We start from the raw sequence: 144,179 nt of genomic DNA, 5'->3' as shown, positions 1-144,179 counted from the left end.
CATGATAGAACCCCCAGGAGCCTGGTGTTATTGAACACGCTTGTTCCACGATTTAGATAAACATTACTCAGAAAAGTAAAATGAGTCAACGCCAGTCTCATATTTCCCACGTCCACACGGAGATAATTAAGCGGAAATTCAACAACCCCTTCCAAGCTTGCTTCCTGATTGATATCAATTGAGGAGCAATGCACATGAGCACGAACTGGGAACAACCTGTTGGTGCATTAAGCTTGCTTCCTGGTTCAACTTTCGCTTAGACTGTGATGTGATTTTGTTTACCGTAAAAACTAATTAATCAAAGAAAAGAAAAACTATTATGGCACTGGAGTAAATACATCCGCGTTACAAGGACAAGAAATTTAAAAATCGGGATTAACATGTTGCTACAATTAAAAATCAACTGAGATGCAAAAATAAGGCGCAAAGTATGTATTTCTGTCAAATTTCCAAACTTGATGTGACGTGTAGTATAATGGAAATGTTTGTAAGGTTAAAGCAAATTATGGTACATAGTAATGTTTTAAGTTTTATAATAGAAGTGCTCCACAACCAGTTTGCTGTGAAACGATGCTTGGTGTGGCGCAGTGCAAATGGAAACTAAAAAGTCTTTACAATATCGAGATAATTTATTCACAACCAATATAACAATACAACAAATTGACAATTACTGCGGCAGTGCTCATTAAAACAAACAGAAATATTTCATTAAAAAAACACAAATACCAAAGTGTTTTTTTTGTTTCCTACTCATTTTCCTTTTAGTTCATGTGTGTCGTGGATTCTTAAATTGTTGTAAATGTGACTTCAGTGCAATAAAATGAACACTGCACAATGATTCAGATCAGTGCTCTCTAAATTTTTTAATGACACGGACCCCTAAGGCATTTTGTCAACCCCCCAAAAAATGTTAGGCCCATTTTATTTTTACTGAAAATTCATTGAAGTGCATTTGCTATGTTGCTTGGATTGGTTGTTTCTGCTTTTTTTCTCGCAATTCGATTGCGTACATGGAGCGTTGCTGTTCGTAACAATATGTTATGAACCATTCCTGTTTCAATTGTTGCAACAAACCTCGTAGAAGCACTGCGCGACCCTAAGAATTCCCGGGACCCTGTATCCGTTACATGATAGAACCCCCAGGAGCCTGGTGTTATTGAACACGCTTGTTCCTCGATTTAGATAAACAATACTCAGAAAAGTTTAGTGAGTCAACGCCAGTCTCATATTTCCCACGTCCACGCGGAGATAAATAAGCTGTAATCCGATAACCCCTTCCAACCTTGCTTTCTGATTGATATTAATTGAGGAGCAATGCACAGGAAGCACGAAATGGGAACTACCCCGTTGGTGCATTAAGTTTGCTTCCTTGTTCAACTTTCGCTAAGACTGTGATGCGATTTTGATTACCGCAAAAATTAATCAAAGAAAATAGAACTGTCATGGCACCGAAGTAAATGCATCCGCGTGATGGACTGTGTTGTTAATTGTTTAGTGCAGACAAAATTCCCAAATTAAAATATCTATACATCGTAATTAACCGCGACAAAAAGCTTGCTTCCTGATTGATATTAATTGAGGAGCAATGCACGGTAGCACGAACTGGGAACTACCCTGTTGGTGCATTAAGTTTTCTTCCTGGTTCAACTTTCGCTTTTAGACTGTGATGTCAATTATTTGCTGCAGACAAAAATTAACAAAATAAAATATCAATACATCGTAATAAACTGCGACAGAAAATACACCTTTTGGCAATCCAATTGAATTAAACCGTTAAACTATTTGACTTCCTTGCGAGATTTAAGCTAGCCCGTCGAAACAAGCCAATTTCGTAAACAACAGTTTACAGCAACATTTCCACAAATTATCGTTGCAATTGCTGCATGGTAATATTAACTTGAGTTCACTTGTATTGTTGAATGGAAACTACGGCCAGCTAATGGTGCAGTGAGAACTTATCAGTTTGCAAATTATGTGGGAGTTGAAACTTGGCTAATTAAACCAATCGGTGCCCTTGGAATGAAACTATATTACAAAAATTGCGTGTTGAGCGATAAACATTGTAACGACGAAAATGACACACGGTTGGCTGAATAGAATCGGAAACTACTCTCACTTTTTCGGGTTTTCACTCCGCCTCAGTCTAAAGGCGTCAACACATTAATGTTTCTAACAAAGAAACGGTCGTGATACATCTTATCCCTGTATTGAACCGAGCAGTTTGAAGTGTTGGTAAACTTTGGATTTTTTAATCCTTTCACGTAAATGTGGCAATCAATGTAAGCAAAACATTACACAAAGTGTTAAAAGATACATGCACGTTTTGTTTTACGTTTTGTTACGTTCCCTTCCTTAGGTGTAAGAACTCCGTGGTTGGGTAAGCATCGGTTAATACACAACAAGCAACATGTTGGGTAGATAATTATGAGAGCAAGGACCTTTATTTAAGCATCATCCATCCGCAGGCAAAATAACACCTTTAAGCAAGCGTTAAAAATACAATTTGTCAAGAGCGCAAGGCATTCTTCCGCACAACAAGCACGCATGCTGAACCGGTACGTCATACGCCGAAAAGCTTATAATATTTCAGCATGCGTGACAAGGCTTCCCATATGAGCTTAATGACGGGTTATTTCTTGCGCTTGCAAAACGACACCAGTAACACATTAAATGCAAGCAAGGCGAAACTTCCACCCTAAGAATTACGGCGCTTAAAGTCCTTTACTGTGCACAGGTCACAAAAACATTGCAAGCTGAACATTTAATGAAACTTCACATTTCATATTCAGTCATACACTGTTCGTGTGTTAAATAATGTCAAACGATCAAATGTGTCGATCTTATTGGTCGTGCTGTGGTATGTAACAAATCGCCCACTTGGCGCGCCCGCAAAATTGTTATGAACTTATCAAAGCGCGTTTGGTTTTTCGCACTGTCCACTGAGTTAATACTGCATTGTAAATTATAATGCACGCAAGTTGTGAAATTTCCGGTCGAAATTGCCGTTTTGGCGAAGTTTCGGTTTCGGCCCGAACCTTTTAAAATTCGAAACCAAACGCGTTAAATAAATGAAATCATAAGTTTAATGGTGAAAATAACGGCACAAATAGACGTAACAAGCGACATGCTTTATTGTTCAAACGTTTCGGCAAATGCTCATGCCATCATCAGTGATATGAAGGCCACATCAATTGCACCCATTTATATACACGTTAGTCGCATAAAAGAATGATAAAAAGGTGCGAAACAAGCGTCGCATAAAAACGATAGATAAAAAAGGTGCGCAGAAGCGAGTGTGCGTCTGACCAAACAGGTGCAGAGCAACTACGACATACAATATATTTACAAACAAAGAAACAATAGTAGAACAGCACGTCACATCAAAAATACGCAATAAGTTAATCAGGTATTAAACAAATACAGAGGAACCGACTTAGAATCAACGTTTAATTCCGGTTTATAGCGTTGAAGGAAAATTGATTCCAGTAACATTAGTCGATAGCGGTCCCTGGCTGTCCCAAGCACTTCCGGGTGTTTAAAGTCCACTACATGGTCTTTGTTGGCCTGAAGGTGTTGACACACCTCGGACGTTTCGATTTGTTGGTGTTCATGAACTCGCGTTCCAAGGTTTCGCCTGGTTTCTCAAATGTAGGTTTTTCCACAAAAACATTTCAGTCTGTAAACAACCGAAGATCGGTTGAGTAATCCTTGCATGTCCTTATGCACAAATGCTTTCACAAGCTTCTGTGTTTGGTGGAAAATACGTACACGGACCTTTCCGTCTGTTGCTTTAAGGATAAAACTGAAGAGTTCTTTCTGTATGCGGTGGTTGATGTCACCAAGGTAGTTTGATGCAACTAAATTTGGTGTTGGAATCCAAATCTGTGGACTTAGCTACATGGAGGTAGCGTCTGTTTAACACCAACCTAATACACCTGGATACGAACTTGGCCGGATATCCATTTTGAAGTAGAAAGCCTTTGATGCGCATAAATTCCCTATGCATGTTATTATAGTTACCCTCAATCCTGTATGCCCTATTTAGCAGCGAACAGGCAAGGTTGACTTTGTGTTGAAATGGTACAAAACTGGCCCATTTTGCATTAAAGCCTATGCACGTCGGCTTTCGGTATGTGGTGGTGGAGAAATGGCCGCCTGAGCTATCTACCAACACATCTAGAAAGGGAACCCTTTGTTCTTGTTCAACTTCCTTTTTGAATTTGATGTTTCTGTGGATCTTGTTCATGTTGTTAAAAAATATATCGATTTTTTACGTTATGATAAACAGTGCTCTGAAATCATTATCAAGACAGTTAAAAACCCAGTGGTTTAACCGCATTAGTGATGCATTGCCCATATAAGGGCGGACTACATCATGATAAACGAAATAGGGCGGAAAATTGGATTTATGGTGAAATTACGTTAAGCCCAAATCAAGCCTGTTTCATTCAAACTTGAGCATGAAAAGCAAGTTGACAGCTTTGCAGGACTTGGAACTCGCTGGGTGAATTACATGGTATGGAGGCTTAGTTTTAATATTGGCAACCATAAACAACAATTCACCGAGTCGGATATAGTAACACTATTCTTTTTTTTCATTATGTTTATTCGGTTGTAAACTTGTCGTGGATTTATGGTTTGTTGGTGTATAGTCTGAATAAGCATTAAGGCAGGTTTACACTATTCGTAGCGCGCTTAAACATGCGTTTGTTTGTTTACTTTATTCTGTGTGGTTTCGCGCTTGACTGATTTCGGGCGCTGATGTTCCGCAGAAATGAACGAGCGATCGCCTACCGAGCGTTTTTCTGCGTTACAAGCAGCTTGAACCTGCGCAAACGGTTTGTGTTATCACTGTGTGCGGGATTTTGAATAGAAAAAGTTGGTTTAATTGCCAAACATAAATAATCGTACGTTATTTGCTTCAAATTTAAACAATCTTGTATGATTTCTAAGATGCAAAATGATGTTAACTAATAAAAAATCATGTAATTTAAATTTATTTAAATCTTTTTCGAATCCAAAATTAGGTAACAATACATTTATGGTTATCGACAGTTGCTCAGAGCTAAAAATGACTCAATCACTGAACCGTGAAGATTGTTTTAAAAATTTGACGCAGTGTATGAAATATTTTGCAAAAAAGCGGCAATAGAAAGCTCTTTGCAGTAAAACAGCCCCACTCTGGAAGTTTTATAAGTTAGTCAATTAGAATGTAGTTAAACATAAGAGATGTTTTTGTTTTAAATTCCACAAGGAAATGTGATCAATGTTAATATATGTTTGGATTTACTGTTGATTATAAAGTTGTAACCGTTTATAATTAAAAAAAAATAAACCTGGCTGATCAATTTGTGTTTAGAAAACCACTTAAAAATAAATATTAGAGAACAGATTAATATTTTGTATGCAATTAAACGGAATGCGTGGCAAACCCGACTGTTTTAAGTATAGAAACATTTAACTAGAAAGGAGCAAATGTTCAGTTTATTGTCATTTTCTTATATGAGTTTGCATTGTGGTTCAGGACTGGTATTCTGTGATTGCTTGTGGGATTTAGAAGCATCAATCGGTAAGAAAAGGCTTCAGAAATGCTGTAATGTGCAGAGTTTGACCATAAATTATATGGGAACTGCAAGAAATGACTAATGCTATGTGTTTGTGTATAAATTGTGTCTTTAATTTGCTTGTTTTTCAATAACATGCAAAAATTAGATAGCTGGGATAGTAAACATTTTTTGCCCAAGAATTATAAACTGGAATTATTAAACATAAAATTCCATGTGTACAAGTTTAGTGACTTTATTGCTTCACTGTTTGATCTTGCTATATTGAACTATGCTAAAGAGAATACTCATGAATGCAGTGCATGCAATTTGAAACAGTTTTTCAGGTTGTAAAGGTTGCATTATTTCAGAAATTTTGAAATGACCAATGTTTTGTTTATCAGAGAAAAATTCTAATCACTCTGTTTCCCTCCTCTGGAAAACCATTGAAACCCACTCAGGGATGATAATTTCACCACCAATCATTTCTTTGCTCTGATAAGTTGACCTTCTAATGCTAAAGAAATCAATAGACATGTTAATTAAAATCACCAGAAAGGCTGTGAACACAAAATCATTGGATCTACAATTTTTAGCAAAAATACTAGCCAGAAAATCTGAGTTCTTTGCACTGTAACTTCTAGTGGGAAGTTGCCCTAAACACAAGCGTATTTTCTTTCAAAGCCAACACAACTGTTTTAAAGCAGCCATTCAATGGAACTTAAACTCACAATCTTTAAGACCCCCCAGAAACAGTCACAAAAACGAAAGTTTGGCGCTTTAATGGGTTTAATTGAAAAATCGTTCTGTACCTTTGTTTGACTGCCACATCGGGTGGAATATAACAGCATGCAGGTACCAACGCAGGTTCGTATAACAATACGCGATGTGTGCGCGGAAATTGTTGCGCGCTCGGCAGCAATTAGATGCCAGTCACCCGAGCTTGCAGCTTGCCGGTGTATTACGCAACGGTTACGTTCTGTGTTTCTGGCTGTTGCGAAATAATACCTATGGTCATGTCCTATCGACTAATCATGTAAGAATTGAAACATTTCATATGAAACCTTTGTTCTGCCTTTGCAAACACTTTTATAGTTTTATGCAAGTTTGCATAGGAACTTGTAATCCAATTGGAACAACATTTTAGATTAGTTAAAAGGGCGTATACGGTCTTTGAAGCGCATATACTCACATCTTGGACTTTCTACAGGTTGATCTGGGATTTGAACTAGTGATGCACGTAAGTTTCGGTTGACCGAAATGTATTGGCGGAATATACTGTTTTAATGTTGTTTTCGGTTTCTATATTAATGATTATTATTCAGTATGCAATTAAGTGCAATGTTTGACAAACCCAATCTCAATTAACCGGAATAATTGGAAAGTTATTTACGTTTCAAGTATTTCTAAACATTTTTACTGTCTTTGTTCCAGTATGAATTTGTATTCTGGTTCAGGCCTGATATTCTTTGCTTTATTGTGGGATGTAAAAACATAAACTTATAACAAGATGTTTTTAATATGTGGAAATGTGTTGTGCAGAGTATAACACAAAACCATTTCACAAAAGTACAAAATTGCAAGAAATGACCAATGCCGGACAACTGCTTTTTAAATTGCGTGAAATAATTCCTTATATTTACATGTAACATATTGAATAATGATCTTGCCAGTTTTCTGTGTTTTGTATAGTTTAGTTTAATGTGCAAATGATGAATGCAGGTGCGAAATAAGGTGTTTTGCCATGAACTTGTATCTGACTTTGGACATTTGGACTTTTCAAACATTTTATTCGTATGCATTCATTTCAATTGTATCGGTCAAATTACGTCGCCTTTTTTCTACACAAAAGCTTGACCGGCTATTAAACCTGTTTTCTAATCACTGCATCGGTCATAAACTTGCTCAAGCCTATATTTGTATGTCTAATTTACGTGTTAACGGGAACCACGTCTTAAACGGCTTCCAGCTATGTTACATTTGACATTTCTATAATCAATTTAATGAATAATTACGAATTAGAACTTAGTTAATCTTCTCGGACGTACGTTTTTACAACTATGCTCGCATAACAAAATGTGACCTGAACGCTATATAAATCAGCATGTTGTAGGCTTAAAATCAGTTACCATAACAAGTGTACATGGGCATAACAGAGCAGTGGATAGCTCACGCGTTGGCGTTATGACATTTGTGTTGCGTGTTTAACCCCAAATGGCGCTGTTGTTTCATTCTTTGTCAAATATAGATTTGGGAATGTTACTTTAGTTTGGCGTCTTTTACGTTTACTTAGGCAGCGTCAGTTTGTTTATTAGAGTCAGATAAACGGAATGTTGTTAGTTGTCTACCTTAAGGGTCAGTACGAACTCATACTGCTGACAAATGATGTTTGTTATTGTGATACATAGAACTGTTGAACAAAGAATACCAACAAAAACAGTTCATGTTATATACAACATAGAGTTTTTCAGTTTGCAAATGTAATCATGGGTGTTTTTTTTTCAGAATGAAATAACCAATCTCTGCATCAGCTTTGGAACCCACTATTAAATCCGATGAGCGATTTGCAAATACCCGTCGGGAGGATAATTTCTCCACCAGTCATTTCTTTCGGTAAGTTGATCTTCTAATTACATTGTAAAAAGAGCTATCTCCTAGAATCAATAGACCAGCCCTAAACACAAAGACGATTTGGTTTACGTTTTTTAAACAAAATACTAGCCAGAAAATTTGAGTTTTTTGCACTATAATTCCCAGCAGATAAATTCCCATGGATAAATATGAAAAACATAGCTGTTTAAGGAGCAGCAATGGAGTGGTTTGATCCACAATGTTTGAAATCTCCAGAAAAAGTAACAAAAATGTAAGTTTGGCGATTTTAAGTGTTTAATTGGAAAATCATTTAGTACCGTCATGTGTTGCGTATTATAATGCATTGGGTGGTATATTAACAGCATGCAGCTACTAACACAGATTCGTATAACAATACGCGATGTGTGCGAGGAAATTGTTGCGCGCTCGGCAGCAATTAGATGCCAGTCACCCAAGCTTGCAGCTTACCGGTGTATTACGCAACCGTTACATTCTGTTTTAAGCTGTTGCGAAATAATCCCAACAATTATGCGCTATCGACCAATGGTGTTGTAATATCGATATTCCCAAACAAACCTTTATTTTGTCTCAAAAATTTTTTGAATTTGGGGACTTTCGTACTTGCAACGTGCGTGAAATATATATTTAACTTTTAAATAGCTTTTACGGTTCTGCGTCGTTCTAGGCCCTAGAATCTAGGGCTTCTTAAAGGTTGAGCTGAAACTCAAACCACCGACCTCGCGATTGCAAGGCGGTTGCACTAACCACTGGGTCATCTTAGAGGACGAGCTGGGATTAGAACCACCAACCTTACGATTGCAAAGCGGTCGTACTAAGCACTGGGTCATCTTAGAGGCAGAGCTGGGATTAGAACCACCAACGTTACGATTGCAAGGCGGTTGCACTATTAACCACTTGGTCATCTTAGAGGCCGAGCTGGGATTAGAACCACCGACCTTGTGATTGCAAGGCGGCTGCATTAACCACTGGCCAAAAAATTTTGCAAGACTGTTTTTCTTATCAATGGACTACCTTAGAGAATGAAATGGGAATACGATCATTAATCTCATGATTGTAATGGGGCTGTATGAACGTGGGTCATCTTGGGGGCTAATTGATTACACTTATGTTGCACAACCATCATGCACTTTGTACGCAGAGAATTGTTTTCAACACGCGACCACACGTTAAAGCATGTTTATGGGGATTGTGACTCAACAATTGTTTTACGATCACAATACGGTTTCCTGATTTTGCATCCGTTGTTGAACGATGCATTGGATTAAAGCCAGGTGCCAATTTGTATCTCCAACGTAAGGTGGGCGGTTTAATATAGTGGTGATGCTGGTATCGTTAACCATAGATGTTCAGCAGATAACTAGAATACTTCAAAGTACGTGTAGTTGTCTGAGACCAGCAGTAATGTTATTCTTCTTGATACCTACATAAGTACAGCCGATTGTTATGTTTGTTTATGAAAACTTATTTTGTCTTCGTAGATTTTTGGTAATTTCACATTTTATTTGTTTGGTAAAATTAATATTTTTTTATTCGTTGTGTTTCAACAAGGAGTTCATAGGTTTTATTGTACAAACTAAAACTATGTCAATTTTTAACTGGAAGTTAGTGGCTATTTTTGCCACCTTCTTTATAAAATTCGGTAAGAGAAAAATAAAGTACCAGTCATATTGCAAGTTGAATTTTAGTTTTTTTTTTTGGCAGAAACACTTTAATTGTGATCACTTACGTAACATAATAACCCACATTCTAATTCTGTAAACTTGCCTTGCCTTAAAAAAGTTTACTTTCATCGCCCTAATTAGTTTTTTAAATGTCATTTGTTACTGATTCGCGAATTGAACCCACAGCCTTGAGAGCATGAAAACATCCATTACACAACGACTAGAATGCAAACAAAATTAATAAATTGGACGGCCTAATACAACCTGAACCAACCGAAAATAGTTTTCGAAGCTTTATAACCTTCGTTAGTCTCAAAATTTCCTCGCAAACTTGTTTCGAACCTATGCTTTTTTGATAAGCACAAGAGTTGAGATTTGAACCGATGACCTTGCGATTACAAGACGTCGAAATTATCGAGCTTTGTGGGTTGTTTTAATTGTGCAACGCTAAAGTATCATAGTAACAAAACCAAAACTGTTGTAAAGGTCGATTTCTCGGTAGTATACAAAACTTAACTGTTATGTCTTTGATTGACAGGCTCTGCACAACCTTGTCCAAATCATAAGATTGAATGTCAAGGCAATTGTACCGCATACAAGTCCCAATGCGATGGCTGTTCAGCATGCAACGGTGCGTAAAATGCTTTTCTATAATTTTGACTAATTTAAGTTTTTGCTGACATGGCAATTTTTTTTCATGGGGTTCGAACCCAGGAAACTCCCGGGGACGAATCCCGATCAGTTTTTTTTATGTCTGTATATGGGTCGGGCGCGCCAGGCCATTCGGCCAAGTTCCTGCCTGACTTAACAATTTTTTTAAATTTTTTTTACGCCTATGCTTCGTTGCGCCACCTACTGTCTCGGAGAAATAAGCAAGCGATCGCCTATCAAACTATTTTCTGCGTATCGAGCAGCTTGAACCGGTGAAACGGTTTGTGTTATCGCTGTGCACCAATCTAAAGAACAACATCCCAAACAATCCTCTCTGATTATCAAGATACAAAATCACAAAATATTTATTACTTTAGATCCATACGAAACGTTTTCGAATCTAAAATATGGAACAAATAATTTATGTGGTGATTTATGGTCACCCGCAGTTATTGTGAGATAAAAATGGCGTCGAGTATGTTATTCAGTAAACTTAGGTACGCACAAACAATCGCAATGCAAACGGAAGGAGTCGCAAGGTAGGGTTAGGCCTCAGTAAGCATAGTGGAAACAAGCCTTTAGTTTAACCCAGGGGCCACCAAATCACGGCTCACTGGCCAGATCCGGCTCTCGGCGTTATTGTATTCGATCTCCGAAGGTATTTTTGGTACAACAAAGATAAGATAGGCGCAAACCTAGTAATGTCTTACAGGATTACAACGGATGAGTATGATCCAAAAGCGGTTTGTGGCGTCACAGACAAGAAGCAAAATATAATAATTGTGTGCGAACAATTGCCTTCTTTAATGACTTGTGAAATATGAGTTGGCAGATGAGACACTTAGCGTTCTTTATCATTTTACAAATTTAACAGGGGTAAGACATAAGCACTTGACCGTTTCCGTCAAATCTGCTTCGCGAGCAAAATATAATAATTTGTTTTGTAAAGTCTGTGTCAGGACTTGCGGCCCTCGAGCTTGAATAAAAAAATTACCCGGCCCGCTGTAAAAAAAGTTCGGTGACACCTGGTCTAACCCATCAGAATCTGTGTGGGTGTGTATTTGTACTAAGAGGGACTACATCATGCTAAAATGGCCCGGAACCAAGGGCGTCCGCACATAGGGGCAAATGGGGTCAGCTGACATTATTACCCCAAATGTATATATTACACCTTACGCAAGGTTTACTTGAGCACGATAATAGTATGTAATAAAACGATTATATAACTCTGATAATTTGTGCTCTGGCCAATTTTGATACAAATTCGTAGAAATGTAAACAAAAAAATTTGCATCCAGCCGAAAGGGCAGAGTGAACCCACCTTGACCACCCCTAACCGAAAACCTGTGGACGCCCTTGCTTGTACTGTGTTGCGTGTTTAACCGTGTTGTTTGAATTGAGTTGCTGCTGAGTTTGAGTTTATTTTATTTGATTTACATATGTTTCTTATAACAGCCCGACCCAACTTGAACAATTTTCTTATAACAGCCCGACCCAACTTGAACTTTTACATACTAAAACAAAACTTTTCGTTTTGTTCTCTGCCATAGATTTTAGATAGTACATAAATACAACACAATTCCTACATTATAACTCGTTCAAACGTCTTCACTCCTGTATTTCTTTGTGTATAAAGTCGCTTATGTACAAACCAAAAAAAAAAAAACGTCTCAAAAACATGGTAAATGTCACTGGACACTATAAAAACCGACATTGTGCGGTGCGGAAATGGTTTTGCCAATCATGTCTGCTTATTAATGATGATACTGAAGGGTTGTATACTTGAGCCAACGTATATCTTAAAGCATCGGTTTCGTGTTACAATAAGTTTCACGTGTACCACAAACTTTGATGCAGTACTGGTATTACAATAAGGCAATGGTTTTAAAGTCCAACTTTCTGTTTGTCGTTAGACACTTATCTTGACATCATTTTTTTGTATGCGTAAGATAAACAGAAACCATTACTTCGGGCCTATTAAAGGCGAGATGTACCGAATATTCGGTTTGCTGAATTTATTCGGCAGAATCGGCCATTTTTACAAAGATTCGGTTTCGGCCGAATAATTTGTTGCGATTCGGCCGAAACCGAATCTTTTACGAACACACATTTCAAGCGTAAAACGCGTCTTTTCTGCCTTATAAGGTAATGAACAATCTTTCAAACTACGCCATAACTAAAATCGAATAAAGTATTATATATCTTTAAAGTATTATTATTTTTCGCACTCCAGACAACAAATTAGATATCTTTGGCAGCCTGGCAACCATGTCTCAGGCAATTTTAAACCCCACAGAACATAAATGATAACGAAACACAAGTATTCTGAGCTGTTTGCAGGGTAGCAAAACTTATGTTTTCATATCAAACGCGTAGAATACGACTCCGCGTGACGTCATAACTGATTCGGTTGATTCGGCCGAATTTATTCGGCAAAACTGCCGAATATTTGGTTTCGGCCGAACCGAAAATTAGTCGAGTCGGTACATCACTAATTATAATAAGCCTCATAAAACACAAAAAGTTATTGTCCATTTGCATAAATGCTTTACAGCTGATCAAGGTATAGATTATTTGTTCATCTTAGCTACTTGTTCTATGTTATCACTGTAACAAACCAATGGTGGTGCCCACTTTAAATGTTTCCTTGGCCATAGAAGACAATATCGTCCATTAGAATCCCTAAACTTAAAACATTGGCGGCATATACATTAGTCACTGGAGGGTACGGTGGGTATTGGACTATTGTAATTATTGTTGTACTGTACATGGGATTTATAAATGTGCCTTTACATAATATTGTTTTACGTAAATTACCCCGCTTTTAAAATAGTTTAACAACAATTGCTACGAAATGGTTGCAAAGCATTGTATTATTAAACAGATTCCATCAAGTTTCAATTAACACACAAAATTGTAAGAAAATGTTATCACAAAATTATTATCCGTCCAAAAAATCCGAATACATGTCGCATGTCATTTCATGTATATCTTTTTAGGGTATTTATTGCACTTCGCGCATTCTTTCGAGAGCATCAAACAGGTTTGTCATTATCATATCTTCAGTGTAGTCTTGAAGCATTTCGAAAACATTTTTTTCGAAGTCGGGTTCCTTCTTAGCTTTAGTTCCGTCCAACAAAGCTGAAGTAGGCCTACGAGGCCTGCGAAACGAACACGGTTTAAACGACCAAAATAAAATGAAAAAAATAATATTTGTTGTTTATTTTGCAAATATTTGTAAGCCAGTAAATTGATTTATAGCACAGCAAACACAAAGTTATTACGTAAATTCGTCTTATTTATTCGCTTGCGAAAAAACTACATTGATTTCGTACAAAAAACACTTCCGTTTTTGCCTAATTTTTCAAAAAAAATTATCAAATCATCTTACCTTGCTTCGATAAGCTCCATCATAATGAGGCTGACCAAAAGAAACAGAACGAATCCCTTCATGTTCAAGTTTTTAGCACAAGTCTAAAAAAATGAGTTGAGGCATATAAACTCTTGCACAAACATTTTACAAAAAGAACAACATTTGTTTTCAGCAAATGTTGCCTATAGCGATATATGCAAGGTTTTCAAATACATCTAAGCTACAACATACATCTACTTGCAAAAGTTTGTCTGCTTCTAAGCTACATATAAAATCGGGTATGCAGTACGTTCTTAATCAATACCTACAGTCACACTCCTATTTATAATTTATAGCTGGTTATCTAACGTTTTGTTACTTTGTTCACAAAAGCTTTAAAAATTTAACCTTTTTTCAATATTTTAGTTATTGGTCTTAGTTTAATACAAAAACAGTGAGTAACAATATTATCCAAAAGTAGAAGACAATTACAGCAGGTTCTCTATAACGTTCTTGCCATAATGTCAACAAACACGAAAATGCTCCAAAATAAATACAAACAACTCCATTTGTTAACTTTGTGCAGCAAGCATATGAGGAAATTACAACTTCTGCCAAAGTCGACGGGAAGCGCCATACCAAAAGGGGAAGTTTTCCTGACACAACATGGTTTGGGCGTGGTTGCAACATACGGTGTGCAATGGACGTGGCTTGTGTGTTCTTACATGCTCCAAAAAAAGAAGATTATATGCCAGTCATTTTTTAAAATAAATCACCAAAGATAGCGTAGCACGGCCGAATATGCTCAAAAATTGGTTGCAATTCGGGCCAGACTTCACGTTCTGTGTTAAAAAAATTAAGAAATTACCGGACTAGTTGCTGGACTTAACCTAATGTCCAACAGCCCTAAAACGTCTTGTTTTTTAATTGTATATTATTGTCTATTGTGTATGTCTAATTATTATGTAGTTTATCAAATTATCAATAATAATCATCGCAAAAACTATTCGGGTACGGGTATAACTGGAAAAGCGGCCATAACCAAGACAAACCTTATATTTATTTGTTTTTGTAGCACGAATAAAAATACCCTTGCACTGAGAAGTGGACAAGTTCCATCTAGTATTCCATCATATAGACGTTTCATCAATTTATTTCGTTTCAAAGTAATCCAAATACCACATGTACTCAAACTACAAAAAGCGGTAAAATTACATGTAGGAACACAGTAAATCAGTTAAAATGAACATAAACTCATATCAGCCTTTATGCAAACCAGCAATAACGACACATTTAACTATAAATCACAGAACGCCAGCCCACTGAAGGCGTTATAACGATTCAGCCGGTCACCGAGTATTTCTCTATCGTTATAGCACGGCATAGATTAGAAAAATCTATCATATAAAAGTATCACATGTTTACTTCACCATCGAAGACATAGGCCCTAATTTATACATCGGCGCCAAATACAATCGTAGTTGAAGAGTATCGTGGCTAGTGGACTATTAAGATTGAAATTATTATTATACCGTACGTTTGTATTTGTAAATGTGCCTTTAAATAATTTTGTGCCTTTGTTCAGCTCATAGTTGAGTTGAAGACCCCTGTTTTGAAATGTATTCATTCTGAAAAGTTAAGAAATGTAGTCCTTCTGAAAGAGTTTATGCAATTTTTCCCCGCTTTTAAAAAAGTTTAGCGACAGTTAAAACGAAATGGTTGCAAAGCATTGCATTATTAAACATAATCCACAAAGTTTAAACTAACACAAAAACTTGCAAAAAGATGTTGAAACAAAACAAACAAAGTCCGAACACATGTTATTTAGTGTAAAACTATTTTAGGGTATTCATTTCGCTTGACGCATTCTTTCGAGAGCATCAAACAGGTTTGCCATCATCATATCTTCAGAGTAGTCTTGAAAAAAACTCCCCGAAAACATCTTGGAAGTCGGGTTCCTTCTTAGCTTTAGTTCCGTCCAAGAAGGTAGAAGTATGTCTACGAGGCCTGCGAACCGAACACGTTTTAAACGACCAAAATAAAATGGAAAAATCTTGTTTGTTACAAAAATTTGTACGCTAGTAAATTCGTTTATAACAAACCAAACAGTATTGTTATTGAATTAACTTAAAAAGGCACAAAATGTCTTGTAAGGCCATTAAGGTGAATTAGTAATTATTCTAGTTTTTCGTAAAGTAGTATTAATTAATCGCCTGCGAAACAAAATACATCGATTTTATACAGGCTTCGGTTTTTACCTAATTTGCAAAAAAACTTTCTTAAATCATCTTACTTTGCTTTGATAAGCTCCATCATAACGAGGCTGACCAAAATAAACAGAATTAATCCCTTCATGTTCAAGTTTTTAGCACAAGTCTAAAAATCCAAAAATGTAAATAAGGTTTGTAAATTCTTGGCACAAACATTGTACCAAAAACGAACATTTGTATGTAGCAAATTGGCCTATACCTATATGTACAAGGTTTTAACATACATCTAAGTCTGCCTGCATCTAAGCTACATACAAAACTGTGTTTGCAGCAGACGTTCTTAATCAATAATTACAAAGACCCTCCTATTTATAATTTATAGCTTTTCTTGTTTTATTCATAGCATTTCGAAAATTCAGCCTTTATTCCATTGTTTAGTTATTAGTTTATAATATAAACTAAATTCTAATATAATTAAAATATCCAAGCAGAGTAAGTACGATAGCAACCAGAACCAGCAGTCCAAAAATATTAACATGTTCCTAAAGCCGTGTTGCCAAAATGTCAACAAACACAAGAAACAAAAGGATTATATTGAAACATAAATATAAACAAACAACTCCATGTGTTATCTTAATGCACGGTAGGAAATTACAACTTTTGTCAAAGTCGACGGGATGCGGCATCCCAGAGAGGAAGTTTTCCTGATACACCAACATGCGGTTCGGAGATGGGTGTGGCGTACGTACAAGTGATGAGAAGAAAATTTACTAGCCAATTCCAGTCTAAATATTGATAAATCATCAAAGTACCTGCAGGCGTAGCACGGCGCAATATGCTCATTTTCTACGAGACCATTTCCCAGTACCACTGAGTTTTGGGCAGTTTTAAATCAACGCATAAGGTTTGCCATCAACTGTGTTGTTACAATGCAAAAACAATGCATTGTATTCGGGTTTCTCCGTCGTTACTAGCCTGTAAAAGAATTACGGATCTTTCGTTTGTCTGTGGTGGACAAGACGACAATTTATTCAAAATTGTAGCCTTAGTGATAAGTTATTTTTTGCGCAAAATTAAAAATTCTGTTGTTCTTTATTATTTACAAACTAGCCAAAACCAAATTGATTTTCTTTGGATGGTACAAATTCAACACCCGAACACTCAAATACATTATCTTAGACTACCTGCTGCGTTGGAATGTTGTCGTTTATTTTGCTGTCCTGCTGTTCAACCGTTGCGTCCTTTCACAAACTTAAATGTACGCCAGCACATTGAAGGCGTTATAACGAAGAAGCCGGTCACCAAGTATTCCTCCATGCCTATAGCAAGGCATAAACTAGAAATATCTAGGAGTAAATCTCGTACGCTTCTAAAGGGTTGAGTTTGGTTTATGTCATGAAACAAATCGTGGCAAACCAACTAGGACAGGGTTGGCCAACCAGTCAAAGCCTACAAGCCACATTCTTTACTGTGTTTCCAAAAAGAGCCACATTATACACAGAGACCTGTGCTTAGCCAGATTTATTCTAAATGTCGCACACCAACATATTAACGACACAATTTGACTTGTACAAACCATGTGCCAGTAATCTTTAAAAATAAATGGTTTGCACTGCCTTTCAGACAAAACTCTCATTTCGACGAATCCCACAAGCAAAAACATATGAATTAAAATATGCTCTTTTTTCTCATTGTATCAATAACGTTCGGTGAGATTCATATCTGCTGAAATACTAAGACCTTATTTCTCTGTCATTTTAAAGGCTAACTTGAGAAAAATTGTTTACTCAAAAGATCTTCCCTCCTGAGAAACTTTTTTAGGCGCCGAGTTTACAATTATGCCAAGTGGCGAAACTAAATTCATTGCGACGTCACTAATGCATTCACCACCAAAAATCGCTCAATTCAAACCCAAGAGAAAGTGCCCATAAAATATAACGTTCGTAATAACCTGAAAAACCACGGATTAAAGCAGGGCTTCCCAAACTTTTTTGATCGCGATTTTTTGATTGTTTTGAGTAACTCTCTAGAGACATCTCGTGAGAAGCATTTAAAAAGAACTTTGTCATTTTGAAAGACATTGCCACTCATTAATAATTACACGATTGTTGCTTCCACATAGTGGCGTTGTATTCTGAACGCAAGCTGTGTTTGGAAGAAAAACTCAACGGTTATAAGAGCTACATGGAACTGATTCCAAATAGTCAGGGCTGACCGCACCGATCTTGTTTGAAAACGTGCTTTTGACCAGAGGTTTCACAAACTTTTTTGATCGCGACCCCTTTTAATCTCTATAGATTTTCCGTGACCCTTCACGAATAATAAGATAAACAATGCAAAAAATACGTTTATTGTATTTATTGAAAGGCTAATTCGAGCGAAAACTAAAAACAACCTACCGGTACTCGCATTTTACTACTTTACACATCCAAACACCGATACCTTTTACGTGCTTTAGCCTTTAGTTTCTGTCACATAGGCACTTATCACCTTGGACCAAGTTTTGGCCGTTGCACTGCTTTGCAAACGGACATTAAACATTGCTTGAAAATCGTAAGTGTATTGCCTATTTTTATTGGAGAAAGTTATTGAGCCACACAATACTTAATTAAACGTTAAAATTTAATTAAACCCAAACAATGTGTTGGGTAATTTAATAAGGTTGAACTGTATTTAATCCAACCAGGTTTGGGTTAAAACTACCCAAATTCTCTTTTGGGTGTCCCCCCCCCCCAAGAGACCAAACTTTTTTGGGTTTTTCTTACCCAAATTGGTTTACAGTGTGCGGTTTACGGCTATATGCGGCCTTGTATTTAAAAATACATTTTTAGAATGTTGATATTAACGACAACACTAGGCGCCGAAAAATGGACAGAAACGTATTTGTTGACCTTTATTCCACATTACCATTGAATTAGTTTTTGGTTAGCGGTTTTCTAATAAGAGCCAATGTTCCCATAGTGGCGATTTCCGTAAGACTACCAAGAGACCAAAGTTCTACAAAGACCTTTGTAAACAAACAAGTTTCAAGGACAGGTTTCAGGTTATATAAATCCTGAAGTATGTATTGAAGGTGGAAATGTACTGAGGGATTTTTATTTAGATTGGACCTTAAGTCCTACAACTTTACAAGAGCATAGTAAAACAACCATTCTGTAAGTTATGCAACCATTCTGTAAAAAAAAGTTGGAACACCATTGTTCTTGGCCTGGGAAATGGTGACCTAAACGAGTGTCGATGAACCGTTTGGTGGATTTTAACATCAATAAGATTCCCCACCACTGCACTAGAGCGTTTGTACAGCAAAGTAAATGATTAAAAGCAAATACTTGGTCTTGACATGTGCTGCGTTTGCTTCAAATCGAGCGACAACTACAACACAATACTAGCGAAAGAAAGTTTTTGCATGTAGCAGCGACCTCATTACGTGAAAATTAGGCAGAAATAACTACGAATCGCACAGTAAATGTATGCTGTTGTTTGGTGGAAGCCAACTGAACAGGTTTATCTGGTGCAAAATTTTCCTTTTTGTTGTTGATGTACCAAGTCAAGTCTTTTCACAGCTGACACTCTGGTCAAGTCTTTGAAAATGGAGACTTAAGTCGGACTCGAGACCCCATTGCTGCTAATTGGTTAAAAACAAGGTATACCTTGACGGTAAGTTTCTCCTAGGTACGTACAGACCAATCAAAAAGGCAGACAGCAAAGTAAACGTCTTCGCACACACAATTGCCGCTTTATGAACTTCAACAAATATGGTCCAATAAAGTAGGTCGCTTATTCACAAAACTCGCTAACACTTACTTCCTGGTAAGCCCTCGTCACATAACGCTTTATAACACGGCGTAGCTGCAGCACGTTTCACTCTTTTGCACCGTTGGTACCCTTTTAAATTTTGCAGTTCATGTCGTTTCAATATAGTCCAATAAAGTAGCTCGTTTATTCACAAAGCTGTGACTAAATTAAATAAGTGTAACATAGCTATTATAACGCACGCACCAGCACTATTTTTTTTAAAAAAACATACACATTTGCCTCTGTAGTTTGTAATTAACCCAACAATTATGGGCCCCGGTTCGGCTCACCGGGTGCTCCACCCCTCTTGTGGGGCCCCATCAGTTACCCAACTAGTCGAAACGTATCTTTTATTCAGACGTTTCGACGACCTGCATAGGGCTAAAAAATAAAGATACGATTGCCAGAAGAGCTTTTTAAACTTGATTAAATATTCAGCTTTCAATGTTTTTGTGACCTGTGTGCAACAAATGACTTTAAGCGCCGTAATTCTTAAGGGAGCAGTTTTTTCTGCTTGCATCCTAATGTGTTACTGGTGTCGTTTTGTAAGCGCAGGAAATAATTCGTTGTTGAGCTCATATGGGAAGCCTTGTCACACATGATCGAATATAAAGACGCGTTCACGATAGTGATGTCACAAATGCCTTTTTCACATTGCTTTTGGTGTACACCTCGCAGTAAATTGACCGTGAAAATGAAATATGTAACGTTTATGGTACAATATGCTGTTTTCTTAGAAAAGGACGGATGGCAATAAATTTCATCTCATTTCCAGCCGGTTTATACGCCAACTAACGGAAACACGACATGTTATTTGTACAATACCATAAGTCGTTGGCTCACACTTTTCCTGAAACAAAGACAAACTAAGTACTTTATTGTAGTTTGGCTAATAAAATAAGGACAACAAAACTAGTGATGCAGTGAGCCCTCGTCACATAACGCTTTATAATACGGCGTAGCTGCAGCACGTTTCACTCTTTTGCACCGATGGTGCCCTTCTAAATTTTGCAGTTCATGTCGTTTCAACCTGGTGCAGTTCTTTCGGATTTGGTGAAAAGCTGTGAAAGCTGTAATGTCACAATTTTCCATAAAAAAGTGACGTGTAAGGTAAGCAACTACCTCATTTTGACCCCAAGGAGTCAGTACATAATATGTTGCGTTGAATATTATTGCTGTGCCTTAAATGTCACCCTTTCATGTGAGTTTTTTTATGTTTTTTTTGTCAAGCAAAAAAAACTACATGCAACAGTTAAGCAAAAAACTATATGTCTTAATCCCTAAGCTTGCAGTTATACGATGCTTGTATATTACTGGTGTAATTGATTGCTCGAAAGGCCCAAATTACCAATACCTAGGTATGGTACGAACAAAGTCTACATAAAACACAAGTTGTCCAACCCATTGTTACGCGATAAAGCATATGGAGCTATTTTGTGTCCAAAATAAATGCAGCGTTAGAATCCAAAAATTTTATTGCAGTTGGCCAATCACATTCGCGTTAAAGCCACCCAGTTTGTAAAAATCAGCTAATTTGTAAGATTATTTTGGACATCTTAGTCGCGTAACAATGGAGTGGACAACTTGAAATGGGTGTTTTATGTAGACTTTCAGTTTGACAGTTTTTACCGATATAACACTTTTATGATATTGCCAAGAAATTATCCACGGGTAGGAACAACCCGTAATTCCATCCAATAAGTTTGGTTTCAAACCAAAACCAAAATAACCCCAGGGTCTCAGTTTGCCAAACTTACTTGCTTGTGAACTCTCGTCACATAACGCTTTATTGCATGGTGTAGCTGCTGGTCGTTGGTTTCAACGTTGTAGATATTTCCGGAAAAGATGTGACTGATGTCACGGAATACTTAACGAAAGTCACGCATAACTTACAGACCTTTATGCGTGATTCCAACGAGACATCACATGACATGTTGATGTTACTTAAATTTAAAAACAAAGGGTTTGAAGAGGGTCTCTCATTCTGTTGAATGTTCCATTGCTGTGCTTTAACCGTTAAAGATTTTTTTTTATGTTCTTTATTGAATGCATTAAAACAAAAGATACGCAGTAATGTGCTGTTGTGTTAAAGTTTAATCTTGCTGAGCTACTAATGCAGTCGTTACCAAGTCATATATAGCATGAGCTGCAATAGTTTGATGTGACTGAGATAATAGCATAGTGTTGCTGATCATATGCTTTTGTTGTTTTATTCATTTTTGTGGTGGTGGGGGGAAGGGATAGTAAAGTCACCGGTTAACTAACTACGTTTTACTGTGCACAGTTATCACATAAAAGTCATGCTGTGGTTACTATTTCTATTGCGTTTCGTCGGATGCGCGGAAGGTGAATGTCCAGGTGAAGATTTCAGTCTCGCTTCTCGACCTTATACAAGTAAGTTTCTGTCTGCTTTTAATTTAATAGTGAACACAAAACGTTCAAGTAAATTAAACTTTTGATTGATTTGAAATTTATATTAGTGCAACAATCAACAATATTCAATTGTAACGCAATGGTGGCAAGCAACAGCGCATGTGGTTTGGCCGCTTTAGTGCGTGTTTAAGTGTATATCGCGTAATTTAACTTTTGGCAAATAACTTATAACTCTACAAAACGAGTTTCATTTATTTTGCCCCACAGAACCTGGAAATCCCTCGGTGTGCGAGAAACTGTACCTGCCCTTCTTCAATGTTCGAATGTGCTTGTCACAAGTTGGGTCGGTGCGGGGACAAACAAGGATGTATTGAGATGTCGGATGTAAATGACGTGAATAACGACTGTGGTGATTGGAGTGACGAGTTTGGTGAGGTTTGTCCCAAAGGCAGGTTTCAGTGTGAATGAAAGTCCTATCTATAATTGTAGCTCAACTGACCCTATAACCAGTCGGGCATAGAGCAGTTTGCAAATAAGCTATTTATCCGCAATCTAAGTTCGAGTTTACCCACTTGCCCAGTCGAACTTTATACTAGGGCTATCTCCGCATCATACATGGAATACAAGAAATATCGTATGTTTGCCTATTTAGCAATTGTGATTCCTTGCTTTACTGGCAGTAATCGTATGTCAACAGAAATGCAATTTGAACGTGACCGGACGTAGCGTGATTGTACGTAAAGCTAAAACGAATAGTAGAATGAATTGTTACTTTGTCACGACCTTTTCTTTTTGCACCACGCAATAATAAGCAATTATGTGACTTTACCCACTTGTCGTGCACGTTATAAACACATGGTTGTTAAAGTTACGCTATGGAAAAGTTACAAGTCATGGCATCTCTGCCCATGGCGTCAATGCGATTATGTAACACATGATTTTGAACGAAATAAATTACCTTTTCTTAGAATTTCTCCAAAATTTCAATTAATATTTACGATCGAAAAAGTGTTTTTTTCATATATTACTTTATGCGACGCGAAATGTTGGTCATGATATTTGACGTAATGCTAGGGACCGTTTACTGACGTTTTCGCACTCGCCGTAATCTGAACTGAGTACGTATTATTTAAACCTCCACTACTTAAACTGTTCTTTCAAATTTTGTCGGTAACAAAAAACAGGATCTCGTTGCAAAAACCGACGTTATTCTGTCGGATTGGCAACAACTCTTTGTACCTAAGATTATGACCAGGAATTTTTACGCGATACACATGTACTGATACAAGTATGATTCGGAGATAATGTTCGGCCTGGGTGCGCACACAAACTTTTTAGTTACTTTGTGTCTAAAACGTTAAATACGTTCAACAGCAAAAATATCAGGTAAGCTCGTTTTTTGATGGTTTCGTATGCCTGTGTCATTTTGACGGGTCGATGTATTTGCCTAACACACACTAAATTCCGCTCTGTCCCAAAAAACAAATGAAAACTGGATGAACCTCTAAAACGTTTTACTCTGACATTAGGCTAGTGCTGATAAACTGCGAGGCGTATTTCAACGTTTATATAAAGACGCAAAAGAAAACAGTTAAAAGATTCGCTTCTAAACATCTGCAAAGCCAAACTCTGGACTGAAGCTATAAGCTGACCGACATCAACTGACTATGCAACATCTTCCTTTTCCTGTGTGCCCGATTACAAGCGTCATTTGTATTGGACAGAAACTGGGCCAAACCACTGGGTTGAAATATTCCATTGACGCTAGCAAAGTGGCCAAATCGTTTTTCCAGTTTAGTTGACCGCAGGTATACATTAAACCTGTGTGTTTATAACATGGCAGAAAAACGAACTTATCCCAAGAAAACCACAGTTTGTGCACATCAGTTTCATCTCGTTCGAGCAAAACACTAACATGTCCAGTTGCTGCACGTAAAGTAATCAGTTGTGTAGCTCTGCGACCTTTGTACGATTCCGTAATACAGGAAGCAATTTACTCGTTTCAGAGCAAGCGATCAGCCACGGGTACTATACTGCATGTAGTGTTTCTGGAGAAACGACCATCTACAGTTCTATAAACGCTTTTTCTGCTAAAACTTTTGCCGGCGTTTGCTTAGAAATCCAGATGTGAAATAAGGATTTTTTTTTTGCATTATTCCCTTGATGCCTTTCCATGAGATATTGGTCATGGTACGAGCAAACACTTTCAAAAGAAACATACCTCTCTGATGTGGGATTTCTGGTAAAACGATCGGTAGCCAAATGTAGCCGCGAAACAATGCTTTCAGACTTGTTTCATCGCCGATACGTAAGGATAAAACAGGGCACTGGTTGTGTGTTGACTTTTACATCGTGTGCGTAATTCTACCTCATATGTTCTATGTCTACTACTTGACAGTCATTTATCCATGTAAGTAAAGATTTGTCACAATCTGCATGTGCCAATTAAAGCAGGTCAAACCCATCGAAGGCGTTGTACCGATTCAGCTGTTTGCCGAGCATTGTCATACATAGGACAGGTTTTTCTGTGGTGGGATTCGAACCCACGACAGGATCATACCGTGGGCTTGTACATTACAACTATGCCACTTAGGCACGGTGCTGAGTCTTTAGAAATTGTTATCACTAGAGGTTTATGAGGGAATATAAATTTGAATTAATGACTGTGACGAATCTCGAAGCGTGTCACAACCAGTAAACCCAAGGTTGGACAATGCTCTATGACGTAATAAGTGTCTGTCGTAACAATGCGTTTGTGTGGTATTGCAACATGTTTTGGGTGTGGTGGCCATTCTATGAATCCAGTTGAACAGAAAGGTACTGTTTTTTGGTTATCTCTAAACGCTGACTTGGGAAAAGTTACGCACGTCGCACTTGTGTGAATATTTGCATACTAGTACGCGACAAAGCGCCTGTGTATAATTTTAGTTTTTTTATGTGAAGCTTTATTTCATGTAAACATTACAGGCTAACATACGAACTGTACATTGTTGCCAAAGAATCAACGATTGTGAAACAATAGTGTCTAAGATCACAGCATGCAGCTTATAAGCAAAGCTTACATAATTATTTTTCAACTTTACATGCGTCTTTACAATCAAATAAAAATAGCAACTATATTACAAGAAACCTGGGCTGATCAGCAGTTCTAAATTGACTCTGCGGTCCATAGGTTCAGCAAAAGGGTAAAATCTAGTCTTATATTTTATCACAGCAGACAAATTCGTGCTTGTTGTTGTATATATGCTTTGACAAGGAGTAAATTAGGCTTGAAAAATATATTTTACGCCATTAGAGAAGTGTTTCTTTAAATTAAAAACACTTATTTGATTTTGAACAATTTCTTTGAAAGCAATATTATATGACGAACATCACACCATAAGGCATCACATCGTGTGTGTTAATATGTGCGTTTTCAAATAATCACCCCGGGCAAATCTTTTTTCACAAATATGACATTAATGGGGTTTTTCATTTGTGTGAATTAACATGTGTCTTTTCAAATGTGCACTTAGAGAAAACCGTTTTTCACAAACATCACATCGGTATGGTTTCTCGTTGGTGTGAATTACCATATGTGCTTTCAAATGTCCACTTTGACTAAATCTTTTGTCACAAACATCACACTGATGAGGTTTCTCACCAGTGTGTGTCAGCATGTGTGTTTTCAAAGCTCCACCACGTGCGAATCTTTTTTCACAAATACCACATCGATGTGCTTTTTCCTTGGTATGTGTTTGCATATGCGTTGCTAATGTTTGACGGAGGCTAAATGTTTTTTCACAAACATCACATCGATGTGCTTTTTCATTGGTGTGTGTCATCAAATGCTCTTTCAAACTTCCAACGTGGCAATAGCTTCTTTCACAAATATCACAATGATGCTGTTTCTCTTCATTGTGAATCAACATGTGACTTTTCAAACGACCACTGGTATGGAACATTTTCTTACAAACGTCACATCTATGAGGTTTTTCTGTGTTGTGAATCAACATATGAGCTTTTAAATGTCCACGTTGACGAAACCGTTTCTCACAAACTTCACATCCATGTGCTTTCTCATCGGTGTGTGTCAACATGTGCTTTTTCAAATCTCCAGCTCGTTTGAAGGTATTTCTACACACATCAAATCGATGAGGTCTTTCATTTGCGTGTATCAACATGTGTTGTTTTAAACTTCCACGCTGGCTAAATATTTTCTCACAAACATCACATCGATGGGGTTTTTCATTGGTTTGTCTCATTATTTATTTTTTAAAATTTCCACCTTATTTTTTCGCAAATATCACCTAGTTGTAATTTGGTTTTGGTGTGAATCAACATATGCCTCCTGAAACATCATTCTCGCATTAAATGCTCTACAGCCAAGAATGCTACTTTGAAAAAAAGAGCCAATAAGTCCAGATGAAGTGAAAACTTATGAACATTTGAAACAATTAAGTCTGACCAGGGTAAAGCCGTCAGTTTTGCAAAACTTTTTGTGCGTTACAACGCTTACCTAAAACTGCATTAAAACGGACAAACACAGTGCATGCGTTTAACTATTTTATTTCTAATTCTCGGCTGAGGTTACATGCTAATTAACTGCATTAACTGGCTTCGCAATGTGGCAGTCAGCTGTGCAACAATTTCCTTTTCCAGCGTGATTTATATTGGTCACAAACTGGGACAAACAACCGATGGGATATATTTCACTGGCAAAATAACTAAACGTTTTTGCAGCATTAAATCCATTTAACACATAAAGGTAATGGAGCAGATATAAATTAATCTTCAGGTAAATATGTTAGCGGAGAGCGGTCAAAGCTAAGCTATAAAACATTTTATTCTATTGAAGAAATAATATTGTTATGCACTTTATGTGGTTATTGGGTCTTACAGTTTGCTGATTAAGAGATTACAGCAGATATAGAATTAGTTCAACCTTACGTATGTGCCAACTTTTACGCCCCCGAAAAATCTATCCTTGTGCAATGTTAATTTTCGCTAAATTTTCACAACTACAGTCACGTTTTTTGGCTTAAAACTGTTTTTATTTTCTCAAATCTAATGCAGCATAAAAAACGATAAGGTAATATCTTAGTAATGGAATATATTAAACGAAATCGTACTAACATACTACACACTAGCTTGACCCTGCAAACTCCCAACTGGGCTAAAATGACCAGCTGTTGCGCGTGCGCGATGTAATTTAGACAGGAATCGGTTATGCAGCTGCGACATGCGAGTTTTGCACGTTTTCGTGTTACAGGAAGCAATTTACCAGTTTGACATTAGAGCACATAGCAAGAGATGCTGCGTAGCGTTTCTGGACAATTTGAAAATTATATGGATCATTTTACAAAGTATGCAAACGCTCTTTGAGTAAGTCGTCTGACGTAACGCAAAACATTTTTTCAACAAGCAAAAAATTAGTTCTCATACAAAACTCCAATTACCAGTTTTGTAAGTATTAAGGTATTCGACTTGAGTGTTCACGCCTTGGACCGCCTTGGACCGCCTTGACCCTGCAGAACTTGGTTGGTTTTGTTTATTTGATACTAAAGCTTCGACGTGGCAAAAAAGCAAGTAACTAAAGGGCTATTGAGCAATTCAGTGTAGTAGGACAAACAACGTTGAGAAGTGACTATTGTATCCAGCATTCGTTAAATGTTTGGCAGTGGAAAATTTTATAAAAACAACGCACAAAACAATATTTAATTAACATCGCTATATTACATAATAATCGTCATGGCATGGCTATTTCTTAAGACTTATGCAGCAGGGGCGAAAATCCAGTACAATTATTGGGGGGACCTATGACTGCTGTGAGTAGATGACGTCATCTCGATTGGGGAAGTCATGACGTCACAAAACAGATTTTATTTGACAACACATAATACATTGCCTCGAAACCTTTGCAGCAAACTCAAAGAGTAAAAAAGAAAACTGTTTTTTAAGTTTTAGCATTTTTTGTGTATTGTTAACAAACAACAAAATGACAAACGAAAAAAATCTATGACACATAATCAGTTTTGTTGTCAAATATGTCCAAACATATTTCGACGAATTTCCGAAACAGCAACAAACTCTAGTGATTTCTTCAACCGGTACTTGATCAAGTAAATCTGAATGCACGTGACAAACAGCTAGATGATTTAAGCGAACCTGGGTAGTCGTGCTTCTCAGCCATGTTTTTAAACGCCGAAGTGTTGAAAAATTTCGCTCGCATTCACAAGAGATGACAGGGCACACCCAAAGCAGTTTGAGCAAAATAAACACCTGCGTGAATAACTGGCGTAGTTCGGAATTCATAGCGCGATAAGCTAACTTCGCTTCGTTTACAGAACTTGCCTCCGTGTGCTGCTCAAACATCGGTAACTCTGTCGTGCACAGTGGAACAAAGCGACCATTGTACGTTGATGGTGCTATAATGCATGTTGACGCCGTAAGTTATATGAATGCTACTTTTCATTTGTGTTATTGTGTGTATTTTGTTTCATTTGTGTGTATTTTTTTAACGGGTCTGTTTATTTTTTACTTTAAATTGGCAGCTTTACTTATGACTGGTGGTCAGCTTTCGTGTTAGAAACAGTAAAACCACACAACAGGTGGAATATCTATTTTTTCACACCATAACAATCCAACATAACACAGTGATGAAAAAGAAACATGAACCCGTAAAACAACGTTTGTTTACACTGCACGCCAAATGACGATTTAGATTGTATTCTTCTGCTTCGTGATGTGCATTAACGAATATCTTGTGGCAACAAACTGAACTTATTTCATTGCAAGTAACAAATCAAAGTCTTGTCAGCGCACAGTTATGGTCTTTGTGTAGCACGGGACGTGATAAACTGCAAGGTAATTTAGCAAAGTCACATAAAATTGAACATACATGTCGCTTTGGCACCCTCTCGAAAGAAGCAATTTAGAAATTCACTACTATATGTCAAGCAAAATGAAATGCAATTCCCATTTTCGTTTTAGCGATGTGTTGCGTTGTATTATTACTACTAAAATCAATTTATCGGTTGAATTATAACAAGGTTTAACATTTGCTATTCTTTTGGGGCATTTAAAAAAATCTAAATCTACTTGGAAGATAAAATTCAAAATGCCGTAACAATTGAAAAAAAAGTTTGAATGTGAAACCGCATTTAAGTATTTGTTTGTGTACTTATTGTTTTACTGTATTTTATATGTGTGTAGTATTGATGTGGTATATGTACTTATACCACGTATAAAATCAACTCTAGACATACATAATAGTGTCCCGCCTCATATTACCATTGAACAACCCTAAAACTATATTTCGAATATGACAATGTCCGTGTGTGGCAACCAATACGTGTTGTGCAAACAAAGCCTGATAGAAGCCAGGCAGGCATTTTTTCATCAATTGATTAACATTCAATCGTGATATCTTGTTTAGTACCGCAAAGGTTAAAAAAGAGAGCAGGGTGTGGCTTGCTTGTCACGTGATTAATTTGCATGTCGTTTCTGTAGGTTAAAGCGTGCGAAGTTAGCTAGTATTTCTGTGTTTACATGTTATGCTTGTAGGCATTGTATTGCTTTTAGCAGAAAGAAGACAGCAATTTCAGACAGGAAAATTGTTAGCTTGTGTTATTATGAATTCAAGTGCAATGTCAAGGCTTCAAATCTTGTTGGGAAACGTTCTTAGTGTTGTAGAAAGGTTTGAGCAAAGAAATATCTGCCGTTTAGCTTATCACTGGTTGTTAGAAGTTAAATGAAAAATATATCGATCAGACGTAAACGATTGGTCCTTTTACTTTTTCCTATTGCTGTACACTGGCATACACTATATCACCTCATCCACTAAGTTAACAATGTCATTCACCTGAAAGTTACTGAAAAAACTTTAAAAGATACTGCAAATAGCCATTGTATAAAATTTTGCTGTCTGTTGGCTGCCATGTCATATGTATGCATAACAGCCAAATCTAACTATATAAACAGTATATTTTGCAGGAAATACATAACTAAGACTTAAAAATGGTGAAAATTAATCCAATTATTGGTGGCCTAATGGCTCTTTTGGGTATCACCCTACTTCTCACAATTATTGGTGTAGCATCACCTGTATGGACCTTGGCTGGCCATTCCTCCTGGGGATTATTCCGTTTCTGCCACAGAGGAGAATGTCGCAACATGAATACGCGTGAGTTTAACGGTTTTGTATTCATATCGCTGTTTAATGTCTAAAGTTGTAGTTGGTAAACATAAATGTCAGCTCAAAAGTGGCAACTATAGCCACTCCTTAGGACAGCAAAACAAATTAAATAACTATTTTCATCTCTACTTGGGAACGCGGTATTGCAACAAAGCTACTAAACTTAAGCCTGTTAAGTTGTAATGTTTTTGCACACACCAAATACTACATATTTATTTGTCAACATTTGCACGGCAACATAATATCTGGCTGATCCGTAGTTGAAAAAATGCCTTTCCCATGTTACAATGATTACAAATGCCTTTTTTCATTTTTTTGCATGCAATTTGTACAGTGGAACATTTTTTCCACAATACCATTTTCAATTTTACGATTAAACATTTTTAAATCTTTTTTGAACATATACTGTTAGAAAATACAGCATAAACAGACAGAAAACGCTTCCAGAAAAATCCTTTTTCAAACAAAAACAATTTAGTTGTTAACATCTTGTGTTTGACTCAAATCAATACCAATCTAATAAAGGTACATAAAACGGCACATTATAACTGAAAAACAAATACCCAAGCAAATTTACAAGGCCGGAAATGCAAGAACAAAAACAAATATTTCTAACCTTTGTGTTTCGGTTGCAGAGGCCATGCCAGATTTTTACCAAGCTAGTGCCGCTTTTGGAGTCATGGCCATTTTGTGCCAAATCGGGGCTCTTGGCTGCTTTGGTTTCACCTTCTACAAAAACAAAATGCCGTTGAAGGTTGCCGGAACCGTGCTGACTGGAGTTGCAAGTGAGTGTAAACTTACTACATATTCATAAACAAAAATATATATGCTGCAGACAGTGCACACTGTTTCGACCTATAAGGTCTGAGACCTCATAGGTCGAAACAGTGTGCACTGTCTGCAGCTTATCATTTATTGACTCATATGCTTTTACAAAAATATATATGTAATGCCAAATTGGAATGCACAACATACAGCGTGAAAGGGTGGCGGTTTTCCAGCCCAATTTGGTTTGTTTACAACAGGGGTGGGCAACGTTTGTCACTGTGGGGCCAAAAACAATTGCGACGATAAGATCCCGGCCGCACCTTTATATAACACAAGGTGATTTTACTTCGTTACCAAAAATGACTTACTACAAGCAAAATTCGCTTTTGATTCTACCAGCATATTGTCAGATCGCAGAAAACTAGCACCGGGTGCACTAAATTGCTCAAAAAATGAAATAATTGGACTCGTTTGTAAGCACATTTGAAATCCAAGTGACTCTGCGGGCCGCACAACTTTAATCAAAGGGCCGCATGTGGCCCGCGGGCCGCTGGATGCCCACCCCTGGTTTATAATATCGAGAGGAGTGTTTTTGTCACTGGTTGCGGGTTGCGTTGTTTGGGCGGACTTTGGGGTATTTTACATGTATATTGTCTTTGCAAGTAGACATTGTTTGGTATGCAGAGGTGCGTTGAAATAGTATAAAGCAACGAAGTATCTAGCAAGTCATTTTGAATTCTCGACAGTGTGTAACTAAACAAATTTTTTGAAAAGGTTTTTTGCAGATAATAATGACATCAGTTATTTGGTCTTGTACAAGGGGTACGTGACCTTTTCGTTCGTTCAACTGCTCAAAAATGGTTGATTCTCAATGTGTAATTACTGCCGTATAACTAAAAATAACAAAACGGACCCGGTTAAAGTATTTTCGGCATAACAAAGTCAATGTCTTTATCTTTGCATGTACTAGTTACAAATATTACCACTTTGCGCATTGACTTTTGTTTATAAATTAAAGTTATACACCTACAAAAAAATCAAAAACACTTGGAAATCTAGTTACAAAACCGTAGTAACAATACAGTGAGCTAATAGCACGGTCTTTTTAACATTGATATTTTATTTTATTTTTTCAGTGATTTTCATCATGATATGCTGTGCGGTGTTCACTGGAAAATATTCGGGTTTTGCAACATTTGGCTACAGCTTCTATCTTAGCTGGGTGGCTTTTATTTTCAACGTATTTGCAACTGCCCTGGCTGTTGTAGGGGCGGCATGTAAGTATGTATTCGCTTTATCACGTGTGACCTATACACGATAGACATTAATGTCAGAACATTTCATTCAAGATTAGAATATAAACCTATGCTAAGTATATACAGATGAACATAAGTTTGTAACTGGGATCAGTCCTAAAGCACAAGCGATCACAGTACACTCATATTTAAATCATAAGTATCTATTTAAGGCGTTATACCGAATTAGCCGGTCACCAAACATTCCAATGTGGCAAACACGGGTTAGAAACGGTCGGATTCGAACCCACGACAAGAGTCTTTCCCAAATTTGCGCTGTATCAATTGAGCTATAGGCGTTTTTTTTCTGCAACATCAACAAAGTCTCTTACTTGAACTCATCATAAAAATAATACAAAAACCTTACTTTTTTCACCTATGAAATTGAAATTCTTCTAAGTATTTCTAAGTTATTTTTTTATTGAACAGAAAGTGTCTTAGGAACTAAACCATGTTGTAAATAAAATCTTGATGTTCCAGTGACTTGATAAGTGTCCTAATTCAAACCAAAACTGACCTAGAGCTAATGTTTATTTTTTTAATGCATAGATAAAACTATTATCATGGATTTACTGTAAAAAATTTCTGGCAGTTTCGTTTTAATAAAGCCTTTGAAACAGAAAACCTCAAACCAATTGGGTGAAACACTCTCTGCATCGAGCAAAACTTCGTTAGACAAGTTTGCTTAAAGTACAGCAAATTTATCTAACGTAAAACAGCACAATCCTTGGTGCATAGGCTGTGCATTCATAAGCTGCTAATCATATAATGACCGCTAGTTTGCGGAAAACTGAGGCGCCATATATTTAATGCTTTAGTGGTTTATGTAATGCAATCCTTGAGTACTGCCGCGTTGACCAGTTCAAGTGTAATAAATTGTCATAGCGGAACATTTGTTGTCTTTTAAAGCCCGGTCGGCGATAAAATTTAAGTTTTCAAGTAGTCCGCAGTGCAAAAATGTTGCCGACCCATTCGTTAAACTTGATCTCTCTTGAAAAAATATAATAAAATATGATTTAACGACATTGCAATAAAAAGAGGCGCTTGACGGTGGACTCATTGCAAGCATTACGCATTTAGGCGCTTCCCGCCCACCAAGGATAAAAGTGTACCAAACAAATCACGATTGAAATATAATCAAAGACGCTCGTTATATGAAGTAGTTTAGCGAAATAAGAGCCGTTTGCAATTTGGTATTGAATACACATATCATAAGTTGTTGATTTACAAAGCCTACATGCTAACCTTTAACTGTTGCATACTAATTGGCTTTACGAGTAACCCAACATGATTCAATAACAGAGAATAACACGACATATAATTTCCCATCAGCGTTAAATGTAAAGTGGATCTTTTATTAATAACCACAGTCACGATGCTGCAATGGTAAACCATAGCTTGTTAGTAGTGTTTAACCATGATGTAATTGCCTGTTTCATTAACTTAGGCGTGGTAAAACTTTTTACGAAACAATGCCCTTCAATGTTAATAGCTCACATTGCGTATCAAACTCAAAATTCAAGTAACTTATTTTTAATCAGGGAGTTGAGGCGCTTGTCATATGGTTAAGGTTCTGTTCGGGTTCATTGTTTATTGTTTTATGGATAAAGTTCGTTTAGATTTCCAAAATATCCGGTGCAGGCAAATTACCTGGTGCGCATAAGTTTCAGTTTTATTTTGATCAGTTTAATGCCTATTATCTTTCATTTAAATTCTACCGATTATCTCCACGGCCTTGTTTAATTCTTAAAGGACTTGGATCGTACACTTCGTAAGACCTTATTCTTTGTCAATTTTGACACACCCGATGACTTTCTCAAAAGTTTAATAACTTACTACGTTTTACTAAAAATTCATTTTACGGTTAGATTTCGGTTAAGGTTTGTTAAATTAAACGACTCAAACTGGTTCGCAGGTTCAAGTTTAGTTCTAGTACAACTCTCAGTTTTTCACAGATTCGTATCCATTAAACTACATTCCTTTGCAAGCAAGACTTAAATTGAAATAATTCCGTTTTTCGATGTCATTTCTAATTTTCTGTACTACCTCACTATGCTTTTGCTTATAGTGTGGCTTACCGTCCTCATTAAAAACAAACGGTAGCGGCAAGACTTAAACCACCAGCTTTGCGTGTAACAGTAACCATTTACTTTTCGACCAATTTAATGGTTGCATTTTATTAATTTTAATACTGCATATAAAATGATGGCACAGAATAGTACAAAAAATCATGATAATGGGACTAGCTTAAACAAATTCCAGCATAGAGTTATGCCTACAACATGTTATCGTATTGTTTGAATATAAATGTTTATCGTTTTATTCTGATAATACTTAAGTTTTCCTGTTTTTATTTCCAGACAAGATTAAAGAATAGGATAGAAAATTGGAATCAACTCCACACATCTGTATTTAACATCGTATCACTGAACACAGGCGAATCCGGTTAATCGCATAACCAACATATAAAGCTTTGTTATGCAATTTAACTTATTACCTGGGATAACCAATGCCTTTAAAATTATTCGAATTATGTAATTAACCGAGTTTGTCTGTTCTTTAAATGTACCGCAGTGTCTGGTATTCGTGCGAAATTTGAAAATTATATATTTTCTTTATTATTACTATTTGACATGATTGCATTTGCACAATTTATCTTGTAATCATATTCGTCACATTTATTTCATACAAAAAAATATACCAACATTTATTTGCATATGTTATAGAGTTTAACCTTCACTAAAAGTTCAAATTAAAAACACTGATTTGACAAGCATTTAAATCAATAAAGCCAGTGTTATTGAATAAGCTTATTTAAACTCAATAAATGAAACAAAAAAGTACAATTTAATCGTGTATTACAGCAGTTTGTTTCCTATCAAAAAGTGTTTATTGTTTTGCGATGCTGTTCCAAACAAATAATACAGTTTTTATTAGTAAAGCGAGTAAATATTATTTTTGTGCTTTCTTTTATTCATATTGTACAATCATGTCTATATGTATTACTATTTTTTTTAGTGTGAAAACATTATTATCATTTAGCCCAATAATACATCTTAACTAAATTTTTCAAGCAGAATAATATATATTCACTCAGTTAGTTTGAATTGAGACAAAATAACGACGAAAGAAAAAATGACATTTTTTTAAAAATATGAGCAACTATATTTTTCCTGACTGTACGCGAATTTGGATACTAGCGTACCCAACATATGCAGAATGCTCTTGCAAAATAAATAGATTTCTAAAAACCAAAAACTAAAAGCATCGATCCAGTAAATGATAAGCTGTGGACCAGTGGTTCTCAACCTTTTTGTCCTTGCGGACCCTTTTCGACACTGAAATCTAATTGCGGACCCTTTGAAGGTGAAGGTGGCTTTTTGTACTTTTTTAATATCAAGCAACCTATACATGGTGCATTAAATGCCGACCACGTTCGGTCCAGGACCAAAATTTCAATCACTTTGGTTTGGGTTGGGACATCGTGCATTAACATGAAAGACCCATTACATTGTGATGTAACGTTGTTTGCCACTGACAATTTACGGCTGTTGCGCCACAATGGGGTTATAAATGTTACAATGTATTTTGTTTTCGCCTGTGAAGAATGTTTTCAAACAAATTTCATGCTATTTTAACACGTTGATGCGTTTTTCTAAATCGCGATTTATCAATCTCGTTTTTTCCCGAAGTTGTCGCGGACCCCTGGTTGAGAACCACTGCTGTAGACAGTGCACACTGTATAGACCTATAACTGATGAGACCGTATTGATCGAAGCAGTGTACATTCCCTGCAGCTTACCACTTACTGGCACGGTGCTTTTCCACTGAGCCGGCTTCACTTTGGTTACTAAGCAGTTGCCTGGCAATTATGAGCCAGTTCCCCATGTCGTGTATGTCCAGTTGTGGCATCGCACAGACTAGATGATGCATGGGTTTGTCTACCCTGTTACTCCCAAAAACTGGAGTGCCGTTGAATGGCTATCCAATATACGGCCGACCTCTCGTCACCAGCTGCACTGATGAGACCTTAACGTTCGAGTGCAACTTATTTTATGTTCATAAGATTTGTAGTGACGGAATTCCATATTGTCTGGTAAAAGCGGTCTACCCCATCGTTAATGGATTGAAAACGCAAAAAAATTGCAAACCAGCATTGCGTGAAAGAAAATTGGTTGAGCTTCAACCCAAAAGTCTTCCAACCAGCTTTTTTTTTTAAATAAAATATTAATATTTTTTAATATACAATCAATCACACAAAACCTTTCTTGGGTTTGAGAAATACAATATTTGCGAATCAAATACCCTAAAAACGAACAGGACTGTACATTGCCTAATTAAGCTAAATAAAGATAAAATAACATGCACTGAAATCCAACTCTTATTCAACTAACACGGTTTAGTACAAAATAATGGTTTTCAATCCGATAGGAATTCAAATTAAGTTGAAGAAATTTATTGTGTGCAGATTAAGAAACAGGGCCTTAAAATAATCTTATTTTAAATATCTTCTAATAATTTTATTTCGTATATCTTCTGTGAGTTATACGAGTTACTACTAAAATTTTATCCAGCTGCTAATAAAATCAATTGTTTGGCAAATAAAGAAAAGCAAGCTGCATCGTTTCACAAAAACGTTAGTCGGAAATAGTTGCGTCGAAGCAATTTGGTGCACAAAAAGGTAGAGGTACTAATGTAAGAACACAGAATAGAAAAGTTTACTAATTTCCGATAGATGGCGTAAAGGGAAGCTATTTCAACAACTTTAAGACTGGAATAGGGTTAGGTTCTGAATGAATGGTTAGGAACTAAGTGTGTAAGTTGGGTTGATTGCTATTTTTGATTTAAACCACGCTCCAATTCTAATAGCCCTATGGGTCAGAATTTTCTCATAATTAGTTTCAAATATTTGCAAATGTTTTTTACGTTTTTGCGTATCGGTATTTAGCGAACTTTGTCTCATGTGAGTTCTAAAGTTAATAGAAATTTCCTAATACGAATATCACAATTAGTGGATAAAGTCTAATCGAACTACATTGTCATTACATGGCGTTATATGATTATGGTCTCACAAAATATTGTGTTGCGCAGTGTAGCAATCTATACAAGACTGCAGATTCAAATTTGACCTTACGCAATTCGTCAAGGGCATTGGGAACTTTATCTAAGTTCATACCGTTTCACTTCGTCTGGCGTAAGCACGCTGAAATCTATAGTAAATCATGTCTTGCAAAACTCGCTTTGCCTTTAAGATTGACCTTACAAAGGCAAATTATAAATCCAAAGGAAAGCCTTGGCGCCTGGTAGATTGGTTTATTCTAACGTTTGGCTTGATCAGACAGGAGTGCTCTTAGTTCCAAGTCCAAATACTTTAGTATGTTACACTTTACAAACAGATGTTAGTTTTTTCTGTAAATTAGTTTTATTTTGGTGTATGGTAAACCATATAATTCTGCTCTTTGGTCGTCTTTACTGACATTGTTCATAAAATTTTCGTGAAATATCTTTTTATTGTGGGTAAGCGCGATCTTCTGGGTGTGCATGAAGACTCAAGGGCTGATCCCAGTAATGATTTAAAGTTTAAAGTAGTTTTGGTTTGGAATAACACATACAAGTACATTTAAAACCTCAAGAACATATGCAAGTGTTTTATGTAAAAGCATATTTGAAAACAAACAACTTTCTGCCAAGTTGAGAGTTCTTGAATTTTTTTTACTGTGTGCAACGCGGTTTTATGTATTGACTCCCCAATTTTATTTTAAATTGCTTTATTTTTACAACATAAGTTACGGCTCTAAACTGCTTTTTAATACTAATTGTTCTGCACATGTTTATGGAACACATGAGTACAACATCACTATTTTTATTACCCAGTTTCATTTTCATTTTACAGCACAAACTATTGATCTTAATCAAATACAACTGAGCAACAGCGAACAATGGCAAAGATTAACCCAATCATCTTGGTGGTTCTAATTTTGCTGGTGATAACTTTTGCTATTACAATTACTTCATATGCAACCCCAGTGTGGACTGTGAACGAAAACTCGACCCATGGACTTTTCACTTATTGCCGTGACGGCGTCTGTCAAGCTATGCGTAAGAGCTGTGATTTTTTATTGTAATTTTTCTATAAGTTGTGATTTTTTTGGAAATTAACGTCTAAAAGAGGGGCACAAACGTTTCGTAATCGACGGCCGCATTGCAAGTGAATATCATTCCAAATTTGTTAAGAAATTTTTAACATAATATAACGACTACTCGTGCCCTACTAACTACAAATCGATACCTATCTTTACAAAAGCCTTTAGCCAATCAATACTAATTAAACTGCAAAGCACACTGTTTCGGCCTACACGGTCTCATCAGATGGCTGTCCTAGCCAATGTGGCCTATGACTTGTCGAGACTTTTTTTTCAAAGTTAAACCCGTATTTTCTGCGTAGTCTGTAATATTACTTCAAGACCTCAAACATCTAGCTTTGAAAGTCAAATATCTGGGAAACAGGTTTAATTCTGGCGCCGCCGCGGCAACTATATTTTAACAAACGTTTATACGACTCCATACGCAGGTTTAGCACTCCTTTATTCTTTACCTTGGGAAATTAAATGTTTTATACATGATTTTGGGCAAATCAGTTTTCATCAGAAAAGACAACAACCGGGGGAAAATTATCTCAAAAGATAAACTTGACATGCTATAGGAATAAAAAAGAAGATCACAATTTTGTGGGTATAGATGTGAAAGTTTTGTTATTTAAAGGTAATATTTTTATCATCGAAATCTGCAAATGGATTAACGAGAGCAAAAATGTTGTCCGTATTTAACACCCCCTCAATTGGAGAGTTGTGGTTTATTTCGTGTATCTTTATAGATATATATTAAGATACACGAAATGTATAATATTTAAGTTATAAAAAGGTACTAAGTCGTTTTCAGCTCCCTTTACTACAAAACAGTTAATTTTTACCTGCAACAAGATTTATATTTCGTCAAATGTGTGATTAAATGCAAAATGACCCAAGAAAGGTTGAAATCCGATTGTTTTAATTTTATTAGCATTTTTGCCGAGTTCATAGACAAGGCATACTCAAATGAAAATGACATATATTATGCTTGTCCTAAAATCATGAAGACATGTCTTCGTAGATGTGACTGTAATACCAATGATCGTAAACGTTTATTAACAACTTTATTCATGTAGCATTGGTAAGCTATTAATGTCAACTGCTTTAACTGCTGAGACATTCATTCATGCACATTAGTCGTGTTCGACGTGATATCATATAAAGAGGGTGTGTACGGGCTTCAAAGTCTACAAACTATCACAGTTTTATGTAATGACGTTACTAGTGACGTCACTGAATCATAGCGTGGGTATTTAACAGGATTCATCAGCAGAAACATATACGCAAATATTTATGTATAAATCATTACGAGCTTTCAAAAATTAGTACTGACATTGTAACGTAAAATAAAACCAGCAGAAGGAATGTAACTGGGTACTGCACAAAGAACGTCGACTCAAAGTTACAGATGTATCTAAGGCAAACGTGGTTTGAGATGTTTACGTTTTTTACTAAACATAATGAAAAAATATGCAGACAGTGAACACCGTTTCGACTTACAAGGTCTCATCACTTTGGCTCCCAAGCAGTTACTTGGCCATTATGAGCCAGTTTTCTCTGTGATGTATGCCCAGTTGTGGTATCGAACAGAATAAGCAAGGCATGGCTTTATAGTCTGTTACTCCCAACAAACTGGAGTGCCGTTGGATGGCTACACTAGCCAATACGGTCTTTCTCTCGTCACCAGCTGCCCTGGTGAGACCTTCTGGGCCGAAACAGTGTACTTAACATTTACTGACTTAATGCTTTTACGTTTGCAACGACATAGCCTTTTCTAAGTCGCCAGTAACCACATAGCCCACTTTACAGTGACAAAATTCATGGCACAAAGTACTTAAAAAACTGTTTACAATCATATATGAAACACTTTTTCCTGGTCCACAAACGAGTGGTCTACTGCATTTTTTTCTCTTTTGTATTGTTGGACGAAACCACCACACATGTTAAGGTCATACGTTCGATCCCACCTAAAACTATTAAAATCCACAGCAATCAATTTGTCAATGTGTTACTAACAAAAAGCCTTTATATCTAGTCTTTTAAACATATGCAAAAATTCTTTCATTTGATCAGTGCCGGAATAAGGGTCTGCAGGCCTGTAGGCACATTTTATAAGTGGCCCGAAAATCATGGTTGGCAACTAAAAAATTAGAATTATCAGTGTTGCCAAATCATTTAAAGTGGCCTGGATTTTTTACTGGCCTGTTGGCACGTGCCTATTTTGCCTAATGGTTAATCCAGCACTGCATTTGATGGGATTCAAACTCACTTTTTAAAATCCATATTTAAAATCTAATTCACCAAGCAAACGTTTCGATATGTCCACGTCTTGCTACAAAATACGCCATATGCAAGCTTTGATTTTGAAACAACACTATGATCATTAGCGTTTGTTTCACGGTGGGGTATAGTTTGAATCGTTAACACTCTTGGAATAGAATGTTCGAATTCTTAAACATGTAAACATACTTAAAAAGAAATATGGGACTACTTTTGGGGCTTGACAAGATGGTACATTTGTTTATGGATAAGAATACCTTTTAAACAAAAAGCATTACTGTGTCTCACTGTACATAATAGGTCTAATTGTGTTTTTATCTACACAGCCCATGTGCCCCCATACAAGAAGGCAACCAGCGCATTTGGCATCATGGGAATCATCAGTCAGGGTGTTGCCATCATCTGCTTTGTTGTGTGCTTCTTCAAGAACAATAAGATGCTGAGAGTTGGAGCTTGTTCATGCACCGTCGTTGCAAGTAAGTTAACGAAGCAAATTAAAATGTAACCGAATTGTGTTGGGCAACCTTCTCACTTAATATCTGTTTTATTTTTATCGCCTACACTTTTCCTTAAAAAGCCAGCTGCACATTGGCTGACTTTCGTAGTTATGAAACACACCATCGGCTAGCTTTTCTTGCTTATTCGTTTCCGCGTAAGAAAGCTATAAAGACAGGATTAGTTTTCTGCTACGTCTTGCACACTATCATTAATCTTCCATATGGGTTGCGGACTCTAATTTCGTATCAAATTGGTGTGCTTTAGGAGACAAAACGTACGCAGAAAAAATACAAGAGCAAAAATAGATAGTATTTTTCAACCCTTTCAAGTGCATCACAATGACAGGCTACATCGTTTTTTAGTGCGTTTTGTTGTCTAAAGGCAATTTCAAACTTTGAATTCATGGTTTATTAGACTTCTGTTGACTTAAATTTTTTAAATACTTAAAACAACTTTTGTAAATTCATCACTAGCACAATCTTTGATGTAACGATTAAGTAACTTTACCATAACTCGTCGTTAATACTGCTTTCTCCGTATAGTGCAAAAGTGGGAATAATTAAATTTAAGACGATTTAAACCAGTCTCCCAAAATGACTTACTACTGAATTAAAGCCTAGCGTCAACCAAACACGTCGTTTATTTTACTATTTTATTTGCAGTGGTGTTTACCATGATAGCCTCTGCTGTTTTCACTGGAATGCATATCCTCCTTGGCAGCACCAACTGGTTCGGCTACAGTTTCTGGTTGGCCTGGGTCGGGTTCATCCTCAACTCTTTTGCAGCAATCGTGGCTATAGTGGGAGCAGTCCGTAAGTTTTAAACATTACCTTGCTTGATTTGGTTATCAGCCCTGAAGCGTCCATGCAGACCAGCGATCACGGCACACTTATTTAACAATTACAGTACGCCAGGCCCATTAAAGGCGTTAAACCGAATCAGCCGGCCACCAACCACTCCAATATTGCAAGGCGTAGGCTAAAAAATCCAACCTGAGGTGGGATTCGAACCCACGAGTGCCAGAAAGACTCCCCGCAGGCTAGATTTTTTTTAGCCTACGCCTTGCAATATTGGAATGCTTAAACGGATAATTCTTTGAAACGCCTTTAATGGGCCTGGCGTAGTATGATTTAATTGATTGAATAGTTGTTTAGAATATCGTTTCAGTGCTTTTTTGAGTATTATAGCCGCCATACATTGAAAGTGTTGGCCTAAAACAATTTTTAAAAAGTTTTCAACTATCGTTTATTGTAAACCGCGCATTACAAAACGTGTTTAGATAGTCTCTACATTTTTAGGTATTTTGGTTAAAACATTTGCATTATTTTGCAGATAAAATCGAGGACTGAAGCAGTACAACGATATAAGCGTATTTATGTCATCCTGTATTCTTGAATATAAACACATGTTTTAAAATTAAACTACCGTTATAACTGCGCATATTAACGTATTTATTGTCTACTATGTTCCTGCTTTGTAAATTAAACGAACGTAAGTTAGAAAATTGCAACACAACAAAATTCGTGGCATTAGTTTGGATCGAAATTCATCTTAGACATTTTGCATTATGAAAACAACTTTTTTACAAATTTGTGTTTGTTTGTGCTACGAAATATTTTTTTTCCGTTTGACGTTTCAAATTGAATTTGATTTTATGACTCGCAACTTACTACAAATGTATTGCTTGGTGGAATATGCACTGCCTGGAATAAAATTTCATGCCACCGCATTGAAAAGCAGTGTGATTTGGTCAGTTTGGCATAGTGTTATAGTCGACACAGCACCATTATCCACAAAAACGTTGGCACACAAGATTTGGCTCACAAAAACAATTAACTTTGTTGTGTCAGTTTATAATAATCACGAGACAAAAGTACTAAGCATCACAGGCGAAGTTATCCAACTATATCAATTGCTAATTAACATACTAATGTCCGAATTCGATGAGCAAATGTCAAAATTAATGAAAAAAAAACATTTTTTAGCTCTGTCTAATTACAGTTAATTTAAACGGTTGCGCTAGATTTTATTATCAAATGGGCTGCAGATCGAAACGAATGTTTACTGGGAACACCCCTTTTCAATTCAAAATAAGTCCATAAACTGCTGTAATATGCATGTATACTGGCCAACGCCCTTGCCGCAACCAAAATCCACTATAGCGGTAATATTTAAAGGGTTTTAAAGGTACCACGCCCATATGCAACGCTACAATGTTCTTAAAGACCAGCGCTAAACGATCAATCACGTTTTGTAAATACCGACCTTTTAATAACCAAATGCGTAGCTTAATAGCGTATTGACGGCTAAAGTTGCGAACAACACTACGCAAGCTATATGAGAATATTCACCTTCAGTAACCCTTACACGATAATGTTTTCTTAAAAATATCACCTTTAAAAAGGTATACGGCTTAGTATAAACGGTTGTAGCGGGCTTGAATTCTATTGCGTATGGTTGCAGCGTTAAGAATGAATTTAAGTACGCTGTTTAGATTGAGATCCAATTATCTGTTGCTAAGACTGATATATTATGTAAAAGTGATAAGCAGCGCTTAGCCAAAACTAGCGATGTTTAGTTTAAGATTTGTATGAAAACACTGAGAACGCCTAAAAACGTTCAAATTTCGTCTGAAGGATATGGAATACAATTTTGTGTTAAATTGTTTTACAATTTATGCCAGGGTTTTGAAATACTTGAAATCTACAAGGTAAAGCGTTTAGCTTTAGCTCACGTCCAAAGTTAAAAGTTTCAGTAATAGAAATGCAGTTTTGGAATTAAATTGCTGTTTCTAGGACGCTTCACATTTTTCTAGTACATAAACATGTCGCCTTGTTGCACGTGCATCTGCGCATATCGCAAGGTTTTATATCGAGATTGTCGCTATATTAAGCCTAAGCAGTATCGTGAACCAAATTCAAAACCCGTATTATATTGATATATTTCTCTCCCGTTGGTTCCTGAGTTTTAGCGTACTTTATTTTATTAACGACACAGCGCTATTTCATATTTTTGTTTGGTGCACTACATTTTGCTTATCAGTTAATTATCATTTTCTTTTGTTTTAACTCTAACGTAATACTTTTGTTGAAAATAATTTGACTTTTTACCCATTTGTGTTGAAATGTTTCATTTCCAATTTTCTCATGATTAGTTTTTTTACTTGCATTTTTAGCATTTTATCCATTATTTGCGCATTTGAAGCATTTTCATACTTTGGTTCATTTCATTTTTGATTCTCAGTCTCCGTATTATTATTTTTACCTTTAATTTGACATATAACATTTTTGTTTTATCATTTCAGATTCCTCTATTTCTAAGTCTTAAAGTTAACTAAACTCGTACAACGAAAATGGTGAAAGTAAACCCTATTATTGCTGCAGTGATGGGCCTTCTTGTGGTCACATTCGTTCTCAGTGTTATTTCCTTTGCAACACCTGTGTGGACTTACAACGAAAATGCTTCCTTCGGAATTTTCAGGCATTGTCGTGGTGGAGTGTGCGATAACACTGCTGTAGGTAAGTCAAAAAAACGATGTGCCAAAATTGTTACTTAACACAGGGATCGGCAACCTTTTTTGCACTGCGGACCGGTTTTGAAACCAAAATTTTATCGCGGACCGGTCTTCAAAACACTACAAATATTTAGCAATAAAAACGCTTAAATTAGTTTATCATCCCCGGGATACATAGGCAAAATGTTTTATAGCATTTAACCTACAAAATTCTACGGCCCGGTAACGAACTCCTCGCGGACCAGTACCGGGCCGCGGACCGGCGGTTGCCGACCACTGACTTAACACACCTCTGATTTCAATTGGTTTTTAACCTTCGTTACCCCTGAGTACAACTAAATGAACTTTTGTGAACCGTTTTTTTGTATCAACTATGGCGTCACAAAAATTACTTAACAGACTAAAATATTAACAGAATTACGGCTAAATTAAAAACCCAGAAAAAAAACTGCGGTTTAACGCACAGGTTTTTGCCTATGTCAGGACGTTAAGAAAAAAATGAGTTATTGTTTACTTATATAGTTTGGCGGATAAACGGAATTCGCTTCAGCAAAATCACCCAAAAGTTACCAAAAAGTAGATCTTATTACAAAATTGCCACATAACATTTTTTAAAAATAATTTTTGGTATAAAACTGTTGTCGTATTTGGTAAAAAAGTGTTTCATACACGCACACCTTTATGCAACATTGCTGAAACTGGGTCTTAGGTTTGTGATTGCGTAATGAACTGCAATATAGCAACCTTTAATTCAATCTGAAGTTTTAATACAATTGAAACTGTCTACTATGTAGAATTGGCACTGTAAGGAATGCAGTCATCAAATTTTAGCCTATCGGCAATTTTTAGGGCTGGATTTAATATGAATCGTGGTTTGGTTACGTACATTGAGAAGTACCGACTGGGTTTACATCGACCCAGTCTGTTTACCCAAGGGGGAAAATGCATGTAAATTGTAAACCCCTGTCTTTAAGTTATGTGCTCCAGCCATAGTTAAATATGGGCGGTTAATAGTCATTGGAGCATATTTCAAAAGTAGGGAGTCTGTAGCAAATATTGTTCATTGTATTGTGTTTAATCAACGTTTCTATAAACCACTAAATGGGTTATAGAATTGCCCAAAACCAGTCCAATTTTCTTCCAAACGAGTTATAATGATACAAAACCAGCCCGATTTTATTTCCAATCAACTGTTTTTGTGACAATTAAAGTCCAAAACCCGCCCAATTAGGCGAGAAAACCGCTACTCTTAGCATATTGTTTACACAGGAGAAGCCTATTAGGGCGTTGCCGGAATGTTGTTATATTACACGTTGTGGCAAACCGCCAGTTGTCCTGGTATTTACTTATGTTCATCAGGTCTAATAGACGTGATAGACAGAAAAGTGTCTAGTTACGTGACAGTTAACTACAAAGACCTATCACAGCACGTTATTAAATCACATTTAAATGTCATAACGTAGTTTGCATAATATCACGAAAGGCGGTAAAACATTTCACAAATGGTAACAATGTGCTTGTGTAGAATAACTACAACGGGTGTATTTTAAGTGGCCTTAATTGTTTTGATGGGTTTGAAAAACAAAAATATAGTCATAAATTGCGTATTCTAAGAATAAGCGCTCTTTTAACTAAGTTATACATACGAACAGAACACATGTGGCGTATTAATAGCGTTTACCAAGTTAAGACAGATTCCCAAACATTCCCATGCATAAAAATGCTAGTTTGCGGTGGGATTCGAACCCACAAATTTAATTGTTGAATTATTCCCCAGAATTTATGTTTTTGACTTTGCACCAAAATTTCAGGCATATTTTAGTAATTAGTGGTTAAACCAAACAAACTGTTTTCTCAAGCAAACTCAAGCTGCAAGACATAAGCTAAAGCTGTCGGTGGGATTCGAGCCAACACTTTTAATTCAATACCCTGTGATTCATATCACTTGATGTATATTATAAAACTCCAGGCTTATTAAAGGCATAATGCTGTACCAAGCTGTCCTTTGAAGCGTTTCTACGTTTTGTAAGCAGAATACGCCAGAAAAATCTAGCCTTTGATCGCACGGCAAGAGCCTATCCGAGGCTGGCGCTTTGCCAGCTATGCTACATATGCTTTATGGTAAGCATTCCGAAAGTCAAATCACAATCACCGTTGCCTCCCTCGTATGACTTCAGCTATAGGAGATCGCCAGTTAAACTTTTCATTCTCTGTTCAAGTTGGCCAACAGTATTTTACAATTTTTCAGGTAGCTTGCATCCATACAAGCAAGCCACTGCAGCATTCGGTATCATGGCTATGATTTCCCAGTGTGCTGCTCTTATTTGCTTCGGGTTCTGCTTTTGGAAGAACAAGAAAATTATCAAAGTGGCAGCTAGCTCCCTCACAGTGCTTGCAAGTAAGTTTAGTGGTCTTTCTAAGCAGCAGTACCTAAAAACAGTGAATTCAACCGTTTTTATTCCTTCTACCATTATATTATTGATCATTGTATATAAATATGATTATATACATTTCAATAAAAATTAAAATCAAACTTATCTCAAAATTGTCAAATTAAATAATATTTATTGGAAATGATGTTTCTTTTCAAATGGGATTTCTTTCGTCCTTTTTCGTAGTTCATCGCTACTGAATAAACAATAGTAGGTCAATGACTTGGCGGCCAATGATTGGCCTTTCATTGACCCGTCACGCAGATACTTTTGTTGTGCAATTTCGTTTTTTTTCTCGTTGTGCAATGTCTCATGACAAATAAACCATTGAAATGAATTGAATTGGATACGTCTTGAAAAATTAGAATTGGAACAATTTGTGTTTTTGGTAATTGTCGTTGCGGAATAACAGCTATGTTCAGGCGTTTTTTCGCTTATGAAAATAAACTTCTGGATTTAAATTAAAGCATATGTACAATAAATACTTACCTAATTTTTAATAAATACCTAATTTCAAAAACTCCAAGTTAAAATAAGGTGTGTATATCTTATTGTAATTTCGTGGGGCTTATAACTCGTGGTCACTTAAACTGTAACAACACACTTTTTAATCTATTAATTAGATACCACTTTTTTCTGCGACTGCCTTTATATATACGTTATCGATTTGCAGTGGTGTTTATGATGATTGCATGTGCCGTGTTTACCGGGTTGCATCTTATCCTTGGAAGCAGCAACCTGTTTGGGTACAGCTTCTATCTAGGATGGGTGGCTTTCATTCTCAACATTTTTGCAGCAGTCGTGGCCATCGTTGGTGCTGCTCGTAAGTTTTTAACAGATTCTACCATAACAATCAAAATCAAAATAAGAAACATTCTATTTGAATAATATGTAACAAATTTTGTTCACTACTTTTTGACTGGTCTTTTTGTGTTTTCCTGCATACCTATTATATGCGACTGGTAATTCGACCCTATTCAAATGTTTAAAACAGGGGTCACCAAACTACGGCCCGCGGGCCGGATCCGGCCCGCGAGGTCATTTCATCCGGCCCGCGACCACATTTTTTGGTTTGTCGAATCGCATTGATAACTTTACGAAAGTTTTCCTGTCGCGATATGTAGATTTGATATTACCTTGTTTTATGGGATTATAACACCCAGGATTGACCCAAAGCCAGTTTATTACGTCACAAACAAGACTACAAAGGTTAATTGTGCGCAAAGAATTGCTTTCTTTGGTCACTTGTGACGTAATATACAAGCATTGCTTGTAAGATGAGACTAACTTTACAATTTAATAGTCGCATCACCAGATTTTAATGGGATTATAGAAAGACCATATCCTGGCGCCCCTATCAAAATCGCCTTGCGGCCTAAGTTCGGAAAGACGGCGCTAGGGCATGTAAACTATCCGGCCCGCGCGAATTATTATTAAACTTACCCGGCCCGCAGTGAAAAAAGTTTGGTGTACCCTGGTTTAAAACAGTACAATTTAGTATGTACAATAGGAAATAGAGGTATGTATGCTTTTCCTCACCCCAACTGTTTAATAAAACATTTTAAAAAAAACTTACTACCTATTAAAAACACTATTTGGTACTAGAGAGTATTAGAACTTGCCTGGTACTTTAACTTGTTATGTACTAAACAAAAGATTGTTTTACTTTAATAAAGTTATGCATCTTTCTGACACAACTAACTTGAATAACGTACGCCACATTTCTGGGTATTTAAAAAGCTAATCTACATGCCAGGAAGCTCAATAAAAAACCTAAAACCTAAAACTTTAAATACATTTAGATTTTATTTTGCAGACAAAATCGAAGAGTGAGGAATAATATCATCACGTATTTCGTCATCATTACGTCATATCTTGATTGGAAATATATACTAAAAAGCAATATTGCTTGCTATGTTGATAAAGTTGTATGTTAGTAATAAATATTAAAGTTTAATGGAGTCAGTTGTGTTTTCTTGCAAAATGAAATAGGTGGAAATAGGCGAATATAATGATACAAAAACTGACCGATGAACATTTTCAAACTAGATTTGCAAGAAAACCGATATGTTTTTCGATTCGAAATAAATCATCACAACTTACAAAGTCGCTATATGAACGCTTTCTTTTTGGTTTTAGTTAAACATGTAATAATTTAGCGACTGCCTGACAACGGTAGAGAGTCAAGTCAAGTTAGATTTGAATTGTATTTCACGAAGATTGTGACAGTGCCGATTTTGAGATACCTAAAGTAACCAAATGAACTGTCAATATTAAAAGGGCACCTAAAAATCTCATGGTTATCAAGATTAATTTTCAACTATGCTGCAGTAATTGACGGTTAATTTGGCTACTTTAGGTATCAAATTAGGCGGTATTTAGTGCTAAATGCACTTCCTAAACAAATTTAAAAATGCATGACTTTAGGTAGCTGTGTTGAAGGCTGCGCATAACTGTAGCAGCCCATTCGATAACGCAATTAACACCTAATTTGCATATGACATAGGCAGATGAAAGGTGTTCGTGAAATAAAAGCGTGAAACGATCACATGAATTAACATACCTTTTACATGAAATGACATTCAATAAAGTGCGTCATAACAACAAATGCCAAGCGTGCGTTGATTTGACAATTGATCAACAGCGCCCGCTTGTGGATTTTTAATATTCTAAAAATATCTTTATTTCATTGTGGTTTTTACACGCTTGTTTGCAAGAATGAAACCACGCAGTGCTGAAGGTAATGATTTAACTGGTTTTTAATGTGATTCCCACACTTTTCACTCTCGTCCCACTTGTAAGCGTTTCGTACAAAGCGTAGGGTTGGGATTAAATGAACAAAAATACGACATTAAGATTTCCAGGAATTTTTACTTCTCATTCCCGGGATTTCCCGAGATTTAGGTACTGGGTCAAAACGTACATTCGGACTGTTTGACATCAATGAATCGCGTTCCCAATGAAGCAAAAACTTTGTGTCAAATTTATTTTGTCTGTCTTGACTACACTGCATTATTTTTTTATTACACTATCTTACGTAACTGAATAATCTCTTATCCAGCATATACCTCCAAATTACATGAACAGTTACGATACAAACGCAATCATATTGTGCGACAGCAAAACCACATAATGTAGGCGATGGTTAAGAAAATAAATCTCTTTTGTGGTACTGTTTTATGTACATGCAAATCATGCTGTACCACAGTAGCAACGTTATATCTACACACTTGGAAGTTCTTAGCCTTAAGCTGACGATCTTGCTCTACACTTCAGCCCGCTATCAACTATTTGCGGACTCCCGCTCTCTTTGTGGCGTTATAAACGTGGTGCGAATAAGACGAAAATAGGGCACAATAACGCACAGCAAAAAATCTAAACGTCGGTGCTAATTAAATGAATTTGATGCACATTTTTCCAACTCAAGCTTATGCCTTTACAAACCACTTATGTTAACCGTATCAAAAAGTGGATGGTTTAATACCCCTGCTGCCTACGGCCTTTTTTGAAAGAACATTTTCACCATTGGAAAACACGTACTATTCTTCAACCGAAAAGGTCTCATCAGTGCAGCTGGTGACAAGTTATTAACAGTATAGGCAGCCACATCACTGTACCCAAGTTTCTTTAAAGTAAATGGTTCGGCGCACCTGACCCATATACAGACATAAAATCCTTGATCGGGATTCGTACCCGGTAGCGTGCTGGGTTCGAACCCCGTAACAAAAACATGGCACACGATGTTTCACTACTGGATTTTTTGCTTAAACGCCTTTAAGCTTAAAAATTAGGTAATTTGGTGATTTTTAGCAATTGTATAGAAAAATACCCAAGCCGTACAAGAGTAAACTGCCTAAGCAACATATTTCTTTAAAGTATATAGCTAAGAAATACACACAGGCTTTTATAGCTATTTGCATGAAAAACCTACCTATAAACTATTTCCTACAACTAAAAAAACTATCATACAAAACAAACTTGGGCAACCGGTGTAAATGAAAATGAACACATAATAAGTGTAAGTATGGGCTTTAATAACTTTATGTAACCTTTCCATTACGTTTTTATACTTCTCTGCAATTTCGCATAATTTTTTGCCAGTTAAGCCACTCTGTAATATAAGCTTTACGTAAACGCTTGCAAAACATGCAATTATGTTAAGAGCAGCAACAATTTCTGCTGCGTTTAAAGCAATACAGTATTTAAAATACAGGCAAAAACTGGTAGTGTATTAAAAGTGTGAGTTATATACGTAAGCAAAGGAAAAATAAATGTATTCAATTACGCTGAATCATTTGTTTTACGATAAAGCAGCCAAGACACCAATGTAAAATCATAACCGAATAATGTTAAACTTTGGGTGATAAATAAAGTGTTCTTAATACGTTTTTGTTTTCAAATTAAAACACAGGTTTGCGGTGTTAGTATTTTAAAGGCTTAATTTCTTATGTTCGCCAAAACACTGGACAAAGAAACTGTTTTAAAATCATAGTAAACGTTACAAGTAACAAAAATGCAGTGAAAACAAAGCTTTTTTGTTAATTTTATTTCATGTGCTAACTTTCTTTCGAAATAAACAAACTGACTCGCAAATACAGTAGGAGAGTTACAGGTTTAGTTAGAAGGACATTGAAAACGGTACAGGCTAAAAGTCTGGTATTGCAGAGGGATATGATTACACAGGAATAGAATCGAAAAAAGTGCTGTTACGTAAAGAACTACTGCACAGTTTAACACATTGGGTAGTCAATAAACGTCAATACGAAAGTACGAGATAAAACCGTAAAAATGTTGTACCTTTAATGAAAAGACGCCATAGCTTTTTGCTCAGGCTTTTTATTTCACCAATGGCCGTTACTGTGCCTTATTACAACTCTGGCATGCATATACTTATACATGGTCTGTTATATTACAATCTTCTATATTATTAAACCAAAATAAGCGCAGTTTGCGATGCCAAGTATTTGAGAGAAGTTTTATCATTCCACAGGTGAAAGTACGTATGTTTTGATATACCCTTCGCTGGGTGGCGGTTTTGCTGCCCAAAAATCCTTTTAAACATAGAGTTGCGGGTTGCGTTTTGGGCGGGTTGTAAAATTACCGATTTTTGTCGTTTGCAACCATTTTTAAATGTATATGTTCTTGCATGCATTTAAATGACAAACCAGTTTGACTACTTTAGGACTGGTGTTTAACTTAACTCATAGCATCGCTTTTTGAGCTAAAGTTGCGTTTTTAACACATAACGATGTACTCTACGTCTGAGTGATCGTAGTAATTTACAAACGTACGGCCCTATTGCCGTAGATTGTGCACCCGTAAACTGACAGATTTTTTACAGGCTTTCACTGTACTATACGACAAAGATAACAATACAAAATAGTTCGTAATTTAAATGCAGTTAAAGAGAGTCCCATATGCTTTCCGCTAGATGGTAGAAGAACCTTGGGGCGCACAGTTGAAGCATCCATTGTCCATGTTTGCTTTAACAGATCGGTATACGCACACCTGGAACATCAGGAATGACATTCCGAATGCCGCCCATGCCAGTCCGTAGCTGTACCCAAATTCCTGACCGGAAACGCTAACTTCCGTGAATACGCAACATGCAACAAGCAGAAAAATGCCTGCAAACAAAACCAAACCAATATAGTGTTTAATTTTAAGTCCAGGACGATAATTTGTCGAGAAAATGGGACAAATAGTTGTTCACAGTAAACCGTATCTGCGTTATAGTGACGAACCCGCCCTAACAGGTTCAGACAGAAACCGAATACTTTGCCAAAACGCCAAACAATTTCGGCCAAGTCAGGCCGAACCTAAAAAACCCTTTAATAATAAATGGTTTACACCCTTAATAATAAACAAATTTTTTTGGTAATACGTAAGCTAATAAAATAACTACTAGTTTGCAAACAACGTGGCTCGTCTTTCGCAAAGACAACAACTACCATTTATGTCATGTACCAGTTATCCGTTTTCAAAGTTTAGGGATCAGTTTCATGCAGTCAAAAAGTTAGTTTTAGTTAAATTTTTAAAACGAATTTCGGAACGCAACATTGGCAAAACGACACATAGGACTGCCATACCGCCCTTTTTAGCAGTAACTAACCATAAGTTGGCGATATTACATTTTCTTGTTATTTGAATGTAACGTAACTAAAAGTATAATAACGTAAATGCCGTATAAAGCGACATGCTTATTCTAAAACTTTATGAACGTTAACTATACAAGTTTGGTATATACCGAACAATCCCAAATTAACCATGTCGCCTTTGACGCATATTTGTGACATTATTGGCTTGTGTATAGGCACGTCGCAACTGTGGCATATTTGCAATTGATTTTCACGATAACAGTCAGTGTAAAAAATATTTCTTGTATATTTTATAGTTGTAAACAAACTATAACCAACAGGCAGTTTAAACAGGTCAGTTCAACTACCAAGAGTGATCTTAACTGATTAATGATCGAGATGGCGATCCCCTACTACAAAATTGACATGCGCAGTATACGAGTGCTTGCGATCGACTTTCTGTAAGCTTACACTGAGCCTGTGCAGCTCAGTTGGTATAGGGCGAGTTTCGGGAAGAGTCCTGTCGTGGGTTCGAATCTCACTCAGTTTAGTTTTTTCGAAACCCACCCAGGCAAGATTCATTGCTATTTCGAATTGCTTGAAAACCAGGTTGATTCATTTAACGGGTTCAATAGACCTGACGTACCCTGGTTTAATATTTTGCCTATTCCATAACGTAGCTATACTTTTAAATCCATACATTATTACTCACATGAAAATGTTGTAAAAAAGGTTCCGGGAATAAGCCGGCTATCCTTGTTGTTACGAGTTTCCAGAAGCCACATCACAAGCGAAAGGACGAGCGTAATGAGACCCATGACCATGTAGGCTAAAGTTGTTTGCACGACGCCTCGAAAATTAGCTAAAAAGCAGAATATGTTACAACACATATCGAACGTTCAAGTGTACTAGCGTACATACAATAGGTTTTGACTGCTAATATTATGTATTTTGTAGCTTTTATCAAAAATCTCAAATGGTAATGCATTACTCTAATTGTATAAATCTAAGCAGGGCTCATTTATCGTAAAAACGGCATATTTAGAAGAAAGATATTGTGGAAAAAATTACGGTTAGAGAATACGAGGTTGGGTGAGGATTTTAATGTAAATCACATTATACCTTCAAACCTTAGTTCCTTACAAAACTTACTAAACAAATGTTTTATTGATGTATAATTCAGCAATTGGGCACTTTTTTAATTTTTTCGGTCGACACAAAAAAGCTATGGTGTTGCAAGTGCTCGTTTGACGCTCAAAAAAACGCCTAAAAATATGCAAAAACCTTATCACCAATTCGTAGTATCTCGTACACTACTGTCAGATGAATTCTTTCCAATTTCGATGCACGAATTTGTGGAAAGTCATTGAAATATGACGAAAGCTAAAACACGTCATAACATGCCTTGTCATCGCCGGTTGGCATGACAGAAAATCGTTTTTGATACAAAACCCTATTTTGTAGGTTTGTTGTTAGCTTTTTTTCCAGATGTCAAAGAACACAGGATATTGACCGTACAAAGTACTGCCAATTTGATAAAAATATGTACAAAATTAAACCTTTGACTATTTTGGTTTGATACAAAATCCCAATTTTTTTTATTTATAACTATGAAAAAGTAAAAAAATGTAAATTATTGGTTACAACACACAATTGCTTGTATTGTTTGCTTTTATTTAATAGTAAAAAATTCGTTAGATTTTCTTGGCCGCCTTTCTTAGCTTTAGATTTATGGCACATCTGGTCATAGGGATGACAAAACTGTATATTTATGGAAAATTTGTGCATGGAGATTTTGAAAAGAGGTAAAGTGTGTAACACAGAGTAAAAGGGTCTGAAATTTGAACCCGGCCCAAACGCAAAGAGTTTTTTTAAGCTTGTTTAGACCTAAAAGTTTGATTGGTATGCATAAAAGCCTAGAAACAGTTTGGCTGTACAAAATATAATAAAAAAGCAATAGACCAGTGGTTCCCAAACTTTTTCATATTTTTTTCAAAACGGTCCCATTGCTATTATTTCGAGTGCTCGCGGTCCTTAAGCCTAAATGTGTATTTCATAAAAACGAAAGTTGATTGAAGGATTTTAGCTAGTTATACAAGATTGCGCAAAAAAATCACCCAAAGACAGCTTGTGACATCACAGACAAGACAAAAAGCATTACGATTGTGCGCGAACAATTGCATTTTTGATAGTTGTCATGCAATAAAGGCTATTGTTTAGCAATGGAGACAGTCGATTTTCAATTCTACTTTGATTTAAACTTATTTAGTGGCACAAACTGAGAATTACAGAATTACTTCCACCGCTTCGCGGTCCCCCAAAAATTGCCTCACGGACCCCTAAAAGACCGCGGACCCCAGTTTGGGAACCGCTGCAATAGACAATAACTTAAATACGATGTTTTAGGGCTGTTGGGCACTTGGTTAAGCGCAGCAGCTAGCTGCTTTAAAAATTGTGGACACGGAATGTAAAATCAGACAAGCTCATTGCTTCAAAGAAAACATAAGCCTGAATCCAACCCGAAGCGAAAAGCTTGGCCCGACTCACAACTTTACTTTAACAAAATTGTCATCAACATTGTTTGCTTTTTGTTACATTTTTTAACCTTATTTGGCGGACAAAGCCCAAATGCGTTGTGTTTACAATGAGTCCGTCGTCGAGCTGCCTGGTTTTATTTCTAGCCCGATAGATCAGTTTTCACTTATCCTTGTTTGCCAAATTGCAAAACGACAATCGTACACATAAAACTGTTTTTATAACGAATAAATACAAATGAGTCTGTAATTTTTGGAAATGTTGTGATGATGTTTTGTTCACTCAGTCTTTCACTGGGCCAAAGCAATACGTTTCTAGTGCCGAGAAACAGAGGTAAAAAAAAATCACAAACGTGCTAACACAAGGCAGTTGCGATAACCACTCGCTCTCATGCCAACTAACTCGATTAAGTGTCCTTGAATACCAGAAGCTTACTAGTTGAAAGTACCACGCAAAGGTTTAAATTGAAACAATGTTAACAAGCTTAGAATCAACACAAAAAATCTGTAGTAACATTTCCAACAGTGACATCTGGCATAAGGATCAAATCTTACTATATTTTCCTTATATTTAACTTTACAAATTAGTGGTAAAAATTGTAAAACGCATTTTATGAAAACTCTTTTCATAAAACTACCAATGATAATCATGACTTTTAGGATTCAAGAACTCCTAATTTGGTCGTAGTGCTTTTGAGTATAAACTGTAGTGATTTTCTTGAATACAATTGCTAAACGGAAGTAGTTTAGCGTCAAATTGCTTTAACACAAGTGGAGCCTAACATAACCGCCAAATCTACTTTACACGTACATATTGGATTTCACCATATGGTGCTAAGTAATATAAAACGCAGTACATCAGGCTTATTAAAGGCGTTGTACGGATTTAGTTGGCATTCCCACATAGCAAGGCGTAGGCTAGACTGCGGTGAGATTCGAACCCAAGAAGAGCTCTAAAGCGTCTGTGCAGACCAGCGATCACGCACACATGTTTAAATTACAGCATACGTCATTGAAGTGGTAATACCTAGCCGCTCAAGTATTCAAATATGACAAGGCATAGGCTAGAAAATGAACTGATTCCGGTTATGAACGTTTATCTTAACTTAAAACACGTAGTGTATGACAACAATATTTTGGCTGATAAAGCAAATTGCTAAATATATTGTCTATAATGAACATTTCGAATCAAACAACTCTTTAATGTGGTTGTAACGCTTTAAATCAAACATAGTCTTGCTCGTTTGGTGTGTAATGAATATCATTTGCTAACAGGAAGTTGTTTTGCGTCAAATCGCTTCCTAACTAATCGGTTTGAAGAAATGCACGTGCGTTCAACAATTCAAAGAGTCCTGTTACTTAGGCGTAAGAACAAGCTAATAATACGTGAATTTAGCCTAATTGCAAACTATTCGTGCTGTTAAAATTACGCTATCTTGACTGATGTATGCGTTTGGGGACAAATTTTCAAAGCCCTGAGAAGACATCACAGGACTTTTTGGGTGTGTTTTGTTTTATCAAGACACTCCACCGTAAGATTATAATTTTCAATTTAAACACGTATTGGTTGGTTTAAAGCACTAACGAAAATTTTGCTACCTTTTATAGTTTTAAACTAGCGTAGTGTTAATATAACTTATAGCTAATTCTAAAAATAAACTCAACTCAATAAACTTTTAAAGTACAGATCATAACTTGACATAAAATATAGTCAAGGTGAAATCCTGAGTGATATTAAATTGTTAGATGGCCTTTATGAACAAAATCATTCCGCACAAATAGTTAAACTGTATTGCACTACTTTTACACTGGATAACTTAAAAAAATACTGAACAAGCGTTCCGTCCACCAGGTTGCGTATTCGACAAATTTGGGTGATGCTAAACAAAATACTAGTTGTTTTGGGCAGGAACTTGGCCGAATGGTCTGGCGCGCCTGACCCACATACAGACATAAAAAAAAACCTTGATCGGGATTCGTCCCCGGGAGTGTCCTGGGTTCGAACCCCGTCAAAAAAAAAAAAAATACTAGTTGTTTTTTAAGAACATGGAATTTTGCTGACGTTTCGCGCACCAGAACGATATTTTGCTTCTTCCCAACAATTTGGTGAAATATTTGCAAGCACACAAGCGAAACAAGTAAGCTCTTTCACAGAAGATCAGCGTTTCCATGAGGTGTTTTCAGGGGCGCAAAAATGTAGCTTCATACTAGTGACACGCAACAATTAACAATAACTAAAGACACGCTGGAAATTCAACACCTTCGAGTTTAACAAAAGACTACTGTCTTAGTCGTTTTATAGTGTTAAGTAAGTCATTGTCGTTTTCCCGTTTTCCTCCGAATGCATAGAGTTGCACATTTATATTATTGAACACAGTCTTCAAGGTAAGAGTTACCTTAAAAGGGACACGAATTGCATAAAGGTTAAAAATCACTGCCCTAGATAGTAGATAGTGTGAATAAAGTGTTTTATGTATAGGTTGGATAAATTAAACTGTTAAAGTGGTCAGTTTTGTTTTAATGCAAGGTACGAATGTATCTTTTTCTTGTGATACCTTTTTGAATATACTGCAGTAAAACCAGCTTTGCATATATTAAAAGGAAAATAAGTCTTGCTTATATTTAAATACTTGTCTCGTTTTTACGTAGTTGTTCAACGCAAAAACAAAATCAACTAGAAAATGAGACTTGGATGGGTAAAAGAGAGAAAATTGTGGTAAGTTTGTTCACTTCAAACTGATGTTACATTCAGATCAGAGCCCAAACCGAGCAATTTTTGTTACAACGAAAGCAAGAAACCGACCCTAAATGTAATAACTTGTCTAATTCATATGGTTACAAACAATGTTATTTATAACCAAGTTTGAAAAAAGTATGGATTTTGACCTGTTTTATTTTTCCCCAAAAATATCATCAACATATAAAAATGAACTAAAATTTAATGCCGGTGTCAGACTTTAAAGCAGTGGTTCCCAACCGGGGAGGAATTCCCCCGTAGGGAGGAATTTTATGATTTCGGGGGAGGAATTTATAAAAACTGTAAAAAAAATTACATGAAAATGTTGCAGAATGTTTGTAAAGGATTCTAAAATGGACATGCCTAATTATAAGGTCTATTTCAAATTGCTATAATTTTTTATGTTATATTTGTTTTTTGTCTTATAGGGAGGAATGAATAGTTCGAAAATTGGCAAAGGGAGGAATGTGACAAAAAAGGTTGGGAACCACTGCTTTAAAGAAAGACTAAATTTAAAATCCTTTTCACTTACTTGTTAGCGGTCTATCCCATTGACAGTCCCCATCCAAACAGAACTGAATCAATCCAGCATACGACTTTCCACCGTCGATCTCGACCCAGTGGTTGGTTAAAATGCTCACCATTGCAATAAGTGACGTCACAAACGCCATACATGACGTCACGGCCGAAAACATCTGCATTTTTGTAGATATAAACAGTTCTACCTTCTTGAAACCAACGTCTGTTGAACGAAAACTGCCACAATGGAATAATTTTCTTGAAAATCGCGTCGCGCCTTTGTGACGTCACAATACGTGACGCGAATTCTAGAATGCAGCGACAGTGATTAATTGTCTGTTTCCTGAGCTAGACAGAGCTGGGGTGCATGTTTTTGCATCTAAACGACGGTCTTTTGTTTGTCATAATAAAGGGCTCTCGTTGATGCATGTTCCATTAGGTATATTTTTTTAATCTTAGGTTTATTAGGTGTTCTATTATTAGGAAATTTCACCTATTGAACGTTGCAACGGTCTTGCGTTCTTTAAATTCTCTCTGAGTTTTTAAAAAGTTACAAAATACTATAACTAAGTTTATCATTGTAATTAACACACACAAAATTCTGTGTTTTAGAAATTAATAAAATCAATAGCATTGCTCTTATGGGTTTTAGAATTTCCCTTTGTTTCGAGTTCTTCAGCAAAATGAGCGCAACGTCCTATGTCTGTGTTTTACTATGGTAATTGACCTGAGTACACAATATTAGGCATGTTACAGTATATTACATTTTAATACGGGATTCCAACGGGGCAACAAAATGAACATCAAAACAGACGTAATGCTTTCAGCGTGCTACAGGCACCTGTTAAATGATTAGAGGCCTAATCATTCGTTATCGCGCAGTGTTTTCGTTGCGTTGTGACGTGTTTGCGTTTAATTCTTTTTTCCTTTGTTTATCGTGCACTGTACTACGCGCATTCTGTTTTATTTATCCTGATGAAGGCGGCCTGTATAGATTTTGCCAGAAGAGCTCTATAAACTTGATATTGTGCCTGGCAGCGATAGCTTATCTTATATTTTACGTTAAGTAGTTTAAAGCAGTCCTAGGGATAAAAATTATAAAAAAATGTAAGAAGCACTGGTATCGCCTAACGCCCTTTGTAAATGTTCCAGCGTTGCTGCTTTCAATTACTTCCTTCCTTTCAGAAAGTGCCACTGCATTATGCTCAAAGCAACTGACGTTTTGAAAGACGGCGACAATGTATTCGTTGTTGCAGCGTTCGCTATTGTCTCTTATGTTGTAAATTGGCGCGAGCACTTTGCTGTCCTTTAGTGTTGTAATTATATATATATAAATTTAAAACAGTTTACAAATATACTGTATGCTTTAAACTTGAAACTAGAATCTCCCAGCTCGTTGCTTGGTAGATAAAGACTTTAATGAATCGCATATTTATTAGTTCAAGTTTATGAAAACATTAAATCATGTATCCTTTAGATTTAAAGATATCCATATTTCGCCTTTATGGCATCATTAGTATCTGTATCTAAAAGCATGTGTAGGTACATAATCTCGGTAAAAAGGTACGTTGAGTTAGGCAATAAAGTATTTTAAACCACAGAAAAAAATTGTGCTCAAACCATTGCCGATTTGTTAATTGTGCAGTGGAATAACGGACTGTTTTTTGCTCCATGGTTGTATGATCCGCCCTCACACATGATTTCAGAAAGCCTTAGACCAGGGGTGGGGAACCTGCGGCCCGCATGCCTTTTCAATGTGGCCCGCGTCAGATTTTTGTTAAAGTATACAACATAGCATAAAAAAAAAAAAAAAACGTTTATGTACAAATATTTCCTAAAAATTACTTCGACATTATTGCTAATCTTCCCATTCCACATTATGACGCCAAACTTATAAAAAAATGCCACGCATTGAAAAACTTGCTATGTTTGTGACGTAACAGTCACTCGATTGCCTTTTCTTGCAGTAACAAATCATTTGTCTGTGGTGTTATTTTTTGATTTTAGAGCTATTAACGTGCGATCCTTATATTGGTATTTCAAACATATCATTGAAAAAACAAACAGATCAGTAATAGAGCTAGGGTGTTCCAACTCTTATTTTTTAGTCGAAATAAGTGATATACCTGTATGCCTTGTTTTTTTTGCAAACATGTACCAGCAAAGAAAAAATCCAATCTGGAGCGATGAAATATAATAACACTTATGTCCCTTGGGTAGTTTTACACGGAATTTGAAAATAAATAAATATTTGCCCGCCGCAAAATGTTGTGCAATTCATGCGGCCCGCAGTACTAAGTAGGTTCCCCGCCCCTGCCTTAGACTCATCTGCCCGAAAAATCGCTATGCTGTTTAAAAACTGCCGCTACATAGCAATGGACCGCGGTTCGCCATTTGAGTAACCCTGGTAAAAAGTGTCCAAAAAGCACATGCATATATTAAACTAAATATTATTGGTGGTTTGGAACTGTTGGCATATTTTGAACAGAAAAGCAGTATCGTTTGGCTAGTATTCGTTTTTGCAAAGTGTTTTGACGTTTTCTTGTTTCTCTTGTGTCTGTTTTTTTGTAAAAATCTGAAAGTGTTTTTCACACTTCTTCTGTAGCGAATTATTAAAGCCCGCTTCTTTGCAGAAAAAATCGATTTAGACTCAGTTTAGACGCATTCTTGCGCAAAAATCGAACCAAAAAAAACTTCTTTATGCTTACGCCCTGTACCTCAAATATTTTCCCCTTTTTTGGTTTTGCTACATTTTATTCGTATTAGCCCCTAAGTTACGCAAGCGATATGTAAGTTATATTATGCACTGGTACATATAGCGTTCATCATTGACTTGATGCCACCTTCAATTGCCTTGACTACCTGAAAAAACAACAAATATGTACGATAAACACAAAAGTGGCAGAGCTACTAACACAATTACCCACGGAAAAGTTACTAACACCATAACTCACGTCGGCCTCACAATTAGCAAATTTTCGATAGGTGGCGCAAAGAGCACAAATCCTATTGAAAACGGTATGACAAAAAAAATTCTGAAAATATGCCTACGGTTAGGGCTATTATAAGAGTATAGAGTGGGAGTTATGTATCATCATTAAAATTTTAATGAAACTTACCCAAAAATTTAGTTCTTAAAGTACAATTTTCAAAAACATACATCCCAACCCTACCCCATTTAGCCGCTAAATATATAATTTGCTTCTGCGCCACCTATCGAAATTAGCAAAATGTGCGGCTCACGTGAGTTATGGTGTAAGTTGCTCTACCAGAACTCACAGTACAAAAGTTTGCTAAGTACCGATATGGCGTTTTTAAAAAGGTAATGAGACTGGGATGGGGTTAGGAACTAAATTTAATATAAGAAATTATTTTTTGGGGTAATTTATTGTAGTTATTCCTATGAAACCTCAATCCCACCCTAAAAAAACATAAATCGTATTTTTTGCTATTTAGCAAACCCGTCTGCTGTGAGTTACTGTGTTAGCAGCTCTATCAACAAAAGTTATTGAAAATTAGTAGACTGTTTATACTGATATAACCACAAAGAACACGTGTAAAAGAATTCGACCCAATGTTTCTGCTTAATTTCTATCAAAATGCTGGGCAAACTTTAAATAGAGTACTTACTGGCAAACAGATACCCCGATAGGCAGCAGGATATAAGTCCAAGACAGAATGCAGTCCAGGCAAGAGCAAAGCTGTAGCCGTACGTAAACGCACTGAAAGTGTCAGTAGCGACAGCACAGGCAATAAGCAGACACACCCCTGTGAAGCATAATGTTTAAATTGTTAGGTACTTAAGTTTTTTCGTTTGGTGAAAGAAAACGTAGAATCGCAGTATCAATGGAAAAATTACCAAGCCGGAAATGGCTGGGCAACGATAAAACGTCATGGAGCGCAAAATAGAGAACATAATTTGTAGATTATGGCTAAATACTCTGCCGCTACACCGAATTTTAAACGTACACAACAATTAATGTGGGGCTGTTATGAGATAAATAGGAATTAAAACAATTTGTGACTTTAATTTTTTTAAGCTTTTTTTGTGACAAAAAACTTCTTTCGTGGATTCGAATCTCGCCGCATGTTGGACCAAACAGCCTAAATATTGCCTAATTGAAATACCAGAAACATTGATTTGATTCCATTCGGTAGCAAACCTTTGTTATGCCTGACATACTACATCTTTTATAGTGATGAAATCACCACTCTATGCAATAAAAAATAAAAAAAAATGTTGAAACTGCGTTGAATTTCCATAAACAATTTGATAAACCAACTTCATAAAAATATTTTAGTTTTTAAAGCGTTTTTAATTATTTTATGGTCACTGAATATATTAAATTTTCATCCATCGACATATTGATACTAAACCTCGGGACCCAAAATTGCGTTTAGCACGGTAAGTGTGCTTGAAATTGAGACCTGATTCCGATCCGGTCCAAAACCCAGCGTAAACTCGACCCGAGGCCCATAACCCGAGATTTTGTTGAAATAGTGTGCGAAAGTTAGTTTTTTAGAACGTAAAATGGCAAAACAATAAACCCGAGTGTAAAGTCAGGCCCGAATCAAAACCGCTCTGTTTGAACTGAAGCTCAAAGTAAAAGGGTAATGAAAATAAAAAAGGTTAAACTAAAAACAAACTAATCAACAACTATCGTTACAATGAGAGCCCAAAAGTTAAATATATCGGGGTAAATTAACGACACAGACGTAGCCTAGTGAAAAGTTGAGCGAATAAAGCCCTTTTTACACTGATCAAAACCTAAAGCCAACCTGAAAAAACCAGCACGGCATGAAAAAACTGATCAAAAATAATAAAAAATGAATTTGAAAAATAATAAAAAGTTACACAAAATGTTATCATACTCACAGGAGAGGAGGCAGAATACTAAACAGGCCAAACGAACTTTCTTTTGCTCTCCATTGCACGCTTCATATATTAAAGTCAGGATGGCCGCTGTCCAAGTGATAATAGCGATGATCATGAATGCACGTATGGCATTGATACGGTCTGAAAAAAATTGGATAAGTAAAACACATAACGCAGCTCTTGTATTATTTTAGATATTCGCATTTAGGCATTTGAAAAATCGCCATAGCCTTCAAAAATTAGAGTTTGAAAAATCAACAAGTGACATTTTTGTGCATCAAATATTGTATGTTTTGTTATGCAATTGCTCCAGTTTAAACTAACGCAATATTAGGTTGTTACAAGAAACGCAAAAGATAAGGTTACGTACACACGTAGTGGAATCAGTCCCGAAGCGTTCATGCAGACCACCGATCACGACATATTCATTTATAATACGCCAGGCCCATTGAAGGCGTCATACAGAAATAAGTTGGTCTTCCAAGCATTCACACATGGAAGCCACCACGATAGCCTAGTTGGTAAAGCGGAAGACCATCTTGATTCGGTATAACGCCTTCAATGAGCCTGGCGTACTATGAAAAAAATGTATACCTGTGCCAGGGATTGTTGCACAAACGCTGCCAAGACATCCTTGAAACAAGCCAACATTTCCGCCACCAGTTTCAAACCAGCTTACAGTTGCTGTGGCCACAATGGTAAAAACCAGAACCACCACCAAAATACTTAAATTAGCTATTGTTATTAGAGAAACCATCTTTTTGCTGTTTTAATATGCACTGTAGAATAAGAGTGGTGGATGTAAAATGAAAACAATAGACATTTCATCTGACAGGATACAGCGCATTTCCTTCACAGGAAAACGCATTTTTACTAATTTTCAGGCAATGTAATATATTGTAGTGTCTATTCGGCTTAATGTTGATGAGCTCAAAACTAATAGCTTTGCAGCATTTTAATTTCCAGTTTAAATTAATTAATTTAATTAATAATGAGAAGACTAAATTTGTTTTCCTCCTCACAAATGCGAATTAGCTGGCGTAAATTTGCAGGTTTTATATTCATCTCGAAACAAAAGGCAGCGGTATTCCATACTTGTAATTGGTCTGAAATTAAGATCAAGACCCATTTTTTTTCAATTAACCATTGCATACCCTTACATTTATAACACAGTATTTTAGTGCCTTTGTAACAAATTAACATAATTTATGTTCATCAATAAAGTAGTATTATACTCGTTGCTGATTAATGGTCAAAAGTCAACAGTTCAAATATTGAAAAAGCGCCCATAGCCCTGTCAAAACCAGCCTATAAACCGCCAAATCGAAGTAAAACAAGCCCAAAGCGAGCCCAATTCTTCTCAATATAAGAGATGCACCGAATTGGCCTAATTTGAGTTTGGACGAAATCGGCGTTTTTTCCTCATAAATTTGTCCTGATCAATCTTTTATGATGTCACGCGAAGTCGTTGACATAAAAACATTTTTCTACCAGGCAACCAGTGGTGTTACACAACAGAATATGTGTTTATATAAGCTATTGCTATAAGAGGGGTGGTTCATTCCCTAAAAGATCAGGCACGACGCTTGTGCACTCATAGCGACGACTGCGAGGCGGAACTGGCTAAGGTTCGCAAAGCCTTGAAATATAACGGCTACCCAAACTGGATTCTCCGTGATGGACGGGCAACGTGTCCCAAACAGGTGACCCATCCAAAAACAGAGGGTTCTGTGACACTTCCGTACATACAGAAATTGACGGATATTCTACGGCGTATGTTACGTGACTTCGGCGTAGCGGTTGGCGTTCAACCTGCCAATACTCTCCGCAAGCTACTGAGTCACCCGAAAGATCCAATCGACACCCTTGAACAACGTGGTGTTGTATATTCTATTCCCTGCGCCGAGTGTCCGTTAATATATATCAGGGAGACTGGAAGGCCCTGTCCAATCACGCGGTATCACAAGGCCACCGTACTGATTTCAATTCGGCGTCTGTTGTGGCCCGGGAGCCTGACCACAGGAAAAGACTATTTCTTGAGTCATGGAATATTCACCAACGGGGCAATACAATAAACATCAAAACAGACGTGATGCTTCCAGCGTGCTACAGGCACCTGCTTAAAGATTAGAGGGTCAATCATTTGTTATCGCGCGGTGTTTTCGTTGCGTTGTGACGTGCTTGCGTTCCATTCTTTTTTTCCTTTGTTTATCGTGCACTGTACTAGTCGCATTCAGTGTTATTTACCCTGATGAAGACGACCTGTATAGGACGTCGAAACGTCGGAATAAAATCACATTTGCCAGAAGAGCTCTTTAAACTTGAAAATATGTGGGTTTCAATATCATTGTAGTTTTGCCTCCGCCATGGTTCCCAGCCCGTCAATGAATCACTGACTTTTTGTCTGGAGTGTGAAAAACAATAATGTTTTGAATAAAAATTAGTTGACGTTGAGCTACGGCGAAGTTTGAAAGATTGTGTGGTACCTTATCAAGCAGAAAATACGCGTTTTTCGGTTTAAATTTGTGTTCGTAAAAGAGTTTTCGGCGAACCGCAACAAATTATTCTTTCGAAACCGAGTCTTTGTAAAAATGTCCATAAATTAGGCAAACCGAATATTCAGTACATTACTAGATAATCTAACCTTTTGGTAAAGACGCATTAATGCTTTGATGCACGTAAAATGAATAAAGATAAAGTCTTTTTATAGTTTAGTCCCGTCTCCAAAAAATACACAAACCGTAATTTGAAATAATAACCCACAACTTGATGTTTGAAACCAGCCCAATTGGGCGTGAAAACCGCTAACTTGCACACTCTTTAGAGCAGGGGTCATCAACCTTTTGAAACCCGAGGGCTACCTTAAGATAACCAAATGGCTCGAGGGCTACCAGTTGAAAACACAACAATTTCAAGCAATGTGCTTGTATAAAATGTGTCTTGTGTCAATGTCAAAGTGACATTGTTTACACTAACATGTCACGATTTTCATTCAAACAAAAACAGAGCCCTATATCTTTTAAAACATTATTACTATTCTTACGAAAACGAAGCTGCGTGGTTCTCGACACTACTACACTAGTTTGCGACGAAAAAGTGGGTCGCTGGTTGGTTCCGTTGGTTTGGTTGTCGATTTTTTTATATTTTGAATTAAAAAATCAGGTGTTGTAAAAAAACAGTCGCCGCAGCTTTGCCATCATTTCTGCTTAATATTTGTGTCGTTTAAAAAAGCACTGCTGTCTAACTTGCACTTGCGCACTTGCCCCCTAGTCAAATGCAACTTTTAATTTTAAATCCTTCGTGGGCCGAACAAAAACTCATGGAGGGCCGCATGTGGCCTGCGTGTTTGAGGCCCCTGGTCTACAACATTCTAGCATACGAATTTGTTCACTAACTGACATTTATTACCGCGTCTATGACGCAACAGTCGAATGTTATGATTGTTACATAATGCTTTGTTTAGTATTATTTGCCCATGGTTAGATAAACTTGCATCGCTTTTTATACAATGTTTATAAGGCGCAGCATTTTGTGTCAACTAGAGACGAAACTGGTTTTCTAGAACCAGTCCGCGGGCGACTGGAAATGATCCAACGGGCGACCAGGTGCCCGCGGGCATAGGGTTGGTGACCCCTGCTTTAGAGTTTTAGACAATGCATATGCAAATCGGTATTCGGCGGCCTTTACACCAAACTTAGTTTAGTTCGAAGAGCGCAAACACAATACGTACTTTCAAATGCGGAAATATCTGAATATAACAAATACAGTATAAGCCAGATTTATTTTACATTGCTGTCTAAAGTCCACATAAAGTTTTTTAGCCAAACTTTGTTAAATATTCAATCATACTTTTCTTCATATAGTACGTCTTTTTAAAAAATCTATTTTTTAGACACCACTTTCGGTGACTTTCTTCTACTATACAAAAACCCCTTATTAAACTTAGTTTCATTCTTGTTACGCTAGACCAGGGGTCGGCAACCTTTTTTGCACTGCGGACCGGTTTTGAACCTGAAAAAACTACAAATATTCAGAAACAAAAACGCAAAAAATAGTTCATGGACAAAAATATTTCAAAGCATTTAATCTGAAACAGTATACCGCTCTGTAGTATACCGCTCAAACTCCTCGCAGACCGGCACTGGGCCGCAACCCGGCATTTGCCGATCACTGCACTAGACCATAAATAAATTCTTCCTATCAATATAATGTTTACGAGAAATGGGTGCGAGTTTAAAACCTTATTTCGTCCCATAGATGTTTGGTCATCGGTTAAGAGTCGCGCCCCTAAGCAACAATAATAATAATGTAGCCATATGTCAGCCGGGATTGAGCATGAAAAGATTGAGATTAATTTGCAGAGTTTGTTGTTTTTGAAACGGATTTTTTCTTCAAAAACTAAGTCAACTGTGAAATTGGTTCACTGTGTAGGCCTGTAGGGAACTTTGCAAAACGAATGTTTTTTCTTGTAAAAGTTAAACCGCACACGCACTCATATGTGGTTAGTAAAGTTAGTTGAAGATATAGCTTCGTATTGTAATTCGTAGCATACCTTTGCAACATACATTTGGTCGATTCCAAAAACGGCTTCTAGGGTTTTTTATGTGATAATTTTTTTTGTAATTTTGGGTGATATGTGCTACGTAGCTTCGCAACATACATTTCTTCGATTTTTTGAATACGACTACATGCGTTATTATATGACACCTTTATTTCTTTTTGTGTGAATCGTATTTTAATTTTTGTGTGAATCGTACTATTTGCATTTGGAACACTCAATTAATTGATTCAATAAACTTCCTGCGTTTTTCATGAAATCCTAAATGGTGCTCTGCTGAAATTCTATAAATATTGTTAAATGTATAATGTTACACCCACCGTCTAGTTAATCAATTCTTACAAAAAGTCATACTTAAATAACAGAGAAAATAGGCGGACTAACAAAATTCTTTTCGTAGATTTGAGTTGCTCAATTTTATCGTAGATTTGAGTGCTCACAGGGCGCCAAACTCACTCTCTAGTTAGCTCCCACCACATAAGCGCGTTTAATCACGGACTAATGTTTTTGCGCTCCATATGGATTCTTAAATAAGGATTTAATGTTGCCAAGCTATTTCCGGTTTGGGGATTGTTCAGTGTCATTATGTCGCAATGTTGTCTTTCACCAAGCAAATTTTTTTAACTTACAACGTACAAGCGCAAAACGTTTCATTTTCTCTTACTTATGTCCACCAGAATCTTTGATATTGCGCAAAACGTATCGCATTATTTAGTATAATTTAATCTAGTATAAAATGCAACACAACTATGCGACTATAGTAACCAGTGATGTACCGAATATTCAGTTTGCCAAATGTATTCGGCCGAATTGGCCCCTTTTCACAAACATTCGGCCCAATACCGAACTCTTACGATCAAAAGTAAAGCAGTAAACGTATTTTTTGCTGCATAACGAACCACACAATATTCTAAACTACGTATTATAAGTTCAACTTTTAAAGGATAATCGCAAGGGTTCTTAACCTTTTTGAATATACCAAACCCCAAAGACTTTCTGCAACCTTTCGTCGAACCCCAATACAGTACACACGTGTGCAACACGCGGAAATCCCTGTATTGGATGACACCAAAGTGTGTGAGGATTTTTTGTGTTGAAGGTCTTCTTTTTAATCCCGCTTTTCTGAAGCGCAGTGATTGGTTACGTCTGCAGTTGCTATATCGAAGGTATATGGTTCTCATATACACTCTGACGTTGGCCAGGGTAATAATATTCAAACTACATTTCCAATAGACGCAAGTGCTCAGAAATTACTGGCTTCACACTGTAAATCGGGATCCCACCCAGAGGGTAGAATTTGCTTACCCCTTGGGGTGGTCCACAATTGGATGGAATTTTCCATCCTACCATGGAGTTTCACATCCCTGAGGATGGAAAATTATGATGGTATTTTCCATCCTAAACGTTTTTCAAATTTATTGATGGGAATGCCCATCCATGCCTGACGAACCATGGTGTGTACCATGGTTACACAATAAACACGACATATTAATGTCCCTCTACATTTATTAACGCTTGAAGATCATGCAGAAAAGAAATATGAAACATTAACAAACAAGTAATTTGACTCAATCTTAAAGCGAATTAATAATTTTTTGCACTGTTGGGTTTGAATAGTTTCTGATATTTTGAGAACGAACGATAGAAGCTGCAGCGTGCACGTAAGGGCCTTCGGAAACTTCACATCGAATATCCAATATGACGTGATTAACACAATTAAAGCTTCGCCAAACGTTGGGCAATTGCATAGCCAACGTTTTTGCACGTATACAGCAGGGTCGGCATGTTCAGTTGCCAAGATACATGGGTAAGGCGTTGTTACATCTGAGTTATCCTAAAAAAATAAATAACTAATGTAATATAAGTGCAACGCAGTGGAGGAATTACGAAAGGGCAGCGATGAGCCGCTAAGCATGAGTGAACCCTTCCCTGCCCTCTGTCAAGCGATCAAAGCTCGCCGCCGACCATGCGCTTTATTGTTGACAGCTTTACTCTACTCTTTTTAAACATGCTTGGCCTATCAAGTTGATAGAGCTGTCCTGGCAAATATCGTCATTTGCCAGAAGAGCTTTACAAACTTGATATTATGCCTGGCAGCAATAGCTTACCGTATATACTCGCCGATAGGTCGCACTATTAGTTTTGTGTTAAAAAAGTTTAATTTAGAGTTGACTCGCACATAAGTCGCACTGAAAATCTAGGGATTTAAAAGGCCCGTTTCCTAGCTTTTTTGCATAGATAACTTCCTATTTTTTTAGGGTTTAATATAATCAAAATATGTCAACAAAGCGGAAAAATCCAACGCACGCTGAGCGTTCGCATGTGCGTGTGCGCTCATGAAACTGTCTCGCATTGGTATGTGCGTGCACGCGCGCGTGCACCAGTTTTCGACAGAACCACAGTGGCAATAGCACATTTCCACTACAATTCGCGTCTATAACGCACACCCTTACTTTTTCACAGAAAATTAGTGTAAAATTTTGCGCGTTATACTCGAATAATTACGTTAAATCGGCTGATTAAGGTCCTGAAAATCGGCTTATTAGCCGGAAAATACGGTACTTGCAATAGCCGAAAACTTTCAATTTTGTTTCGACTTGGTGGCGATTTGCACTTATGTCGAGCGGATTTTATAAGGAAAAAGTTGCGACCTATCCGCGAGCATAGGCGTCGATTTAGGGATGACCGGGGTGACATGTCTCCCCTCCTGAAAAAACAGGGGTGACAACATATGTATTGTCTCCCCTGTTTATTGCCAGAAAGACCACATACACGTCAATACCGTAAAGTACGTAGTCAAAAACGACTGTTTGTAAGATTGAAGGTCACAATCAATGACAAACGCAAGTGTCTCGTGGTTTGTTACGCAACGTAACAATGGTTCCAGTAACAATCGACATTGTTATGTGATTGTTAATTGTTTTATTCCCAGTACAGGCTGGTTGTTCAAGTACCTTATATTTGCTTTATGTTAACTGCAGGAATGATTAGTCAAGCTAATATATAGGCATTTTTGCAGCCAAAACGCGAGCAACCCTCGAATAAGACGTTGTCAGTTTAATGTTGAGTTGTTTAAAAATCGTCACATACAATCTTGAACAATGTATACTTAAATCCTGTGGCAACTTTACGATCTGACTGTGCGAAAGTTTGCTATATATGCAAACTTTATTTCGTTTGTTTAACCCAGGGGTCATCAAACTACGGCCCACATTTTTTTGGATTTATAGGAATGCAACGCCCAAAATAGACCACAGCCAGTTTGTTACGTCACAGACGAGACTACAAGTGTTAATTGTGCGCGAACGATTGCATTCTTTCGTTACTTGTGACGTAATATACAAGCATTGCTCGTTAGTTGATACTATAACTATACAATTTAACAGTCGGATCACCAGATTTTAAATGGGATTGTAGAAGGACCATATTTTTGCCACCCTATGAAAATCACATCGCGGACTAAGTTTGGAAAGACGGCGCTAGAACATGTTAACTATGCGGCTCGCGCGAATCATTATTAAAGTTATCCGGCCCTGCAGTGTAAAACGTTTAGTGACCCCTGGTTTAACCGAATAAGGGTCACAACTTAGATCGTGCGGTCGCCAGGGCAACGGAGCAGTTAACGCAACTGCTTTGTGTTCCTAAGATTGTGGGTTTTAACGGCTGATGGATGTTTCCAAAACATGGAAAGGTCTCCCCTAAAATTTTGCAAATAATTAAAAAATCGACGCCTATGTCCGCGAGTATATACGGTATATATGCTTTGCCTATACTTACTAGAAAAAAAAATGGAAAAATAGTTCCAAACCTCTAAACCAAATGCAATAAAGACACAAAAAATTATCATACCTGGGCAGAATATTGAATGAACATATCCAACTTGTTGGTAAAAAGCAATGGAATGCAACACAGCACTTCTGAAATAAAAACGTAACTTCAAACAAAAGCAATAATAAGTTTATACTATCTACTACAAAGTTACAACGTTATCCCTACATCATGGATTAACTAATTTAAGGGCTCTACACACCATTTTCTTTCAAAATATGAAGCAATGCTTCTGGCACTGATTTCAGTTTTGGCTCCAACATCTTCTTTATTTTTGGCAAAATGGAATGACTGGCACTTTTTAATTCATCTTGGAGGTCTACTTTGAACAATCTTTTTGCTTCGTCGAATATCTAAAATTAAAGTTCTACCATCAATAAACTGGTATAATGCGGGCTAAACTACCCTTTTATTTGGTTGTTTATTCCAAGCTACATACAACACTTTCCCATGTTTTTGTTTGCTACTAAATTCTTTAAAAAGTACAGAAGAGTGTATTACTCACCACAGCAGGAAACTGGTAAGCTGGATATTTTTCAATTACGTCGGTGATTGTTCGGGAACCATTTTTAGCTTCTTGTCGATATACAAATGTTATTTGCATCCGATCGGTTTTTCACTTCTCTTGCACTCCTTCATCATTTCTTTGACATACGCAGCAATGTTACATTAAAACACACACAGCACCTAGACAAAATTCGAATGCTACAATTTAGATTAGCCTATGTACCTTTTTCAGCAAATATTCCTCTCCTTTAAAGTCATGGCCAACTGTCCTAACTCCATTATCCTACCATCTACCTTCAATCAAGACAACCGCCATTTTACCATTTTCAATATAACATCAACTTCACAATTTGTTCTCATGCTGAATAAGACATTATTACGTCATAATGTTCTAAAACTTCCTTCAATGTGTAAGTGGATAGTATCAGGTATCAGCCAATCAGAACTGATATCGTCCAAAGTTTCAATTTGCGCGCCGTTAAAATGAAAAAAATGTGAACGTTAAAGCATGGCTGGAATATGTCACGATGCGCAGTGGGAGGCGTCTGTCACAGTGCGCGACGGGAGGCACAGTTATTGGCGGCAAATTACTGAATGCGTCGCCGTTTTTACATTCAGTTTATCTGAAACAAAACTTAACGTCCATAATTTTTTACTTAGTACAAGTCTGTACAAATTACGTGCATACATTTAACGTTCTACCTTAGGAACCATATTTTTACGTTGTATATCCGCTGTTAACACTAATGATTCACATCCCGAACAAGCCACGCTTGTAATTCCTTTCAAAGAGCACTTAGCTTCTCATGAAATTGTATTACCCTTACACCACCTCCTTGCCCTTAACAATTGAGATAATTTAGCTTACCAAATATGTCGGCCAATTGAGCCAAACAAAACACATTTTGATTCTACAAAATAATGTTTGCCAATGGGGATTCTGCTGCCTTTACAATCTCTCGCCTATCGTGTGCAACGTCATATGACGCCCTAACAATTGGTTTATCCATCGAAACAAATCCATGCGGAATAAATCATAGTAGGCCAGGCCTATTAAAGGCGTTACACCGAATTACGTCGGTCTCCTAAGCATTCCCACGTGGCAAGGCACAAACAAGAAAATCTTACCTCTGCTGGGATTTGTAGCGGTCACGTGCTTTTAAACCATCATTTTGGCACTTTGGTTTGGCTAAGCATTAGGTAATGGAAAATTTTAACTTTGCAACCATGACTTTTCGTCCCATGAAAATTATATGCTGCTTTTGCGACATATGCTACCGAGCTGTGTAACTTTAATGTTCCATGTGTTCTCATGATTCAGTAACTATTGGAAGTACATATTCGGTGTCGTCGTTACATGTTCCCGTCTTCCTCATATGTTCCAACAGCCTGGCCATAAGACAGGCTGTTGCGTAAACCGGGTGTTTGGAAATAGTTGTGCAATCCATTGCAGTGCTGCATATCTTTGCAAGCGTTTAACTTTAAAAAAACTAATATCTGATGTGAGTAAAAGAAGGTACAGTTCTGGAATGATCGCACGAAAAACGAGTATCAGTTTAAAAGCCAATGTTTATCGTTGATCTTTCTCTTTTCCATCGTACCCTTTCCTTGAGATTAATGAGACTTGCTGTGTGTTGCGTAACCAGAATAAAAGACAAGAACTAAATTGATCTTTTGTGGACCATGTCGGCTCTATGCAGCAAGCGTTAAAATCGTAATAATGAACTTACTCGCTACTGCAGACGACCGATACGAGCTACGAAAAGCAGAAGAAATAACAAGCTTTCAAGTAAAAGCACGGGCGCGCACACTCGCCTCCGCAGATTTGAACCCACAACAGCAGTATTTCCCGGACTCGCGCTCTACCAACTGAGCTACACACGTTTAGTAGAGAAGACACAGAAAGTCGAATCATAGGCGTCGTTGCCTGCCTTGTATGTTGCACATGTCAGGTTCTTATGAAGTATTGGTTGCATTTGAATTTTTTCCCAAGAACTTTAATACAGTGTTCTCGTAACCTTGCTGGTACAAGTCTGGAGTTGCTTAACTCTCGTTAAATTTAACTCAGGTAATTTCCTGGAAGATTGAAGCCAATAACCCATAATATGAAAAGTACTGATAAATAGGTTGCATTGTATCAGTTGGTGAATTCACTGTTTAGATCGCTTAGTGTAGATTGTTACAGACGGTAATGATTAAAACGTTCAATCTATGGCCAATTATGGATAATGACAAATATGATTTGATTATTGCAGTAAAACTATGCGATTCAGGACAAGCAGAATAGAATAGATTAACTGAAAAAATACGCAATGTTGGAAAAATGCTTTAAGGATTTAAGAAACTACGTGAATACAGTTAATAATTTTTCTAAATTATATTAATCGTAAAGCTCTTTTATATACCTTCTGCGTTTTTAGCACAAAACTGTTCACAAACTGTCTTATAACTGCAATTTGCGATTATATTATTGAATATATTTTACAGATCTTTGCATTAGAACTCCAGATTTTGCAATTTATACTACATTTGTTTTTCTAATCTTGGCACAATTCGATTAAATATGATGGAAATACAAATTTATTAACCAAATATCAATACTTAGTCTGTCCGCAATTTTCAAAATGGCCGTTTTTTAGATTTTGAAAGCGTTTCTTCACGATATTTCGTTACAAAAAACTTTTTCTGATTTTGTCTTATTTTTATCGGGCATGGTAACCCGAGCCCTCAAGCATTTTTAAAATTCATTAATGCGACTTACAGACAAAAACACAAAACCTGAAGTTACTTGTGTAAAATTTAAGCAAGTCTTTGATGATTGTTGTTTTATTTGCTCCTGTAGACAAAATAAGAATGCAGAAACCGGCCAAAACCAGTTTGAAACCATGTGCGTTTCAGTGACTCGCGCTCTTCCAACTGAGCTACACAGGTTCAGTGTAGCATTCCCCGAAAATTGTACCGTGTCCTGCCTCATGTCAGCTTCGTAGTAGGGAATCGCCAGATTGACCAGTATCAGTTAAGCTCAGTTACTGGAGAGCGAGTCCTGGAAATCCCACCGCAGGCTAGATTTTTATAGCTTATACGCCTTGCTATATGGTGGCGAATGCTTCATGACCGACTGACTCAGTACGGCGTGTTACTAATTTCCATTGCAGTATAAACTCAATGGACCGTGTGAATACAAACAAACGGGATTTGATAAAGTCGCACAGTTTAGCACAAGCGCAGAAACGGATATAGCAGGTTACAACATCTGCGAAGTCAGGTTTGTAATTTTTTTTTTTTACATCTCCATAAAGGAGTCATTTTATTTCTTTGTTTATTTTATTTTTACCAACATTCGGCCCTTTAGTTGTAATGTTCGAAACTGAAGAATGTTTGCTTGTGTAGAATTTGTTTCACATCACTTACAAGCACAAACCCAACGTGACCAAACAGTTGGTATGTTCAGTTACTGTGTGTTTTTGTACGATTTCGAAACGGCTAGATTTCGTGTTATGTTGCTTAAAAAGATTGTTGCTCGGTTACAAGATTGGAATCGCAACTGTCTTGGGTGTAGTTTTATAAAGAAAAACCTGGATTAACTGGAATCAGTTTCTCTTTATGCGACACTTAACATATTCAAGAGCTAACGAAAGAAAGCGTTCCACCGGTGTCGTTTTGCACGCGAAGAGACATAACCAATTGCTATGCTATCATAGGAAGTCGTGTCAGTCTTGTAGGGAGACAGTGACGTATTTATGTAAATGATGTCACAATGCATGTTTACGTAAATATGCAAGCCTGCAGTTTTGCGCATATAATGTTCACCTTATGTTAATATTGAATGTTAACTTTCACTTTATGATGATGTTAGCCATATTTACTTTAGGCTGAAATAATTAGAGAACAAGATGAATTTTGCAAAGGAAAGTTTGTTACTATTTACTCCTGTGTTTTTTTTCTACTTGTCTTACCTAGTTTGCGCCTGCATTGTGTATGTGTATAGTGTTTCTAATTCCTAAATATTTTTGTTTCGTTTTTAGAACCAAACATAACTATTCACACATGAATAGCGTAATTTATGTAAATAAATGATGGTATCTTCATTAAGCGAGTGGCAATTTTGTCTTGCTTGCATTTTGTAAATCAGCCACTTTGCACTTTTGCGTCTATGCAACAGTGCTTCCAAAAACAATTTGAACAAGCGCCACACTGACAAACCGGTTTTATTTGGAGGATAACTTTACAAGCTTTAAACATGGAAAGCTTTAATGTAATGATTGAGCTTGCTTTAGGTAACAAATAAGATTGAAATGAAGTCATAGCGTTGCCCCGCACACCCTTATTTCATCATCAGGTCAGTTTTCAAGCAAGAGGTATAAGTTTATCAACACCTTAAACCCTTTTTTAGCAAAGTGTGAAAGATAATTTACTTTACGAAGTTTTTAAAAAAGAAATTTGCGAAGTTTTTGAAAAGAACAGCTGTTGTCGCTCCGATTTTATTACAACAAGAAGTGTCATTTGCCTTTCATGACAAACCCCCGTTGTGAGGCTTAGTCTTGCAGGTCGGTCGTTCAGGGTCTACAATTAGAGTGTTACTTAGAATTATGCCAACTGCAATCCACTCGATAACAGAAAGCTGCGCAAAGTCCACCGCCAGGTTTGTACCAATCTGTGCTATAGTCACAAGTAATCCAAAAATGCTTTTTTGGCGATCGCTTTTCTGTTATCGTTTATTAAATGTTTTTTTTTAATTTTAAGAACACATTTAGCGCAATAACCATGAAAGTAGACTCTTTCTTTCGTAAAACGTATCGTACCAGCATTTCTCCCAAAGGCACGGCTTAGAAACAATGCATGTCTTAATTCTTTGTGTGACAGTTTTGCATTGCTTGCATGCAATGTATTACTGGTGTCGTTTTGCAAGTCAATCGTTTAGCTCGCATAGGAAGTTGTCAGTCATGTTGGGATGCAGTGACGCATTTGCGATAGTGATGTCACAACCGTTATATTGAGGTTGATAAATTGTTGACCCAAACAGAACATTAAGCCATTTCTTTGTGACCTTACAACCCCAATAGCTAACAGTTTAAAATTGTTTGTAATAAAATATTGATGTGTCTTTAATCAAAAAGGTTTGACATTCGGCTACAGGTCTAGATCGTTTGGCGAACACCTTGTCGTCATAGAAAGGCTTGGTAAACCGGCATAAATCGGTTTTGCAACATCAATAAAACTAATGTCAGCACGTTATTGGCTACAGAGAGTTTTTAAATACATTGTACTGTAGCAAACATTTTTAGACAAAATTTCTAATTCTTCAAAAATATCACAAATAGCCTTAGTATCCCTGAAAAAGTATTTTTTTGCCAGATGAAACTAAAATCTTGTGTCAAGAGTTACAAGATAAAAGTAGACATGCTGTGGTTAATGTTTCAATTGCTTTTCGTCGGATGCGCAGAGGGTAAATGTCCGGGTGAGGATTTCAGTGTCGCTCCTCGACCTTATACAAGTAAGTTTGAAGGGTTTTACTTGAACTTATTAGTTAATTTAAAGGTTAATAGCATATACTGTGCAGCAAACTAAACTTTCCGTTACTTTCCAAATTTCTCCTATTTTTACTTTTTGTAAAACTTACTTTTTTACCCACAGAACCTGGAAATCTCCCCGTGTGCGAGAAACCGTACCGCGGTCCCAACTGCACCTGTCCTTCTTCAATGTTCGAATGTGCGTGTCACAAGTTTGGAAGGTGTGGGTACGGACCAGGATGTATTGAGATGTCGTGGGTAAATGATAACGGAAACAACTGTGGTGATTGGAGTGACGAGCTAAGTGACATTTGTAGCAAAGGCAAGTTTCAATGTGACTGCTTCAACGCAACTTGTAAAGGTATTATTGCGTGTGTGTGGGAGGGGAATCGATGTGACGGATGGATAGATTGTATAGATGGCAGTGATGAGATTAATTGCACTTGTTCAACTGATAGGTTTGAATGTGATTGTTATAAAACAAAGAACTGCATAACCGGCTCTGGTTGCTTAAAAAAATACTTGCTATGTAATGGAATTAATGACTGTGGTGATTGGAGTGATGAAGTTAATTGCACTTGTCCAGCTTATAGGAAATTTAACTGCGATTGTTACAAAACAAAGAACTGCATAACCGGCTTTGATTGCTTAAAAAAATACCAGCTATGTAATGGAATTAATGACTGCGGTGATTGGAGTGATGAAGTTAATTGCACTTGTCCAGCTTATAGGAAATTTGAATGCGATTGTTACAAAACAAAGAACTGCACAACCGGCTTTGGTTGCTTCCAAAAATACGAGCAATGTAATGGATATAATGACTGTGGTGATTGGAGTGATGAAGTTAATTGCACTTGTCCAGCTCATAAGTTTGAATGTGATTGTTACAAAGCAAAGAACTGCACAACTAGATATGGTTGCTTCAACAAAGACTGGCAATGTAATGGAGTTGATAACTGTGGAGATTGGACTGATGAAGTTAATTGCACTTGTCCAGCTGATAGAGAGTTTCGATGCGATTGTTTCAAAACAAAGAACTGCACAACTATATGGGGTGGCTGCATCGACATAGACTGGCAATGTAATGGAAGAAATGACTGTGGCGATTGGAGTGATGAAGTTAATTGCACTTGTCCAGCTGATAATGAGTACAAATGTGCATGTAATGGCACAAAACAGTGCATCGGTATGGAGGGAAGTTGTATTAACAGGTCTTTGTTGTGTGATGGAAATCCTGACTGTTTTAACGGCAGTGACGAGACACATTACACATGTAACTGCTCTGGAGTTTATGCAAGATGTCGGTGTAGACCTGGTGACAAACATTGCCCATCTACTGGCAGATGCATACCTTTTGACTGGATTGGTGACGCATTTAAGGATTGCTTTGATGGAAGTGACGAACTTTGTTCAGTTTCCAACTTCACCTGTCAATCTTGTACTATGTTTGCCATAACTTGTAAGAGTGAACAACTTGCCAGGTATCTCGTACATTCCACAGTTTCAGCAGAGTGCACAACAGTAATCCAACCATCATGTGCTGATGACATCAGCAGTTGTGTAAGAAAGAATGTGATTTGTGTCTCTTCAAACTGCCATAGAGAAAATTTTTGTCAAAAACATTTTATTTGTGAAAACCAAAACATCATAGCTGGAAGTGACTTTTGTGACTCAGTTAGTAGTTGCAGTGACAATAGCGACGAAATTAAGTCAGGATTTGGGTTTAAATGTTCAGGATCATCGAGACAAAGTGCTTGTGTTTTGCCTCAAGTCAACGTTTACGATTCAGTGGCGCAATGTTCTGATAAATCTGATCTTTGTTTTGCCGACAAACAGTTTAGATGTTTTAGGTGCTTGGATAAAAAGTTAATCATATCACACCAGCAGGTTTGTGATGGTATAGTGGATTGCTTTGATATGTCAGATGAATGTTTGTGTTTAAATCAAAGTTTGTGTAACGACATAAAGGGTGTTTGTCCATCAAACCAGATGCACTGCCAAAATAAATCTGTTTGCTCGGTTCAAAGTGGGAAGTTGTGCAACTCAAGCGTGCAATGTGTGGATCAAATAAACACAAAATACTGTTCGTCCGCAAATAACTCGGAACAATATCAGTGTTTACCAAAAAACGTTGAAAGCCTAGGACTTGACGAACTATTTAAGTGTGCAAGAACTGACAATCAGGTGTTGAGGGGTGAATTTAAGTATTGGCTAAGCAAGGGGATTGATGCCATGGTTTTGTTAAACTCAATATGCGATGGAACAGTTGTGGACAGCCTGCAATTACATGGTGAACTCAATTGTCCGAATTTGTTTTACTGTTTTTCAAATAGAGAAATCAACATTAAAAGCACTCAGGCGTGCAATGGAAAAGTTGATTGTGACGACGGCTCAGATGAATTTGCACAACATTGTAACAAAACTCGTTTTTATTGCAAAACCAAAGATAGGATTTCTATTGATAGAAAAACAGTTTGTGATGGAATTATCGATTGTGACAATGAGTCTGATGAAAGCAAATGTCGTTGTGAAAAAGTAAGGTTTTATTGCACAAACAAACAACCTTTGTCAGTTGAATGGAAACTGGTGCAGAACGGAATTTTAGATTGCTCAGACGGAAGTGATGAATGTGTGAACTTGGTCAGGGACGCGTTTGCGGATGTCAACGAAATGATTGCTAATCCAGTATATAAGGCAATTTTCTGGATAACAGCTCTGTTAGCCCTGGGAGGAAATACGATTGTTTTTGTTGCAACTGTTCACAGATTATGGAAAGCAGACAGAAAGCAAAACGTATTCATCAACAGTGTTTTTATACTGAACCTTAGTCTTTCCGATTTCCTCATGGGTGTTTACCTGTTTGCAATTATTTTACAAGCAACTCAATTTTCTGGGTCGTATTGTTTGCACGATAAAGAATGGAGATCAAGTAGTTTGTGTTCAGGACTTGGAGCCCTTGCAATTGTGTCCTCTGAAACATCAGCTTTTACTATGGCAGCTATGACCACCTTTCGCCTTGCATCAGCCTTTAAACCTTTCATTATTCGTAGTGTAGGTGTCAGTAAAATTGTAGTTGCTGAACTGGTTTGCTGGATTACATCTATTGCGTTAGCAACACTACCGTTACTTGAAGTCACTTCAGGATACTTTACAACTGATGTTTGGTTTCCCAACAACATTTTCGGAACTGATTTTGTTTCCAGAAAAAACATGTCACTCCTGGCGGAAAGAATTGCCAAAGTCAAACCACAAAGTTGGTTTGAAGTTAAACAAACCATCACTGAAGCATTTTCTCGTAATCCACCCAAGGGCGAGTTTGGATATTATGGAGAAACAAGTGTTTGCATGCCACGCTTGTTTGCCACAACCTATGAATTCGCTTGGGAATATTCAACACTTCTTATTACGATCAACTTCCTCATGTTCATCTACATGGTAATTGCATATGTCCTCATCTACAAACAGAGCAACCGCATGAAAGGATCTAGAAGCACTGATGTAAGCGCCAAGATGCAGAAGAGGATCTCGAGGTTGATTGTGACGGACTTCTGTTGCTGGATTCCAATTTGTGTCATGGGGTACTTGAGTGTCGGAGGAATCAAGATGCCACCAGATGCTTACGTGTTAAGCGCTTGTCTGTTACTTCCAATCAACAGCGCTCTTAATCCCTTGCTATACTCCAAAGTAATAGAAGATCAAATAATCAATGTCAAGAAATGGGTGGTTGGAAAATGTGCATTTCTGCACGCATTTGCAGGTCGTTCATCGGAATTGTCTGTGAGATACAACCCCGATGCAGATGACAGAGTGATTGAGATTGTTGAGTAGGGTGGCAATATGAATTGTAATGCGAGCTTACAAACCACATGATAAATCGGACCAACTTGTGTATTTCTTGTCTACGACTATTTGAAAAAAAAATGCCAAACAAAGTAAAAAATCGATTTTTACTGTTAAAGTTGTAAGTCTTTTGTGTTAGATATTGTTACATTTGTTGTTGTTGTTGTTGCGTAACTTATACAAATGTGTTTGTGTTGCCAAACGAATCTAATTAAAGCAATGTTTGACATTTTACGGATAGTATGAAGAATGGCAAGTCATGTTATTATTAGACATTGGTAATTTTGTTGTTTCTGTGTTTCTTCCCACTCAGATCTGTTTGTGTCCTAATCATGCTAATTTAAGCAACCATTATTTTATGTTAAATATTGTTAAATTTGTTATCTCAGTATATGTTTTCTCGCTTCGATCTATTTGTTTGAAAGAAATATGCCATTTGGGACAAATTTCTAGTCTTAAGTACGCTAACTTTAGGCTAGTCTTAAGTGTTTAAATTGTTAAAATGTTTGTTTCTGTATCGTTTTACTCGGAAATATTTTGTAAATAATAAGTCGAATTTCGATTCTGTAGGTAACTTAAAAAAGTGGCCAGTTCTTTTTCGTAGGTATCCGCAGCAGGAGAAATACAGTAATAGTTAAGGCACAAGGTAGCTTTGAAGGCGTTTGAAGCCAATTTTGGCAAGTACAAACTTTAAACGTTGGTAATTATACTCGTTTAGGCATATAAAGGAATCCATACCACGTTTAATGACAAAGTCAAGTTTTATGCATTTGTTTTCAGACATGGTTTAAGAACAGTGTAGTCCAACTTTATATTGTTTCGGGCCATTAAAAATCGTTAACTTACTCCGCCAACCAGAGCCTAAACTTTTTTGCAAGTAAAACTTTTTTTCGGGCACAAACATTAGGGCGACTATACACCGTTTTCAGTCAATAGCGAATTTTTTTTCGTCTTTTCTAGTTGTATACCAATTAGCTTCCGTTCAAAACATTCATTTTCTACACCATGGCGCAACAATGCCCGAACGGTTTGCTGACCCAGAAACAATTTATTACACATAATAATGCTTGTAATGTGTCACAATAAGAAATGTTGCAGTATTTGGCGTCATTTAATCCTCACATTTAAAAGCACTGGAAACAACAGTTATCATTGTTATTAAAATGTTGGACTTTCGCGGGCAACGAAATTGTCTTGCGGGCCACAATTGGACCACGCTGCTTTAATTCTTAGATTTACTTTGTTAATTTAGTTTGGGCGTTAACGTTTATGGTTTTTGGGAAAAGTGCGCTATGTCTTTTTTTGCACCAGGTGACTCAAATGCAATCAGTTATACTGGGCATACAGTGAGCCAAAAGGGCAAAGGCGCTTTAAAATATAGATTCAAAAAACTGACTGGGAATGTACTTCAGGAGACAAACATCAGCTAATTAAACAAATTATTTAACGTAATTATTTAGTTTGGACATGCTAAAGTTTGGCTTTGGGGCAGGATATATTGAGCCTTTCCGTTCAAAACCTCGCAAAATAGGAAAGTGTTAATTTAAATATAGTTCTTTGCAAATTAATATTTTACATATTGTTGACAAAGGTGCAACGATAAAAAAGTTTATTTACAAATAGGCACTGCGTTATTTAACAGTGGTGTGTTAGAAGAACCGAAAGCGTTTACAACAAAAATATACATAATGCGAAAAAAACTTTGCATCTAAGAAAGAACATTTGATGGCTGATGTTGTTTCACCCAGTAATTTCATTTACATTTTATCAAATTACACTCATTTTGTGAAAGTTTGCTGTCATAAGTTTAATATGTTTTATAAAACAGGGTGTTTACCTTGGCATTGTGTTTAAACAAACTACTGATATTCTGGCCACTACTTGTCGCCATTGGGCGATCATTATGTATGTCAGCACATAATATATGGGTTTTCTTTGCTTAGAAGGATTATTCGGTTAAATTGTCATGTGCACATTTAGAAATACAATACATGAGCATTTTTCGGTTTTAAACCCTACAGAAAAAAACTTGAAAATTAAATAACTCAAATATAACTCAAAAGGCTGGTTTTGTTAGTTTCAACATCGAGCTCAAAGTTATTGAACTTAATCGCACGACAAAACATTGTTTTTGTGTTAAACAATAAAAAAGGTGCAAAGTTGGAACAATTATTGCCGCCTCGGGAAATTACGAACATTTTATCTGTTAATTAAATCGAAAAATACAACCTTGGACAATATAGTATGCTATAACATTGTCAGAATTGGGCCAAATTGTATTTACTTCTAAGTTAAATTGTTAAAACTGCTGAGATTTTTTACAGTTTAAATCTCTATTGCAAAGGCGAAAGCTTTTTTTTATCATTTTTCAGTAAGAGTTAAAGTTAGTTACAGTGCTGTAGATATAGCAATTGACGTTTCTTTGGCTTTTGTGTCTTTCATATCCGTCGATGGCTTCAGCTTCTCCATGTGGACTTTTTCTTTTGGTGGCTGCAAATTTTCTGTAACTGATTTCACGTTGGGTGTTTTGCTGTCTTTTACCGACTTTTCAACAATCGGCACTGTAAAAAAATGTCAAAAAAATAAATAAACACTAACACATCGTACACAATGTCAGCAAACTTTTTTTTCAATTATTTTCGCTTTTAATAAAATAGCAAACGCAAGTTTATAACATCTAATACTGATTCACGACGCTGGATTAGTAGATATGCAACAACGTACTTCTACCCCTGTCGTTGGCCAAACTGTCGTTATTTCTAGCATTTAGCTATCTTTTAATGTGCGGAGTATTAGTAAGAAATTTTACGGTCATTTATACGTTTTAAGCATAAAAAGGTGGTTCCAAAACAACGGTTACAGATTGGTTCAATTAAATAATTTAATATTAACATGTAGACCATATCTGTCTGAAGGTTACCAAGATTCAGAAAGCGTTTATTACTAACGACTCTGACCTTCGGTTCTGGGAAAATAGCTACCGGCTAAACCGTGTAACTTAAATATTTGTTCGAGCTAAGTGTTTGAATTTTGACCGCTTGATCAACATTCATAATTGAAGTGGAATATTTGTTTAATCTTGCGAAATACTTATGACTAAGAACCACATGAAACCAAAATCGTATGAATTTGTCCAGAAACAAAGTTTGTATTGACAACAATTTAAACAAAATGACTTGTTTTATCGTACACACAGTTTGGTAAAAATACGCTTCGATGGTCTCAACGCTTTGGATAAAATGGCGTATGGACATGGTTCATGTGGAATGTCAGTAGGGGAATTAACACATAAAAATGCTTTACTCGTTTTTCCAAACTTTTGGCAATTTCATCTATGGTTTAAAAAAGTCAGCTTGAGCCAGTATTTTAAACATATTCAAGATATAACAACCCATCCGCATCTTGCCTTACGATGCAGAATTTTAGAGGAAAAAGCTTGGACATAGTGCCCTGTTACACGACAAATATCAAACGCACGACTTGCACCACAAAAGCAAGGCCTTAAATACAGCTTTGGCTTTGCTAACAAAGAGATACCTTTGGGGTTATTCCCGGCCACAAACTGGGTTTACTATTGTGCATTCAGATCGCAAAGTTGACCCTGTTCAAAGTCAATAACCGCTTGTTTATGACTATTGGCAACGTTCCATTTCAATTTAACTCGCTCAAAATATTTGCCTAATAAAGATTTTAGGAGATTTGGTCAACCCTAAGTAGATTTATGGCTTGCGATGCGACATCGGTGTAATAAAAGGGATCACAGCGCTTGGCAAAGTTAGGCAAACACAAAATGTGTGTAAATTAGAAAGTCAAAAGCAACGCCCATTTCAATATCAGCTTTATGCTAGCAATTAAAATGCAGGAAAAGTACACAACAACCTTTACACTACAGGTCCACTTGTTTAATAAAGAAATACATGGCTTAATGTTATCTTTATAACCAAACCCTTCCCGTCTCAAATATCACTTCATTCTATTTGGACAATCATTTTCGCGTTTAGGCTCTCCATATTGCAAAAATCAGGCAATATATGTGTTTTTTCATACAGTCTGTATTATTTTGGACACAAAATGGCTCCATAGGCTTTATCGCATAACAACGGGTCGGACAACCTGTGTTTTTAGGCTTTGTTCACGATAGCCCCACATTAAGCTAGATTTCGATAGGGTGGTGCAAAGAGCTGAATTATTAATTTATTATGAAAAGGGGTGTGGGTTTCGGAAGTGCTGAAAATTGTAATTTTGAAACTAAATTTTGTAATGAATTTTAAAAATGCCTTACCCCAATCCTAATAACTCTAACCGTCAGTATTTTTGGAGATATACTGTTACAAATACGTATTTGTGCTTTTTCCGACACCTATAAAAAGATAGCTAAAGGTGTTGGTACATTTTCGGTTAAAGAAAGGTTTCGTATCCAACCATACGTTGGTAAAAAAAATTAAACGTTCAAAAACTCCTTACTTCTGAATATAATAATGTTGAAAACAATAGCAAAGAATCCAGCACCAGTAGAGCACCATGCGATTATAAAGCTGTGACCCCAGTATGCAGTAGTGGTCTGGATACGTGATGAGTACTCGGCAGTGTAGGCTATACATCCAGCCAGGTTTAAACACCCTGTATAAAAATAGTTGTATTGTTAAAGCGAAAATACCAGTTTGGGGTTGTGTTTACACAGCAATTGTAAAAGTATTAAAACCAGATAGCGCACGTTCTGTCTTGTTTGCTGAGCAATAAACCTAAACGAGTGTGCTTTAAACCTGTCTAACATATTGGAAAGAAAAAACAAAGCCATATCATAAAAGTTCGTACAGATAGCTTCCAAACGAAATGGGCAACCAAGCATTGTCGCGTAAAAATGACGAATTGCAAATGTGCATGACAACCTTACAAGCCTTTTTTAATCTTGTTTGTTACAAAAAAATCTGACCCAAATCATACGCCAGGCCGATTAAAGGCGCCATACCGAATCAGCCTGTCACCAAACATTTCCACATAGCAAGGCGTACGCAAGAAAAATCTAGCCTGCGGTGGGATTCGAATCTACGACAAGAGCCTTTTCAGGACTCGCGCTCTACCAACTGAGCTACCCTGGCTCAGCGGTAAGGACGTTAAAAATCACAAGCACTGTTGCCTGCCTCGTATGCTGCAGATATTAGTTCCGCAGTAGGGGATTGCCCGATTGACCAGTAATATTGATTTCGCAGCTTGGTGATTATTTCAGTGCAATTATGTCGCTCAGAGATGCATACGGGCCTGAAATTAGAGCCCGAACCCGAAAGTACAAGCCCGAAACCCGGCCCGAACCCGAATCATTTTTGAGAAGCCCGTTTAGGCCCGATAGTTTGATTGACAGGCCTACACATTAAAGTCTCAGGAAAGACCAAGACAATAAACACATTAGACAGTTGGTAATGAACATTAGGGCCGTTTGACTTAGGTCAGGTCCCGCAACTGTCTACTTAGTTAGTTAAATTTATTCCAAAAACTACTGACACAGAGTTTAAAGTCAGGCCCGAATCAGGCCCGTTTTTTCAAAGACCCCGGCCGAAAAGTCTGGCCCGACTTGCAACTCTGATGTTGCTATGTGGTAACTCACAAGATATGACGGAAAACACCAGAATGACAAATCTCATGGTTTTATTCTCCTTGAAGAACTTGAGAAATGAACCGACGAAAGCGCCGCACCATGTGAAGATTGAGATGCAGAGAAAGGCAATAGTGATGTTCGTTAGCACTGTAAATATCAAAGCAATTGGGTATAGAACCAAAAACAAATACCACTTTTGTATATAGCGGCTTAGAACAAAATTTTATCATTAGGCATAAATTGGAAACTAGTTGCGTAAATTTAGACATTCTCGCCAAAAAATCATTGTATTTTTCATGCAAGATTATTCGTTACAACATTTACTGTTTTCATTTTTGGAATGCGTAATTTAAGGCAATGATTTCGCATCGTCAGTACTTACAAACGTTGATGCACGGAATCGAACAAATTTCGTCATGTCCGAAACCGAATATTCGACAGTATCGCACAAGCAATTCCGCGGAATAATATCGGATCTTTTGTTACGGTGCGCGAAGCAGTAAATTACGCTTTTGACATAAACACTTAAGGTTTGGTGCCTGGCAAGTGTTAGTATTACCACAACAGGAAAGTTGTGTTACATTGTGATATTAAATCTGTTAATTTTAAGGTTGCCTCGACCGTCGTTGCCTGCCTTCGAATATTACCGGTCTTTTATCTGGAGTGGACTGAACGATACTGCTTTAAAAGTTATACCAGTTGACGCGATATTGGTTGTTCGGATTGGGAAGTTTTGTTGTGTGTAATTAGACAAAAAAGCCAACTTGTGTCTTAATCTTTTATGACATGTGCTCATAAAAGATTCGGTTTCGGTCGAATCGCAGCAATTTATTCGCCGAAACCCTGAGTTGAGTTAGGTTTATTTCGCTTTGTAAAAGCACATAAAGCGTCACAACGGTGCTGAAATCACCAAGCCGGAAATAGCTGCGCAACGTTGAAACGTTATGAAGCACAACATAGTGAAGAGCACAGTAGATAGATCATGACTTAACGCGCTGCAGCTACACCGTATTATGAAGCGCTACTGGCCAGGGCTTAACAAACTAACCACTCGTTTGTAATTGAGGCCCTCGAATCGTCCCACACACGTTTCTCTTCAGTTTTGTGTAACTCACAGTGCACAAAATTCATTTCCGTAAGATCCCATCACCATAATTTACAAAATGTGTTATATTTTTGTTTCGTAGTATGGTGTAGCTCCAGCGCGTTTAGTCATGATCCACCAATTGTGCAATCCACTAATTTGCTCTCCCTAAAGTTTTGTTGCACCGCCATTTTTGGCTTGCTACTGTCCTAGTGCAATTGTGTCGCTTTGTTTTTTTTACCAAATAAAACCAACACAGCTTTTTGCGAGGTGTGTATACATATCCAAAACCTAAAATCGCTGAAAAACGTCTATTAAGTTCAATGGTTCCTATAATCTTTCATTAAACCAGTGGTTCTCAAACTGTGGTACACCGGAACTTTCCAGGAGGCACGTCAGTAGCTTTTGCTGTTTATATCACATCCTAACAGGGCAAATAACAATTACTTTTTTGTGTTTATTTTCCTTATTGTGACATCATTACACACATGGACATTAGATCTTATAGAACACGCGTTGTGTCAAGTAAAAAATTCATCGATTTGTTGTATTGGCCAATACAGAAACTTCATTGAAATGTAAAGGAATGTGACTGAAACTGCTTTAAAAGCGTAAAAACGTATAATGCAAGAAACGTGAAACATAAAAAGACATGCGGTAAATTACGTTGAGGGTCCGCAGAATAGAAAATTCATGAAAGAGATCCGTGACTACAAAATGTTACAAACCACTGGTTTAGGTGGTACGCCGAGATAGAAAAAGTTGTCAGGTGGTAAACACGTACCGCATAAAACCAACGAAACAAGGACAACAATTATTTGAATTTCAACCCTCGCGCTTGCTCAAAAGCTATGCAGCCAGTAAATAAAATAACTAAATATAACTGTCGAAAATTACACCGATAACGTTACTCAAAGTGGTGACCAGCGTGTATTTTTCGTGTTATTTTAAACACATGAAAATCGGAGAGAAATTTACCATTGTCAAAAATTGTGTTTATGTTAAAAGGTACCATTTTTATATATTATTCGTGTATAATCTTATGTACAAGGGATTGTTACACAGGAGTGACTCCCAATGCGTTCAATGGGAGTCACTCCTGTGTATCAACCCCTTGTACAATGTACTCTCAGTTTCGGTACAGCAAACTTACACAAGGCCGATGTATTTGCTTTTCGTGCTTATGTAAATATTAGAGCAAGTTGTTCAAAGCCCGGCCCTTGTCCAACACATGAGGTAACCAGTTTTGCCTGACAAAGTTAGGGAACTTCCATTAAGTGAACAATGTTTTAGTACAAACTGACATGTCCTGACACGAAGATTAGTGAATAAGGTAGTAAATAGTTTGGCTGAAATGAACCGAAAGTAGATTTGACATTTGAAAGGACTTTGGTGTTGTCCCAATACATTGTGCGATGTATTTTAACCCTTCAAATTTCAAACAAACAGTTACCTAACGAAGAAAAACTACTATGTAAACATGAAAAACCAACTTGAAAAGTAAGTTAATCACTCCAAGACATCAGTTTTGGCAAATCCTGCTACCACCCGAAATCACAGCATATAATTGATTGACACAAGCGAGGTGTTCTGGAGTCCTGGAATATCCATTTACGCGTCAACACGATAAACGGTAATACAGACGTTCTGATGCCGATAAATTGTCGCTTTTGACACCAATAAACTAAATTTTATCCCACTCTTGGTGCCACTTTGAATCCCTACACGCCTTTAATCGATTTGTTTGTGTGTGTTACCGATGCTTTTTGTCGCTTTATTTACAATATACTTGCAGTACATTTTTTTATTCTCCCTCTCTACTCTTGATTGATGTAAATTGAAATACTTCGACAAGGCTATTGTCATTATCAGTAAAATTCCGAAAAACCAGCGAAGTTTGGCTAAAACCCTGTTTGGGCATGTGAAGCAATATTTTGAAAATATGTTTGTATATAAGTTATATGCTTACAATATTCATACCGACTTAGAACTTACGAGGTACTTCGTGAAACAAACACGTCCCATTGAAGCAATATTCAAAAAGTCCATAATTCACACCATCTTCTATAATCCACGAGTTAGAATCGGTCGCCACAATTGCAAACGCAAGCGCAGCTAAGACAAAAAATGTTGCCGCCACATTAATTGTACGATACATTGTGTGTTTCAAATTGTGTATCTGAAAAAAAAAATATTACCAAATGATGTGTTACAATTATCTACCAGCTAAGATGGATACATTCACACTGCGTCAGCTCTAAACCGTCCATGCAGACCAGTGATCACGTTACACTTATCAATAAATGATAGTAGGCCAAGCGTAATGAAGCCGGTCTACCAAACATTACGCCTTAGTTACATTTTTTCTGCTAAGCGATGAAAAGTCAACAGTCACGAAAATATTTGCATAACGTTAGAACAAGACAACTATTGTTATTGTCTAAAGTGTTTTTTTTTATCCTAGAGTCTTTTAGGTTGTGGATTGAAATGAATGTCAGATCTTATTTAACTTAGCAACAGTATTTGTAATCAAACTTACGCTACTGTTGTATGGTTTTTTATTTGACTTAGGTGAACACGCTTGTTAGACTTGTTTTCTTACAAACTTAGTTTACACGTAAATACTACTTTAGTGAACTTTTCTTTTCCTGACAAATCCTTTCCTTCTTCCCTAACACGGGTGGTTAGTATTTTTAGAAGCCACTCCACTAGTCCCACCAACTCATTTCCCACATTAGTGTTTACCAACAATGCGCCAACCTCACTTTCATTTAACCCCCGGTCACATAACGCTTTAGAATACAATGTAGCTGCAGAGCGTACATTTATTATCCACCAATTGTGTTGAGCCAATTATTAACCAACTATGTTGTGCAATTGTGCCATACAATACTTTCGCTCCATAACGTTTCTACGTTGCGCAACTATTTCCGACTTAGTAATTGTTTTAGTGCTACTGTTGTCCCTATGTATTCTCTCACCAACCAAAATGAGCTCAATAGAATTTTGAATAGGTATCTTCCTTTACAGTACTGAAAAGACACTATCTTTAAACTAAAAAGACTCACCAAAATGTCATGAGTCACTTGATTCGTCATAAAACAAATACGATTTTTCCCACCACGAAAAATAAAAGTATTGAAAATAAACAATGACGTCACTTCAGGCTGTGACGTAGGTAGTGACGTAACCGCGGCATTGCTGACGTAGCAATAACGTCCGATTATGTTTGTCGATTTGAACTTTCTAGGAATGTACGACATTCATCACGAGAGCATCATGCCGTGATATGGCATAATCATCAGGGGCGGCTCGTGCGAGGGGGCTGCGGAGCTGCAGCACCCCCTAGATATTTTTACTTAATATTTCTATATAATATTTCAATATTACAGATAACTTTCATTATACTTTTTTATTCTTTAGCAATATATAAGTTAATAAGTATAATTTCCACCTTGATCGGCATTTTTCCCCTTTTTTTAAAAAAAACTGGCCATTATTATGTTATCTATGGTGGAGCTGCAGCTCCAGTTTCGTGACGTTTTCAGTTGTGCGCATGCGCACTTGGAAAAGCTGCATGCCGGGCGAAATAGGCGAGAGTGGGCTGTGGCTCGCGCAGCCCCTCGGGTGACGTAGCGCTAGTTGTGTTGTCTGCTTCGCGTCAGTGAACTCCAAAGCCAAACCCGTGTACTGTATATTTAAGTTCGACAGTGAGTGCAGTTAAATAATTATTTTGCTTTATTGTTTGACTGTTAGTCGTGACTTTTTAAGATGACTGTAAGTGGGTTTCAGTTTTTACAGTTATCATTGAATTAAATAAGTGTATCTAACAAAAAAAGAAAAAAAGGTCATCTAACACCTTGAAAAGTCACAATTAACCTTTATAATAAATAACTGAATTAAAAACTTTTATGAAGGTATGGGACAAAACATCTGCTACTCCAATGTCATGCAGGAATAAGCAACAACAAGAAATGCTCTGTTTTAGTTCTTAATGCTGCTAAAGAAAAATTAAATTTGTGACTGTGAAGTTAAATGCCTCACTGAAATTCAGGCAATATCAAATGCAGAACAAACAATTGCAGAAGCAACAGGAATTTTGAAATACCTGAGTGAAGACAATTTAAAGTTTTAGTTTCTTAACACACCATGTGGACAGTATTTGCAACCAAGTGCAATCATGTGTATTGATATAATGGACATGTACTGTTTGTCTAAACAGTAGCTGCTAAATTGCTTCACAGGAAGTGTTTCTTAAGAACGAACATTCTACAGACAAGATAGTAGTGACACCAAGCACATCTTATTGTTGACAAAGAAAAGCTAGTTACTCAAATGAAAATGCTTCTGTAGATCTGATATTCATGATTACTCTGAAAATAATTAATCTAGAGATGATGTTTTGACAAGTTAAATTACTAGGATGAAAAATCCTTTTTGCTGTTTCCATGAGTCCTTCAAAGGCGAAACAGTTCTTTTTAACACTGAAAAAGATGCAAACTTTTCTGAGGAACACCAATTTCCAAAAGACTTGCACCTGCAGTGCTAGTACTAAACAGAAAAACAGTTTCTTAATTGTCATTTGGAATTAAGGAAGAAGCTATCAATTATCATGCCCAAACTATAACTTTATGATTCTTTTTGGTTGTAAAAAGGAAGCACAAAATTTAATAATATGGTTTAAATTTAAGTGAGAGTGTTGTAAATTTTAAAGTTTAAAGGAGTTTTGCACAAAAGATGTTTAAATGAACAAGTTCTGAAACAAATGTAATGTGGTTGTTACATTTGTTAGTTATGATACCAATAAAAAGCTGTACGGCTAGTTTTTGTGTGTGACAATAATCTGTGAAGTGTCATAGAATATGTTGAAAACGCTGATTGTGACTAAATTTACTTAAATGAAACATGACAATTTGTTTAATGTTGTCTAACTGAAATAACATAACTTTTTTCGACTCATTTATAACTATTTTTTCTATTACTTTTTTTCTATATTCCTGTTGTGTTTTACCGTATTTACAACCGCTTCGTTTCGAGTCTGTGCCACGTGTGTTTTTGTTTTTGACGTTATTACTGCATGTTATTGTGTTTGGTCCGTCGCTGTGCAAGTAAACAAAATACTCAAATGATGCCGTCTGCTGTTTACACTCGTGTACATTATTGCGTAACAAAACTTACGTCACAATGGAGTTGCTAATTAAGATTTGTATTACTTGTTTTTCTGCACGAAACAATGGCTAGAAAACTAGAAATGTAGCTTTTCTATATATTGCCAACTTATATATATTCAGTAAAGGCTAAAATTTGGAGCAGCACCCCCACAAATTTTAGGCACGAGCCGCCACTGATAATAATCATACAACTTTACACAATTAAAAACCGGAATAGTTACTTCGGTTCATAGTACTGCCAAAAAAACCTTCGTCCAACGCACTTAATCACAAATTATATATCGTTTCATATAAGCAATGATCGACAAAACTTGGCTGGGGTTAGCAAGCAAACCAGCAGCTTTATCTGAGTTCTGAGTAGTTACCTTGGATTACAGCCGTGCTAAAACACCCCTCGCTTAAAACCAATAAAACACTCAAATTTCGTGATTTCGTGTACGTAACCATTGACAAGACTTGACTGGGTTAGCAAGCAAACCAACTTTACTTAACTCCAATCTGAACAGTTAACTGGATTGTAGCACTGCTAATACACCCTTCGTTCATAGCAGTAAAACACACGTAATGTATGGTTTCACGTACGCAACCATCGATAAAGCCGAAGTGTTTGTTTAAGAAGCTATAAGTGTGCCATGCGAAGCTAACCTTTTTTGAATGAGTTCAGAATTTAGCAGGGTTTATTTCCAAGAAACATTCCATTTATTTAGGAACACTATGCACGGACTTGAAAAGTAGTTTAATCATAAACATTACTTCTATATACACCACTACCTTGGCAGTAATGTTTATGATTAAATTCCATTTATTGCTTTAGTACCTTACCAACCAAGTCATGCATGTGTACCCTTTTCGCATTGTTAGTAGTATTTAAAAGAGCCTATTTATGCACCAGGTAACACTCAAATATAGCTTCAAATTGACATTGACCCTAGAGTTTAATCCTATTTTCCAAGTTGCTGTATCACAGTGTAAGCGGGCTCGAAATTCGCATCAGTAAAGCCCACACCCTAAACTTCTAATGTATGAAGCTAAAAACTTGCCCGAATCCGAATCTTTTTAGGAAGCCCGTTTCGGCCCGAAAATTTGCAAACATACACAATGGACAATAATATGCAATGGCTTTAAACGGGCCTTTTTTTGGCTCTTGGTCATTATGTTAAGTCCAGCAACTAGCTACTCAGCTATGCAATGTTTTTTTAAAACAATACGGACACAGAATGTGAAGTCAAGCCCAACTTAAATGCGCTTGTTAAAAACGCGTTTAAGCAACCAACATTGCAGGAAGTGTAATAGAGTTAGGCAACAACCTGTTAATACTAAATACTACTAAACAGTTAGCGGACAAACCTATACATTTATTCCTGAAATCTACCGCTGAGCAGTTAATTCGATAAGAAATTTCTGGAAAACCCCACTAAGTCTGACCTCTGAAGTGTGCCCGGCCTAATGTCATTTGAAGTGTGCCGATAACGCGTGATAACATTCCCTTCTTTCGTCTGTCATGAAAAATTTCTTGTAAAAATATTTATGTACTCTACTTTTGTGCTGCTATGTTTCGTTTGCCAAGAAAAATATACTTAACTCAACAGAGCAAAAACGCACTGTACATATATATACTGGTGTCGGTTCCAAAATGTACACAGACTTTCTTTGTGTCTGTTCGCTTTAATTAAATTTCGACTGTTTAACCTTATCGTAATATGTCAAAGCCAGACGAAGCTATTTGAAGTACTGTAGATTCAATACGACTGGAGCAGTATTAAGCAAAGTGAATGCCTGGAATAAGCAGTGTTGCCAGAGTGGTGGTTTTCTTATCGAATTGGGCTGGTTTTTGATGTCGAGTTGCGGGTTGCTATCACTGCTTGCAGGTTACGTTTTATTGGGCGGGTTGCAAACAACGTTTTTATTTCACATGGATTTTGACATGCATGCGTCTTTGACGGCACTAAAATCTCAGTTATATTGGGTTCGTTTTGGCTTTTTTGAATTAATTTTGCACTTGCGATTTGGAACAGTCTTGGCAAGCAAGGTTGGGCTTCTTCAAAATTTGTCCTGACAACACCACATAAGCATTTATGATTTCAATGCCCCTATAAAACGATAGAGACTGGGGAATGGGTTAGTGACCTAAGCAAGTCTTACAGTTAAATAAAATGTTTCGTATTCAGTCGACCCCACTACGCCTGTAATATGTCTGTTCACACTTTGTTTTATCTGTCTGATATTACAGTGTCAACTTAGACACGAACCAGATAAAGTAACACTGGTATTTGTGTTTACAACTGAAATACATACAATCGCCAAAATGGTTGAGTAGTTAGTTACGCCGTTTTGTGATCACAAGTTTGTGGATGCAAATCCTATGTGTCCGTCACTTGTGTTTCCCTGAGCAAGAAACTTAAACGGCATTGCTCCCACATAGTGGTTCACTATGGGTTAAACTAAACTGGGGTAACCGACTGCCCAAGCCAAAATTAAATTGCAACATTGCCAATCTAAATCCGCGATTAAAAAAATTGGTTTTCGATGTTATGTTTTTATACATGTTTCATATTGGCGGGCGGGTAAATCCTGAATTCGCAATGCTCTTAAATAACCTGCCTTTTGTTTCAACTCCAAAGAATATTTTTATTTTCATTTATTTAATGTTAGGAGTTGGTTAGTTTAACTTAATTTAACCCTTCAGGTGTCACTGTTTTTTTATTAGTTTCTTCCCCAAGAAAACAGAAATAGTGCAACAATACACATGCTTGTGAACACAAGACCGTGGTATTATCCCTGTGTCTGTAAATAGGTCTGGCGCGCCGGACCATTCGGCCAAGTTCCCTTGCCCTTTTCTGGGCGAACAAGCCAATCTTTGCACACTTCACTGTCTAGCGACTAAAAGATCGCTATTATTACGTCCACTAGGTGTCGTATAACAACTGTTCTTGTCATTCTCGACTGCGTTTTTGAAAACGGACAAGCACGTGGTCTGATAATATAACACACATGGCACGTATGAGAACGTAAAAATGCATTCAAAATCTTCCTGGGTTTAAAACAAGGCACAACACTAGCATTTTTATGACTGTATATTGTAATATCACATTAATGACATTTCTCACCAGTGTGAGTCAACATGTCAATTTTCAGATGTGCACTTCTGCGAAAGCCATCACACAAACGACTCAATGTGAAGATTTTTCTGAGGTGTGATACAACATGTGTTGTTGCGAATAGTTTTTTTTTTCACAAAACATCTCATCGATGATAGGTCACATTTTTTATGAGTCAACACGTGTCTTTTCAATGTTCCACTTTGGGTAAACCTTTTCTCACAAATATCGCACTGATGCGGCTTCTCTTTAGTGTGAATCAACATGTGTATTTTCAAACTTTTACCTCGGCGAAATCTTTTTTCACATGCATTACATTGAGCAGGTTCTTGATTTTTGTGAGCCCACATGTGTTTTTTCAAATTATCAAACTGGGCAAATCGTTTTTCACAAACATAACATCGATGAGGTTTTTCTTCAGTGTGTGTCAACATGTGTCTTTTCAAACTTCCATTTTGGGCAAAGCTTCTGTTACAAACAACGCATTGATAAGGTTTATCTTTGGTGTGAGTCAACATGTGTCTGTTTAAAGTAGCAACTTGACGAAATTGTTTGTCACAATGGTCACATCTATAAGGTTTCTCATTAGTGTGAATCAACATGTGTTTTCCCAAAGCTCCTGTCCATTTGAAGCCCTTTCCACAAGCACCACACCGATAGGGCTTTTGATTGGTGTGAATCAACATATGTCTGTTCAAAGTTCCAATTTGAGTAAACGTTTTTTCACAAACATCACATCGATGGGTTTTCTTGCTTGTCATATTATTTTAATCATAGAGCAATGTGTAAAAGAGATCTAGAGGATAATCTGGAGAAAAAATGAAAAGTTAGGGTTTATTCATGTACACAAGGTGTATGTAACTGCATTTAGCAATACATTTTTTTTAAGAAATGTCATTACAAAAAAACACAAATTTCAAATTATTGCGTCTCCAACTTTTGCATAACGTTTAGAATACAACAAATGTACACATAGTTAAAAGCAGTTAAAGCTTTTAACTATTAGTACATTTGAATAAGCTACTGCTGCCAGACATGTTATATAACCGTGTATTGCTCAGTCAGCAGATTTGTTACATATAATCCACGTTTCGACATCCTACTCAAGACGTCTTCATTAGGATAATGGCATACCTTGCAAAAAATATTTCTTATGAAGCGACGAATTTCAATCAACCACACATATAAACAGCGATAACAAGATTGTGCGGCTGCAAAATTGCACCAACCTAGTGATAGAAACAGCTCAGTGGTGTAAAAGCGCCGATAGTTTATCGGCATTAGAACATCTGTTTTAACATCGTGTTGGCGCACGAATGGATGTTCCAAGACTGTAGGAAACTTCGCTTGTGGCAATCAGTTTCCTTCACCAATACTTTAGCAATAGTCAAGATACGACCGAATACATCTGTTGACCTAGGTATGCAAGGTAAAATGACAAAGGTCGTTTGTACTAGATCTGTTACCGTGAAACGTTTTTCTGGTCGCAGAGAATCTAGCTGGGGTAGCCATTCAACCGCAGGGCCTCATTTACCCTGTGCAATTCCGTTTGAAGCATTGCTAGGTCTGTCATCAAGCGTCTGTCCTGATCGTTAAGTGCTTTGACAACAGCTACTTTGTGCTTGATGGTGGGACGTGAAGTGTAAATAGCTTTGAGGTACACACACGTGAAAAGTTCACCAACCGCCGCTTTTAAAATCTCCACATCAATTATCGCCCGCTTTTACACCATTGAGCTTGTTCTATCACTACGTTGGTGCGAGTTTGCAGCCGCGCGATCTTGTTATCGCTGTTTTTTTGTGTGTTATTGGTTGGAATTTGTCGCTTATAGGAAATTTATCTTGCAAGATATGCCATTATCCTGATGAAGGCGTCTTGTATAAGACGTCGAAACGTCAATTATTTCTATGAAACTGCTGAAAGAGTTATTTTCGGTTATACTCATATATTATGCCTTTCAGTAAGAGCTTATTTACTATTCATTCTATGTTAGTGCTCGATAGGTTGCGAAATCTAATACAACGCTTGTCTAAAGTTTGATTAAAAAAAACAGTGGTATTTCAGCATGTGTTACGTCGAACATGAATCAACATAGTAAACAAAACCGTACACACTAGCTTTACCTCGCTACCAAAACATAACCTTAACTAGGCTACAAAGAACAGCTGTTATGCATACGCTGAGAAATAGTAATCAGTCGTGCAGTTGCTACACCAGACATCCTTACGTTCGCGTATTACAGGAAGTAATTAATCACAGCAGTCAGGGCGCAATGCTGCATAGCTAGACATGCCACATTTTTTCTACCGAAAAACGTGACGGTATGTGTTTACTGGTGCAAAGATGGCAGCACAAGATATGGTGCGACATAAACCACAAAAAGAACGTATATGCATAGGCGTCGATTCCCGGGGTGGCGGCCTCCCACTAAAAATCTCTGGGGTGGCAGCCATTATAAAATAGCTATGCTGCCACCCCAGAATTTGCCTGGCCTTATTTACATTCGTGCATTACAGATATGCGATACTTTTATTCACATGCGCTCTTTCGAATGGTCGGTATATTTCGTGCATGTGCACAGCAAGCTATGCAAAATCCTCATCGGTTTTAAACAACGCATGGGGAAAACCGATTTTGCGCTACTCGCTTCGGCAATTTTCGTCGAGGTTACTCCTCCAAAGCAAGTCTGAACAAGACGTATGACGTAACAATAGCAATTTTCACGTTTTTATGTATTCTGGATGTTAATTGGCAGTTGGGGATTATATTGTTGTATAACTTATATAATATAAGTGTTCCGTTTTCATGCGCGGGAAATATAATTGCAGCGTCCACCCATGTACCACCTGATCAAAATTCGCCACCCCACAAAGGAAAATTTATGCTAAAAAATCGACGCCTATGCGTATAAGGAAGGTACGATGCTACGTTTTCCAATTTGGAACATACCACTCTGCAAACATTTTTTAAAAATGTATATGAAGGTTAAAACGTTACAATAACGTTAAAGGTCATATTTGCATTTAATTTGGAACATAATAACAATAATTTAAATAGTTTTTGAAATATTAAGGGAAATTAAGGACATTTCAGAGTTGCGCAGCTATTTTCGACTTCAGTTGCCGCTTTTAAATTAAATAATCATACAAATGTTGCATTAATGGCATTTCTCACGAATGCATGCTATCATGTTAAATTTCAATGTTTCTTTTTGGACCAAAGATGACATCTACATGCAGTGGCGTATCCAGGGGGGGGGGGGGGGGGGGTTTGGGGGTCCGGACCCCCCCCCCCCCCTTTTTTGAAAAGTTACATGTACATTTTTAACACGCCCTTTTCGTCTTTTTTGGGGCTGCGTCACGTCACAGTATAACCGCAGTTGTTGTATAACTGCCAGGTGCCCTGTCTCTTTTGCCTGGCCTTACATCGTAGATTGTCACGAAACAGTAATTGAAAATGAAATGAATTCTTTATTATGCGAAAGTACACGTCACAAAATCAAATTGAGCCTACGGCTTTTTTTTGCACAAAACATTTCAATAGCTTCTCCTGTGGGCACTTCAATTTCGCGATGCACATTAAGGAGTGTGAGGCCATTCAAGCGGTCTTCGCCAACTGTGTTCCGCATGTAAGTTTTTAGTCGACGAAGAGTTGAAAAAGACCGCTCAGCCGATGCTGTACTGACGGGTAGCGTCGATAATATCTGGTTTTGTAATTAATGAAGCTTAGCGATTATAAATACTTTAAAACGTAAACAAATACCTGCAAAAGAACACGGAGGTTTGGAAAAAAATCCGGGTTTGCGTTATCCATTGCCGAAAGACTGTTCTTTGGCCTTTCTAGTTTTGCAACTTTTTCCCACTTTTTATACGACATTTCCATCTCAGCCAAGACGATAGGAAAGATTTCCAAGTCGGCAGAATAAAACTCTACCAGTTCTTGCAAATCTTTTTTGGCCTCGGCGTTTAAAGAGCCTTAAAATTGAAACAATTATGTCACTGAAAATAAAAAAAATAAAAACAGGCGTCAACCTACTTGATATAAGATATGGAATCGTATGGCTAATGGCTGCAGCCTTTTTCATCCGACTTCCAAACCTTCTTTTGAGTTGTTCACAAACATGGTGATAGTAAGGTTTATAAATTGATTCACAGTAGTAGGCCTCCACGTCAGACTGCACATCAGATCTTCTGTCCATTGGTATATTAACGTCAATTCCATGTATGCTACAAATCTGACGTATTTCTTCAAAAATGGGTTTGAAGCTATTTGCAGGCCTTGAACATCTGTCTTCGAATATAGAAATGGTATTGTTAGCCATTTCTACACAAGAAACCAAGTCACAGGAAACCGACTGAAGACTTCTGGAAAGGTTAACTGTCAATAACAGAACGGACTCCAGGATCTTTAAAGAACAGATAAAATTCAAGGTTCTTAGGCGGAACTTGAACTGCGCTGTTTTGTCCTCAATTACACGATCGCCGCTATTCTCCATCTCACTTAAAGCGTGCAGAATAGGCGAAAGAAGTTCGACAAACACGATTACTGCCTCGTGTTTTTCTACCCAACGGGTTTCACATAACCGCTTCAGCTTTTGATGTTTGCTAGTAGGAAATATTGTTTCGATGGCTCTGAGTAAGAAAGAATTTCGCTTTGGACTTCCACTGAAGAAATTAATGACATCAGACAAGTTGCGCATCACTCGCCGTATTGCTCCAATGGCAGAGGATGATGCCAGAACCAAATTAAGGCAGTGGGAAGAACAATGGCAATATACAGCAGTTGGGTGTTTTTGCAGTATTTTTGCTTGCACGCCATTAAACTTGCCAGCCATGTTGCTTGCTCCGTCGTATCCTTGACCACGCAGCCATTTAGTATCAAGACCCCATGAATTTAGTGTTCCTAAAATTGTTTGAGAAATGCAATCGCCAGTTAAATTTTCCAATTTAACGAAGCCTAAAAAATCTTCGCGAAGTTCAACACATTCGCCTGGATTGGATGTTACGTATCTTATGCAAATAGAAAGTTGTTCAACGGTTGAAACATCAGTGGTTTCGTCTGCTAAAACAGAAAAAAACCTGGACTTCTTTATCCGCTCCACTAACTTTGTTCTTATCAGGGTACCACAAGTCGAAATAAGTTCGTTCTGAATAATTGAACTTGTATACATTGCATTTTTGGCGCACGTCTCTAGATGATTTTTTAGGACATTGTCGCCAGAAGACACTCGAAATCGCAGCAAAGACCTAAAATTCCCTTCATTTACGGTGGTGCTTTGCTGCGTGGGGTCGCTTACGGGACCAGAATCAGCATGGCCTCTAAGAGCAATATTTTGACGTCCACACAAAATGACCGTCTCTAGTACAGAAGAAAGAACTGCACGATTGTTAGCTGCTTGTATTTTTCTTCCCCGGTCCATTTGCTCGTGTACAAAGCCCGCTGGTGATTTAAACGCTGATTGAAACGATTCCGCTTTAGCACCAGAAAGTGCATGGTATTTAGTAAGAGCATGCTTGTTGCAAGTTTCCAGAGCGTCTTTCCTGTTAAGAAGCGGTTTTGTAACCAAAACCTTGAGTTGTGTTCCACCAGCAATTTTCGGTCCGAAAATCAAACAAAATCTACAAAATGCTCCGGATGCAACGTCACTGTAGCATAACCAAGGAAACCTGTTTAACCAACTATACTGAAAGCTGAGAGATTTAACTTTTTCTTTTACAATCCGTTGAGATATTGGAAATATGAAATTTTCTGGTGGCGACCATGCGTTTGTGAGGAGTTGAAATTTAAGCGTGTCGTCAATTTTGCAACCTACATAATGTCCAATGTCAAGTTCGTGTGCTACAGAACTTCTCTCGCTTGACGAATGTGAATCTGATGAAGTGCCTGGTTGCTCAGTATTTACATTTACATTAACTTCTGTCGTTGGTGTTGTCGGCAACTTTTCAACCGACTTAGACTGCCCAAAAAAACTTTCTAATCTCGACTGTCTGGGTCTTTTAGCTGGCTCCATAGTGAATATTAGTGATAAATGGTAACTTGTACAACACTACTTGCTTATAAACCTGCCTATTGATGACGCAACAATAAAATTTTGATTACGCCACAAACTCCCTTGTCCTACATCTGCAATTGCGCTGACAAAGCTGTTTTGCAGTACCTTAATCTCACTTCGTCACAACTGCGCTAATATTAAGCATACTTTTTTACCAATGTTTTTTTATCGGAACCAAACTAAACAAAATAAGTTCTTTGTCTGTTTGCAATCTATTTACTTCGGTATTTTGTTCTGGTACAAGAGCCAAAAAAAATTTTCATTTCGTTCCGTTCCGAGACACCATTTTTTTACACAACGGACAATGATAGTAGCTTGTGCAACACTTCAATATGCCGCGGTATACGTCATTATTCCAATACAAATACTGATTAGATTTTGCCTGTAACTACGAAATAGATACCGGACAACATGCCTATTCTTGCCAGTGAACGCAGTCGAATACGTCAGATCGCAGGTTGTCTTTTAAAAACGCGGGAAATCCCCCAAATCGATAAGGTCAAGAAAAATGACACGGGGTTGAGAAATTCCCCGAGACAAAGTTGGACCCCCTCCTTTTTAAATTTCTGGATACGCCCCTGTCTACATGGTTTCTCATTGTTGTGAATCAACATGTGCTCTCCAATTAAATCTTTTCTCACATATATCACATTAACGGCATTTCTTAGCAGTATGAGTCGACATGTGTCTTTTCAAATGTTCATTTCGGCGAAAGCGTTTATCACAGACAACACAATGAAAACGTTTCTCATTGGTGTGAGTCAACATGTGTTTGTTTAAATACTCAAATCTTTTTTCACAAACATTACATCGAAGAGACTTTGCATCAGTGTGTTTCAACGTGTGTCTTTTCAAATTGACATTTAGTTTATCTTTGGTGTGAGTCAACATGTGTGCTTTCAAGTCCTAAGATTGCGCAAATCTCTTTTCACAAACATCACATCGATGAGGTTTTTAATTAGTATGAATTAACAAGTGTCGCTTCAAAGATGATGTCCGTTTAAATCTTTTAAATGGTTCGACGTTTTAGTAGATACATTATAATTACATAAAGCATAGTTCAGCAAAACAAATTATAATTAATAAACATGTTACATAAACACACACAAAATTTCTCTAGTATATTATTCCATCGAACAGAAGGCATTATATTGCCAAAAGTATCAATGCATTTTAAACTGCTCTTTATCGCCACCAAGGATGTTGTCGTGTTTGGTGTTTAATGAAGTATTTGTTTCAAATTAAAACCGTATCTGTTGGGGAAACCATGTTTCGGGAGATTTAATTCAACCCTGCTTTGAATAAAAAATTTAAAACGCTTTTAAATATTTTTGTGAGTTAAACCTTGCATTTCTTAGACACTTCTCTTAAAGCCCGAACCCATCCTGAATGTTGTCGTATAATACATTTCTGATACTTCGTTGTTCTTCAAAACGTTTCAATGCTCTTCTCACAAATAAGTCTGTTTTCGAAATTCTTACCGACATTTAAGATAATAAGTTCGTTGACGAGTTCCCTGTTACTCCAATTCACCGTTTGTGGGCTCAGAATTCGAAAGTTGTTCTCTTTGGTTCAACTTACCATGTAACTGAGCCAAACACAATCCGTATGTTCGTACAGTGATCCCCAACCCCCGAGTGGAGACTTAAATTTGATTCAGTTGATTCGTCGATTGAGTTGAGTTATAGGGACACAATTGCATTGAGCAATCATTAAGCCAGAAATAGCTACGCAATGTTTAAAGTAGTGGAGCGCAAAACAGTGGGCTATCAAATTGAAGTGGCGGAACTTGCAAAATTGCAGCAATTCACATTCAATAACTACAATTCCATTGAATATTCGTTTGAAGTTATTGGCATATTAAATGCAACAATAAATTGGTACATGGCAAATGTCTGTGCGTTTGTGCAATCGAGTCATTCAGGTTTTGCAAAAAAACAAGTGTAAAAAATTGAATAACTGGTGTTAGACCAGACCATGGATGCACAATCTTTTCGCTGAGGGGACCGAATTGTAGATCTTTATTTCACCAACGGCAGCCAAGTGTATTTTTATTTGTATACCAATGATGCAAACAAATCAATTTGTCTTACACATATCATCTAATTGCGCCCGAAGAGCTAAGATTACTTTCTAACTTGATCCAAAGATGGAGCTAAACAGGTTGGCGTTCAGTCTTAACTATTTATAACGCCACCACATATGTCGTGATGCTTGTAGTGCCTGTTATTCTGCATTGTTTGCCGGTAATAGGCTTGCAAACAGTTTGACGCATATGACTACTACACTGGTAATATTTTTTCCAGCCCCACCATAACTAATCAGACCCGTCTTGAACGCCTGCAAGTTCTGCACGCCTGCACTATAGTGCTTTTGCGAGTAACATGCAACAAACCCATGTCTTACCAATTCGTTTTATGTTTACTTTTCATGTAGTGGCTTTGCCTCCATACCAATACGGCGAAATTCTTGCAAAACAATGTTTTGAGTCACATTGCTTATTTATGACCTTGTGAGTGTAAATTTCTTCTCGATTAAACTCTTTTGACTCACTGACGACTTAGTATTGGTCATTCTTAGTTTGAAAATTACATTTCAACGTTGCACAGCCATTTCCGACTTGCTCACTGTTTTTTAAAATTTTGTCGCCATAATTTTTTTCACCATTGAAACAAACTCAACCCAACCTAACTGATCCTTCGGTCTTCTTTCAAAAGTAAACTTGTATAATACGATAGAAAATCCTTTATTGTACAATATCTATACATTTGCCGTTTTGAAATTAAGTTGTTTTAAAGTTGTTCAATACAGTTTGAAACTAAAAATCACTTAAAGCGACTAACGACAAGCAATTATTATGCATTTGCATTAATCAAATCATTTTGCAACACTGCCCAACTATACTTATCACATGGTAATGCAAAAATCGAACAAAGTAAACCTTTTTGCACAAATAGCAGGCCAACATATATATATATATATACTCAAATGTTCGAAAGGGTCAATCACAAACAACACAATAATAAAGTTCATCTTTGGAGTGAGTCAACATGTGTCTTTTTAAATGTTCAATCTGAGTAAATCTTTTCCCACATGTATCACACCGATGTGTTTTTTCACTAGTATGAATCAACATGTGTCGTTTCACAGATGCTGCCTATTTAAATCTTTTCTCACAAACATCACAGCGATGGGGCTTCGCATTAGTATGAACCAACATGTGTCGTTTTAAACTGCCGCGCCAGCTAAAACTGTTTCCACAAACATGGCACTGATGAGGTTTTTCATTTGTGTGAGCCAGTATATGTTTTTTCAAGTACCCAACCTGGGTAAACCTTTTTTCGCAAACATCACATCTATGGGGTTTCTCATTAAAGTGAATCAACATGTGGTTTTTCGACTGTTCCTTTCGAGAAAATCTTTTTTCACACACGTAACATCGATATGGTTTAACTTTGGTGTGAGTCAACATGTGTGCTTTCAAACCAGCCCCGTGGTTAAATGTTTTTTCACAAACGTCACATCGATGCGTTTTTTCATCAGTATAATACAACATGTGGTTTTTCAAATCATCGCCATGGCGAAATCCTTTTTCACAAACATCACACCGATGGGGCTTTTCATTGATATGAGTCAACATGTGTCTGCGTAAGGTTTCAATTCGAGTAAAGATTTTTTCACAAACATCACATCTATGGGGTTTCTCATTGGTGTGAATCAACATGTGTTTTTTCAAACTTCCACTTCCACCGAAGAATTTTTCACAAACATTACATCGACGGAGTTTCTTATTTGCCATATTGCTTTGATCATTTGGTCACGGAGCTTGTAAAAAGGATAGCGACTATTTTGGAAAAATGGCAACAGGTAATTTTCATTATTGTTTACAAAGTGTGTAACTGCGTTTAGCAGCACATTTCTGACAAAAACCTGTTTTTAAGAGGTCAGCATGCAACATTTTCTCAAAACGATAATATCTGAAGCACATGAATTATCGCAACATTAACTTTAAAACCAAATACGTATCTGAGATATCACATACTTTAAAACCTGACTATTGTATACTAGTGAGTATTGCTCTTCCAACAATTTTATCAAAGTTAATCGACGCTTTTTTGACATCCTTTTTTTGACAAAGGCTTTTTTACAGAGAAATATCGACTACTTATATTAAAAATTGCTGTAGGAGCAAACTTGCTGTTTATACGTTTAGTCCAGTGGTTCCCAAACTTTTTTCTTTTAAGGCGCATTTTAGAAAAAACAAAAATTATTTGGCGCACCTCATAGCTGCAGAAAAAGCAACCTTAGCCTCTTCCGCCGCCGAAATCAAAGGATTAGGAAATATAGATTTCTAATAATGGCGTCAATATTGATTTATTATAATCAATCCAATCACAATCATATCGTGAAAGTCGTATTCCGTCAAACGGGCTGGGGACAGAGCCATAAAATCCGGGATTGCCTCAGCTACGGTCCTACATGATTTACAAGTTGTGCCCTTCGCAATTAAACTGCTATGTTTTCTTTACTGCTTTTACCAAGAAAAACATACTAACTCAACTACTGTAGATTTATTACGACTGAATGCCTTGTAAGGAGTGATGCTGTGGTTGCGGTTTTCTGGCGCAATTGGGCTGGTTTTTGACGTCGAGTTGAGGGTTGCTATCACTGCTTGCAGGTTGCGTTTTATTTTGGCGGGTTGCTAAATTTTAATTTTTCATGGATTTTGACATGCATGCCGATTTGGAGGGATTGAAATCTCAGTAAAAATGGGCTCGTTTTGGATGATTTTTAGTTAATTTTGCAGTTGCGATTTTTGGATCCCATTTTGACAAGCAAGGTTGCGCATTTTGGAATTTGTCCGGGCACTACTGTACCGACATTTGTGATTTCAATGCCCCTATTTAACGACAGTGAAGGGTCGGTTAGTGATCAGCAACTCTCATAGCTAAAAATATATTGCAGTGTTAACTTAGACACGATCTAAATGAAGTAACACTAACATTTCGGTTTACAACTCAGCTAAATACAATTGTCAAGATGGGTGACTGGTTCCGTTTTGTAATCACAAGGTTGTCGGTTCAAAACCTATGTTAGCCCGTATGCTTTCCTGGGAATAAAACTTGAGTGGCATTGCTTCAACTCAGGGGTTTTCCATGAGTTAAACTAAACTGGGGTAATCGACTGCCCAAGACAAAATCAAATTTCGAAATCGAAAACCTAGAATGTTCTTTTAACAATTCGCGATTAAATGTGGGAACAAATTGTTTTGGGTGTTCTGTTTTGAAATAAACTTTGAGCCCGCGGATATTTTTTTTTGTTTCATATTGGCTGGCGGTTAAAACCTGAACTCGTCATACTCTTTAATAAGCTGCCAATATGTTTCAATTCCATGGACTTAATTAGTTTTATATATTCAATGGGAAGAGTTGGTTAGTTAAATTAGGTACCACTTGTTTCGTACAATAACGCTATAGTTTCATGCTTATAGCGTAACAAGATTCACAAGCTTGTTAACGCAAGTTCGTGGTATTACCCCTCGGCCGTTTTGACCACATTTAAAATAGTATGGGGATTTTTGGATTTTTCTTCCATGCGTTTGGTTTTCAGTGGTTCGATCCCACGACGCTTCAGGCGATGAATGAGGCGAGCCGAACCATTCGGCCAAGTCCCTGTCCCCTTTTTTCTTCTTTTTTCACGGGATTCGAACCCAGGACACTCCCCGGGACAAATCCCGATCAGTTTTTTTTATGTATTTATATGGGTCGGGCGCGCCAGGCCATTCGGCCAAGTTCCTGCCCTTTTCTGAGCAAACAAGCAAATCTTTGTACACTTCACTCTCTAGCGACCACAGATTTGCTATTTTTACGTCCACTAGGTGTAGTAGAGTAATGGTTCTTATCATTCTGGACTGTGTGTTTTTAATATCCTTAAAATCCTTTCATATCCTTAAGACTTGCCGATATTTTGTCTTGTTTATCCGCTGGCTGCTTTCCTAAAAAAAAATATACCCAATGTATTTGCACGCCAACTGATGTAGCATAGTATTTGGACTGTTTCGACCCATACGGATTCATCAGACAGATAGACCAAATTGTTGAAAGCTTGCTTGTTTATGACCATGAGAATGTTAAACTATCCTCGGTAGAGCACCGTTAACACATTGACAACTTACCAGATGAAATTCAAAGTTTTGAATTTACATTTCATAGTTGCACAGTTATTTCCGACATGAGAATTGCTTGAAGGCTATTGTGACGCTATGTTTTTTTTTCACCAAGTAAAACATAACCAACTTAACTCAACTCAACACAATTAGTATTTCGTTCTAAAGTAAACTTGTATAATAGAATGCTTCTATACAACACTTCTATACAATTTACTTCTATACAATTCTCATCTGAAAATTAATTTTAATTTGTAGATTCACATTGTGGTCTGCTGTAGACCGACTGCCTCGATGACGCCTTGTAAAGGACCACTACGGTGTACATTATCATGTATATCACAAATTGTTCGGTAAGTCTGATCTTAGCATTTCAACCAGAGCTGGCTGAATAACTCCACACAGAGTGTCTCTTCTTTTTCTGCATTTTTGAGCAAACGTTTCAAAGGCAAACGATTAAATCAGCTTCTACATCCCCAAAGGGGGAAAATAGAAGACGAAAACTGGCGACAATTTCGACATAATGCGAAATTTTAGTTTTAAAGTAATGTACCCTTTTTCCTTTTATGTGATAGAATTTATCTTGCGGCAAATAAGCAATATTATAAAGTCATACCGCCCCCTAACAGAGCTGCAATGCTATTTCTCAGGGCGGATTTGTTCTATTTGCGACTTCAACCGGAAAAGACTATATAAGCAGGAGCAAACACATCGCACAAATTCAGTTACTCTTTAGCGAAAGAGAGTATGAACATAATAATATCTTCAGAGTTTCTTTAATGTGCTTCATCATGTTGGTGTGTAAATATCCACCTTTGATCAAACTTTTTTCAGCTAGGAACGTTTTGATTTGTGTCAAGATGGTCTGTTTACAGAAATGCAATTTCAATGTTCCACTTTGGACACTTCTTCTTTTCCGAGTATTGTATCTATGCATCTTAGAGGTTTCTCAGTGTCGTGATCCAACATGTGCCTTTTTAAATTTCCACTTCAAGTAAATCTCTTCTCACAAACATCACATCAATGTAACTTCTCACTGGTTTCATTCAACATGTGTTTTTTCAAGAGTGGGATTAACACACTCAACGATACGGTTTTTCTGTGGTTTGAGTCAACATGTGTTGTTCTAACACTCTACCGCAGCGAAATATATTTTTATAAAACATCACATCAATGAGAGGTCACATTTTTTTGTGAGTCAACATGTGTCTTTTCAAAGTTCCACTTTGGGTAAATCTTTTCTTACAAATATCACACCGATGCGGTTTCTCATTAGTGTGAATCAACATGTGTATTTTTAAACACTTACCTCGGCTAAATCTTTTTTCACATACTTTGCATTGGGCAGGTTCTTTATTTTTGTGAGCCCACATGTGCTTTTTCAAATTCTCCAACTGGGCAAATCGTTTCTCACAAACATAACATCGATGAGGTTTATCATCAGTGTGTGTCAACATGTGTCTTTTCAAACTTCCGTTTTGGGCAAAGCTTCTGTTACAAACAACGCATTGATAAGGTTTATCTTTGGTGTGAGTCAACATGTGTCTGTTTAAAGTAGCAACTTGACGAAATTGTTTGTCACAAAGGTCACATCTATAAGGTTTCTCATTAGTGTGAATCAACATGTGTTTTCCCAAAGCTCCTGTCCATTTGAAGCTTTTTCCACAAGCATCACATCGATAGGGCTTTTGATTGGTGTGAATCAACATATGTCTGTTCAAAGTTCCAATTTGAGTAAAAGTTTTTTCACAAACATCACATCGATGGGTTTTCTTGCTTGTCATATTATTTTAATCATAGAGCAATGTGTAAAAGAGATCTAGAGGATAATCTGGGGAAAAAATGAAAAGTTAGTTTTTATTCATGTACACAAGGTGTATGTAACTGCATTTAGCAATACATTTTTTTGGAAGAAATGTCATTGCAAAAAAACACAAATTTCAAATTATTGCGTCTCCATTTTTGCATAACGTTTAGATTACATCAAATGCACATATAGTTAAAAGCAATTAAAGCTTTAAATATTAGTACATTTGAATAAGTTATTGCTGCCAGACATATATATCCGAGCATTGCTTAGCCATCAGCATGGGCGCCTCCAGAAATTTTTCCAGGGGGGGTCAAGTTTTGACAAATACACACTTGCAGAAATAGATTACTATATCAAGTAAGTTAATTAAGTACATATGGCATAAGATATATGCAGTAGGTTGCATCAACGATGAACAATTTCCGTACAACCACTCACTTATTAACCATTTTTTCCGATTCAAAAGCATAAAAATTGCAGAGGTTATAAAAACAACACCAGATAAAGTAGACATCGTTAAAGTCGCTTGTTCAGACATGATAGATCAGACACTACCTAAACTTCCCTTCTTAGATCACTATCGTTTTTCAGTCATCACGTTTTTTTGAGAAAATGTTGGTACTTTGAAATTCGAAGGGTCGGCAAGTGCCCCCTCTTGCCCCTACGTGCCGGCGCCCATGGCCAGCAGTTTTATTATATCGACGTTTCGACATCCTATTTAAGACGTCTTCATTAGGATAATGGCATACCTTGCAAACAAAAATTCTTATGAAGCGACAAAGTTCAACCAACCACACGTATAAACAGCGACAACAAGATTGTGCGGCTGCAAAATTGCACCAACGTCGTGCTAAAAACAGCTCAGTTGTGTAAAAGCCGGGATAGTTTATCGGCATTAGAACATCTGTTTTAACATTGTGTTGGCACATGAATGGTTGTTCCAAGACTGTAGGAAACTTCGCTTGTGGCAATCAGTTTCCTTCACCAATACTTTAGTAGTAGTCAACATACGACGGAATACATCTGTTGACCTTAGTATGCAAGGTAAAATGACAAAGGTACGTCCTTTGTACTAGATCTGTTACCGTAAAACATTTTTCTGGTCGCTGAGAATCAAGCTGGGGTAGCCATTCAACCGCAGGGCCTCATTTACCCTGTGCAATTCCGTTTGAGGCATTGCTAGGTCTGTCATCAAGCGCCTGTCCTGATCGTTAAGTGCTTTGACAACAGCTCCTTTGTGGTTGATGGTGGGACGTAAAGCGTAAATAGCTTTGAGGTACACGCACGTGAAAAGTTCACCATCCGCCGCTTTTAAAATCTCCACATCTAGGAAGGTAAACCGGTACCTTTCCGAAAAATTATCGCCCGCCTTTACACCATTGAGCTTGTGCTATCACTACGTTGGTGCGAGTTTGCAGCCGCACTATCTTGTTATCGCTGTTTTATGTGTGTGGTTGGTTGCAATTTGTTGCTTTGTGCGAAAATTTTCTTGCAAGATATGCCGATTTCCTAATAAATATAGGACGTCGAACTGTCTAAATTCATGATAAAACTAATTGATAAGTAATTCTTGGTTATACTTATACATTAGGCTCTCCAGTAAGAGCTTGCTTACAATTAATTCCATTTTAGGACTCGGTAGGCAGCAAACTCTAATACAACGCTTGTCTACAGTTTTAATAACATAGACTAGTGGTTCTCAACATGTGGTACGTCTGCAAAAATGATACGTCTGAGATTTTCAACTGGTAACCTTATTACTATTTACTTATTATTATTATTATTATTATATTATTACTTATTACTTAATTTATGCATTTTAAATGACCCAACTGATCAGCCATAGTTTTGGATGAAACATGTCTCTAATGCATTCCTTTGGAATTGCTAACCTTGCCTGTTTCAAAAATGAACTAGATTGGTAACGAAAAACAGGTCTAGCTCTTGCTTTACCCATCCGAACAGGGTTTAGGTGGTATACACCTTGTTACAAAAGGGCGTCAGGTGGTACGCGAACAATATAAGGTAAAAACCTCTGACATAGACACTGAGCTAGCGTTTCACTATCTGCAAAGACTAATTCTTGGCTAAAGTTTAAGCTAACCGTTGTCAACTGGCTTCGCAATGTGTCAGTCAGCTGTGCAACAATTTCCTTTTCCTGTGTGTCCGATTACAAGCCTCATTAATATTAGACAGAAGCGTGTGCCGTGATCGCTTGCCTGTATAGACGCTTCAGGGCTATTCCCAGTTATGAATTTATGTGCATCTTAACTGATACTGGCCAAGCTGGCGATCCCCTACTACGAAGCTGACATGTGCAGTATACGAGCCAGGCAACCTTTCTTGTGAACAACTTTCGGCGGATTTTCCATAGGCTCCGTAGTTCAGAAAGACTCATGTCGTGGGTACGAACCCACTGCATGGCACATTTTTCAAGCCTACGCCTTGCCATAGTGTGGTGAATGCTTGATGATCGTCTGATTCGATATGGCGCATTCAATGAACCTGGCGTACTGAGATTCAGATTGTTGGGCCAAAAAAATTTGCAAAACCTTCAGAATACGACAAATGTACAATTGGTTAAAAGCAATGGACGCCTAATTCAAAGTTGATGAGGCTTTTATGAGAAAAAGTACCAACTGTCTATGTCCAAATCTTTGTGGAAAATCTATCCATTTTCAACATTATTTTATGCGTCGCTTGTTCATTAGTAAAGTGCCCTTACCTTGCGCCTTCAAGAGGTTTTGCTTTTTCGAATATGACCTAACATAACAGACCCACAGTTAAAATACTTAGGCTATGAGGTCTCAACATAGTAAACAAAACCATACACACTAGCTTTACCTCGCTACCAAAACACTACCCTAACTAGGCTGATAAGACCAGCTGTTGCCCATGCACGGCGTATTCAGTTATGCAGCTACGTTCTCGTATTATAGGAAGTAATTAATCAGAGCAGTCAGGGACGCAATACTGTTAACGATGCTGTTATTTACAATATTTCGACAGTTTGGGAAATAGAAAGGGAAATACTTTCTCCAACTGAAAAATGCGATCCATTTCCAATGCCTATCGCAGTGGTTCTTAAACTTTTTGAGCATACGGCGCATTAAAGTACTGAAATTTCCTTTCGTGCCACACTTGGTAAACATAACAAAAGGTGTCTAAGGAATGTTAATTTTCAACTTGATTGTATTGCTTTTTATTACCAATTAGAAAAACATATGAGCTTTGAAATGTTGTCATGCACATCAAGTCCTAAAACACCAGGGAAGGTTTGCAGTTTTGAAAAAGAAACTATTTCGCGGCACAATTGGAAATCTCTTACGTCACACAGTGTGAGAATCACTGGCCTATCGGCTTGTTGCCAACATCAAAATGCAATTATATCCATTGACTCTTATTGCTTTTAAAACCAAAAAAATGCAAATTAAGTTAATCGAGGCTTTGTTCCCGCATAGTTGAATTAAATGTAATCTTTGCCCTTTCCACCGCTGAGATCAAAGATTAATGATATATAGATTTCCAAAAATGTTGTTAATAATTAAATCAATCAACTCTAAACCGTATTGTGTTTCAAAAATTCTTCCTAAGAAAATTAGTAACTGTCATTAATATATCACATGTCAATAATATAAATGTGTGTCAATGAAATGGACTGGGAATTGGCAACTGACAAATATCCTGGACATTTTCTAAATCCGGAAGCTAAGGCAAGCTTATGCGTACCGTTTGTGGTGAAGCATATGTTTACACATATTTTTCAATGTGTCTACTGTTTTCTAGTGCATGCTTCGTAAAGGGATAATTATTTTTCAACACTGTGAACACCACTCATTCAGATGGTGTCTGTCCACTGAGGATAAAAATCAAACAAACAAACAAAATAATGGATGTATCTTATGTTGTTCGAACCTAGATATATAACGCTGCTGAAATTTCTTGCTCATGAAAACACCAATAGCGAGACAAAATTCAACGTTGTTAACGCAAACTTGGCAAAATTAAATATATATATATATATATGGGTTTTGGCAATTGCTTGCTGATGTTTAGTAGATTTTGTTCAACTAAACACGTTACAGTGTAGCAGTGCTTAAAAAAAACAGTGTAGCAGTGCAAAATTCACTTAATCGGATATTTCAGTTAATGGCATCATTCACTTAACCGCATAATTCACTTATTTGATTATTTCAGTTAATCGGATAACTTTTTTAATCACACATTCTACTTACTCGCATAATTCATCTAATCGCATAAAATATAAAAAGCTACAACATACTCCACGCATTTCATACAAAGTAACGTGGCAGAACATGCAGAAAGATTCACCTAGTTTGTTTTTCACGCGGGCAGTTGATGACAGGAAAGTGGCTCATGTCTTAGAAGAAAGTGCAACAAACCCATGTCTTACCAATTCGTTTTTATGTCTTCTTATCATGTAGTGGTTTTGCCTCTATTCTAATGCGGCAAAATGTTTGCGAAATTTAGGACCTTGTGAGTGTAAATTGATTATTTATACCTAATCCATTTAAGCATTTTTGACTCACAGCAGACTTGGGCGATAAAATTTTGGTCACTCCGAGTTTGATAATTACAGTTCAACGTTGGGGAGCTATATTTCAGGCTCCGTGATAGTTTATTAATATTTTGTCGATATGTTTTTTTCGCACTATGCAAAACAAACTCAACTAAATTGATCCTTTGTTCTTCTTTTAAAAGTAAACTTGTGTAATACGATAGAAAATACTTGTAGAATATCTATACAGTTGCTGTCTTGAAATTAAGTTGTGCTTTAGATTTACTTAGTTTTTCTGCAAATTTAAAGTTGCTTTAAACAGTTTAAACCAAACAATCACTTTAAGCGAATCACGACAACAAACTACTATGCAGTTGCATTATATAATCATTTTGCAAGGGTGGGCAACAATATTTGAGACATGGTAATATAAAAATCACAAAAAATAAATCTTTTTGCAGAAACAGCACTCCACCATATATATTCAATGTTCACTTGTGCCAACTAATATGTAAAACAAATCGAATAGATTGAGTTGCTGGTTCGTGCGAGCCTATTTCATGGGGATCAGCATGTGGGTTCTCAAATATCCACTTGGAGCAAACGGTTTTTAGAAAACAACGCCTTGATATTAGTCAAGGTATGTCTGTTCATAGAAACGAAATTTCTTCTTACAAATTTCACATTGATGGCATTTCTCACTTGTGTGTGTCATCATGTTGATTTTTTCAAGGTTCCACTTTGAACAAAGATGACATCTACTTGGTTTCTCGCTGTTGTGAATGAACATGTTCAATCCAGTTAAACCTTTTTTGACATATATCACATAATTTCTTACCAGTGTGAGTCAAAATGTGTTTTTTCAAATGTGCATTTCGGCGAAAGCGTTTATCACAGACAACACAATGATGAGGTTTCTCGCCAGTGTGAAACAACATGTGTCTTTTCAAATGTTCAGTCCGAGTGTTGTTTTTTTCACAAACATTACATCGATGAGGTCTTGCACCAATGTGAGTCAACATGTGTCTTTTCAAAGTTTCATTTTGGCGAAAGCGTTTATCACAAATAACACAGTTGTAAGGTTTCTTATTGGTGTGTATCAACATGTGTGTTTTTAAATCTCCACTTCGGGTAAATCTTTTCTCACAAGTATGACACCGATGTGGTTTCTCATTGGTGTGAATCAACATGTGTCTATTCAAATGTCCATTTCGAGCAAATCTTTTTTCACAAACATTACATCGATGAGGTTTTTCATTAGTATGAATCAGCAAGTGTCGTTTCAAAGATGCTGCCCATTTAAATGTTTTCTCGCAAACATCACACCTCTGGGGTTTCTCATTAGTGTGAATCAACATATGTTTTTTCAAACTTCCTTTTTGGCTAAAAATCTTTTCACAAACATCACATCGATGGAGTTTCTTATTTTCCATATTGCTTTGATTTTTTGGATCACCGAGCAGCTTGCAAGAGGAATCGAAACGACAATCCTGAAAAATATTATAAACGGTATTTTTAAACGTGTGTTTCACTGCATTTAGCAGCTTAGTTTCTGACAATACTTGTTTCGAAAAAATTTCGAAATCGAAAACCTAGAATGTTCTTTTAACAATTCGCGATTAAATGTGGGAACAAATTGTTTTGGGTGTTCTGTTTTGAAATAAACTTTGAGCCTGCGAATATTTTTTTTGTTTCATATTGGCTGGCGGATAAAACCTGAACTCGTCATGCTCTTTAATAAGCTGCCAATATGTTTCAATTCCATGGACTTTATTAGTTTTATATATTCAATGGGAAGAGTTGGTTAGTTAAATTAGGTGCCACTGGTTTCGTACAATAACGCTATAGTTTCATGCTTATAGCGTAACAAGATTCACAAGCTTGTTAACGTAAGTTCGTGGTATTACCCCTCGGCCATTTTGACCAATAATATGGGGATTTTTGGAATTTTCTTCCATGCGTTTAGTTGTCACGTGGTTCGAACCCATGACGCTTCAGGCGATGAGTCAGACGAGCCGGACCATTCGGCCAAGTCCCTGTCCCCTTTTTTTCTTCTTTTTTTCACGGGATTCGAACCCAGGACACTCCCGGGGACGAATCCCGATCAGTTTTTTATGTATGTATATGGGTCAGGCGCGCCAGGCCATTCGGCCAAGTTCCTGCCCTTTTCTAAGCAAACAAGCAAATCTTTGTACACTTCACTCTCTAGCGACCACAGATTTGCTATTTTTACGTCCACTAGGTGTAGTAGAGTAATGGTTCTTGTCATTCTGGACTGTGTGTTTTTAATATCCTTAAAATCTTTTCATATCCTTAAGACTTACCGATATTTTGTCTTGTTTATCCGCTGGCTGCTTTCTTAAAAAAAATATACCCAATGTATTTGCACGCCAACTGATGTAGCATAATATTTGGACTGTTTCGACCTATACGGATTCATCAGACATATATACCAAATTGTTGAAAGCTTGCTTGTTTATGACCATGAGAATGTTAAATTATCTTCGGTAGAGCACCGTTAACACATTGATAACTACCATAAGTGTTGAAATTACATTTCATCGTTGCACAGCTATTTCCGACATGAGAATTGCTTGAAGGCTATTGTGACGCTATGTTTTTTATCACCAAGTAAAATATAAACAACTTAACTCACTCAACACAATTAGTATTTCGTTCTTTCGTTTAAAGTAAACTTGTATAATACAATGGTTCTATACAATTTACTTCTATACAATTATCATCTGAAAATTAATTTTAATTTGTAGATTCACATTGTGGTCTGCTGTAGCCGGACTGTCTCCATGACGACTTGTAAAGGGCCACTACAGTGTACATTATCATGTATATCACAAATTGTTTGGTAAGTCTGATCTTAGCATCTCAACCAGAGCTGGCTGAATAACTCTACACAGAGTGTCTCTTCTTTTTCTGTATTTTTGAGCAAACGTTTCAAAGGCGAACGATTAAATCAGCTTCCATACCCCAAACGGGGAAAATAGGAGACGTAAACTGGCAAAAATGTCGAAATCATGCGTTTTTAAAGTAGTGTACCTTTTTTTCCTTTTAAGGTATAGAATTTATCTTGCGGCAAATGAGCAATATTATAAAATCATACCGCCCCATAACAGAGCTGCTATGCTATTTCTCAGGGCGGCTGTGTTCTATTTGCGACTTCAACCGGAAAAGACTATATAAACAGGAGGAAACACATCGCATAAATTCAGTTACTCTATAGCGAAAGAGAGTATTAACATAACAATATCTTTTAAAGTTTCTTTAATGTGCTTCATCATGTTGGTGTGTAAATATCCACCTTTGATCAAACTTTTTTCAGCTGGGAACGTTTTGATTTGTGTCAAGATGGTCTGTTTACAGAAATGCAATTTCAATATTCCATTTTGGATACTTCTTCTGTTCCAAATATTGTATCTATGCATCTAAGAGGTTTCTCAGTGGCGTGAACCAACATGTGCCTTTACAAATTTCCACTTCAAGTAAATCTCTTCTCACAAACATCACATCAATTTGACTTCTCACCAGTTTCATTCAACATGTTTCTTTTCAAGAGTGGGATTAACACAATCAACGATACGGTTTTTCTGTGGTTTGAGTCAACATGTGTTGTTCTAACACTCTACCGCAGCGAAATATATTTTTATAAAACATCACATCAATGAGAAGTTACATTTTTTGTGAGTCAACATGTGTCTTTTCAAAGTTCCACTTTGGGTAAATCTTTTCTCACAAATATCACACCGATGCGGTTTCTCATTAGTGTGAATCAACATGTGTATTTTTAAACACGTACCTCGGCTAAACCTTTTTTCACATACATTACATTGGGCAGGTTCTTTATTTTTGTGAGCCCACATGTGCTTTTTCAAATTCTCCAACTGGGCAAATCGTTTCTCACAAACATAACATCGATGAGGTTTTTCATCAGTGTGTGTCAACATGTGTCTTTTCAAACTTCCGTTTTGGGCAAAGCTTCTGTTACAAACAACGCACTGATAAGGTTTATCTTTGGTGTGAGTCAGCATGTGTCTGTTTAAAGTAGCGACTTGACGAAATTGTTTGTCACAAAGGGCACATCTATAAGGTTTCTCATTAGTGTGAATCAACATGTGTTTTCCCAAAGCTCCTGTCCATTTGAAGCCCCTTCCACAAGCATCGCACCGATACGGCTTTTTATTGGTGTGAATCAACATATGTCTGTTCAAAGTTCCAATTTGAGTAAAAGTTTTTTCACAAACATCACATCGATGGGTTTTCTTGCTTGTCATATTATTTTAATCATAGAGCAATGTGTAAAAGAGGTCTAGAGGATAATTTGGGAAAAAATGAAACGTTAGGGTTTATTCGTGTACACAAGGTGTATGTAACTGCATTTCGCAATACATTGTTTAAAAGTAATGTCATGGAAAAACCATTAAAGCTTTTAACTATTAGTGCATTTTAATAAGTTATTGGTGGCAGACATAATATATAACTGCATATTGCTCATCCAGCAGTTTTATTATAATCGACGTTTCGACGTCCTATACAACAGGGGTCCGCAAATACTTTTTGGCGCGACCCTAAAAAAATTGCTCTAAATTCTCGCGACCCAAGCATCAAGTCTGTGGAAAATACTAATCAACTAAATATCAATATTAAGACTTCTATTGTCAGTTGCTATTTTCACATAAAACAGTAGGTAAACGAACGTATTTATTCTAACAAATGAGAACTGTGGGCTCTGTGTTGAGAACACAGCTAATCAGAAAACGTATACTTGCATAGGTGCGCTTAACTTTTTGCATTGTTACATAGACTGTATGTCACAGTTACGTAGCCATACGTAACAATGCAATAATGATTAAAAGGTTAAAGAAAGCCGAAATTCATTATTACTGTAGATGCGATGCTTATATTCATGGCAAATTTAAAATATTTCGCGACCCAGACTAGAAGGTCTCGCGACCCACTATTTGCGAACCCCTGCTACTCAAGACGCCTTCATTAAGATTATGGCATATCTTGCCAGACAACTTTTTTATAAAGCGACAAATTGCAACCAACTAAACACATAAAAACAGCGATAATAAGGACGCGCGGCTGCAAACTCGCACCAACGTAGTGATAGAATAACTCAGTGGTGTAAAAGCGGCGATAATTTATCGGCATTAGAACATATGTTTTGAGGTTTGTTGTGTTCGTGCGTGTATAGATGTTCCAAGACTCTTCGCTTGTGGTAATCGGTTTTCTTCACCAACAATTGAGCAACAGAAAAGAGTAATGCTGTGGTTATGAGTTCCATGGTCTGCCAGTGCTGATTTCTTAACATCATTCTTGCCCACATCCCTCTCATGCTCCTTCCGGTCCGTATTTGAACTTCTACCCATCTCACCGACGTGAATTTCGTCACACTCCCCGCACGGTAAGCATATCCACATCCCTTGTCGCGTCTACCGGGTCTTTTGGGTGCGACATCATCTAAAGTAGGGTGTTGACTGGTTTAACTCCAACTGATACATCGACCAAAATCGGTCAACATACGACGGATTATATCTGTCAACCTTGGTATGTAAGGTAATGCGACGGATTTCTTTGTACAGGGTTTGTTTCCGTGAAACCTTTTATGATTGCGGAGAATCTAGTTCAAGTAGCCATTTAACCGCAGCGCCTTATGTACCCTGGGCTATTCCGTTTGAAGCAATGCTGGGTCTGTCGTCAAGCGTCTAATAGCTGGTTTCTGGTATAGTGGATGATGGGGTGTAAAGTGTAAATAGCCTTGTGGCACACACACGTAGAAAGTTTACCATCCGCCGCTTTCAAAATCTCCACATCTCGGAAGGGAAGACGGTTCGTGCTTTCCAATTCGATACATCATCGGCCGCTTTTGCACCACTGAGATGTATTATCACTATGTTAGTGCAAGTTTGCAGCCGCACGATCGTGTTACCGCTGTTTGTTGTGTGTGAAGGTTGAAATTCGTCGCTTTATTACAAATCTGTCTCGCAAGATATGCCAATTTCAACAAAAGGGCGTCTTGTATAGGACGTCGAAACGTCGATTATTTTTGACAAAACTGCAGGGTGAGCTATTCTCGGTTATACTCATACAGTATACCTGCCAGTAAAAGCTTATTTACTATTCATTCGATGTTAGGCCTCTGTAGGCTGCAAAGTTTAATACGACGTTTGTCTACAGTTAAATAACATAGACTAGTTGTTCTCAACATGTGGCACGTTTTCAAAAAATGATACGTCTCCGATTTTACACTGGTACGCTCGAAGCTATACTTTATTTATGCATCATTTTAAATCAGCCAACTGACCAGCCATGGTTTGAAACTCGTCTCTAATGCATTTCTTTGAAATTACTAACCTTGTCTGTTTCAGGAATGGGCTAGATTGGTAAAGAAACACAGGTCTAGCTGTTGGTTTTCCCATCCAAACATGGTTTAGGTAGTACACCTTGAAACAAAAAAGCCGGCAGGTGTTACGCGAACAATATATGGTTAAGAACATCTGACATAGACACTCAGCCAAAGCGTTTCACTATCTGCAAAGACTAATCCTCGGCTAAAGTTTTAGCTAACCGTTATCAACTGGCTTCGCAATGTGTCAGTCAGCTGTGCAACAATTTCCTTTTCCTGCGTGTCCGATTACAAGCCTCATTAATACTAGACAGAAGAGTGTGTCGTAATCGCTGTATAGACGCTGCTGGGCTATTCCTAGTTATGAATTAATGTTCATTCTAGCTAATACTGGCCAAGCTGGCGATCCCCTACTACGAAGCTGGCATGTGCAGCATACGAGCCAGGCAAACTTTCTTGTGAACAACTTTCGGCGGATTTTCCATAGGCTCCGTAGTTCAGAAAGACTCATGTCGTGGATTCGAACCCACTGCATGGCACATTTTTCAAGCCTACGCCTTGCCATAGTGTGGTGAATGCTTGATGATCGGCTGATTCGATATGGCGCATTCAATGAACCTGGCGTACTGAGATTCAGATTGTTGGGTCAAAAAACCTTTGCAAAACCTTCAGAATACGACAAATGTGCAAATGGTTAAAAGCATTGGACGCCCAATTCAAAGTTGATAAGGCTTTTATGAGAAAAAGTACCAACTGTCTATATCCAAATCTTTGTGGAACATCTATCCATTTCAAAATTATTTTATGCGTCGTATGTTTTATTGGAAAAGTGCCGTTACCTTGCGCTTTCAACAGGTTTTACGTTCTTGAATATGAACTAACAAAACAGTTAAAATACTTAGTCTATGTGTTCTTGACACAGTAACCAAACCGTACACATTAGCTTTACCTCCCTACCAAAACACTACCTTAACTAGGCTGATAAGACCAGCTGTTGCGCGTACACCGAATAATCATTTATGCAGCTACGTTGTCGTATTACAGGAAGTAATTAATCAGAGCAGTCAGGGACGCAATACTGTTAACGATGCTGTTATTTACAATATTTCGACAGTTTGGGAAATAGAAAGGGAAATACTTTCTCCAACTGAAAAATGCGATCCATTTCCAATGCCTATCGCAGTGGTTCTTAAACTTTTTGAGCATGCGGCGCATTAAAGTACTGAAATTTCCTTTCGTGCCACACTTGGTAAACATAACAAAAGGTGTCTAAGGAATGTTAATTTTCAACTTGATTGTATTGCTTTTTATTACCAATTAGAAAAACATATGAGCTTTGAAATGTTATCATGCACATCAAGTCCTAAAACACCAGGGAAGGTTTGCAGTTTTGAAAAAGAAACTATTTCGCGGCACAATTGGAAATCTCTTACGTCACACAGTGTGAGAATCACTGGCCTATCGGCTTGTTGCCAACATCAAAATGCAATTGTATCCATTGACTCTTATTGCTTTTAAAACCAAAAAAATGCAAATTAAGTTAATCGAGGCTTTGTTCCCGCATAGTTGAATTAAATGTAATCTTTGCCCTTTCCACCGCTGAGATCAAAGATTAATGATATATAGATTTCCAAAAATGTTGTTAATAATTAAATCAATCAACTCTAAACCGTATTGTGATTCAAAAATTCTTCCTAAGAAAATTAGTAACTGTCATTAATATATCACATGTCAATAATATAAATGTGTGTCAATGAAATGGACTGGGAATTGGCAACTGACAAATATCCTGGACATTTTCTAAATCCGGAAGCTAAGGCAAGCTTATGCGTACCGTTTGTGGTGAAGCATATGTTTACACATATTTTTCAATGTGTCTACTGTTTTCTAGTGCATGCCTTGTGTCCATTTGAACATATAATTCAAGTTTAAAGGGATAATTATTTTTCAACACTGTGAACATGACGCATTCAGATGGTGTCTGTCCACTGAGGATAAAAATCAAACAAACAAACAAAATAATGGATGTATCTTATGTTGTTCGAACCTAGGAGGCTTTTTTGTATGTATCACGATTCAATGTTTAATGTATTAGTTTTCTGTGTGCTGCTTTTCATGTCGTATGAAGCCTGGAAAATATAGTGTTATTGTTTAAATATACATAATATATATATATATATATATGACGTGAGTAGTGCGTAACTTAGCTTAGTTGAATCATTAATATACCATAACGCTGCTGAAATTTCTTGCTCATGAAAACACCAATAGCGAGACAAAATTCAACGTTGTTAACGCAAACTTGGCAAAATTAAATATATATATATATATATGGGTTTTGGCAATTGCTTGCTGACGTTTAGTAGATTTTGTTCAACTAAACACGTTGCAGTGTAGCAGTGCTTCTCATCGCAACATTCACTTAATCGGATATTTCAGTTAATGGCATCATTCACTTATTTGATTATTTCAGTTAATCGGATAACTTTTTTAATCACACATTCTACTTACTCGCATAATTCATCTAATCGCATAATTCACATTAATCGGAAATTTCGCTTAATCGAGTAATTCATTTAATCGCATAATTCTCATCAAATAAAGAGCCAGTGGAAAAATAGAAATGCTACAACATACTCCACGCATTTCATACAAAGTAACGTAGCAGAACATGCAGAAAGATTCACCTAGTTTTTTTTTTTTCACTCCGGCAGTTGATGACAATAAAGTGGCCCATGTCTTAGAACAGTGGTTCTCAACCTTTTTGCCTTTGCGGACCCCTTTTGGTACTGTCAAGCTAATCGCGGACCCCTTTAAAGGTTTTGGTAATTTTTGTCCTTTTTTATTAACAAGCAACCTAAAAAAAGGTGCAGAATATACCAACCACGTTTGGTCCAGGACCAAAATAACAATCACTTTGACTGGGTTGCGACAAGAACATTGTGATGTGACGTTGTTCGCCACTGAAAATTTACCTCTGTTGCATCACAATGGGGTTAAAATGTCTCAATGCATTTTGGTTTGTCGCCTATGAAGAACGATTTTAATCAAGTTTCATGCATTTTGAAACGCTGAGACATATTTTTTTTTAAATAGCGCTTTATCAATATCCTTGTCTGCAAAATTAGGAAGTTGTCGCCCGCTAGAGAACCACTGTCTTAGAAGAAAGTGCAACAAACCATGTCTTACCAATTCGTTTTTATGTCTTCTTATCATGTAGTGGTTAACGTATAAGACACGATGCTAAGTTATCCCATTTGGAACGTAAACTTCTTTACAAATGTATGTTCAATTATGAAGGAAACAATAACGTTAAAACCAATCGCAATTACAATATTTCGACAGTTTAAGAAGTGTAATAGCCAACACAATCTCCAACGGAAAAATGCCCTGTTCCAGGCCCTATCGGCTTGTTGCGAACATCGGTCAATGCAAATGCTATTGTAACCAAAAATGTTGCAAATAACATTAAAGATGCAGTCAAAACGTTGAGGCTTTGTTCCCGCATAACTGTATTAAATTAAACCGTTGTCCTTTCCACCGCTGAATTTAAATAAAATATCCAAGACAGTGGTCATGTTAAAAGCCAGAGCTGATCATTCGGGTGAGTTGAGTTTTAGTTTTATCTGGCTTAAACTGTGCAGAGCAGAAAGCTAGTGAAAAACTTCGCGTACCACAGGTTAAAACCACTGCACTATAGGTTTCAGAATGAAACTTGATTTGTTGCAGTGAGTATAACAGTAACTACGTTATCTTGACACCAAACATTCTCAGAGCCGTACTGAATTCATAAAGTGAAAATGTCTGAACACATTCGGTTTAGTAGTGTAACATTTACAATGCTAAGTATGATGTCTAGCACACAACAATATTGTTGTGTGCTAGACATCATTAATAGTCTGTCCCCATTCTTTTCTTGTGTAAAGCAGTGTAGAATTTCATTACTGTAGATATTTTTGCGCTGCAGCATCTAGCGGCCACAAACTCTCATTTTTAAAGACCACTAAGTGTCGTTTACCAACTGCTTTTTTATCTCTTGCGTTTTAATCTAAACAAAGTACTTGGTCTTACCATATCAAGCGCCAGACGAAAATTAAAAATAGTCAACAAAACTTTCTGGGTTTAATGCAGTGATTCTCAATCTTATATGAATCGCGTACCACCTGGCTGCTTTCAAAGCGAAAACATACTCCACGATTGTTATACAAAGTAGTGTAGCAAAATATGCGGGCAGTTTTCACCTAGTTTTTGAAGGCAGTTGGGGACAAGATATTACCCAGCTAGTGTATCCACATTGAGTCACTCCCGTCTTTTGCGAATACCATGCTACAAATCCACGTCTCACCTATTTTTTTCATGTCTAATTATCATGCAGGTAGTGGCTTTGCCTCTATACTAATACGTCAAAGTCTTTGCGAAATCCAAGTTTTGACACATCACTTGTTTGTGAAATTGTGAGTGCAAATTTATCATCGATAAAACACCTTTGACTCACTGACGACTATATTTTAGTCATTCTGAGTCGGATAATTACATTTCAACGTTGCGCAGCTGTTTCGCTATTTCCGATTTTGTGATTGTTTATTTACATGTTTTCGCTATGATTTTTTCACCATGCAAACAAACTCAACTCAACTGATTTTCCTTTTATAGTAAACATGTATAATACGATGGAAAATCTTTTATTGCACAATATCTATACAGCTGCCGTTTTAAAATTAATTTTATGTTGTGGATTTACTTAGTGTTTCTGCAAGGTTAAAGTTGTTAAATACAGTTTGACCTAAAAATCACTTTAGGCGAGTAAAGACAAGAAATTAAATCATTTTGCAAGACTGTCCAAAACAATATCTGAGATATGATAATGGAAACAGCGAAAAAAGAAAGCCTTTTTTTGCAAAAACAGCACGCCACCACATATATTCAAATGTTCACTTGAGCTGTATATTCTCTTTAATGGGGTTCAGCATATGTTTTCAAATGTCCACTTTGAGCAAACGTTTTTCAACAGAGAAAGTCTTGATACGTGTCAAGATGTGTCTGGTCACAGAAGCGAAATTTATTCTATTACAGCAGTGAAATTAGCAAAATCGTTTTTGGACCAGTAATAAATTAATTTTCATCCAAATACGTCAGTACGGTATACTTGTAAAACAGAAGTTTTATTTATACAGTAAGCGTTCGAGGACACAGCTGTAATACATTTTTTTCTATTAGTGATATTATTTCAAAAATCGTGCACTTCAAATTAATAGGTCGCAAAACTTTACAAAACCATTAGTTTACAGGACATGTACAAACAGTTTAAACAAATGATTGAATTCGCAATTCAAAGTTTTGGTTCTTATAGTAAAACTATGTATTAAAAGTAATAAAATACTTTTTGCCTTTATAGCAGTGGTCGGCAACCGCCGGTCCGCGGCGCGGTACCGGAGGAGTTCGTTACCGGGCCGTATAATGTTTCAGGTTAAATGCTTTGAAACATTTTTCCCATGTATCCCGAGGATGATAAACTAATTTAAGCGTTTTCATTGCTAAATATTTGTAGTTTTTTGAAGACCGGTCCGCGATAAAAATTCAGTTTCAAAAACGGTCCGCAGTGCAAAAAAGGTTGCCGACCCCTGCTTTATAGTAAATGTACACATAGGTATTTTATTCAAATAAAACAATGAGTTGATAAGTAACAACTTTGTATGTCTAAGTCTTTGTGGAAAATCTATTCATTTTTAATATTAGTTTATGTTTCGCTTATTTCATTGGTACAGTGCCCTTTTCTTGTTCGTTTAAGAGATTTTCCTTTCTCTGATATGTCCCAAGAGTACAGAGCCACAGTTAAAATACTTCGGATATGTGTTTTTACTTCGTAAACAAACAAAACCGTTCACGCTAGCTTTACCTCGCTGCTAAAAAAACTGTCTTAACTAGGCTACTAAGGCCAGCTGTTGAGCGTATAGGGATCGACCTCGGTCTTTTGTACGTTCTCGTATGACAGGAAGCATTTGGCCAGTTGGACATTAGTGCAGCAATAAACGGGTAAATCTATATGTAGTGTTTCTGGTATAGCGAAGGTCTGGACATTTTTTCAATGCCTACTGTGTTTTAATGTGTTCTTCGTGCCCATTTAAATATCTAACTTAATTCCAGTTTCAAACAACGATCATTTTGTTTGCGACTCTAAGACACTATGAGACAAAGTAGGAAAGGTCATTTGGGTGTAGTTGATTTCGCCCAGGTTCAAAACGACACATGTTAATTCACACCAATGAGAAACCGCACCATTGTGCTGTTTGTGGTAAACGCTTTCGCCGAAGTAGAAATTTGAAAACCAACATGATAACACACACTGGCGAGAAACGCCATTAATGTGATATTTGTAAGAGGAAATTGCGTTTTAGTGAAAAGACCATCTTGACAACAAGGCTTTCTTTGCTAAAAAAAGTTTGCTTAAAGTGGGTATTTACAAACCCACATGACGAAGCACGGTAAAGAAACTTTTCTATACTGTTTTGTTTATGTTGGCTTTTGTGATCGTTTACAGATTTGGGAATAGATCAGATTGGCAGGGCTTTTGGGACTTTTTGGCAAGGATAATACCGCCACCCGAAATCGCTAGACCCAATTCCGGGCTGTCAAAACAATTCGGTAACACATGCATCTAAGAGAAACAAAATCTAGGGCATGTGTTTTACGTGTTATTTAACATAAGTTAATCTATAAATATATATTGTACCGTGTTGTTTTTGTAAAAATATTTCTATTTTTACATAACGTTATATGGGCTCCAATATTGGGGGCAACTTAGCTCGAAAATGATAAGATGCGTACTAATATCCAAAACTAGACTCACACCCGCGTTTTGAACGTAAAGTTACAAAAAAAATTAAAAAATTCATCCCAGAATCTCACAGTACACCAAGCTCATTTAAGGCGTTAAACCGAATCGAATGAGCCGGTCAACAAACATCGCCACATATGGCAAGTCACTAGCCAGAGAAAAAATAGTCTGCGGTGGGATTCGAACCCCAGATTAGAAATTGGCGTTCTAGCGAGTGAGATAGGTGAGCCATTCAAAGTCAAATCACACGCAGCAACGTTGCCGGCTTCGCATACCGCACATGTCATTTTGATAGAATTGTTCACAATTTTGATCAATAGTTTGTTGAGATGAACACGCAATAATTTTTAGGATCAGTCTATGCTTGGTCACCTGCCGTTTCGGTGTAACGCCTTTAACGTGCCTGGCGCACTATTTATTTTGTTTAACAATACAAAAAGCGACTGATGTATTTTTCTAGTTTGCAACTTTTCTTTTGTAGCGCGACTAAGTGGAACATTTCGATCTTTTGTTTATTGAGCCGCCAATAAACGAGCAATACGAAACACAATGCGATTACAAAAAACAAACGCGAAATCATCGAAGCGATGAATTTCGGGCACGTCAAGCCTGGTAACGCGGTGTCGTTCGAGTATTGTTGTAGCAGCACTCAAAAACGCGGTTGATCGTTTCGCCATCGATGCCTTTTATAAACCGTCGGGTAAGCTTGGGTTTTCTTGCGACAGAACTGTCAACATGAGCCCGTGCTGACGATTGGACAATTGCAAAATGACATTGGTACGTAAACGAACTGCACTTCGCCCTTGAAAAGGTCTGTGCGAAAACAATACTTATCCGATGTTCTCTGCTTGTAGTCCAACACCAATTACTTATGCGTGCTCGCTGTTTGTGTTCAATTTGAGCTGCGTCATGCGCCTTATTGAACACAATTAAATAGTGAGTTCTTATGATAACTTCCCGTTGTAAAAATATAAATTCCACAATGAGCAATAAACTCTGTGTTAAAATTCTGTCTTATCTCGCTATTAATTAACTAAAACGTTTTTCAAAGTAAAGTGTTATAAAATTGATGTTAGTTTGCACAGGAGAGTATTAATATCAAATAATACCATAGATTTAACTAATCACAGAACTTTTAACAGCCTGTTCATATCAATTAACTAAATAAACATTTCCGTCTGAAATATACATAAAATATCAATACATAAACTTAAAAATTTAGTTTATTTAAATAACAAGACAGGTTCCGTAATCACCAAGATAAATTCAATTTGAAACAAACAATTCGTTTTCAACAGAAAAACTGTTTTGTTTCTGTTCTGGGTTATTTGCGGAATAAAAATTGCACGCAAATTTTGCGTCAAATTAGAATTTATGTGATGAAAATTTTTTTCCTTCATTTTAACCAAACGACTTATATGTGTTAAACATTTTAATTCCATTTTTTTATCTTTTCCAGCTGTCATTGTTAAAGGTTTATGTAATGGATGGTGTTAAATTATTTACGTGCATTGTGATGTTTTAATAGCTCCGAAGCAAAATCAATAAAATAGTTAAATCCCTACAAAACATACGTTGTCTGGTAATGGGTTCATTACTGGCAGGGATAGTTAGACTGTGTGGATATGTTTTCGTTTACAGAAGGATTTACATGAAACACCATGCATGTTGTTGCATTTAACATTTTTGTGCAGTGTCCAACACGGTGTGTTAGAAAGTTAGTGAAAGTGAAACATTTATAAGCGTTGCAGACGATTGTAAAAAAAGAATGTAGTTCGATAATTGGCAAATGATAAAGTTACTTTAATTAAAAGTTGTATTACTAAGTTGGCTACTTCATTGAAAAGATCAGTTTGCTTGATACAATTGTAATCTAAAAGTGAACCGTATATGGAAACGATAAAACGTGTTGATCAGATCTAACTAACATTAAAAAAAGTTGAAACAAAGTCGATTCGTTACTCTTCCTAAAATCCTTTCATCTTGTATTTGGTAGGTTTTGTTTTAATAAATCATATTTGTTAACGTTCGTTCATTACCCTGGTAAAATTTGCAGTTTCCAAATGGAGACAACTACACCAGAAATTGTGATCAGAAATTATTGGTTGGATGTGATTGAACCAGTTGCAATTTCAGTACTTATCTGCATCATTTTTTATCTTGCAATCTCATCATCCGTGTATTTGGCTGCAAAGCAAGAAAATGAACTGAAAACAGTTAACAGATGTTGCTGTGTTGCTTCTTATATTTTAATCTTATCTCTACTTCCACCTCTGCTCAATATCACAGTCAAAAAATATTTAAGCGGTGTGTGCACATTCAGCTTAAGTGTGCTAGTTATTGCAAACGTGGGCAACCGTTTCTCGGTATATCTCATTCTGTGGCTACGACAACATGCTTTGTACAGATCAGTAACTTCATCTACTAAATGGAACATGGCAAAGTATGCAAACAAGTTTGTTTTGCTCCTTTTCGCTGTTGCATCTTCACTTTCTATATTGCTCTTATTATCAACTGGAACAAAATATGAAATGCGTTACGGTTGCTCCTTTGAGAAACTTGGTTCTTTGGTCGCCTTTATCTACGGAGGTTACATCTTATCTCACATTGTCTTGCTTTTTCTCATCTTACTTCCGCTTTCAACTTACTACAGAAACCTCTCAGGCGTTGAAGAGGTGAGCAAGCGATTAATTGTAAGCACTGTAGCATGTGTAGTAACAGATATCATGTTCACTGTTCTTCTACTCTTGTTGCATCCTTATGTACGGACATCTCCCTATCTTTCACCACCAATAATCGGTTGCATTCACGTCTTGGACCAGGTCGCACTGAATGTTACTTTGATCCTCTCATTTCCCAACTACAAGCAAAGATTATTTTCCTTCCTTCTGGTGTTGGAAAACAGACGAAATCGCGTTATTCCAATAGTCTCTCTTCCATACATGGGATAAAACTGCTCACAACAATTTTGTCACTGATTAATGATCTTGTTGTTTGAATTGTGTTTTTTGTTGTAAATGTTATGCAAATTTCCTGTTAGACAACCCAAACACGGAAAACTTCTCACTGCACATTTTATAGGTTTGTGTGTGTGTAATAGCCCTATCGTATCAACAATAGATATCAAACTACATCTACGAAACTTTATCTGTTAGCAATCATGCAAAAAGCACACAAAATAATTAATTCCATCTTGACTAACATTAAATAAAGTGATCGCCTTCAGCAAAACCGAAACTATCTTTTGATGTAGTAAAGCATTGCGGTATCTGTCCACAAAGTATTTTTGCGTGTGTTAATTTATTTGTCAACGTGTGTATCAAGTTTGATGCTCTCCCTATTTTAAAAAAATAAATAATAATATCGTCGAACTACCCTTATCAAATTTCTCCAAGCAGATGGAAACGTATGGACAAATGCATCCACTATTTATGGATGAACGACGGTGTTTGAATATTTTATGCCTTGTGTATATCCGAATAAAACAAGGACCTGTAACCCAATCAATGCATTGTTGTCTAAATATGTGTGCCATTTAATTGTAAAAAAGTTGTTATTACAACATTCACCAAGTTTTATTTGCAAGCTTTTTGCGCATATTGGCGTTTAATGGTCGTGCAGTTATTCCCTGTTTTGCACTAAACATATCAACTCAACTTATATATGATGTCATTCATGGGCTTAAAATGATCAGAAAAAAATCTGACAAGGCAGAAAGGATTTTGGATTCAGAACCTTGTTGATTTTCGTTTTTTTTTGCAGCGCATTTGCGTGTCTTTTTAAACCTATTCAAATTGAACAGTACGAACAGTGAAAACAGCTGTCTTGTGCAATATCAGCTGAAAATTTGACTATAATAAGCCATAAAAATCATGCGGGATAATTTAATGCTAGAAACATTCGTAAAACATGACTGATTTGTTTTCTGTGTGTTGTGTAATAACAGAAACTCTAATGTATATATATATATACACATATATATATATTCATGAAATCTTGCATGACATTGATCACATATATCTCAACTGTGCAATTGAATTGTAATATTTTATTTTATTGTGTTTTCGAATATAAAGCAATGGAGGCCAATTCGGTTACAGTTGAACTCAATACAACTGTAGTAGCGTTTTGCTCATTAAATTTAGTTAATTCTGCCCGGCATCCCACATTTGTTTTCAACAAACATATGCACACACTAGGTCAAATGCATCCAGCCAATGTAATGTGAACAACATATTTAAATAATTCATGTTTGATTGCTGGTAATCCTACCGCAATACAAGCGTTCTAATTCGATGAACGTATACATAATACGAAGTTACCGTATACATAATACGAATTACTGTACCAAAATTAATTGTATTATACAAGGCAAAGCATTTGTTAAGCCCCAAACGTCCTAACCAGGGCTGCCAATGAGAATTTCAACAAAACCCAAGATTGCAAAATGTGGTTAGAAATGCAATTAATTAGGAAATTTACTCGCTTCATTGACAAATATTTGACAATTTACAGTCCGGAAATGCAACTTTACAAACAGGAAATGGTCAATGCAAGCAAAGGGAATATTATGTTCAATAAAATATGCAGCAATCGCCATTTCACTCTTGGCTGTTTGATGATCATAATCTGTTTTCTTTTTCATAAAATTAGTAATGTCTACAGCAGTGGTTCCCAACCAGGGCCCATGGCCCCCCCAGGGGGGGGGGGGGGGGGGGCACGAGCTGTGTTCCGGGGGGCCACGGGCGTAGATTCACAAGAAACACCCACTAAAAGTCATTTTCACTTTAACTTTATTCCCGAATTTAATCGACTATTTCACATACTATTTGTTTATAGTGAGGTTTATCACGCTCATTTACTCTATTAGACCTGTTTAAGGCCAAAATTAATACCGCATTCCACGCGAGATTGCTATCTACATTTTAAGGGGGCCACAGGTCCTACATGGTAACTTTAAGGGGGCCACGAGGCCAAAAAGTTACTTTAAGGGGGCCATGGTCCACGAAAGGTTGGGAACCACTGGTCTACAGTATATTTAGAGTTTTTATGTTTAACGAGCATTGATTTATTTGCATTTTTAAGTGTAACGATTGCTTTCCCTGTATACTTATCTAGAAAGAATTAGGGTCTAGAAAAGAGAGAAAATAAAAGAGATGATAAAATGGCCTAAACACTGCAGCTACCCGAAAAACTTTTATCGTTAAAATAGTTCTTACATATATTTATTTCATCAATAAGACTCAAAACCCAAGAATTGCTATAATTTTCAAAATAAAACCCAAGACGTCAAGTAAAAACCCAAGATCTTGGGGCAAAACCCAAGCTTTGGCAGCCCTGGTCCTAACGTTGTGCAGCTATTTCTGGCTGGGTGATTGTTTTTGTGTTGTTATTGTTTTGCTGTGCTTTGTCACGCCAAACAAATTAAATCAAACCCTAATGCTCTTAAGCTCTACACCAGGGGTGTCAAACTCGTGGGGTTCGAGGGCCAGATTGCAGTTTAAAAATTATGCCGAGGGCCGCATGTGATTTTAGATCAAGTTTTTTACACTTAAACAACCTTTTCGCTAAGGCGGCCGCTTTGCAGATTCTTATTTCACCAACAGGCGCCATTTATCTGCTGGTTTTTGTTATAAAATTACAGATGTAATAAATAGGTTTATATCATATATATATACCATCTATTGACGCACAAAGCCCATGTTAATTTCCAACTTGATACAAGATTGAGCTGCATCAGTTTTAACTGTTTATTACGTCATAATCTATATTGTGACGCTTTTGGTGCCTGGTTTTTTTGCACACAATAGGCCTACACATGGCTGCTAGGCTAGTATTACTCTTTTCAGTAACACAAAACCTGTTTAGAGCAGTTTGAAAATCAAACTTTTTGCAATGGAATTTTAAATTACATCATGGCCGCCAGTACATTATTTTAATGAACATATGTTTACGGCCGCACAAACTCGTTTCTGTGGCCGTACGGTTTGAGGAACGGTTTAATTACTATCGTGTCTATTCATAACATATGAATTATTATTTATAAACTAAATTTCTGTAAATGTCTGTTTAAATAATAGCTTTCACCTTGAAAAGTAAGAAAAATTGATATAATTAGACAAAAATCTGATAAAATACTACATTTGGTGTTGAGTGTTCGTGGGCCGCATTGGAGGGCTTGGTGGGCCGCATGCAGCCCGCGGACTGCGAGTTTGATACCCCTGCTCTACACGATATGTAATCGATATACATTTTGTGAAACAAAGTTTTTATTTCAATGAAATACAGATGAAATGTTTGTGTGAGTGTTGTGTACTGTAGTAAAAATTGCAAAAAGTTTCAAGTCGCATTTTACATGCATCAACCTCTAATTATACACAATGTAAAAAGCCAGCTCGTTAGAAAAAGTTATCCTATTTGTAGGTATTAGGAAATAGTAAACTAAATAAAGTTGGAAAAAAAAACGAATGAAGCTATTGTTGTTCGCTTAAGATGAACAGAAATTCATAACTGGGATCAGCCCTGAAGCGTCTATGCAGACCAGCGATCACGGCACACTCATATATAAATCACAGTACGCCAGGCCCATTGAAGGCGCTATACCGAATCAGCCGGTCACCAAGCATTCACCACCACATGGCAAGGCGTAGGCTAGAAAAATCTAGCCTGTGGTGAGATTCGAACCCACGACAGGAGTCTTTCCGGGACGCGGATTGTTGTTCGCTTGGTATTTAACCAGCTTGGTGACCCGTTCTTTTATTTTTAAAAAGAAACAAAAAAACGTGATCCCAGTGCAAACCGTTTAATTGTATGAGCAGAAGACTCAAAAACATAACATCCGCAGTGACATTATAATCCTTTAAATGCTTTTACCGTTGTTGGTAAACGTTGATCACATAAAAATATTCCGTCATAAATCAACAAAACGAACCCGATGTTGTTTGACGTCATCATATGTCAACAACTCGTAATCAGTAGGTTTACTGAGTTTATAAACAAATTACAAGCAAAAAAAAATGTTTGCAATTGTTTCACTATACCTGTGTGCCGTACCTCTGTTTGGTTGGGTTGCCCAAAGTATAGGCCAATTCTTCTTGACTAGTCTAATATATTTATGAAACCAGCAAGATTAACAATTAAAATAAATAACCAAGACAGTGGTTTCGTTAAAAACAGAGCTGATCATTTGGGTCAGTTAAGTTACACTTTTATCTGACTTTAAATTGTGCAGAACAGAAAGCTACTAAAAAGGTTGAAAACCACAGGTTGAAAACCAATGCACTATGTCAGGTGTGGCCAACACGTCGATCGCGATCGACTGGTCGATCGTCTGCTTTTGACTGGTCGATCGCACTAAATTCTCCATTACTAATCAAAAGCTTATCAATTGAAAAACAAATTAAATAATATAAAACAGCACTTCTGACATTTTGACACAACCCACAAATGTGCAATGAGACAATAATAATGTAAATGTCACTCTCTTTGTTGGGTAACAATTGTGATTTTCGTTTGTCGTCACAACTTTAATGTTTGCGTTAACGAAGCAGTTGCAATTGATTGAGGAGATTTAAAAGTTTGAAAAATATGTACATATGCGACGTTTTATTGTTGCAACAACTAGGTGATGCTTTATAATAAAACTCATGAATATAAATATGTGGTAATTGTCAATCAAATCTCATGCGGAAATTTGCGTTATTGCTTTGTGTAAGTGGTAGCCTAAATTACTACTGATCAGTCGATCGTGTGCAATTAAGAAAATTTTCGTCGATCTTAACGACTAACAAGTTGGCCACCCCTGCACTATGTAAATGAAAAGGCCAGGTGATTTCTTGAGGTGAGCGTATATACGTCTCTACGTTATCTTGAACATTCTTATAACCGTACTGAATTCATAAAGCGAAAACATCTGAATACACTCGGTTTGGTATCGTTTACAACGCGAAATATGACATGTCTGTATATGGATCAGGCGCGCCGGACCATTCGGCCAAGTACCTGTTCATGTACAGCATAGTATTTCATTACTGCAGACTATTTTACGCTCTGTCATCTAGCGGTTACAAACTCTTAATTTTAATGACCACTCAGTGTCGTACAGCAACGGCTTTCAAAAACCTTTCAATATACATAACGGGGGCCTGAACTTGGCCGAATAATCCGGCGCGCCACCGGACCCACATCTATATATGTACAAAGTACTTGATCGGAATTCGTTCCCAGGAGCGTCTTGGGCCGAACCCCGTTAAAAATATCTAAATATCGGGTAAGCACTTGGTCTTAACTTAACAATGTCACTAAAACTTTCTGGGTTCAGAACAAGGCACAATTCTAGCATCTTTGTATTGCTGCATATATGTCCCTCATCCGCATCTCAAATTAAGTACATACTCCAAAACCTGCACGCACACTTGGTTAAAAGCCCCTGGATTAGAAAATTCCCTCGTTTTGGCGATCTCTTTAAACTTGTTACTGATTGCGTGTTACCCGTTCTGACTTCACCAACATTTGCAAGTAATTTAAACTCAGTTGCACATAACCTAATTTTCTGTACTTAATTTTACGGTTGGTGCTGCCCACATAATTCTTATATTCCGTTCTTACAAATACATTTAGAGAAAGTTAGTTAACGCACACGTGTTTATTACCACTATATTCACAATTTATACAGACACAAAATATACATTATTTTCTAAGATCAAAGAGACCAAATCGACACAAAAGATTTAAAATACACCGATTCAAATTTCGTTGGTCGAGGTAACAATGTTGGTTAAGAACACCAAAACTTTTTGAAAAAGGTGTTAAAATATGAAAGCCAAACCCAGGAAAAACAAATACTTTGCAACGCTTTCAAAGGCGATAGAAAGATTTCCATATTAAAAATGTTACATTTTAATTAAAGGGTATTGCATTGTTGCCAATGTGTAAACAACACCATAAGTGCACCTGTTTAGCACGTCAAGCCATGGTGCAATGAACGCAATGCAAACAAAATTCTGATAACAAGACAGACAACGTTGTCATAGCGGGAAAATACATGGGCTGGCAAATCGTAACATCATTGAATCCGGTGAAAGAAACGGTTAAAAGATGACAAAGATGCATCAACAACATGTACGTTGAAATACGATGTGACGACATACTACTGTTCATGTGTATGTGTGTGGTTTAATATACAGCAGAAGTAATGAAAGCCGAAATGATTGGCTTTAAATACGTGCAAACAGAGGTAAAAACCTGGGTAATTGCATTAAAACGCAACGCGGAAACATGGCATGAAACAAATACAAAAAAATTATCATTGAAAATGTTTTTTACACTAATGCTTCCCACCGGTATATTATACTTGTAGAAAAAGAACGCAATGTTTCTTCTCCAAAACTGTGCTGTTGAATAACTCATTTTGACACAAAGAATAACAATATTGTAAAATAACAGACGCTTCAGAGTTCCAATTGCATCATGAGATCAATTGTGTTTAGATAATGCAAAGTCGCCAATAGCAATTTGCGGAAACAGTTGTCAGGTTAGAACTTCGTTACCCCGACGTTGCATGGCCAATGGTACTAATAATATCCCGACAAGATCAATACATCTAATATAAACACTAAATTACTACTGCCATTATTGTTATGACCAACAAAAAACGTCAATGTGTTGAAACAAATCGCTCAACAGGTGGTTTCAAATTGAACCTTTAACGTAAGTGAGGTAAGCCCGTGTCTGCGCTGTCTCGTTGCGGTTCATTAGACCAAGTCTTACACGGTAGAATTTCCTGTCTGGTGACGCGGTTCATGACGCAGTACAGAAGGAAGACGACGATTCCGTACGATCCGTTCACCAGGCTGTTGATGTACATGAACACCTCGTTCGAAATATCGTACCCGATTCCTGCAAAAATGCACGAAGTTAAACAATATTAAATGTAGTGATTGGATTAAGTTGGGGAGAGACATCTGCTTAGGTGATGCACAGGCTCCCTACAATTGGGCAAAACGAGTATTGGAAGGTTGGTTAATGTTTGTAAAACCTACAAAATTCTGCAAAAAGGACGTATTGCAAAGCAGTATTGCGCAAAGTGGCATTGAGCCAAAACCACTTTGATTCCAAAGTAATTCCAGTTCCGTGGTTTATGCACAGTTATGACATCCAACATATTTTGTGAGGCACTACCTCTGACCCACGATGCAAGTGTTATGTCACCAGCTGCACTGATTACATAAGACTTACAAGTTCAACAGTGTGCACTGCATCAAGCTAAAAAATATGCATTGTTTAATTATGCATGCAACATACCTGTGAAGAATGCCAAACTCCAAGTGCCTCCAAGCATTACGAGCAGAAGAAAGAATGACTTTGCTGCTCTCAGTGCATTCTCTACTTCCGGATTCTCGTCTCTGTTTTGCAACCTTTTTGTGTTGTACATCATGTGAGTGTTCTTCACGATGATCATGATGTTCGTGAAGAGTATGAGAGCAAGAGGAGCGAAGACCGGAGCGTAGAAGATCGGAGTACCGGGAGCCAACCAGCATCTGTCATACTTAGGAATGGATGCAGTTTGGTTTTCAAATTCGTTACACTGCTCGAAAAACGGTTGGGGTTTCATGTAAATATCGTGGGAAAACCCCACACCCGCAGCAACACCCACTATAAGAGCCGGAACAACCCAACCTACTACCATAAAGACCTTAACACGGTTTTGGGGATCTTGTGCCTCGAAAGCATACGGAAACGAGGTGGCAATCATTAGACGAACTCCTTCGATAAGAAACCACATTCCTGTTAAAGAAACCAAGAATATGACTACGATTTAAACTTTTTTTCGTTTAAAACCTGCATGCTTACCAACACATAGCAAGAGGTAATGCACGGTCACCGTGAAAATCATACATGAGATTTCATGTGAGACCGCGAGGTCATGTGATATGTTGGTTGCGTGAAGAAGCAGAAGACAAGCTGATTTGAATCGGAGTCTTATCGTCGTTTCGCCGGTGTATGCAGAGTATGACTATGGTAGCAATGAGAAATGCTGTAGATGCTGACTCTGTTGTGTAAGATGTAAGCTGAAAATACAACCACAAGGTCAAAGTAGAAATACTTTATCATCACATCAGTATAGATATCTACCTTAACACCCTCAGGTATTGTGGTTTCCACAGCCAAAAGCACGGTAAAAATAGTGAGGTGATTGCATTTGCAAGTGACGTCACCTGTTACATCATCAATACATGTGCCGTAGCCCACGTCAGAAACCGATTGGATGACGGTTCGACGAAGAGACATATGGATTGTAATTTTCTAATCATCAGGTTTGTTGAACTTTCTATTTCTTCTTTAACTTGTTTGCAGACTGATTCAGACGACGCGGGGGTTACGACAAGGTTTGCGTTTCCTTGCAGTTGATCGTTACCTGCTGTGTCATCGGATGAACACAGGAAGCTATCGGCGTCCCAGCCATTAATGACAATAAAAGTTGTGTTTTCTGCAGCTATGTACCGCCTTCCAGCGAGAGAACTGGTATTGGCTATTTGAGCCTCTGCAGTGCTCGGTTGGTTTATCTTATACGCAAACACATTAGCTACGATTCGACTAACGTTATTTGTTTGGAGTGTAAAGTTCATGTGAGATGACCCCAGCTCAAGGAATGAATTGTATGTCTTCTGGTTTATTTCCGTAACTACGATATGTAGTTTAGTATTTCCGTTGTTGTAGATTGTTCCATTTGTTTCGGGATGATTTTGTGAAATATCCTGAATGTTGATTTCGAGATTTTCGAAACCATTTGCTTCAACAAGATTAAGATGACTGAGAGCTTGCACAGCCAATTCATCTGTAAAACAACTTTCACGTATTACCACTGTCTTTCACATTCCTTTCTTAGTTGATCTCACAAAGGTTTATCCAATTCTTAAGTTCAGGCACGTTCTGAAATACATCTATATGTAATTCTTTTCACTTTTTTTTCATTATCTGCTGGAACAGTTTTTAAATTTTTGATAGCATGCTTACTGAAAAGCATATAAATCAAAAATTAATATTTACTGGCAAAAATAACCAAACATCTTGGTCACCCATTGTTTGGGAAAGAAACACTTTTGAAAACTGCTTTCTACTTTGCACAACAATCTTGTGTCGATTAATATAAACTTATTTGTAAAAAAACGCACGTTACTCACGTTTTGGTACAGGGCAGGTAAAGTTTATGTCGATGTATTTGTAAGTGTTATAACACGGATTACTGAAATTAGATGTTGAAAGTAAGCAGTGAGATTTGCCTTGACACAAATTTATAATCTTGGCCACGCCTTCAGATCCATTGCAGTTTAAATCTTCCATGCTTGCGCTGCTATCACAAACCCTTCAGCAAAAAAATGCACCAGAAATTGTTTTTGATTTTAGAAATACGGAAAAAAAATCAACCAATAATTGCTATGATTCATAACGACTGCACAGTTTTCAATACAACTGCGAAAAAACTATATTATTTAATAGCTCAACGCAAATTAATATTTTACAGTAGCGCAATTGTCAATAATGATTGCTGCTGCGAATTCAAACGCTCCAAAAGTGGATCTTGTTTTGCTATCGTGTTATACTATAGTTAAAGGTGTCAATACTAACAAAAGCAATAATAAAGAAAAATTCTAAAAAACAATTGAAATTTCATGGAACCAAACTTAAAGCAAACGTTAAAATAATTCAGATTGGCCATCGGATTGAATGAATAAAACCGAAACACTTCTTACACTTACTCTGAGTATGGCTGAAGTCTTCCATAAAGAGCTGAAAATATTTGAATCTTTTTCCCACTAGCACAAGTTGCATTCAAAGTATGGCCCTGACAAACTAAACAAACCATATCCTAAAGTTAAATTTTAACAGACAAGTCAAATAGTTGACATAAAACATGAAAAGAAGCGTTTGTATACATAATAACAATTATACAGTATGGGACATAATACTTTACCTATGCAACGGGTGAAGTCAGTTTCTTGTCGACATCCAGTATTGGATTGAGCTGAAACCACAAAATCTAAAATTTGTGTACGCAAACATAAATCAACTCACAAAGTAATATTTTTATTAAGTTGATTTTTGCATCAAATTAGTTTAATACACGTGTTTAACTGTGTTAAATATTTTCATTTCGAAAAAGTATCTTTAGTTTGATCAATAAATTAAAACATTTACCTTCACTTCCAGCATAAAGGACGATAAGCATTACTACCCAGCAAAGAAATAAAACCATCATATGATGAGACATGTTGAAGTACGATGTATGCCTGACGTAACACTGACTAAAAACTGTCTTAATTACATAAAAAATACCACTTTGACTGCTGAATGCAAAAACACTACAAAGATGCTAATCACAACTATGTTCTACTGCAGGGGTCACCAAACTTTTTTCACTGCGGGCCGGATGAGTGCTAATAATGATTCACGCGGGCCGCATAGGTTATGCCCTAGCGCCGTCTTTCCAAACTTAGCCCGCGAGGCGTTTTTAGGTGCGCCAAGATATGGTCGTTCTACAATCCCATTCAAAAAGTAGTCATGCGACTTTTAAACTGTATAATTAGTCTCATCTTACGAGAAATGCTTGTGTATATTACGCCACAAGTGAGAAAAGAAGGCACTTGTTTGCGCACAATTAACACTTGTAGACTTGTCTGTGACGTAACAAACTGGCTTTGGATCAATCCTGGGCGATATAATCCTATGAAACTCGGTAATATTAATTCTGAATATCCCCACAGTACAAAATTTGTAAGGAGTAGATTAGCTTTTAATGTTACAAAGTTATTTATACAATTTGGCAACCTAAAAAATGTGGTCGCGGGCCGGATCCGGCCCGCGGGCCGTAGTTTGGTGACCCCTGTTCTACTGCAATAGAACAAGCAATTGCCTCCGTTATATATCAGCTCTGTGTCTTAATTGAAAAAATGAAACGCTGAAAAAGGCAATCAGATATTACTGTAGTCATGCATCGAGTATAGCAAAGAAACTCATGATCGCCTTGTCCTTTGCATATCATGTAGGCGGTATCTTTTAAAGCATATTTTTTTCTAACAGTTTTGGAATATCTTGGATTCGGTGTTGGTATAGGTTTGTGCTGATGACTGTGCTTTGAAAACGTCGCGCAAATGATCAAGCAGTTAATACAATGTTTCGCTTGTTTTTGTTCTTACCCATACTATTTAAATCAGTGGTTTTTTAAGCTATCATATTTCATTACCCCGAAAAATGTAAAAATCTGGGCATTTTAAGGGAGCAAAATTGCCTACAAATCCAAGATGCCTAAGTTAGTCACTTTTGTGCGCGTGTAGTTGGTAAAGATTGCAGCTATTTTTTACTTTTTTTAAATGTCGTTAGTGTAAGTCAACATTTGTGCCCCCTCCATGCCCCCACCACCGAGTTGCAAAACGGATTTTTTGTCTGACCTACATATTGTTCTTGGCAAAAGTGGCAATGTCAATGCCATAAATCCTACATGTGAGATGTGGTAAGATCGTAAATCTGCGCATCGAGGTTTGTAGAAATGCGGTGTTTTTAACCATGCCAGTTTTGTGCCCGCAGGGATAACATCCTGATGGAGGGCAATAATTCAGTCGCCCCATAGCAAATTTCCTAGGGCGTAAAACAGTTGTTGTAGGGAGGGTGGTCGGTTATAAGTCACCAAACAGTTGGGTTTAAGTAACTTTTCTTTATCTGTGAGGTGCAGTAGCGCTGGAAATTCCGTGGCCCCAACGAGTTTCTTTGTTCTTTCCTTTGCACACGTACTGTCCTTGGAATGCCTTTTGTATTGATAACGCTGATTTTTCCAAGTATTTGCCTCTTCAACTACAGCAGCAGTTATTCTTTTTTTAAAAAAAAACAGAGCAGTTCGCCTTAAACTGCAACCTTTTCAGACCGTTTTTGTAATCTACATACAACTGGTTAAGATATCTTAACCAAATCGCTTCAGCCCGTACAATGGAACGAAAAGTGGCAGGCGGATGGTGCGATGACCCATGTAAAAACAGACGATTGTTGCTGGTTGGCTTTGCGTAGCTGCACGTTACAAACCGATAGGGATGTGCTGGCGTTGTTCTGTGAAGCACATCTAAAAACTCTAGTCTCTTGTTATCTTCATTTGTGTGTAAAATACGCAGGGTTAGTTTTAACCCAAATCGCGCAAATTGATGTTTGAGGGCATGAATAACTCA

General features: G+C 37.0%; 11 protein-coding genes, 2 long non-coding RNA genes and 1 pseudogene across 13 annotated transcripts; 3 read left to right on the top strand and 11 right to left on the bottom strand.

Moving 5' to 3' along the window:
* Positions 1-3,402: 3,402 nt before the first annotated feature.
* On the bottom strand, positions 3,403-4,261 carry LOC145219477 (uncharacterized; annotated as a pseudogene).
* Positions 4,262-14,955: 10,694 nt separating this feature from the next.
* LOC145219138 (uncharacterized) lies at positions 14,956-16,195 on the bottom strand. Its single transcript, XR_013857863.1, has 2 exons — positions 16,114-16,195; positions 14,956-15,827 (listed from the first exon to the last, which is right to left on the bottom strand). It is a non-coding gene; the product is annotated as an uncharacterized LOC145219138 (long non-coding RNA).
* Positions 16,196-25,461: 9,266 nt separating this feature from the next.
* On the bottom strand, positions 25,462-26,888 carry LOC145220197 (uncharacterized). The gene has a single exon (XM_080087473.1). The coding sequence runs from the start codon at positions 26,440-26,442 to the stop codon at positions 25,657-25,659; it is 786 nt and encodes a 261-aa protein (XP_079943599.1). The 5' UTR covers positions 26,443-26,888; the 3' UTR covers positions 25,462-25,656.
* Positions 26,889-30,196: 3,308 nt separating this feature from the next.
* Positions 30,197-40,160, top strand: LOC145219476 (uncharacterized). The gene is made up of 4 exons (XM_080086840.1): positions 30,197-30,362; positions 31,010-31,159; positions 32,279-32,419; positions 40,042-40,160. The coding sequence occupies exons 1-4, from the start codon at positions 30,197-30,199 to the stop codon at positions 40,158-40,160; spliced, it is 576 nt and encodes a 191-aa protein (XP_079942966.1).
* A 1,018-nt stretch (positions 40,161-41,178) lies between these two features.
* Positions 41,179-42,846, top strand: LOC145220203 (uncharacterized). The gene is made up of 3 exons (XR_013858028.1): positions 41,179-41,321; positions 42,006-42,155; positions 42,676-42,846. It is a non-coding gene; the product is annotated as an uncharacterized LOC145220203 (long non-coding RNA).
* Positions 42,847-51,491: 8,645 nt separating this feature from the next.
* LOC145220201 (lens fiber membrane intrinsic protein-like) lies at positions 51,492-59,390 on the bottom strand. Its single transcript, XM_080087477.1, has 3 exons — positions 59,170-59,390; positions 54,079-54,228; positions 51,492-52,916 (listed from the first exon to the last, which is right to left on the bottom strand). Exons 1-3 carry the CDS (start codon positions 59,336-59,338, stop codon positions 52,717-52,719), a joined length of 519 nt encoding a protein of 172 aa, XP_079943603.1. The 5' UTR covers positions 59,339-59,390; the 3' UTR covers positions 51,492-52,716.
* A 2,499-nt stretch (positions 59,391-61,889) lies between these two features.
* Positions 61,890-64,845, bottom strand: LOC145220202 (uncharacterized). The gene is made up of 4 exons (XM_080087478.1): positions 64,627-64,845; positions 64,033-64,173; positions 62,787-62,924; positions 61,890-62,018 (listed from the first exon to the last, which is right to left on the bottom strand). Exons 1-4 carry the CDS (start codon positions 64,787-64,789, stop codon positions 62,002-62,004), a joined length of 459 nt encoding a protein of 152 aa, XP_079943604.1. The 5' UTR covers positions 64,790-64,845; the 3' UTR covers positions 61,890-62,001.
* Positions 64,846-70,084: 5,239 nt separating this feature from the next.
* LOC145220198 (uncharacterized) lies at positions 70,085-73,147 on the bottom strand. Its single transcript, XM_080087474.1, has 4 exons — positions 72,924-73,147; positions 72,621-72,771; positions 72,440-72,507; positions 70,085-70,424 (listed from the first exon to the last, which is right to left on the bottom strand). The coding sequence occupies exons 1-4, from the start codon at positions 73,020-73,022 to the stop codon at positions 70,113-70,115; spliced, it is 630 nt and encodes a 209-aa protein (XP_079943600.1). The 5' UTR covers positions 73,023-73,147; the 3' UTR covers positions 70,085-70,112.
* A 10,722-nt stretch (positions 73,148-83,869) lies between these two features.
* LOC145220199 (uncharacterized) lies at positions 83,870-91,122 on the bottom strand. Its single transcript, XM_080087475.1, has 4 exons — positions 90,948-91,122; positions 87,878-88,015; positions 86,740-86,895; positions 83,870-84,836 (listed from the first exon to the last, which is right to left on the bottom strand). The coding sequence occupies exons 1-4, from the start codon at positions 91,108-91,110 to the stop codon at positions 84,664-84,666; spliced, it is 630 nt and encodes a 209-aa protein (XP_079943601.1). The 5' UTR covers positions 91,111-91,122; the 3' UTR covers positions 83,870-84,663.
* Positions 91,123-100,704: 9,582 nt separating this feature from the next.
* Positions 100,705-103,107, bottom strand: LOC145219475 (52 kDa repressor of the inhibitor of the protein kinase-like). Its single transcript, XM_080086839.1, has 3 exons — positions 101,257-103,107; positions 100,984-101,195; positions 100,705-100,924 (listed from the first exon to the last, which is right to left on the bottom strand). Exons 1-3 carry the CDS (start codon positions 102,638-102,640, stop codon positions 100,712-100,714), a joined length of 1,809 nt encoding a protein of 602 aa, XP_079942965.1. The 5' UTR covers positions 102,641-103,107; the 3' UTR covers positions 100,705-100,711.
* Positions 103,108-108,251: 5,144 nt separating this feature from the next.
* Positions 108,252-112,686, bottom strand: LOC145220200 (uncharacterized). The gene has a single exon (XM_080087476.1). It carries the CDS (start codon positions 111,221-111,223, stop codon positions 110,621-110,623), a length of 603 nt encoding a protein of 200 aa, XP_079943602.1. The 5' UTR covers positions 111,224-112,686; the 3' UTR covers positions 108,252-110,620.
* Positions 112,687-116,463: 3,777 nt separating this feature from the next.
* Positions 116,464-122,499, bottom strand: LOC145219471 (uncharacterized). Its single transcript, XM_080086836.1, has 4 exons — positions 122,141-122,499; positions 119,440-121,660; positions 118,093-118,194; positions 116,464-117,258 (listed from the first exon to the last, which is right to left on the bottom strand). Exons 2-4 carry the CDS (start codon positions 120,052-120,054, stop codon positions 116,527-116,529), a joined length of 1,449 nt encoding a protein of 482 aa, XP_079942962.1. The 5' UTR covers positions 120,055-121,660; positions 122,141-122,499; the 3' UTR covers positions 116,464-116,526.
* An 8,439-nt stretch (positions 122,500-130,938) lies between these two features.
* LOC145220524 (uncharacterized) lies at positions 130,939-132,470 on the top strand. Its single transcript, XM_080087738.1, has one exon. It carries the CDS (start codon positions 131,031-131,033, stop codon positions 131,916-131,918), a length of 888 nt encoding a protein of 295 aa, XP_079943864.1. The 5' UTR covers positions 130,939-131,030; the 3' UTR covers positions 131,919-132,470.
* Positions 132,471-138,670: 6,200 nt separating this feature from the next.
* Positions 138,671-139,750, bottom strand: LOC145219470 (corticotropin-releasing factor receptor 2-like). Its single transcript, XM_080086835.1, has 2 exons — positions 139,270-139,750; positions 138,671-138,864 (listed from the first exon to the last, which is right to left on the bottom strand). The coding sequence occupies exons 1-2, from the start codon at positions 139,748-139,750 to the stop codon at positions 138,671-138,673; spliced, it is 675 nt and encodes a 224-aa protein (XP_079942961.1).
* Positions 139,751-144,179: the final 4,429 nt, after the last annotated feature.

This window comes from Phallusia mammillata, chromosome 3, assembly GCF_965637545.1.
Source record: "Phallusia mammillata chromosome 3, kaPhaMamm4.hap1.1, whole genome shotgun sequence".
In the NCBI taxonomy this organism is placed as follows: domain Eukaryota; kingdom Metazoa; phylum Chordata; class Ascidiacea; order Phlebobranchia; family Ascidiidae; genus Phallusia; species Phallusia mammillata.
This window is presented reverse-complemented; position numbering and strand designations above follow the sequence as displayed.

Excerpts from the sequence above, each read along its gene's own strand:
- LOC145220197 (XM_080087473.1), bottom strand. The coding sequence starts at position 26,442 with ATGAGACAAACCAATGAAAAACCCCATCGATGTGATGTTTGTGAGAAA.
- LOC145219476 (XM_080086840.1), top strand. The coding sequence starts at position 30,197 with ATGGTGAAAATTAATCCAATTATTGGTGGCCTAATGGCTCTTTTGGGT. Across the intron at positions 30,363-31,009 it reads ATGTCGCAACATGAATACGC|AGGCCATGCCAGATTTTTAC; the intron begins GTGAGTTTAACG and ends TTTCGGTTGCAG. Across the intron at positions 32,420-40,041 it reads GGCTGTTGTAGGGGCGGCAT|ACAGTGAACACCGTTTCGAC; the intron begins GTAAGTATGTAT and ends AAAAATATGCAG.
- LOC145220201 (XM_080087477.1), bottom strand. The coding sequence starts at position 59,338 with ATGCAGATGTTTTCGGCCGTGACGTCATGTATGGCGTTTGTGACGTCA. Across the intron at positions 54,229-59,169 it reads ATGGGATAGACCGCTAACAA|CTAATTTTCGAGGCGTCGTG; the intron begins GTAAGTGAAAAG and ends TCTGCTTTTTAG. Across the intron at positions 52,917-54,078 it reads CTTTTTTACAACATTTTCAT|GCATTTTTCTGCTTGTTGCA; the intron begins GTGAGTAATAAT and ends TTTTGTTTGCAG.
- LOC145220202 (XM_080087478.1), bottom strand. The coding sequence starts at position 64,789 with ATGGTTTCTCTAATAACAATAGCTAATTTAAGTATTTTGGTGGTGGTT. Across the intron at positions 64,174-64,626 it reads TGCAACAATCCCTGGCACAG|ACCGTATCAATGCCATACGT; the intron begins GTATACATTTTT and ends AATTTTTTTCAG. Across the intron at positions 62,925-64,032 it reads AGTATTCTGCCTCCTCTCCT|GGGTGTGTCTGCTTATTGCC; the intron begins GTGAGTATGATA and ends TATGCTTCACAG.
- LOC145220198 (XM_080087474.1), bottom strand. The coding sequence starts at position 73,022 with ATGCAAATAACATTTGTATATCGACAAGAAGCTAAAAATGGTTCCCGA. Across the intron at positions 72,508-72,620 it reads TCATATTTTGAAAGAAAATG|AAGTGCTGTGTTGCATTCCA; the intron begins GTGTGTAGAGCC and ends TTTTTATTTCAG. Across the intron at positions 70,425-72,439 it reads TCATTCAATATTCTGCCCAG|GATAACTCAGATGTAACAAC; the intron begins GTATGATAATTT and ends TTATTTTTTTAG.
- LOC145220199 (XM_080087475.1), bottom strand. The coding sequence starts at position 91,110 with ATGTATCGTACAATTAATGTGGCGGCAACATTTTTTGTCTTAGCTGCG. Across the intron at positions 88,016-90,947 it reads TTTGTTTCACGAAGTACCTC|TGCTAACGAACATCACTATT; the intron begins GTAAGTTCTAAG and ends TGATATTTACAG. Across the intron at positions 86,896-87,877 it reads GGTGTTTTCCGTCATATCTT|GGTGTTTAAACCTGGCTGGA; the intron begins GTGAGTTACCAC and ends ATTTTTATACAG.
- LOC145219475 (XM_080086839.1), bottom strand. The coding sequence starts at position 102,640 with ATGGACCGGGGAAGAAAAATACAAGCAGCTAACAATCGTGCAGTTCTT. Across the intron at positions 101,196-101,256 it reads GATTCCATATCTTATATCAA|GCTCTTTAAACGCCGAGGCC; the intron begins GTAGGTTGACGC and ends TTCAATTTTAAG. Across the intron at positions 100,925-100,983 it reads ACCTCCGTGTTCTTTTGCAG|ATATTATCGACGCTACCCGT; the intron begins GTATTTGTTTAC and ends TTACAAAACCAG.
- LOC145220200 (XM_080087476.1), bottom strand. The coding sequence starts at position 111,223 with ATGACAAGCAAGAAAACCCATCGATGTGATGTTTGTGAAAAAACTTTT.
- LOC145219471 (XM_080086836.1), bottom strand. The coding sequence starts at position 120,054 with ATGACAAGCAAGAAAACCCATCGATGTGATGTTTGTGAAAAAACTTTT. Across the intron at positions 118,195-119,439 it reads AATGTAACTTCTCATTGATG|GTCGAAACAGTCCAAATATT; the intron begins TGATGTTTTATA and ends GAATCCGTATAG. Across the intron at positions 117,259-118,092 it reads ATAAACAAGACAAAATATCG|GATTGTCGTTTCGATTCCTC; the intron begins GTAAGTCTTAAG and ends AATATTTTTCAG.
- LOC145220524 (XM_080087738.1), top strand. The coding sequence starts at position 131,031 with ATGGAGACAACTACACCAGAAATTGTGATCAGAAATTATTGGTTGGAT.
- LOC145219470 (XM_080086835.1), bottom strand. The coding sequence starts at position 139,750 with ATGTGGTTTCTTATCGAAGGAGTTCGTCTAATGATTGCCACCTCGTTT. Across the intron at positions 138,865-139,269 it reads GAGTTTGGCATTCTTCACAG|GAATCGGGTACGATATTTCG; the intron begins GTATGTTGCATG and ends GCATTTTTGCAG.